The following is a 144179-nucleotide window of genomic DNA, read 5'->3' as shown; positions in this document are numbered from 1 at the left end:
CCGAAGCCTGCGAGAGGAGGCCCAGGCTGTGCAGGTGCTGGGGGTGAGGGGCAGAGGGGCTGGGCAGGAGGCAGGGGCTCTGAGGATCCCAACAGGGTGTTGCACACAGCAGGGGCTCCATAAATGCATGGTGAGTAAACAGCTAGATTTCAGGTCGACTTGAGGTTCCAATTTGAGCAGCTGAGTCTCAGGTCCAGCTCCAGCCGCCTCCCAGGCCAAAACCGGACATGACCCCACCCTGCAGGCCTCTGCTGTCCAAAGGCAGCAGGGCTGACCAACAGGCCTGGGTACAGGCTTTGACTTTCAGCTTTGCTGGGTTATCCGTTCCCTGGCAGTCTATTCACCTGGCTTCTAGGTGGCAGGGGTGGGGCGGGAGAGGCAGGAAAGGGCAAGAGAAGCAAAGGAGTTAGAGCCAGAAAGTATGGTCTGGGCTGAACTTTGCCCTTCCTTTTACTGTTATGAGAGCTCTAGGAAGTAGAGGGAGGAAGGAGGGAGGGTGCAGATGGGAATCCCTGAAGAGAAGACAGTTCCCCGACATAAGCCTCCCACTGGCTTGCTCCCACGAACCCTCAGCCCTCCCACAGCCCCTTCCAGGACCCCACCAGAGGGTGCCACCACTGCTGCTACCTGAATACAGTTTCTTCTGAGTGAGGAGCTCCCAGATGACAATCCCGAAGCTGCAGATGGGGGGAAGTGCTCCCTGAGTGACTTTCTCGGATACCCATGGTCACCCCAGCCAGGGGGGCCCACGGCCCACACAATCCCAGGCAAAGCCTCTCTAGTGGAAGTTCCCCTCCAACCTTCCCCCTCCCACGTGGGCAAGGAGGGGCCAGACCAACCTTCCCCCTCCCACGTGGGCAAGGAGGGGCCAGACCTCAGCCCTGTCCCGTCCTGCCCTTTGGGCTGTGGGGTCCAGGCAGGGCACTGACAACATGCTACCTCCTGGGTATGCAGCACGGAGCCCAGCCTCTTCTCACCTGTACACATCATACTTGGGGCCTGGCACCTTGTTACTCTCCAGGAACATCTCAGGGGGGATGTAGCTTAGGGTGCCCCGCAGAGCCGACCTCTCGATGTACTGCATCCGGGTCGACTGTTCCATCCACTTGGACAGGCCAAAGTCCGAAATCTGGGAGGAAGCCAGAGGCAGGGAGGGGGCAATAGAGTCTTGCCTCCAGAAAACTGCCTTGGTTTCTCACCCCTCTCGCTATCCACCTCTCCAGTCTAGTGAGGCAGTTAGGAGCATGGCTCTTTCCCAGCTCTACCACATAGTACCTGGATAACCCTGGACAAGTTACTTCTCAAAGCCTCAGTTTCCTCATCTGTAAAATGGAAATAATATGAGTACTTAACGCATAGTGCTAATAGGAGCATTAAATGAGGGAAGATGCAAAAAGCACTTAGTAAGTGCTGGCACACAGTAGGTCCTTGGTAGGTGTGGCCATTATCCAGAGGGACTGTGGATAAAGTTGCCATCTTTGGTGAGCTTCTGTTCATCCCACTTCCACGGGCCCTGAAGACCTTACACCAGGAATATTTATCCCCTCTTTGCTTCCATCCATTGCTGCATTCATGTGCTAATTGACCATTCACTGAGACCAAGTAGACTGGGTTCCGAGGACCAGGCAGCAGATAAGAAAGGTGAGACCCCCCACCACCACCCATTACTCTCATAAGCACTTATTCAAATAGGGAGTGTAGTCATTAATGAAATAGTTTCACAAAGGACTATAGACCTACCATTGCGGTTAGCAATATGAAGAGACACAGGTATAATAAGGACATACAACAGGGGCCTGTTGGGGTGGATCAGGGAAAACCTCCCCAAGGAGGTGATGTTTAAGCCAAGAGCTGAATGATGAGTAGGCTTTTGCTAGATGAAGAGGGGAGCAGGGGAACACTGTTCCAGGCAGAAGGAACAGAATGTGCAAAGGTCCTGGAGCAGAAAAACAGTGTGGTGTGTTTTAGGAACTGCAAAAATGGCCATCATGGCCTTTCTTAGGAATCCATTTGTTTACACACATCCGCACCCGAAGCAAAGAATGGAAAGGATAGGGATTATTCTACCCACATTAGAAATTGAAGACTGAGGCCCAAAGAGGGTTATCGTGGGTATCCTGATACCCAGTGTCAAACATCACTGCTCATACACGTCTGTTTCAGGTGTAATCCCTGCCTTTAGTATTTGTCCACGAAGGGAGCTGCTTAAAACTCCTGATGGGCCAGTCAGGCAGGTAGATAATCCTGCTCACCTGGAGGAGACTCCAGATTGAAAAGGAGACAGAGGGGTTGACCAGGGCCCTTACCTTGACATGCATGTTGCTGTCCAGGAGAATGTTACCTGGCTTGAGGTCCAGGTGGAGCAGAGGCGGCTTAATGCTGTGGAGGAAATTCATGGCCAGGCTGGTCTCGTGGATGATGCGGAACTTGAGCTGCCAGCTGAGGCTGTGTGTGGGCAGCATCTTCTCCAGGGAGCCACTGGCCATGAACTCCATCACGATGCCCAGGGGCTGCTTGCACACCCCATAGATGGACACGATGTGCTGAAACTTGATCTTTTCCATTTTGGCTGCTTCTTCAATGAGGCAATTCACATCGGAGCTATGGGGGGGAGGGCCAGAGGTGGAAGGAGGTGACTCATTAATTACAGAGGAACTAGCAGAACACACAGACTAGGCTTGATGCCAGGCTGTCGGGACCCAGAGAAGCCTCGGGAGCTTGCAAGATGGTGGAAGAGGGAAGAGAGACATGAAAGGATGCCCAGCAGGATGCACAGATTAAGATCCGGATGGCCAGAAACAACAAGACAGGAAGTAAAGTGGTCTGCAGATTTAGGAGCAAGTCCATTCCACAGAGGTGGCCACAAAAAACCTGCCACTTATTCTGGCCACTTGTTTATATGCTTATCTCCTCCAGCAGATTGCAAGCCCCTGGAGGAACAATATTACACCTCGTGCTTCTGTTTTAAAACATCATTTATTGCCATTTTGATTATGAAAGTAATACATATGCCTTGTAGAAAATCTAGGGAATGCAGCGAGCTATAAAGAGGAAAATTAAATCATCAGTAACCCAACCTTCCAGAGTTGGCCTCTGTTAATATTTTAGTATATTCTTCTACAATACATTTTCAAGGTACTTCTTTCCTTTTCTCCCTCCTTTCCACTCCTTTCTCCTCCTCTCTCTCCATCACGCAGTGTGGGCTGCTTTGTGATCTGCTTTTCCCCATTAGTGTAGCCTGAGCACTTCCCTACATGGTCATTCTTCTGGAGCAAGGTCTATCTGGCTGCATGGTATTCCACTTTATGGATGAACTGTAATTATTCATCTTTCTACTCCCCACAGCACATTGCCATGCACAGCGCAATACATCTTTGTTGAATGGAACAGAAGTCAAGACTTAAGGGAAAGTCTTACAGAACAAGCATTTGCAAACGCTCTTGCTCTTTTCCTTGTATGTGCCCACAGAACAGTAAATATGCAAATTGTCAGAGGTTGTTTGGGGAGGCGGGGATGAGGATTAAGGAGAAATGACATTTTTAAAAGCACAGTACTTGCAAAGCTGCACTGGCACTGCAGTCAGAGGCTGCTGGAAATGTGCTCACAGGGTCACTCTGGGAAGCCAGCCAGAGACCCCTGACTCCCAGGAAAAGCCACCTGCTCCCTTGCAGCTGGACGGGTGGGCTAGCCCAGCTTTTTTTTTTTTTTTATAATTCTTTCCTTGTTTATTGCAGTAACATTGGTTTATAACATTGCAAAAATTTCAGGTGTACATCATTGTACTTCTATTTCTGCATGGACTACATCATGTTCACCACCCAAATACTAATTACAACCCATCACCACACACATGTGCCGAATTATCCCTTTCACCCTCCTCCCTCTCCCCTTCCCCTCTGGTAACCACCACTCCAATCTCTGTCCCTATGTGTTTGTTTATTGTTGTTATTATCTACTACTTAATGAAGGAAATCATACGGTATTTGGCCTTCTCCCTCTGACTTATTTCACTTTGCATTATACCCTCAATGTCCATCCATGTTGTCACAAATGGCTGGATTTCGTCGTTTCTTATGGCTGAGTAGTATTCCGTGTATATAGCCCAGCTTTTTTCTCTTCTCACCTCTACTTCTCTGCTGTGCTAGAGCCCTCCCCCCACCTCTGTGATGCTTTTATCTGTCTCCTCTTGTCCTCTTGAGTTTGCAGGAACTGAGAAGACATCTGTCACGAGGTGGAAAAGCATGGGATCTGGGGTCACATCGCCCTGGATTCAAATCCCAGTTTCACCACTTACTCTCTGCACAACCTTGGGAATAAACTCTCTGGGCCTCAGTTTTTTAACCGTAAAATGAGGACAATAGTGACTTGCACAATTGCCCTTGACACCCTGACTGCTTGAAAGCGTTTGCTCTGCCTACAGCCTCTCTCTTTTCCTCGTCTCCCACCAGCCCCTTTCATCTAGTTTCTGGTCTCAATACTTCACTGAACAGCTGTTGCTGAGGTCACCAAGGACACGTTGCTATAGCCTATGCACAATTTTCAGTTCTCGCTTTACAGGTCAGATCTCTCACTCTTTTTTTCTCGAAATATTCACTTGCTCAGCCATGTGCCAACATGCTCCAGGATTTCTCCCCTTCTTTCTGGTCACTTCCTCTCTGTTCCCTTTGCAGGCTCCTATTCTGTCCCTTGACCACTGGGTTCTGTGCTAGGCCCTCTCCTTTCCTCCTCTCACTCTACGCTCTGTGTGTAGACAACTCAACGTCTCCAACTGGGTATTCGGTACTTACCACATCTAAAGCTGAACTCGTGATTCTCTCCTAAAACCCGCTCCTCCCTCAGGCTTCCCACCCCAGTGAATGGGGCCTCCATTCTTCTAGGCTCCAAAGATTTGATGTCATTCTCGACTCCTCTCTTCCTCTCCCTCAGCATGTCCTGTCAGCTCTACCTGCAAGAAGCTGACCACTTCTCATCGCCTCTCCCCATTGGCTTCTTGGCCCAGGCCTCCTCGCTGGCCTCTCTGCTTCTCTGTCTTCCCCTCCACCATCTATTCTCAACCTGGCAGCCAGAGTGATACTTCTAAAATGTAAGTTGGAGCATGTCACTGCTCTGCCCAGGACCCTCCAGTGGCTCTCTTCTCATTCACAGTAAGAGCCAGTTTTTACAATGGCTTACAAAGCCCCGCAGGATCTGCCTCTGGGCATAGCTTACTGATCTCATCTCCTACTAATCACTCCTTCCAGACTCGGTTCCTCCCCTACCAGCCTCTTGCTGTTCCTCCACCATGTCAAGCGTGTTCCTACCTCAGGACCTTTGCACTTGCTGTTCCCTCTGCCTAGAATACTCCTCCGTAAAATAGTCAAACGGCCTGCTCCTTCTTTGCTTCAAATCTCTACTCAAATGGTAAAGATCTCAGGTCTAAAATAGCAACATTTCTCCAACTCTGGCAATTCTTATCCCCCCATATACAGATGGCCCACAAATTAATATTTCTAGATCAAACATCGTTCTTGGAAAATCAGACTACTCAACTGTCCTTAGGTATTTTAATCAAGAAAATGTCAGGTGGTTGTAAGTGCTATAGATAAAAACATTTACCTATTTATTTATTTATTTTCTGTCTTCCTCCATTAGATCAGACGCTCCATGAGGGCGGGGACTTTGTTTTGTTCTCTTAGTGCTGAGAGTGAATGAATGTCATCCATGCCCTAGCTTCAATCACCACCTATTACAAGTGACTCACACATTTTAATCTGATTAGCTCACACCTTTATTCTGAAGGCAAATTTCTTGACAAAATTCTTCCTGGCTATTTAAACTCAACATGTACTGAACTCATGATCTTCCTCTCCAAACCTGGGCCTCTTTTCACGTTCCATTTATTAATGGTCAACAGCAGCATTCAACAAATATTTATGGAACACCCACTGTGTGCCAGCCACTGGGGACAGAGCAGTGGACAAAGTAGACACAGACTCTGCTCTCACGGAATAGATGTTCTAGTGGATCCTTTGTTCCTTTGGGCAAGCCAGACACTGAGTTAACCTTGATGCTCCTCTTCCTCATCATGCCCCCATAGACAACCCAGCACCAAGTTGAGTGGATTTTTACCTCCTAAATACTGAGTAATCCATTCCTTCCTCTCTATCACAAACACATCAGTCTAGACTCTGATCATCTCTTGCCCGAATGACGACAATAATCTCCTAACTGGACCAGCATCCACTCTACCTTTCCAACCCATTCTCCATACTGCAAATCTGCTCAATTCCTCCCCGTCACCACCACTCCCACCTGGTTGTAAACCCTTCAGTGGCTCTCCACTGCTCCCTCTTTCTCAACTCCAGCCACAACAGCCTTTTTTGCACCCCTTTACTTCCTATGCCCCTCCTGCCACAGGTCCTTTGCACATTCTATTGCCTCTTCCTGGAAAGCTTTCTCCTCTTCACCTACTTAACTCATACCCATCCTTCACATTTCGGCTAAAGTGTGACCTCCTCAGGGAAGCCTTTTCTGATCTCAGTCAAACTCTGTTAAGAAGCTCTCATAGAACCCTAAACCTCTCCTTTTCAGCACTTCTGACAGTGGCACACTTATACTTACATGTGGTTATCTGGTTAATGTCTTTCTCCTCCCAGGCTGTAAGCTCCAGGAGAACGGGGCCATATCTGTTGCACCCATTATTATATCTCAGGGTCTAGCTCAGTGCCTGACACACAGCAGGAGAGCAATAGGCATTCATCAAGTGGATGAATGAACAAGGAGATGGAAGGAGCATCCAGGGAAGTAATACATGTAAAAACCCTAGTACAGAACTCCATACAGCGCAGGCACTAATTACCATTAAATCCCTTAGCCCTTTCCACCAAGGGATTCCCAGGACTTGGGAAGGGAAAGTGGTGGGAGTCAATGTCTAACAGTGTAGTCTTGTCAATGCCACCTGTCTCCTTTTGTTCTTTGCTTCAAAGGCTGTAAACGGTTTGGACAAATCCTAGAATAACCTGACTCCACTCCAAAGCCAAAGGGAGGATGCTGAGGGAGGAAGGCGGGTGAGTCTGGGGATAGCTCACTTTGCCCCTATTCATTAAGCAAGTGGGGTTTGGGAATTAGGCAAGAGACTGTGAGACCTGAGGCTGTGTCTTAGGAGCTTGCGTCGGACCATAGAGAACACAACAAAGAACATCCAAATAAGATGCCACCCCAGGCCTTCCAGTTGATGTCCCAGGAGCCTCAGGAGAAGGACATTGTTATCATTCTGAGACTTCATATCCCAAGTGTCTCCTTCCTGGCTGCACAGGGGGCAAGTGCACAGCCAGTACCTGCAAATCCAATGAGAATGAGACTGGAGCCCATCTCAATGGGATGGCAGAAATGGGTAGAAACAGTGAAAGAGGTAGCAAGAGAGAAAAGGAGGCATACCAAGGAGTGGCCATAGTGTGTACGATGAGAGTTGGGGAGGAGCCAGAGACAAAACGAGGACAGAGACTGTAGTATTCCCGGCTTGACCTTCCCGCAGGACCTATGTGAGAGCTGGCAGGTGGCCTGGACAGGCTCTCAGGCCAGCAGGTTGGGCAGTCTCCATCCCCCAAGCCTCCTCCAGCCTGCACCAGCTGGGTATGAAAAGGGAGAACATGGTCCTCCACAGATCACTGAGCATCACTGAACCAAGTGTCACAGCCCCCCGGTGAGCCCCTTGCCTGCCCTAACAGTTTGGGGTGGGCAGGAGGGTGGCAGAGGGCCATCAAGAGCAATCATCACACCCTGACACCCAGAAGGAAGGAGGCAGGACTAGTGTGGGAGGTCAGATGGGACAAAGGCATCTTTGGAGGGTAGTTCCGCTGCCCTTTGACCTCTTTGATTCCACAAACAGGTATGGTGTGCCAACTGCATTTCAGGTATGGAAACAAACTGACATGGCTGTGCCTGGGGAGCTCAGGCCGCTGGGTAGAGTTTAGAAACGCTGAGGGGACAATCCTCACCCTCAATCCCCGCCTGCTCCTCCCTCCTCCCACTGGGAGCTCGTTGGGCCTCAGTTTCTCCTCTGTGAAAGGAGAGGGGCGGGGCGGGCGGTACCTGGTGGCATCTGGCAGGAGGCAGGGGGAGCACTTGATGGCATACTGGGTCCGCCAGCGCTTGTGCCGCACCTGGAACACCTGGCCGAAGCCGCCGCTGGCCACTTGGCGCCAGTCGCCATCAAAGTCGTCGCGGGTGAAGACGGTGAGGCTGCCCAGCCGCTGCTCCACGTCCGCGGCCATGGGGTCTGCGCGGCCGCCCGGCCCCTCCGGACCCCGCGCACTCCCGCGCCCGGGCTGCGGCCTGGGAGGCTCGGCAGCAGCCGCTTCCTGCTGCTCAGGTCCCGGGAGGGTGGAGATGGGAGGCGAGCTGGCTCTCTCTCCTTCCGCGTGAGGAGGAGCCGATCCTGTCCTGCAAGGGCGGGGAAAACCCAAACCTGAGCCCTGAGGCCCCAGGCAGCCATGGGGGACCTGGACCTGGGAAGAGGGTACGTTCCTCTGAATCAACCCCAAGAGACCCCTCCCCACCTTAGCATCCTTCCTCAGTCTCAGCCTTTGAGTGTAAGGTCCCAGAGGCCAAGAACTCCTAGATCCCTCATTAAAAGTGGAATGATGCTTAGGGACTGACTTAGGAAAGAGCAAGGTCAACCTAGAGGCTGCTAATTTCTTTCCAGTGGTCTGAGTCCAGAAGTTCCTAGATCCTGCCTGGCTAGGAAGTCTGCAGCCAGTGGGTAGAGAAGAAAGAGCTGGAAAGGAAAGCTCCACTTTCAACTGCCTGCTTCTACCTGTTACGGGGAATAGGTATGAATGAATGGGAATGAACGAGGTGGGTATAGTCCAATTAGGACTCCAAAACGCCAGAAGGTGCAAGAAATATGTTCTAGCCAAAGGAATTTTGCCCCAAAATGCTCTGAGTCCTTTCTATTGACCTTTATAAATGTATTTTATTTTGGCAGATTGGGGATGGAAATTTTCTGGACTTGGAATTATTATAAGAATGTTGTGTGTGCATGATTGTTTTGGGAGAGCCTAAAATTTTCTGCCTGCCACTCCCAGACCAGTGAGCTGGTAGAGCAGTTCTGCAATATTCTGGAAGATGCTGAAATCCAATGTGAGCCTTTCCCCAAACCAGAATGACAAGCTTTTGCATACAGGGAAGTTCCCCAACCTGTCCCTAGTCTCCACTCTGCAAACATGTCACAGAACGCCTGGACAAGTTCTGGCAGACTCCGACCTCTGGTAGCGTGTGTACTGAGAGGAGGGCAAGGTTGGTCAAGATGAAGCAATGTGTGCGGGAAACTGGAACATCTGCCCAGGAAGCAAGACTCTCCAGAGAGAAAGGGACGGAATGAACCGGTAGAGGCAGGGATTAAATGCAAGAGCGTGTGAGTCAGTTAGACCCGCATTCAAATCGTGGCTTTTTTCCCACCTCTTATCAGCCACTGGGCCTTGGTCACATTACCAAATCTCTCTGGGTTTCTCCATCTGTAAAACGGGATGGTAATATAATACCCATTTCAAAAGGTTGCTGTAAGGATTAAGCTTTAAAAATAAACCTAAATGAACACTCATAGGCAAAAAAATGAACCCACCTAAATCTCACACATTATCCAAAAATTAACTCAAAATGAATCATGGACTTAAATTGAAATGTAAAACTATAAAACTTTTAGAAAAAAAAAATAGAAGAAAATCTTCTGGACCTGGAGTTAGGCAAAAAGTTCTTAGGCTTAACACCAAAAGCACAATCCATTAAAGGAAAAATCAATAAATTGGACTTACTAAAAATTTAAAATCTTCACTCTGTGAAAGATCCTGTGAAGAGGATGAAAAGTCAAGCCACAGACAGAAAGAAAATATTTGCAAACCACATATTTGACAAAGGGCTAATTTTCTAGACTATATAAAGAACTCTCCAAACTAAATGGTAAAAAATAAACTAGCTGATTAGAATAGACATGTCACTGTAGAGGATATACAGCTGGCAAATAAGTGCATGAAAAGATGTTAAATAGCATTAGCCATCAAGGAAATACACATTGAAACCACAATGAGATATCACTACACACCTATCAGAATGGCTAAAAAAAAAAAAATAGTGACGACAACAAATGCAGGTGAGGTTGCAGACAAACTGCATCACTGATGTATTGCTGGTGGGAATGTAAAATGTTACTCTTGAAAAGTTTGGCAGTTTCTTATAAAACTAAACATACAATCATCATACAACCCAGCAATTGCACTCTTGGGCATCTATCCCAGAGAAATGAAAACTTATGTTCACACAAAAACCTTAACTTGAATGTTCATATCAACTTTACCTGTAATAGCTAAAATCTAGAAACAGCATAGATGTCTGTCAACAGGTGAACGTTAAGCAAACTGGGTATATTCACGTTATGGAACACTATTCACCAATAAAAAGGAATGAACTATTGATACACAAAACAATTCAGATGAATCTCCAGGAAATTCTATTGAGTGAAAGAAGCCAGTCTCAAAAGGTTACTTAGTATATGACTGCATTTATATTATATTCTTGAAATTACAATTTTATAGAGATGGAGAACAGATTGGTGATTGTCAGAGATGGGGCTGGGGCTGTGTGTGTGTGATATTGTGATTTATGAGTAAGAGCATTTCTGTTTCTGGCACAGAGCTCCAAAAACCCTTGGAATTTCCTAAGTGATGAGAATAATAAAGGTATCTTTTATTATGTTAACAAGGTGACTTTTGGAAAGCACCTAAAGATGGGTGCTTTCACCTAACAATGTCATTAGAGGGTTAGAACTTTCAGTCCTCACCCTGACCTCTGGGGAGGAGAGAGGGGCTGGAAGTTGAATCAATTGCCACAGGCCAACGATTTAATCATCATGCCTATGTAATAAAGCCTCCATAAAAACCCCAAAGCACAAGATTTGGAGAGCTTCTGGGTTCATGAACAATGGAGCCCTTGGAGAGGGCAAGGAAGCTCTGCTCCCCTTCCCCCATACATTGCCCTGTACATCTCTTCCATCTGGCTGTTCCTGAGTTGTATCCTTTTATAATAAACCTGTGGTCTAGCAAGTAAAATGTTTCTCTGAGTTCTGCGAGCCACTCTAGCAAATTAATTGAACCCAAGGAGGTATCAAAGTTGACTATAGTAGAGATATTTTTAAATGGAGTCAAAGCTGCCTTTCCAGAGAAACTACCTTGTCTTGAACATTGGACTGGACCAAATCTTTGGACTGGGCCAAATCTTTGGACTGGGCCAAAGTGGCAACTGTTTTACAAGCAGTTGTTGAGAAGTCAGCAGGAGAGCGGACATCCTGATCACAAAGACTGAGGATTATGGACTTTCTGAAGATAGAATCAATAATCAATCAATGTTTAGCCAAGACTAGCTCTTTTCCTCTAACTCCATTTAAAATTCTTTGTAATACAACCTCCCTCCTTTGCCTTTAAAAGCCCCTGACTTTTACTCCCTATTGGGACACTATTTGAGTTTGAATCTGTGCTCCCTGAATTGCAATTCTTTGATCCCAAATAAATGTTTTGCCTCTTACACTGATTTCTGTTTTTGCAGATTGACGTATGGTGTCAGAAGTGGGATCTGATGTGATCTCACCTTCGAGGACTGGTGTCCTCTGGAAATGGCTTTGGTGCCAAATGAGCCCCCTTGTGTGCTCAATTGCTTCCACAGACAACCAACTCTTCTGATTGTGGGACCTCTCAGGCTCAGACCTCCCTCCTTTTTCGTTGAGGTCTTTACCTTTCTTTGGGATACTAGGGGCAATAGCTCAGTCTGGGGTCAATCAACCAGGAGACAATTGTCTCCAAGATGGCTCATGGCTATTGTTGTCTGGAAGGGTTTCTCTGTTTTTGAGCTGGCTATGGCTGTTTCTGTCTGAGCGTTTAGTTCCCATCTGGTGAGTACTTGAATTCTCTCTTTTGTGTTATTTATTGAAACAGCTATAGCCAGTGGGTCAGAAGCACAGGTAACAAGCTGGTGCTTGCAACTGGTGTCTCTTTGTCTCTTTGTCTGGCTGTGCTTTAACATGGGAATTTCACCTTCTAAAATTTCCCCAGAAGTTCCTCCCTTGGGAACTCCAGCTGGGTTGATATTTAAGAACTACAGTCTTTCCTTTTATAAATTTTTGTCCCAGTGGACTGATAATACAAAAGATGATCTATAATTACAGTGGCCACTTTGGGGCTCTTTTGAGCTTCCCAAACTGATCTTTTTTGCACACTAGATTTAGAAACCACAGATTTAAGACCAGAAATAAGATCTTTATTTCTAAAGAATAAAGCATACCACCTTCCAGCACACCTGTTTAAAAACTATGGTCCCAGAAGCTGTAAATATTTACAAAGGATAGCAAAATCTTACTAAGCATGTTTCATGTCCTGAGAGCTTGGCTTGGTAACTGTCAAGCTCAGGGCCCCAAAAGGTAGTCAGACAGAAAGGTGGGTTGTACTCTATCTGTGGCCAGATATGAGTGGGCAGAAATGGGGGTTAAACTCTATTTGCAGCTAGGATCCTACCAAATTACTGCCAGCCCTCAGAGAAATAACAATGTTATTAGAAGGAATATTCCAATTAGATAAGATCATTTAGAAAGTGCACTTAAAAGCAAAGCCTTCAAAATTCCAAAATAGCCTTACTGAAAGTTTCATTGCAAAAACCTAATGAAAAATTAAGATAGAAGAGATGCCTAAAGGAAAAGACTATACAAAAGTCTGTTAAGTTAATGGCTTTACACCCCCATATCTACCTTCAAAGGAGGGCCCATAGGGGGTCCCCCCACACTTAATGAGATTCTGAGAGATTTTCTGGTAAACTGCTATGTTATTCCCTTAAACAGCCAAGGGGAAACTAAAATTAAAAATTAATGGAATTGGGCCAGCCCTGTGGCCTAATGCTTAAGTTTGGCACACTCCACTTTGGTGGCCTGGGTTTGGTTCCCGGGCACAGACCTACACCACTCATCTGGCAGTGGCCATGCTGTGGCAGCAGCTCACATACAAAATAGAGGAAGATTGGCAACAGATGTTAGCTCAGGGCTAATCATCCTCAGCAAAAAGAGGAAGATTAGCAACAGATGTTAGCTTGGGGCAAATCTTCCTCAGCAAAAAAAAAAAAAAAAAAAAATTAATGGAATTGTTTAATACTGCCATATACATTTACTGCTTGTCTCAGCTGAAACCTGATAAGACATTTGAAAGGATTTGATAACATGACCAGAAATTTAGCCAAATTGGAAGCTGATGTTCAGGTCCTGGGAGGAATTTATTTAGGCTTTCTCCCCTAAGCTAAAATAAAATTATGTACCCAGAGAGAAAGAAACAAATTAAGGATACAAATACAGTAATTGGATGGGGATGTTAGTCCTTTGATAAGCAACTAACATATCCTGTTCATCTCAAAAAGCCTGTAACCTCTCTGGGAACTGTTATCTCGATCATCCCCGATTCCTAGGACTGAAGGGAAAAAAAGGGGGGAAAGAAGCTTTTAGAGATGCAGGTTGCTGTGGAACACCCTTGCTAAAAAAATCTAAGGAAAATTTTTAAATGAAGGCTATAAGATCTCTGTCTGCAACTGTTTCTGTGTTTATGTGTGTGTCTATACAGGTATGTTATAAATGTGTGAAATATTTTTCTACGGATGGTATTGCCAAACTTAAGAGCTCTATTTAATTGGGTTAAAGGTCAAGCATTTGTAAGAATTGGGCATTTTAAAGTTCTCAAAAAAGATAAATAACATAAACTAACCCAAATGAATTTCAAAATCATGTGATCTAGGAAACTATTAAGTTTTAAAGCTATTTTAAGTTTGTTGGGTTAATTAAAATAGGCATGTCTTTAGAGTCATCAGCATTAAATATAAAACTTTTGTTCTGCCTAGGTTTACCAAAAGTTAAACAAATTTGGGCCGGCTCCATGGCTTAGTGGTTAAGTGCTCACGCTCCGCTACTGGCGGCCTGGGTTCAGATCCCAGGCGCGCACCGACGCACCACTTCTCTGGCCATGCTGAGGCTGAGTCCCACATACAGCAACTAGAAGGATGTGCAACTATGAGGTACAACTATCTACTGGGGCTTTGGCCAGGGGGTGAAAAAAAGGAGGAGGATCGGCAATAGATGTTAGCTCAGAGCTGGCCTCCCTCAGCAAAAAAAGAGGAGGATTAGCATGGATGTTAGCTCAGGGCTGATCTTCGTCACAAAAAAAATTAAAAAATAAAGAAGTTAAACAAATTTAGGCTATCTCTGTTACAAATGTTAGCAGCAAAAAAAATTGATGGCTGACTTTGTCTAATGTCTCAAAAAGTTTTTGTAGGAAATCTAAACATAATTATTGGGAACAAATAAACTAAATAGACGTAAGTAAGATAAAAAGTTTTTGGGTGAACTTTTTATGTGTTATGGTATATGTACTTAAAAAATATTTTCAAAATCTTTTTGGCAAGTTGAAACCTTAGAGTTTTGCTAAATTAAGTAAAATGATAAAAATTTATTGAATATCTAGGTCATTTCTGAATAAGATAAAATATTAGACATTAATTACCAAACATAGGGTTATCTACACTTGACTTCTTATTACAAAAAAACTAAAAGATGTCTGGGTCTATTAGTAAACATTTCTTGTGCCACATTAAAAAAATTTTTATGCTATGAGACAATGTATACTTTCAGTAAAGAAGGTGTAAGGAATGGAGATACATTCTTTGTGAAGAAGGAAAATAATTTTTGTCCTAAGGAGAGGCTGGGTAGGAGAGAAGGCATGGAACACAATCAGAATGTAAAAAGGAAATTATAGCAGATTGTGGAAGAGGAACCCTGAGAAAAGAGTTTTTTGCGTGGTCAAGTTGGCTAAGATTGAAATGAATTTAATTAAGTAAATGAGTTTTAATATCAAAAGTAAGCTGGTGCAAAATCAGAATTTGGTTTTCTCTCCCTTAAAAGGACAGTTTTGTTGGACTTTTAGTCTGTTCTTGATAAAGAGATTGTGAAATCTATTTCTTTGCCTTTGAGTAAGTCTCCCTCCAAGGCAGAAATTCTGTGTTTTGTCAAAATAATTTCCTATGTTCAAAAAGCTGAGGTCTCTTTCCTAAGAGAGCTAAGGTTTTTTTTAAGTGTTTAACTCTCTGTTTTTGCCTTTAACATCTTCTATTGTTACTTTGGTTAAATGGATAACTAAGTATTGTTTCACAGTGGCCTAAGATCCTATTCAACAAAGTGTTTTAAAACCTTTTGTTTTTGACAAACTTCCAAAAAATTCAAATCCTAAATAAAGTCTTTTGACCTGAAACTAACTTTAAGAATTTCCAGCTGACTCCTATGACTTTTCAAAGAATTTTTCTTTCTTCTTATAAAAAAGGAAATATTAAACTAACTTGGTTTATTTGGTATATTAAATTGCCTGGGAAGCATTGTCAAATAAGTGATGCTAAGCCTCCTTCATGGATATCCTTGTATGCATATATATTAATAATATTAATATATATTATATATAATTAATATATAATTAAATATATAATATATATTATACAAATTAGAAATTATATAAAATTTCTAAAATTCTGATATGTCCTGGTACAATGTTATCAGTCACAATTCTAGTTAGTATCCTAAAATGTTGTGTGTCACAGAAATAACCAAATTTCCTTGTCAATTGCGTTGTAATCAAATCTTTAACTCTGCCATTAAAAATCTTTTGTCATTTACCGACAGTTATTGTTTCACTCTATGTCTTTGCAAATATGTTTCATCTTCAGAGAGATTCATGCAAAGGACTCTGACACTCTAGCAGATAGGTTTCTGATAAACTTTCAGATCATAAAACTGAACTGGGTAAGAAATTACAGACCTCTATTGTAGCCCTCTCTTTCTTGGAAAGACAATACTCTTTTTTTTTTTTTCTTTTTTTTTTTTTTAATTTTTGTTTATTGCAGTAACATTGGTTTATAACATTGTAAAAGTTTCAGGTGTACATCATTGTACTTCTATTTCTGCATAGACAATACTCTTATCTGCATCTCCTAGTCTATTAAAAATAGGGGGAGATCTTTCTGACTGTTGGGTTTGTCATCAGAAGTCTCCTCCTGTTCATGAATCCAGAGAATCCTTTAGTGCACTTAACCACCAATCTCTCTGCTCTTCTTCCCTTAATTCCTTGTGTTAAATGTCTAGAAATTCTTGCTTAACCAACCGAACTTCCAGAGATTTGAGAGGTAACACTTGTAACTGTCATAAATACCTCTTGCTGAACTCGGGTAAACCCCTCTGGCAAGGTAGAGATGGATCTAGACAGAATTTGAGCGCAAGACGGATGGTTCAACGCTGTGGCCCCTGACACCCTATGGTCCTTTGATCTCTTTATCTGGCTGCCTTCAGGAATGGCCTCCTGGTTCAGGTCTATTCTCCAATTTGGATTTAGCATTTTGTTTATTATTGTAGGAATTCTTGCTGTTGTAAAAGTTTATCTCTTCTGTATAACCTGATGTTATAAAAACACCACTCAGATAATGGTTGCTCAGTGCTTTAAAATGATTGCTAAGGCTTTTGAGCCTTCACCTGAGAAACTTCGAGGAGCTACAGACAATCTTTGCCCTTAAAGGAACTTGACGGTTAGGCTTTTCTCTGCTCTGGCACTCTTGTTGCTCAAATGTGGCCTAAGGCTCCTAAGGAAACCACTTTCCCTCCTATGTGGGACATGACATACCGGGAATGAGCCTTCCTGGCAAGGAGAGACCAACAATGCTTTGATGGCTGATCAGCAATGCTTTCCAATAGTCAATCAACAATGTTTTCCAATATTTGATCAATAATGTTTTCAAAGGGTTGTTCAGCGATGCTGTCAAAGAAAGATCTCAATCAAAAGGGGGAAATGTCAAAATTGACTATAGTGGAGCCATTTTAAAATGGAGTCGAAGCTGCCTTTCTAGAGAAATTGCCTTGTTATCTTGAACCTTGAACTGGGCCAAACCTTTGGACTGGGCCAAAGTGGCAATTGTTTTACAAGCAATTGTTTGAGAAGTCAGCAGGAGAATGGACATCCTGATCGCAAAGACTGAGGATTGTGGACTTTCTGAAGATAGAATCAATAGTCAGTCAATGTTAAGCCAAGACTAGCTCTCTGCCTCCAACTCCGATTAAAATTCTTTGTAACACAATCTTCCTCCTTTGCCTTTAAAAGCCCCTGATTTTTACTCCCTATTGGGACACTATTTGGGTTTCTACCTTAATCTGTGCTCCCCGAATTGCAATTCTTTGATCCCAAATAAACGCTTTGCCTCTTAAACTGGTTTCTGTTTTTGCAGTGACAGAGGGGGTGGGGAACCTCCAATCTATAGCCAGTTGGTCAGAAGCACAGGTAGCCACAGGTGTCTGAAGTTGGGGGGGTGGGGCACAGTCTTGTGGGACTGAGCTCTTAACTTGTGGGATCTGATGCTCACCAGGTAGATGGTGTCAGAATTGAGTGGAATTATAGAACACTCCGCTAGTGTCTGAGAATTGCTTGGTGGTTGGGGAAACATCCCTCCCTGACACACATGTCAGAATTGGGTTCAGAACTGTTAGTGTGGTTATAAAGGGTAGCACAAGGGATCCTCATGATGAAACTATTCTTTATCTTGACAGTGGACCACTACTGAATTTACACGTGAATTTACACATGTGATAAAATTGCATAGAACTAAACACACACAACAAAAACATATACACCCTCCAACACACACGCATGAGTGCACATAAAACTGATGAAATCTGAATAAGGTCCATGACTTACATCACTGTCAATATCACTAGCACTGTTGTGATATTGTGCTGTTGCTACTATATAAGGTGTTACCCCCAGGGGAAACCAGGTGAAGAGTATAAGGGATCTCTGCATTATTTCTTACAATTGCGTGTTTACCTATAATTACCTCAAAACGAAGTTTTAACAAACGCACGTAAGGCCTTCTTTCTCCTCCTTCTCTAATTTCCTTCTCTCCTTCTCCTCCTCCCCCTCCCGCTTCCTCTCCTCCCTCTTCGCCTTGTTCTTGTTATTTCCAGGCAACATTACATTCTCAGAAGCAAAATCTTTCCATGACAGGAGAAAGAGAGTAATCTAACATTCAGCACAGAAAGCGTTGAGAAGAATGCCTGGCCCCCTGTGGACACGTAGAAACCCTAAGGAGTGAGAGAAAAGGCCACTGTGTTAAAGTGTCTGGGGCAAGAGAGGACGGTGGGAGGAAGCCTAGTTCCCTCTAAGACTCAATACTCCTACTCAGGTGATTTGGTCACATAAGCTGGTACTTGCAGATAAAACTAGAATTACATCTGACTAACCAAATTTGAAATACTCATTCAGAGAAAGCCAGAAAAACGACTAACTTGCCATTCTCAGAATCATTTCAGAGTTCTCTCTGTTCTGTGTACCTCACCGAGGCTCGTGGGATTGTGTCCTAGCAGTTGAGATGTGCAGGCATGCAGATGTGGGCTGGGCTGCAAAGCCAGGGGGCACCAGGCATGGCTCCACTGGGGCCACAGGACGTCCCCACGGGGCCTGCTGATAGTCTGCTGCACCCAGATGGTGAGAACCTGACATACAGGTCTGCTGGGCATGTTTCTACCCAGGCAGATGAACTTGCTCCTGAACACTCCAGAAAAATAGCCCCTCTCAGGGCCAAGGTGGAGTCTGGAAGCAGGAGTGAGATTGGAATAAACCAAGAATGGAGTAAGAACGTGTCTGGATTTGGCAGGCTATCGATTCTTTCCCCCTGAGAGTGAACACCGGTCTCCTCTTTGAAGGGCTTTTGATAAAAACTACCTCAAGTGTCAAGAAGCCAGAAATGGAAGCCCTGTGTTTCAGGAACCACAATTCTCGTTGTCAGAATTATGGCCAAGGTTTTTGTGGCCTTGGGTGCTTGTGATCCCGGGTTGTGTCCACATCAGAATAGAAAACAAATGTCCCAAGAATCCTGCTGCCTCAAGCAGCTTAGAAGAAATGCCTGGCCATGGCCAGGGCTTTGGGGAATCTTGGTCTCACACGGGCCTCATCAGGCTTAGAGCTCGTCTCTGTTCCAAGAGGTCGTGGTCAATACCCTCTCTAGGAGCCACGAAGGGACTGTGAATTTAAATGTAAGCTCTTTTAACTTAATAACAAATCAGGCAGGGAGACGTGAAGAAATAACCTGTGACTCCCTTCAGCGGGGACCCTGGAGGGAAAATACCCCCAGATGTCAACCTTGAGACTGGCCAGGGCTGTACTCTTTATCTGAGGGTAAGCCAGCCTCCTTCTCTCTCTCTGCCTTCCAGGATGGGCGTGAGCCAGGAAGAGCTGGGACTGGAAAGGAGCTAAGCACTGAAGGGCAGCTTTCTCAGGCTGTGCGGCAGGGAGCAAGGGAAGCTTGCCTGCTCTGTAGGAAAAGAAAGGGACTTCTAAAATGTGATAGATTCCATGATTCTTGTATTTTGTTTGTTTCTTCTATTTTCCTCATTGTGTGGTAAAGTTCTTCCTTCCTTCCTTCCCTTCTTTTTTTTAGGGGTGGGGAATTAGACTACTTTGGGCAAGCTAAACAAAACCATGAGAAGAGTTTATTTTTTTGCTTTCTCACCATCCGGTTTAGGTGGTCATGAAGAACACAAGTCTTAAAAGTCAGAAAACCTCAAATAGACTAGTGGAATGTGAGCTCCTGGACAGGAATCGTGGTCTGACTTGTCCACTGCTGTACCCCAGCACTTGGCATGTAGGAGGGAGCTCACGTCATAGCTGATGGATGGATGGATGGATGGATGAATGAAAGGGAAGGTGAACCTCAGGAAGTAGAGGCTGACTTTTGTCAGTCCCTCCCACCTTCCTTCAGGGTCCTCTCTAGTCCCAGTCAGTTTCTCCCTTCCCTTACAGTTTTCCACTTCTACCCACACCCCAAGGCGAGGCTGCTAAGACCTCTAGATAGTTAAGCTTCCTGGAAGTTATGCTTCGGTGGCTGCCCAAGCAGTCCTTTTCCCTGGGGGAGATCCCTCAGAGATTCCCATCACCTCTGCCTTCCTCTAGTCAGATTCTTTACAATCATTGACGATGCTTTGCGCTTGTTTTTGTAAATATAGTTTTCCAAGCAAAGGGCTTTTCTGATGATTAAGAAGGAATTGATGGTGAAGCTTTAGGGACCAAAGCAATAATAAGATGTCATTTACTGAGTCTTTGCTTTGTGCACTCCACCTGGAATGATCAACCTGCATCACCTCCTTTAATCCAATTCCCTGAGATAGGTACAATTATTTCCCATTTTAGGTTTAGGGGAGCTAAGTAACTTGCCTATGGTCACGCAGTTGGTAATTAGATGCCCCAGGACTTGAACCTGGCTTGCCTCTGGCCAAGGCACATGGTCTTAACACTGTAATACGGCCTAAGAACCTTGATAAAATCAAATACGGACTCTTGGACTGTGAGGCTCACCCAGGTGAGATGGTGGGGTCATGGCCAGGATTGAGTAAAGGGATCCCCTGGGGCATAAATCAGCTGTGGGTGTTCACTGATACTCCCCATCCTCCATCAATCCCTCAGTGAGTGCGAGGGTGGGTGGGCTGGTACTGAAAGCAGAGATTTGACTAATATTATACTCATCAGGACTTTGCCTGAGGCTAAAAGATATCTTTGGAAGCTGTGCCTGTAGAAAGGTCTGTATTCACTCAATCAAATTTGGCTTCTGGAGAAACTTCAGAATTACTTAGTCACAGAGGAAATGTCTCTTTGTCTCTCCTTTTTTGACTGAATAGAGAGCAATGTGTCCTTGGGACTGTGGAAAGCATTTTCCACCAGTAAGAGGGAAACTATATATGTGCTGGTAAATTTGCATCACTATGAAAACTTGGCACATAGAGTGTCAAGCAGTTGGAGTTTCAAGCTGGGAAAGGGAGCCCTTTGGATTTCATCCAGCTCTGAGCTATCCTGTCTCTCCTGGAGGAGTTACTCAGGGATGACCTAGAAGAGAAAGGAGCGATGGCTGGTCCTGGGAGCAATTTGGAGTGGAGGAGGTGAGTTATTGAGGACGAGAACTGAAGCATCATCCCTTTCCAGGTATACAGTGGTGGTGGGCATCTAGTGCTGGACAGAGTGCAAGTGTTGGCTTTTTATAGAAACCGAGACTGGTTAGGACAAGAGCCTATGGGTATTTCCAGATGTTGGCATTGAATGATGTGGGAACAGGTAACCAAAGGAGACTATGTGTCTTTTTTGCCTTGAAACTCAAAAGACTAACAGACCCCCCGTCTACTGGGCCTGGTGACAGAGACTCTGGTTTGGAAGCAGAGAACAGACAAGAGACCAATGGTGCTGTCCTCAGGTCAGCCCAGACAAGAAAAGTGAAGGAAGGAGTCGGAGCACATTTTCCTGCCCCAGTCTTTAGTGTGGTCTGAGTTTCATTCATTTCTCCCCATCTTCTCTCCCAACCCACAACCCATGCCCATCTCTGAGATGTATTCTTTCCAACACAGCTCATATATCACCAATTCCAGGGAGGCAGCTCTGACCCCTGTGTCCCTTGCTGGGCTAGAAGCCCTATCTCTGTGTCACAAGCATCGCATGAGGCCCAGTGGTACGTGATTCTCTGTGTCCACCCCTCTCTCTTAACCAGGCACCCCTGGAGAGAAAAGACTCTTCTGTGTGTGTCCCAGCACTTCTCCCAGTGCCTGGCATATAGTGGGCACTTAATAAAGGGAAGCTATTATTCATTGCAGTGTTTGAGCCCAAACCATTACCACCAGTGGGGGTGGTGGAGACGGCGTGGAGAGTTTAAAGTGGGTGAGAGTGACCAGACCTCACCCCCGGCTGGCCCTGGTCAGTGTCTTCTAATGCCTCCCCTGCTAAATTTCATCATTCAAGCCACAAATATTTATTGGGCACCTAATATGTGCTGGCACTTTTCTAAGTACTTGATCACATCAGTGATCAGAACTAACAAAAATCAAAGAGTTCACATCTTGGCAGGAAGAGAGGCGGAGTGCAAACAATAAACAATATATCCTGATAAGTAAATTATGTAATGTCTTAGAATGATATGTATCTGTTTTGGAAAGAAAAGAGCTATGAGAAATAAGGTGGGAGCACTTAACATTTAAACGGATACTTTCAGGGTAAGTAGAACATAGGCAGGATAAAAGGAGCAAGGGGAATCAAGTGGGGTATTGACAAGGGCTCTTTTGGTTACAATGACAACTCAAACTGGCTTAAGCAAAAGGGATTTATTATCTCACAAAAGTGGGAAGCCCAATGATAGCCTTAGGCATCGCTGGATCTGGGGGCTCAAAGAGTGATGTCAGGGCTCTCCTTAACTCTATCTCTTGGTTCTACTTTCCTCTACGTTGACTCTAGTGTCAGTGAAGCCCCCTCAAGGATGGTAGAGTCACTAACGCAGCTCCAAACTCATATCCTATCCTCTGAGCAACCACAGTGAAAAAGAGAGCTGCTCTCTTGCCTTTGCTCTTGCGCAAGTCTGGGCTGAGCTCTGATTGGCAGCCTTCAGGTCACATGACCATCTCTGAACCAATCACTATGATGGAAAGGATGTACAAAGCTCTGGCAGGTCCTGGATTCCATGCGCATCTCTGGAACCAGGGTTAGAATCAGCTCCACCTGAATCAAGTGGACTAAGCATGGGGGAAGAGTGGTTCCTCAAGAAAAATCGAGGTGTCATTACCAGAACAGGGAGAATGAATGAGTCCTGGGCAATCAAATACCAGGTATCCAGTCTACAAGGAAATAGCAAGTCAAAGGCTCACCTCTCTCCAGACCCAGAGAGGTGAGCTGATCCGTCCGAGGTCATAAGCCGGGCTAGGGCAGAGCTGGGACTCCCGGCTCTTGGTCCATGGGGTTCCTGAGAGCCTTCAGAAAGAACCCACAGGGGCTGCCTTTTCTAGCCTCCTGCTGCTGAACACCCCTGCAGAGAGTGGTTATCCTTTCTCAGTGACTCCAGTTATAGCAGCAAACAGCCCAGCTGTCTGGAAAGTCCTTATTTCAAAAACACCATTCCTGCTTCAATTCCTGACCTGAATTTCACGTGATTCCACTAGTTCTGAGAAGTGGAAAAAAAATGTGTTTCTTTATTGCTTTTTTAATGATTCAGAGACTCAGATGTGTGATCCAACCAGGACAAGGAATCCTAAACTGAGAGCCCTTTAAGGGAGGAGGGTGTCCAAGCAAACATCTACGGGAAGATGAGAACAGGTCTAGTCTAGTTGTCAGAGGTTACTCACTGGTGCTCAGAGAGGCCATCCATCTGCTGATTGGGTGAATGGGGCACACCACATTTCTCCCGATGGACTTCCAAACTGCCTGTGGGAGGAAAAGTCACAGCCGAGTTCAGTAGAAATAACGACCACATAGAACATGGTCTGTTTCATCAGACACCATCCCTCTGTTTATAAGCTGCTGTAATACAGACGCACACTGACAGAAGTCCGAAGAGTTCTAAATGCTTCCTTTTGCTTGAAGGACTCCAGGCACCCTGCCAGACCTGGACTTTGGGGTGATAACACCTGCAATCCAAGGCTGGGGTTTGGAGGACCCCTGCTCTCAGTGGATGTTTCTCTAATCCCCTATGTGGGGTGCATGGATCAGGGGCCAGGACCATGTTAGCTCCAAGGGGAGTTTTTGCTGGTCTGCTTTGTTTTCCTCCTGATCGTGCCCCGCTGGAATGATGACAGACGTGGATGAGGAAATATTGTCTGTGTCACCCAAAGTCTTCTTATATGATCTAGCACAGCACTTGGCACATAGTAGGTGCTTGATAAATATTTATCGAGTGAATGAGGAGCTTTTCAGGACCAAGCTGTCATTAAATAACCTTGGCTGAGGAGCCACTTGATACAAGGACATATCCTGGGCTCCCCATTACCGCAGTATCTGGAAATTCAAGCAACTCCATTTTCGCAAAGAAAGTGCCCCTCCCCTCCCCTAATGTGTCCTGCCAATCAGATTGTGGGGGAGGGGGGATAATCCTTTGCAGTGGGGAGATTTAAGCTGTTATCTCACAGACTGCTGATGGATTAGCAAGGCTTTCAGATAAAACCTTAAAGGGGTTAGAGTCTCAGTTTCCCTTTCATGCACAGGGAGCAAGCGAGAAGAACTGGCTACTTCCTGTGCTGCAGTTTGGGCCAGAAAATCAGTGAGAGGAGAGATAGGGCTGGGCAGTGGGCAGCGAGGTTCAAGGGAAAGACTGGATTCTGGTTCTGGCTCAGCCATGATTTCCCCAGGAGATTCTGGACGAGATATTGAATCTCTGAGCTTCTCTTTCCTCAGCCTCAAATGGGAAATAATAATGTCTACCTGACAGGGGCGTTGTGCACATGAAATGAGAGCAGTGACATGAAAGCCTTTTGAAGAAGTTAAAAGTACTTCCCTGTGTGAGGCTATTATCATCTTGTCACAGGAGACAGACGGCACGGCGGAGGGCTCTGCATAAAACACCAGGATTGTCTGGGTAGGACTTTGGATGAGGGCCTTTGCCCTACATTTGCCCAGAGAAAGCATAAAGGGGGACCATCCTGTTCCATGTGCTGTGGACATGATGAGGGAGAATCGTGGGAGCAGCTGCATGCTTCTCTGAGGAGCGGGGGACTCAGTAGCATGAGAGTCAAATGAGATAAAGCCACGACCTAGAGGGAAGCCACTGTCACTACTGGTGGCTCACCCACATGCTCTTGAGGACAGGGCCCAGCACAAACTCAAGGTCGTGCCCTCCAGAATGATGTGTCCTTAGAGTAAGGTTATTAAACACTTTCTGTGTACACCTAATTCTCTTTTTCTTGCCCACAAGACTTCTCACAGAAGAAATCTTCCAGGTCCTCCAACCAGAATTTAAATTCCACTTATAGAGAAAAAATAGATACAGAAAAGAATTTCACAACAATGAAGTATTTACAAGAGCAGCACACTGCAGTAGGAATTCAGAGAAAGGGCGAGTAGTGTGGGCTGCAGAGGGCTTCACACGGAGTGGAGTGGTTGCCTGTCTAGAGGGACTCAGTGAAGATCTTGGACCAGTCACTCAACCCCTCTGTGCCTGTTTCTTCATCTGTAAAGGGAGAAGAATAATAGTACCACCTCATTAGACAGAATCTGAAACCAGTATTTAATAGAAGGGACCTGCCATTTTTATTTTGAGCTTTGGGCTTTGGGCTTTGAGGATGTGTAGGATTTAAAGAAAGGGAAGGAGAAAGTCTTTTAAGTGCAAGACAGTAGGAGAAGTAAGAGGATGGCAATGAGCAGAATGTATGCAGACAAACGCAGGGGAGCTGGCCCAAGAGACAAAGAGGGCATGGTGGGAAGCCACCAGTCAACGAATATTCCTCAGGCTTCCATGAGGTGCTGGAGCACCATGGCAAACCACAAAGACATGAGACCGAGGGTCAGTACCACAAAGACATGGGTACCACAAAGACATGGGACCCGGGGTAAGTACCACAAAGATATGAGACCCAGGGTCAGTACCACAAAGACATGGGACTCAGGGTCAGTACTACAAAGACGTGGGACCCAGGGTCAGTACCACAAAGACATGAGACCCAGGGCCAGTACCACAAAGACATGGGCACCACAAAGACATGGGACCTGGGGTCAGTACCACAAAGACATGGGACCTGGGGTCAGTACTGAAGATTGGCTAGCTGAGGTAGAGACCAGAATATGACCCTAAAACCAAGCCAACTTCAAGGCTTAGGGAGACCACACTGGATGGGTAATGTGCAAAAGCCATGTGTAATTTTATCAATATTACTTATAGGGAAAAATAGCTTGAGGAGTAATAATAAATATGCTTATTTTAAGTTATAACTAAAATTTATGGATCATAGCTGTTACTCATATGCAGTGTAAGGAATGTGTATAAATCTTACAGTAGTTTAAGTAAAATAATGTGAGTGCTTTATCAGCAAAACTTTAGAAAATTAAACAATCGGGCTGGCCCGGTGGCGCAAGTGGTTAAGTGCGCACACTCCGCTGCGGGGGCCCAGGGTTCCCTGGTTCGGATCCTGGGCGCACACCAATGCACCGCTTGGTAAGCCATGCTGTGGTGGCGTCCCATATAAAGTAGAGGAAGATGGGCACGGATGTTAGCCCAGGGCTGGTCTTCCTCAGCAAAAAAAAAAGAGGAGGATTGGTATTGGATGTTAGCTCAGGGCTGGTCTTCCTCACACACACACACACAAAAATCTGAAAAAAAAAGAAAATTAAAGAATCGCTATGTTCTTACTACCCCCACCACACCCGTATGCATACACCCACACACATTCACACACACACGCACACACACCAGCAAAGGAGTTTGCCCTTTATCTTGTAGGCAGTTGTGAGAAGGTGCCTGAGAAGGGGTGTGACATAATGGAAGTGGTGTTTAAGAGGATTATTCTGGCTGCTGTGTGCAGGATGGCTTAGAAGATGGAATGAGACAGGGAGATCAGCAAGGAGGCTGTTACAGTAATTCAAGTTAACTAAATCTGGTGCCTTTCTTTTTCCTATTTCTCCCAATATTGATAATGCAGTGCAGCGTTCAGCAAAGTCTAATCCCACTGGATGCACTTCTCAATCCTTCGTGCTCTCCTGGGTGCCCCCCCACGACCTCATCTTGATTCCCACCATCCATCCTCACCAGACTAGTCCTCCACCTCTGCAGGCCAGTCTACATCCCAGATAACATTGAACTTGGAAGCCCACTTCTCTATCCCCCAGCTTCTGGCAGAGTTGGATCCTTCCAATCCTGATAAAAATCCTCATACTGTATTTAAGAACTCTGGAAAAGAACCCATATGGATGCCAGGCAGGGGGCATCTGTAGAAGCAACTGACTTTAGTATAATGACGACTACCCCACACAATGCTGAGAGCTTTACAGAAATCCTCTCATTTAATCCTTATGACAGCCCTTGAAGTAAGTGTCATACCTTCTCCACCCCCATCTTTTATAGTCAAGGCAATAGAGGGGCTCAGCGGTGCCCTGAGGTTATAAAATTACGAGTGGTGGACTGCGCTGTGAGCCCCGGCATCAGGACACCGTGCCTGCACTCCGGCCACTGCACTTACTGCTTCCCAGCATCTCCCTTGAGTCCCTGCCTTCTCTGCACCCTTGGTCCAGAGGGTTCTTGCATATCAAGGGCAGCTCACGGGGCTGGCTCCGTGGCTTGGTGGTTAAGTGCGTGCGCTCCGCTGCTGGCGGCCCGGGTTTGGATCCCGGGAGCACACCGACGCACCGCTTCTCCGGCCATGCTGAGGCCGCGTCCCACATACAGCAACTGGAAGGATGTGCAGCTATGACATACAACTATCTACTGGGGCTTTGGGGGGAAAATAAATAAATAAATAAAATCTTTAAAAAAAAAAAAAAAAAAAGGGCAGCTCACTTGTCCTTTCAGAGTCTTGCTTTCCTGACTACTTATTTGTAAAATGGGGGATGGGGGGCAAGAATACACATTTTTGAGCAGTTAATTATATTTCACAGTAAATGAATTCCAATAAAGCAGATGCTGGATTAGATGGTCCCTGAATTATTTTCAGCTTGGACATTCTAGGAGCCCTTGTCCTCATCTCCCGTTCCAATATTTCTCACTGTCTTGCTGTGCCTTTAATCTAATCTAAATCCCCATTGCACGTGGATTCATCCATTTTTACGTGGAAATTCATCTCGGCTGCAGAGAGATGAAGTCCACGTGTGCATGCGTGTGTATGGTGGACATGTGGCTCGAGGGGAAGTGAGGGATCTAAATGAGCAGATGGAGCTGCTGAAGATTAAAAGCGCAAATGTGAAGTTAGAGGCAGACATGTGACCAGAGGAGTGATGCTCAGGCTGAGCTGAATCGGCACATCTGGCAGACAGCCCCACTCACATGGAGCAGCTCCTTTCAACCTCCCAGTGACGGGAGCCCAGCTCCAGAACTGGGCAGACCTGAGGCTGTGGGGGTCGCGGGTGGGGCTGCTCCCACTGTTCTGCTGGCACCCAAGGGCCCCTCCCCACCCCCTGCCAGGGCTGAGACCCAGAGCAGCCAGAGAAATCCAATCCTGGCTCCAGGGCAAAATCAGGCTGAGGGGCAGAATGCCTCCAGGGAGAACCCATTCTTCATTTTGCTGTTTTGAAATTGAGGTCAAATTAGAGGTCTTGTTAAGAAAAAAAAAGTCATCTAGCAGACTTCAGATCACAGAAGCCCAGCGCTTCACGCAGCAGCAGGACTGGAGCTGTCGGAGGGGACAGTCAGCGGGAGGTCCTGCTGTTCCCCACGCCTCCTTTCCAGGGCACTCAGGGAGGGTGGGGCCTGCAGCCCTTGAGTCTTCAGGAGAAAAGAACTAATGACATCCTGACGAATGTGTACGTGGAGAGGGAGTCCTTGGAATCAACAGGTTTTTGTGATTCTAAACTGAGGACAAATAGCAAGTGACAGGGAGCATCTGTTGGGGAGGGCACTTCAGGCATTGATCTAATGGCCCTCCCTGTGTCAGCCCACTGCACACTGGGTCCTGCTGATGTAAACGCAGCCTGGCCCCAGGCCCTGGCAGGCCAAAGTCACACGGTTCTTGGCGAGAACCACTGTCACCCCGCTGGCGAGCCCTTGATGTGCTCAGAATCCCACCCTGCCCAGGCCTGGGGCCAGCAGCCCTTGCTGTCTAGGAGGTAGAATGAGAAGGCAGGCCAGCAGCTGGGTCTTGGGAGAGCCTCATGTCTGCCGCTGGGTGCAGGAGACAGGGAAAGGCAAACAACAGCCGAATAACTGCTGGCCTTTGCTAAGGTGGAGTGAGGACCTAGGAGGATGAGCAGATTGGCAAGGGTGGCAGCGAGCAGGTACCGAGCTCATGGTCATTTCTGGTCACCAGTAAGTAAACGCCTTCTATTTTCCAGTCCTCTATGCCAGGCACTTCACATGTTATATCCAAACCCCAGAACTCGGTAAGTAGGGGTTGTTGCTCCCATCTTACAGAGAGGAAACTGAGGCTCAGAGAAACTAGATGACTTTTCCCCAAGCTATGTTTGGTAAGTGGGGGAGGGTTTTACATGCAGGCTGGGGTCAAATGTTGACTCCTTGACTTACCAGCTGTGTGGTCCCGGGTAAGAAGTACTTATTGTCTTCAGATCTTAGTTTCTTTACCCATAAAGTGGAGACAATACCCACCTCTCATGGTCTCTGTGCAGCATATGGGGCAGGACCTTTAGGCATTTATCACGTTGCCTCGCGCAGAGCAAATGCTCAGTGTGTGGGCAGGATCTATTGTCTCTCTGAGGCCTGCAGGATGCCAGCCTATGAGGACCAAGAGCCTCTTGCACTGGGAAAGGGAGTGAATTGTAAATGTTTTCTTCATCTCCAATCACTCTCTCCTCTTACGGTCCTCTGAATCGCTCGTATTTTCAAGGCATTTAGAAAATGAGACCTTTTGCTGAAAGAAGTCACAGACGATTAAATGTCATCTGGCCTCAGGATATCCAGGTAGTACTCTCCTTGACTCAGTTCTCCAAGCCAAGAAGTTCTTGTTCTGACAAATGCTCAGGAAAGTGCTTACAGCAGCACGTCCTGACCTGTGGCGACATGTCCTGCCCCTTCCTGTCATTTCCTCCCAACATTTAACCTCAGTCTTGCCTTGCTCCCCTCTAGACCCGCCATCATCAGTCACACAGTCTATGAAGGCACACTGTCACATTGTCTATGGACAGCTGGTTACCATGTATCACCTAACACCTCTGCTGTGGCTTCAGAATGGGGATTAAGTTCCATCTTGGCCACATCCTCTTTAGGATGGACAATCTCAACTCCTTTGCCAGTGGAACCAGCAGACTGCTTTCTCAGAATAAGCCGTGACCCCAAGGACGGGAAGGGTAGTGCCAGTGGTTCCTGGCATGAGGACACGAGTCCCTTCTTAAACATATAATTGGTTTATTCCACATTGCCTGGGAGCCCTGTATGGTAGCGTGTGCCAGAGGTTCCGAGATTAAGGAGGGTTGGCTCCACACTGGATGGAGAACACCAGTATGTAAAAGATCTCTTTCTACCTGCGAGAGGAGGGAGTTCCTCGGGGGCAGCCAGACCCCCCTCCAAAGCAGAGAAGATGACTGCTCTCGGCAGGCACTCTGAAGCACAGGTAATAATGTAATTTGACATTCCCCACTCTTCGGGGAAGAGACTACACGTATAATTGCCATTTTCAAGAGGAAGAGTGCAGCCCAAGAGTAGAAGGAGGAGCCTGAACTTCAAATCAGAGGAGACAAGCCTGCTGGTTGTGTACACAGGCAGCGTTTTCCACTTGTAAAGCTCCACTGAATTCTCCCTGAAACCAGCAAATTCTGCAGCCTCTAATTTTCTTCTCTGTGCTGTTTAGTATCAAGCCACCTCCCTTTGTAGTTCAGTAGCCTCTTGATGTGTGTGTGTTTGCACGATGGGACTCAGTGGGCAGGTCCTGGCCTCTGTGCTGTGACCTGTCACTTGCCCGCCACCGAGGGACAGTGCTATGGCACCATCACACTTACTCCAGCCCCATGCAGTGCACTGATCCCAGGCTGAGGGTCCCGCTTGGGCTATTGATTTCCTTCCAGCCCCGCAAAGTGCCAATTACCTATCTTGGTTTCAGGTGCAAAGTTCTTAATTTAAGCCAAGGGCTACCTCACTTGAGAAGAACCATTTCTTCGAGTGTGATGAATAAAATCTCCTAGGGAGAGAAGGATTTCCTTTCCTACATGGTCCAGAAAATGTCCAGCTCTGATTCCTTAAAGGACATGTGCTTTACTCTTTCTCAGGCCCCTCAAATTTAACTCAGCTGATGTCATAGTCATCCCCCTCAACCTCAACATGGAACCTGGTAATCTCTTATATTTTTGTAGTACTTTATAATTCCCTAAGTGCCTTTACCTCCAAAACTTCATTTAATCTTCAGAGCAGTGTAGGAGCTAGGTTGGACAGTTATTATCTAGCTTTTCCAGAAGCAGCAACCAAAGCTCAGAGAGGTTAAGCGACTTGCCCAAAGTCACACAAATGCCAGGCAGCAGGGTAGGACCGTAAGTCTTTGGAACTTTGGTCTCAGATTCCTGGCATTCACTATACCATGCAGGTCCTGCCTCCTAACATGGTCAAGTGATTGTACTGAGAAGTAGAAGAGTAGTGTCACTTATTGGACTTTTCACTTAGGCACTTGGGGTCCAGAGGTGACCCTGTCAGTTTTAGAGTGGACCTGGGGCAGCTGCAAGGGAGAAGTGCCTTTTGGGGATGGGCTGAGAGTGCAAGGTGGGTTAGGCCAATAAATATGTCCGTATTTGAGAGTTCAGTGCAGAAATACATTCCCCTGCTTTGGCCTTTTAAGCAGAACACAATCTAACACATGGAATGGGGTGCTCACAACATCATTCCCTGGCCTGGAGGAGGGCACCAGACTGCACTTCCAGGAACAATTCCCCGGATTGTACAGAACTCCCTGCCAGGGGAGCCGCCCCCCACACTCAACCCACTGAAATCAAGAGCATGTGCCACAGGGGCAGGCCAGGCCTCAGGAAGCTGCCACTACCGGCGACGCCACTGCAGCTGTCTCCTGGCTCTCCAGAGCTGGAAAGCAGATGCCAAAATGGTGCTGTTGAAAAACCTGATGCTTCCAGCATGTTGCCAGCAGAAAACAGCAAAAGGGGCAGGAAGGGCATTAGGTTGGCAGACTCTAGTGCCCATCTAAAAACACTGCTTACAAGGGAGTCTGGGAAACTTGGCTTTTTGTTTGCTGGCGTCCAGCCTCTGCAGAGCGGGAAGGGACATTAGAAGGAGGGCATGACGGACACGGAGCAGGCCAGTGGAGGTCCCACCACAGTAGCCAGCCTGATGCCCATTCTCTTGTTACCAATGAAAACCAACAGGCCAGCACTCTGAAAATCAATATTCATTTCTGGAGCAGATATTTAAAAAGTCTTTATTGGCACAGGAACAACCCAGAACATACAGCTGTGTGCTTGCAAAAATGAGCAGAGACACCACGTCTCTTAAGAATCATTGATGTACTTCATCGTGGAGTTGAGAATTTCTATCCCATGAAGCTCTCTCAGTTGGGCAGCAAACCTGTCATAATCAGAACACAAACTCCAGGACATAAATGCCATGGGGCAGATTTCTGGTGCCCAGGGCCAGCCCCCCTCAGGGAGGAGCTGGCTGGGAAAGGGGCAGCAGCTGTGGCCCTGGGAGCCCTAAAAATCAAAGCAGGTAAAGCCCTCAGGGAGGCCCACAAAACACTGCAAACCCTCTCAATGTGAGTGACAGATGCGACAGGCTGATCCGGTGGGACCTGGCTCCCGGGAACTCCCCAGCAGGTTGCCACATTGAGCTCATCCTAGCTAATGTGCCTTGCTTTCTGTGGAAGAAAGATTTTGTCTATTCCTTCCATTTGAACAATCAGACAGAACTTGAAAGGACCTCTGGTGTCATCCAGGCCAACCCTCTCATTCTACAGAGGAGGAATCAGAGGCATGCGGCGGTAAGAGAAGGAACGAGGCAGGCCAGAGCCCCACCCCATCCACAGAAGGCACCCCTGTTCTATGCCAGGGCTCCATCACTCAGCCACGGGTGGGCACTTTCCAGGAGCATGAATGCCTAGGTGTTTAAGTACAGCAGAACAGGGCCAGAGCAGATCAGAAGTCTGAGCTAAAAGAGAAGCAACATACACAATTAAAGCAAAGCTCTCTCGCCCTGGCTTGTCAGGTGGTCTTAGACATGCTGTTCTGCATCTCGCTTGTTTTCTCCACGATGAGAATGTTACCCTCACTGGACATTCTCCCATATGCTTAAGCCTGGGTTAAAAAATGAAGTGGGAGATCTAACTGTTTCTGGAAAAGTAGAGGAGAGAGAAAGGAGGGAGACAGAAGGGGAGACGGTGTGAGGGAGAGGAAAGATGAGGAGAAAGAGGAGAGAAGGATGGAGAATGAGGGAGTGGAATGGAGAGAAGGCCATGGCAGCGAGTGCACGGGACAAACCCCTGTCAGATGACCATCTTCCCTCTCTCTGGTTCGAGCCGGAGAGCTGCCCGGTTTCCTCAGGGAAGGCTTCCTCCAGAGCAGCAGCCCCTGGGGCCCAACATCTGTCTGCACAGGAGGCACCGGGGCTCCAGGGGCATCCCAGGGAGTTCTGGGTGGCAGAGTCCCAGCCCCAGCCCAGTGCCCTGACTCGGCGTGTCCCCTTCCTCCCTGAATGTGGCGACAGGGGCCACTCCAGCATACCTTGGCTCAGCTGTGCACAGCTTCCCCAGGGCGATCCCTGCATTCAGCTGCACGGCCGTCTTCTGCGCATCCCCACCTGCATGCTTTAGCAAGACCTGCACGATGTCCGTCTTCAGCAGGGAGGATGCGACGCGCGGCACCTCCATGCAGTTCCCCAGGCAGAGGGCGGCGTTGCCCACCAGAATCTCATCCTCTGAGCTGAGCAGCTTCATCAGAACACTGAACTCTACAGGGAGGGAAGAGAACAAGCATCTTCCCTCTGGATCCCAAACAGGAGGCGGGCAAGGGGACATGAGGGGCACAGGAGGTGTCGGTGGACTCTGAGCTTCCCCAGAAGCTCCCCATGTCACTCACTCATTCAGCAAATCTTTACTTAGCACTATGAAGCTGCTCGGCTCCTTGCTACATCTCTGACGTATCTCAGGAGCCCAGAGCAGTGGCCGGCATGGCACAGTTGTTGTGTGAATGAAAGGTATGCATCACATAGCTCTGTCCTCTCTAGAGCCTGCATTCTTAACCTCCACACTCCACCTGACAGCCCCCGAGTGGGAGGCCATGGGCCTGCTCCCTGTGGCTGCAGGACAACGGACAGGGACCAGAAGAAAGGTTCCTGCTTCCATGGGGCCCCCCCTCAGTTCACTTCCTGTGCCTTCCAAGCAGGTGTTAAGGAGAACATTAGCAGGCTGCCTCAGGGAACCCGTGCTACAAATGACTGCAGCCAACTCAGTGACCAGACCAAAGCTGGGCTCAGACTCTGATATTTCCCTTGTTCACTAAAGGCTGAAGGCTCCCACACTGCCCCCTGAAGGAAGAGAACCTGTGTTAGGTCAGTCTGAGCAGGATGCTTTAAAAACCATTTCAGTGTACTTGGCGACAGGAGGTAGCTCTTGACTCGGCCCTGTTATCTGAGTCTCCAGTGTGAGCATGCTACCTGCATGCAACTGAAGGCCAATTAAATACTTTCAGAGCCGGAGAGGAAATGACCTCTTACTCCATAAACACTGCTGAAGTCCAGGGCGAGGTCAACAGCATTGTGCTAAATTCTTCCTCACTCCTCATCCACAGCTCCCTTTGCAGCTTCAAGGATGGATTAACCTCTGGGGGGTGGGCTCCGCGTCATGAAATGACCACTTACTTCTATCCAGCCTTATCACTTCTTCTCGTGCTTCGTGGTAACTATTAGTGCAGATAGCTAGTGTCTTTACCGCGTACCGTGATGCAGTCTGGCCTCCCGTCTAGATTTCAGAATGAAATTAGAAAATAAAATCAATCCTATGATTGTTCTTGGCCCGAAACCACAGTGAGCAGCTGTGATTGTGCAGTGGCTTCCTAAACTTCTAAAAGAGAGTTCCACTGAGAACGGCATGTGCTTCCTGGTGAGCAGGCCTGGTCCCTGCCAGGACGGAGTGTCATTCACCTCCTCTCTAACACAGCCTGCACCCCCGATGTGAATGTAGGCCTGTCACCTACACCTGAATAATTACCTGTGGAAGGCTTTATGAGCAAGTGGCTGAGAAGAGAATGATGCAGTCGACTGGCAGATCTACCAAAAAGGGAGGAAAGGGCTCCCATGTTATTTCACCATTTGAGAATGAGAGCTGACTTTCTAAGGCCGTCAGGGTGACAGGTCTGCACAGAGAACATCACGAACCTAGATCATTTTAAGAGGTGACAACTGTCAAATCATAATCCTTAAAATCACTCAGTGGGGGGCCTTTAAAATGCCCGTGTGCATGTATGCATGCATAATGCACATGTGTATGCATGCATAATGCACACGTGTGTGCATGCAATCAGCAGCCTCTGGCGGGTTTGCAAGAGTTGTACAGAGTGAATGACGGTTATCATCTAAGGGGCAGCCTAAACGCAGACCCACTGTCCCGCCCCCCTCAATATTGCCCCTGCCCCAGCAGCAGTCCTCCGACAGATCATGCTTCCTGGCCCCACTCAGCCTCGGGTTTTATGACTAAGTCTCCCATGGGGTCACCACACTAACACGGGTGAGTGAACCTCACTGGGCACATACATCATGGGCAGAATCCAGAGATGGCAGCCTAATAATTCACTTCCTTCTTTCAGGACAATCTAGTTAACTGTTGTACTGACTTGCTTAGATTCACTGCACTCGTATCATGGGGAAAATCTGAACATCATTTTGTCACATGGTAACTCTGCACCCTCCATACCTCATAAATGGCGTTACAGCCAACATTCTCCAGATGACTGGATAGAGTATTGTGAGCAGGAAATCATGAGCAAAATAAGGGGCCTGAGAACTCTTGATGAAAGCCACTCAGACCATCTTTTTCAGGGACAGAGGCCATGCATTTTTTTTTTTTTAACTTTTATTTATTTATTTTTTCCCCCAAAGCCCCAGTAGATAGTTATAGGTCATAGTTGCACATCCTTCTAGTTGCTGTATGTGGGACGCAGCCTCAGCATGGCCGGAGAAGTGGTGCGTCGGTGCGCGCCCGGGATCCGAACCCGGGCCACCAGCAGCGGAGCACACGCACTTAACCGCTAAGCCACGGGGCTGGCCCGAGGCCATACATTTTTAAGTTCAGCTTGAGTGGTAAGCAGTTTTTATGGATGTACCTAATGAACAATTTACTTATTCATTCAACAATCTTTTGTTGATATTCAAAGCACAGTCCGGGTGGACAGGCAGGAGAGAAGCCCCATTGAAGAAGTGTAAAACCTAGCAGCGAAGTACCAGCACCTTAACTGAACAAAACTCCTGAATTCTGTTCCCCCAATAAAATACGACACTCCTGGAAAGCCAAGAGGTTGTAACCAAGGAAGTTATTCTACCTTCAGGAATTTCATCATCTTCTTCACCACTCCTGCTCTTAGGGCCTCCTCAACGACTTCCAGAGAGGAAGAAAGGGTGCGGCTGAGAACACCAGCAGCTCTCTGAGGGAAGCAGATAGTAAAGGGTGATTAAACGTTCTTTTCAGAAATGCTGACGACCTTTAAAAGTAACATGTCATTAGGAGAGGCAAAAACAATCATCAGTATTGGAAGCAAAACAGACATCTTGATTTTAAAGATACGTAATGGCCGAGGAATAGAGCGCAAGCTGTTCTTTTTAATAAAGCTGCTGGGTAGGCAATTCAAAGGGCTGAAACCTTGCCCCTTGGCACACAGAGGCCCAGCTGGCTCAGCTTCACACAGGACTAACCAGTTCAACTCTGGGAAGAAAGTCCTGCCCAGGATACCCGGCAATGCCCCGACATCAGCAAGGCCCTCATTCAATGGTAGACCTGGACTGAGCCTCTGCATCTTTTAGCTTTTCCTTTGTCTTTTTGTTCTACTTTCTGGGAGACTTCATTTACTTTATTTTCCAGTTCTGATTTTTTTTTTTTTTTAAACAGTAAGTGTTACTGTTTTATGGCTATAACACTATCTTGAATCTTTCTGAGGATACAAATGATAGTTATTCCTGTTTTTCTTCTGTTTCCTAGATCATCTCTATTTCTTTCGGGTCAACTTTTCTCTTTTTCTTGGTTTTTAAAATTTATTTGTACTGCTTTCCTGAAATGTCTAGTGACTCAGCTGCCCAGTCACATTATGAAAAAAAGCAATAAAAATATATTTTGGTTGTGTTTATGGGCAGTTTGCTGACTGACAACTGGGCACTCCCAAATACTAGAAAGCAAAAACTTTTTCTCTGGTCTTTCAATTCCTTTAGAGAAAAAATGCTCAGATTTTATTCCTAAGGGACAGATGCCTGGCTGCCAGTGCAGTCCCCCGTCTCTCACTTCTGCCCTCTGTTGTACCTGGTGTTCTGAAGTCTCAGTCTTCCCCACACGACTGCAGGACGAATCAGCTACCTTGCCAGCTGTGTCCCTTCAGCTCTACTCTACACCGTTTCTTTAGCCCCGCCTCATTCATTATCACACCTGCAGCTGTTCTTCATCTTCCAGAAACTGCTTAAAATTACTTACTGTTGGTGACCTCTTGCCTGTTCACTTTGTCAATGTGAGTTTCTACTTCTTTTTTCTTTTTTGTTCCTAATGCCTTTAGTCTCATTTTAATGAGGCCTCCAGGGGGAGAAGGGATAAACGTGTGTATAATCATGTTATCAATCTTGTTTCCCTCATCTGCTTCCTACAGCTGACACTACAGATCTCTTTCCAGGCCCAAGTAGAGAGAGCACCCTACTGAAGGACTGGACTCCCCCGCTGAAGCTGCTGCCCTGCTCAACAGCAACTGTGGCACACGCGGAGTCCTGGGAAAATCTGGTCAAGAGAGTCCTTGAAGGGTTAGTGTAAAACTAATGTAGGCCTAGCCTTAGGTGTAGACCACCCAGAACAGCCCCAAGTATCCAAGAACAGTGGTGCTTACGACTTTTGGGGTCATGGATCTTTTTTGAGGATCGGATAAAGCTATGATGCCCCTCCCCCCACCACGAAAATGCACAAACACTCAGAATTTTCTACACAGCTGCAGGAGGTTCCAGGGAACTTGAAGATCGACCACACATTCCTGGAGCCCAGGGTAAAAGCCTTCGCCCCACAATATCTGAATTGACTTCAGGGAAGTTATGGGCATGCCAGCCCCAAACAGGGTACGTTGGATCTGCTCAGAGCCTTTATTACAATCCTGGAACTAGTCTCCAGTCTACGAGCCTAGACGGACTGGTTTCCCGACCTGCCCTGGATGTGACCCCAGTTGTTCCTCCAGGCTTTAGGGCCCTGACCTGATAGGTGGAAAAGCTGGGGCGATTCCTAATGTGAGAGAAAAACACATCCTAGGATGATGACAAATAGCCTCCTGAATCACATTAATATTCTCCTGATGCACTATGTTAACCATGGGCCTTTCTCAGTTTTCTTATCCAAATGTCAGAAACAGAAGTCAGAAAACCATTCCAGCATGCCTCTCCAAGGGGGCTAGAACCATGATGCGTAAACAACCTCCAGAATCGCTGGCTTCAAAATACGGGCCTGGCTTTGTTGATTATGGAAAAGGGATTCTAAATAAAACTACCCGGCTTGTCTGATTTGCACAAGGATATCCTGAAACAGGACAAAATCAGATAGATTACATTGTATAAGCTGTTAAGTTCCAGACTATACAGAAAAGTGGTTCTTAACTCGGGTTCCTGGACTCTAGGGGGTCTACAGACGGGCACTGGGTGGGGGTTATCAAATCCCTGAAACTGTAGGCATATTTGGTATTTATGTGCTTATGGGCATCGTTCTGAGAAGCATGTCTGCCCTGTACCTCAGAGAGCAGATTCTCAAAGGTGTGGTGACTTCGAAAGGGTAAGATGTATTAACAGCAAAACAAAACAAAAGGAGAACAACAAAGGAAGCTGTTTCTGGATTTCCCTGGGAGAAGCTTACTGTCAGGATTCCTCCATCCTGGCTGTTCAGTAGAGACATGCACCTCCTGCTCACCTCCGCGGCCCAAACCTACAGCAGTGGGGAGAGGGAGGAGGAGATTTTAATGTCCTGGTAACCTGAAGCACTCCCTTCTTTTCCCCACGGCCATACCCTGTCCATATGTTCCTCACAACAGCTTCTCCTGTTGCTCTCATTACCTCCCATGTCTGTCTGCCCTAACTACAGGACAACACCTTGAGAGCAGGGGCCACATTTTATTTGACTTTGTAAATGCAGAACCATGCTCTGCTCACCCTGGACACTCAGTCAGTTTTCTGAATGAATACCTGACTGAGTGACTCATCCATCCCTCGGCAGAGCAAAGGGACAGAGCATCCATCCAGCTCTCTCCATTCCCCCATCAGTGTTGGAGTCTGTGTGCTTCTACTGTCTTTGTGAAAATGAGAACAGTTCTCCACAACAGAATGTGTTTAGGTTGTCCCAGGGTTCCAGGTAGGGAGAAAAGAATGCCGTACCTCAGAGACAAAGGGGGACTGAAGACACAAGTTCATCATGAGTCCCAGGAGTGTATATATGACCTCTCTGAACAGGTCTACATCCTCCTCACACCTGGCCTTTGGAAACAAAACAAGGTAATCAATGACCTTTCTGCCTTGAAGCTTTTCATGGTCCTCTCTTGCCCTTGGCAGCATTACTCACATTCCCTAAATTGTCAATGTCATGAACCTAAGTGATGTTGGAAGATCAGAGACCAGTTCTATTTTTTTTTTAATTATTTATTTATTTATTTTCCCCAAAGCCCCAGTAGATAGTTGTATGTCATAGCTGCACATCCTTCTAGTTGCTGTATGTGGGACGCAGCCTCAGCATGGCCGGAGAAGCGGTGCGTCGGTGCGCGCCCGGGATTCGAACCTGGGCCGCCAGCAGTGGAGTGCGCGCACTTAACCGCTGAGCCACGGGGCCGGCCCATAGACCAGTTCTATTACTTAGCATTAGTATAGAAGACTTACAAGGAGTCTCCAGTGCCATGTGACTCTGGCTCAGCCTGGTCCTGTGTTTAAATTGAAGAGTGAGCTGCTAAAATGGGTGGTGAAGCCAACTCCACCGGAAAATCCTTAATCATTCCAGGGTGGATGAGACTTGATCTGGAGGGCTCTTTAAGGCCAGCAGCCCATAAAATCTGTGGTTACAGAAGGGGTGAGCCACTGGCTCCAGCATCCTCAAACAGAACTTTTGGAAAAGCGAGATAATTACGAAGAAGCCAATGCCCCCAAAGCAGATAAAAGACCGACTTTGAATAGAAAAGCTAAAATACCAAGAGGCCCAAGCAGGCATCCCCAAAGTCTTCAGAGGCAGACATCTGTCTTCGGATGGCAGCCTCAGCACTGAGGTTTCCCATGATGGCAATGCACTGGCAGAGAGCTGAGGTGTTGGTTACCTTGGGATCCCTCTTCTAGGAGTGAATCAAGAGAAAGCGAATCTGCAGAGAGCTGGCGAATGATGCTGGAGTAATCCTTAGGGGCGGCCCTCACCCACCAAAACGCTGGGAACCAGACAGCGTAACGTCACAAGGGGGCATCAATGGAGTCATGCTGGCAACAGACTGGAGGCACACAGAGGGGGAGACCCCAAAGCCCCTTGGCCTGGAATAGGGACGCCTACGGCTTAATCCCAGTGACTCCACCAACAGCTGGGAGAACTTGGGCAAATCCCGCCCCTTCTCAGAGCTTCCATTTCTCCCTCTGTGAAATGTTGGGGTGTGGATATGCTCTCTCAGGTGCCCTGAAACTTCTATGGCTCACTGGGGGCAGGGTCTAGTTACATCATGCTCTCTCAGGAGAGCTCCCTCCACCACCTTGCTATTTTCTGGCTCATCAGCTCAAATCACTTCACTTGCCCTCCTGAGGGGGATGCCTGCCATTCAGGGGACAGGGTTGTGCGTGGTACTTAGGATGGGCCATAGGGTCAGAAGGGGACTGATGGAGGCTGCCAAACTCTCTCTGCTTCCACCTAAGATGCAGTCCACATCCAGCTGTTTCTCCCCTGTAACAAGTCCCGTCCATATGCCATCTCCACCTGTATCCACTGTGGTTGCTTTAATAAGTAAGAATTGTGTAAATTCTAGCTGTGAATAAATGATTAATCAGGCTGAGAGACAATAGGAGTTCTGGAGTGTTAATCATGTTTAAACAACTCTGTCACGCTCCGGAGAGGGTCTGTCACAGATGATAAGAATGAGGGCTTGCTCACCAGAACACTCGTCAGTGCCAAGAGAACACCTGGAAGGTTGGCCTCGAACCAGACTTGGAATCTGTAAAGGAAGCATCAGCCATGACTTATTTCTACATGGCACAAACTATAACACAAACACAATGTCCTGGGCAATGGAGCTGACAGTCACAAACTCTGGGCCCATGGGGTTTGCAGGGTGCATGGATGATTCATTGCGAACTGAAAAAAAGTGTCACTGGGTATGTAGCGTGGCTTTAATTTTTCTAAGTCTGGAGAATTGCCTTTCATGTTAAATGAAAGATCTCAGATGGCAGCTTTCTTATGCAGAAATTGCTAGAATCCCTAGGCTTCTGCCAAACTGACTTACCCCACCCCTGCTGTGAGTCTGTATGCTGTGTGCTGTACGAACAGGAAATACAGTGCACATTTATTGTCATAGCCGTGACGAGGTCTCAGATGCATGCATATCTCCATATGCTAGAGCAGCTATTACACATTCCCAGTCCATGCTGATGGCCTGTCTATGAGCATAAGCAGCTCTCTCTCATTATCTGACCATTTCTAAGCAAGATGCCCTAGAGCTTGAGAAGAAATTAAAAAAAAAAAATGCACTTAAAAAAACCTTAAGAATTATGAAAATCTAAGGCCTTTACTGTCTTTCCCAGTAGCTAAGCAAAAAAAAGGGAGGGGGATGGCTACCCATAATGCCACTGGCAGCCCAAGAGGAGGCTATATTTTACTGTGCATTTTCTCTCAGTCACATTCATTCAACACACTTTTGCTAGGCAGTTCCCATTAGGTGCTGATTAAGGGGAGGAAGTTTCCCCAACACATAGTAGGATTGCTTACTGCAAGAGATACTGTTTTAAGAACGTTATGGCTTCCAAACCCAGTGAGGACTAGGTCCCCTGTACCCAGAGTGACTGGTACAGGAGTGGCCGATCACAGCCCCCTGGCAGGCAGCAGCCCTCCTATTCAGGGAATCTCGTGATGCTCAGTTGGCCTCCCATCTCCGTATACTGCACATTTTTAAAGATCAGACGGTTCAACAGAGGTTGAACTTCTGGAAATTACCTTTTTTCCAGAGCCAAGTCTGTAAGCAGTCTCATGGCTGAGTCGGCCTTCTTATCTGAGAAATCAAGAAATGACACCAGCGCTTCCAACAATCTGCAAAAATCCAATAACAACCTCAGAGTGGGCGGTCCTCCAACACACAGCAGCCCCAACAAGGAGATCTTGCAAGGACACCAGGAAGGAGTCAGCATCTGGGTGAAATAAGCTGAAAGAGTGGCCTTGCCATGCCCTCCCAGGAAGCCCAGCTCCTTGCCCACCCCAAAGAGACAGACACTCTCCTACGGGTTTCGCTCTACCACTTAATGTGAACTCCCAGAGGGATGAACAGTTTTAACCAAAGTTCATTGATTATCAGACACCAACTTGGAAGGAATCTCTGGTGCCTCTGCCATTTGACTCTGGCTCAGCCAAGTTCAGTCACATAAATGGCATCTAAATGACATGCTTACTAATCTGCTGATGACTAAAGTGAAGGGCCCCCTAATGAGGTGGAGGGTGGAGTAAAGATTTAACAAGATTTTGACAGGCTGCTGAATATATCAGATGAAACTTAATACAGCTAAACTCCAAAATCCTCCACTCAGAGCTGGAAATTCTGTATAAGTAACAAAACTGGGTGACCTGGTTTATAACCGATTGACATGAAAAAGATTTAAGGGTTATTAGTCAATTCCAAACCCAGTATGAGCAAACAGTGTAGTACAGCTGCCAAGAAAAGCAAATGCAGTCTCAGGCTGCCCTAACGACTGACGTACACAGAGCAGTGGAGGAGGAGGCACCTGTCTGTCCAGCAAACCCACACTCAGCAGCTACAGTGTGCTGAGGGCTGTGCTCAGTGCCAGGATGCAGTACTGAGCTCCGGGTCTCCCACAGTGACACATGTGTGGTAGGCGATACGTTAGAAACAGACACATGTAAAGTGGGCACAGAGTCTACCTCGTGGGAAGTGTGGGAAGTGAAAACATGGAGATGAAGAAGGCTTCAAAGAGTGGATGACATTTCAGCTATCACTTGAAAGTGTAGTCTATTGCATGTTTGCTCATTCAATCAACAATACTTACTGAGTCCTGTCTATGTACCAGGCATGGGGTAGGTTCTAGGGCAACAACAATGAAACAAGACAACATCCCAGCTCCAAGAAGCTTGCAGGCCAGTGTCAGGCACACGGGGACAGGAGCAGAGCATCTCAGGCAGAGCACACAGCGGTCACAAAGACGACGATGCATAAAATAGCAGGGACACGCTTGGGGCTGCTAGCATTGCTTACAGTTAGTGCCAAGGGCCTGAGGGGAGGACAGGGAGCACGGAGGCTAGGGAGCTGGACAGAGCCCAGGTCGTGGGCCTTCTAGGGCCTGCTGGAAAGTTTGTACTTTACCCTGTAGACCTATGTTTCCCCAGTGTGGTTGGCAGATGACTTGCTTGGTGGTGGTGTATGGGGGATGGGGGAGAAGGCAGATTCTTGAGCCCCTCTCAGTCTCTGAGTGGGAGGAGGCTCGAGGGGGCTGCATTTTAACAAAGTCCCCAGGTGATTCCTAGGCACTATATTTCTCAGTAGTTGGATAACTAGTCCTGTATGCAGTAGAGAGTCATTTCAGCATTTTAAGTAGAAAAATAACAGGACAAATGTACCTTTTAGACAAATCCCTTTGGTGGTATGGCAGAGGCTGGATTGGAGCAGGTAGTACAGGAGGCAGGGAACTTAACCAGGGAAGCACTGGGATTGTCCAGACAATAAAGGTTAAGGGACTGAATCAAGGCAGGGGCAGGGTAAGAGGTATAGCTGAGAAGCAAGAAGTGCTCACAATGACCTAGAAGGAATGCTTCGAGACATTGGAGGAGAGCCAGAAGGAAATGAATCCAGGAGATGCTGAGAAGGTAGAACTGACAATATACCATCTTCTTACAGATGTGGGGAGAGCCATCCAGGGGAGCTCTTAGGATTCTGGCTTAGGCTTAGGGTGGATGCAAATGCTATCTAGGAAGACAGGAAATTCAGGTAGAAGGTCTCATTTGAAGAATCACTTTTGATTTTTTAAGTTTATGATACTTGTGACATTGAGATGGAGATCTCCAAGGGCAGAAGGATAGTTTCTTCTAGCACTCAAGAGAGAGAGTTGTATGTGATAATTAGGGCCACGGATGAGAAGAGGGCAAGGGTAGGATCCTGGGGTCTCTGACTTGGAAGGGTGATAGCATAAGGAGGGCTTGCAAAGGAAACCAAGCAGGTGGGAGGGGGGCCTGGAAGGATGATGTCCTGACAGCCACAGTTGTGGAGTTTCACGAAGAGTAGAGTGATCAACAGGACCAAAGGCCACAGGACAGTAACAAATGAAGACAGAAAAGAGCCCATCAGATTGGGGACTTAGGAGTATGGGCTCCAGTCACCCACATCTCTGTTACTAGATTTATTTAGCCACTTGTCCTAGGAGGGGTCTGGAAGTCAAATCACCTGAGGAATGGTTGAAGAAATCAGGATGCTTACCCTGGAAAAGATGAGTCTTCAGATACCTCAAGAACTGGAAAGTGGGAGATTTGACGCATTCTGTAGGCTTTTAATAGACTGAAGCGAGGCCTCAATGTAGGGAGGCATGGAATGGGGTGGGCAGTCTGTGTTCAGTATAGGCAGATAGTGTTATATCCACCAGAACTGTCCCAGAAGGGGATGGGCTGCCTTTGGAGATGAGACCCTCGTCCTTTCATTAGCTGGGGAAAGACCCCCAGTGTATTAGCTGTTACAGTGCCCATCACAATCAAATGGAGAAAAATATAATGAAAACACTAGAATCTCCCTGGAGGGTATCATGCACAGGCGGTACTGGCATACTCCAAAGGGAACATCAATGCTGAGTGGGGTTGGACTGGCTTGTTTCTAAGGTCCCAGGTAACTCCAACCTTCCCCAGCTTCCTCACAAGTGTGTTCTAGTCTTCTTGCTGCCCAAAATCACTTATTTTACAGTTAGTTCAGATTCTTCCTTCACCAATTTAAATCTGTTTTCTTCAGTCTGGAAGATGAATGCTAATGAACCCGAAGAGCACAGAAGAGGAGCTGGCAGTCTAATTTCATCTTGGTTTATGTTCTGAGAGACATAAACAACTGGCTTCCTCTCCATGTGACAAAATGCACATCCTAACTGGACTAGAGAGGATAATACCTAAGAGGACAGGGTGTCCTTACTACTCCCTCTCATCTCCCTTTTTGGTGGCAGATTTTCTGCTCTGCTGACAAGCAGCTGTCCCCGTAGAGGGACCACAGGTCAGAAAATGGTCTAGTGCAACCAATAAATGCACTTTTCCCTGTTTAGGACCCTGAGCAACAGACTCTGAAGAGAGAAGATGATTATAAAAGTTATTATTGAGTCCACACCACGTGCCAGGAATGAAACCAGCTGCTTTCTTTACTGTGGCAGACGCTGTGTGCTGGCGAACCCCAGAGGCCCCTGGCTAGCCCCCTTCTATCCTGCCTGACTCCACTACAGAAGCTGGAACCATTTTCCCCACCAGGGGTGGCATGTGACACAATTCTGACCAAAGAGAAACAAAAGCAACAGCTTCTCTTGATAAAAGGGACAGACCTGGCTGGTGCTAACCTGTCTTAAAGAGGGATGTCATGCTCAGAGTTGCAGTAGCCTGGCGTGACCTGGAGGGAAAGGTCAAGAGAAGGAAAGAGACCTTGACCCTGACATCTTTAAGCCACTGAACCAGCTGTTGCCATCTTTAGTCTTTTTTGTTATGTGAGAACAAGACCAGTTTCTCTTGGTCAAGTATTCTGTAAAATGCAGCAGAAAAAAATTTTAACTGGTATTCATGTATCACCTCTCTTAAGCTTCATCCTAAGTCTGTGATACAGATGAGACACCAGGCTCATCAAGGCTAAGTAACGTTCCTGGGTCATATAAGCAGAAAGAGACAGGCAGAGGATTTGGGCTAATGACTGCTTGAATCTAAAAACCTGGCACTTTCCACAAAGCGATACTGGTCCTCACTTGGTTCCTGTCAATGTATATTAGTCCCTTTAACTTCTCATATGGGGAAGAGTATTTTGGGAGGAACGTGATGTGTGCCTCTCTGTGAGGGTCATGGGACCTGTGTGCAGCCCTGTTCTGCCTCAAACCATCTCATTTCATTTCAGAAAACACATTCCATCTCTTTCCGGTTTAATGAGACACTAACGAGAAGAGTGGGCATAAAGTTAGTAGCTGAGATTCCTTTGACTGTCTAAAGAGAGTGGGCAGGACCACACAAGATGATCATAAATGCCACTCTCCAAGGCACTGGAAAAAATTCAAATTGAAACCCAAGCAATTCAAAGATAGCTTGGGGGGAAAAGCTTATGATAATGATAGCTACATTTACTCAAAGAGACTAAAACTAAATGAAAAAACAGAATGATAAAGGTATTGAGGAAATGACTGAAGAGTCAGGTGAAATGTGAAATGGGCTTTTGAGAATTTCAGCCTGCCTACAATCCATCCACCTGTGTGGGCTGAGCTTCAGGGTTGCCAAGGCCTTTCCTGTGCGTCACAGGGGCTGTGACCAGGCTGAGAGTAGGGGGACAGCCACAGCCAAGGTTTAATAACTACCCTGTCCTTGGCACACGGCGCACTTCCTCCCCTCCATGGGACAGGTGCCAGAGCTCTCAGCTTGGCCAGGAAAGATCTGCCAGGGTTTCAGACTTGGCTGCTTTCCTGACTAGAAACAGAGAGTAGGAGCTGGGCTTCAGGGCCTAGGAGATGGCTGGCTGAGATTCCCTCAGTAACTTGCTGCAGTTTCTCCCGCCCATCTGTGAAATGGGGTAATAACACCTGTCCTGCCTACCTCCCCGGCTAAGAAGAGATAAAATGAGACAATAGTGCAAAGAGTTGGAAGCCAACTTCTGTTTTCAGATTATGTATGATGCATTTATAAGGCAAGTTATAATCATTGCTACTATTTCTATTAGATTGAACTACATGAAATCGCCAACATGCAACCTTTTTGATATAAAAAATGGTAATTTCGCATGTTCAAACCAATAATCTTTAGACTGAAAAGCACTGGGTGGAATTACTGTGGTTTGGTAACTTTTTAATAAAGTCTGCTTAGGAGAGAGGCGCATTCTATTCCCATTGCCTTAAGCCTTAGAAGATCTACCTGCAACAGTATTCAAGACATATTTTATTTATCTTGCTCCAGAAAGGGTTTAAGGATATGCAAAATCAGATAGTATGACCTCAAACAGGAATGAACAAAGACAAGCAAGAACAGGAAGAGGGGAGAGCCAGAACTGAGGCTAAAAGGGCAGAAGCAAATGACCTGTTTTAAGGCTGGGTTCCAAATCTCGTTTTGGAAGGGCTGCCATTTACACTACCTGCATATCTGTGTGGTGGAAACAAAGTCAGGAGAAGTGAAACTGTCCACGGCTCAAAGTTCAGCCAGGAGTTTGTCCTGGAGGTCCTCATGAGAGCAGGACCCTTTCAAAGGCTCTTTTTATTTTTGATCCTTAATAAAGTCTGATGGCACCTCTCACGTCAGAGATGTGAGAAGGGAGACAGGTAAGTCTGGACTCGGCAGGCGATAATCTGCGATGCCTCAGGGAAGACGCCGCCAGCAGAGCCTTACCGCGTCAGGTCGAGGTGGCTGAGGATCAGGCTCCGTCCGTTCTCCGTCTGGGCGAGCTGCAGCAGCAGGGCCAGGCTCTGCTGCCGGACGGTCAGGACCCTGGAGGCCAAGAGGGAGGGCAGCAGCCTGCCCATGTCGGGGTGCACCACGAGCAGGCGCTGGTTTTCCTCTGCAAAACACGGGGATTGTCTGCCTGGTGCACGACGCGACAGCAATTAAACCAGGTCTGTTTCCCACCATACCAACGGGAAACCCAACTCTCCAGTCGTTTGAGAGGCGGGATATTGAAACACAAGAGCAGGGGCTCTAGAAGCAGACTGCTGGGTCTGAGTGACCAGGTGGACAACCTAAGCCAAGTTATTAACCCCTGAGCTCCTCAGCTTCCTCGTCCGTGAAGCGAGGTAGGCGACCAACCTAACCGAGCTGTTATGAGGATTAAATGAGTTAACACACGATCGTGCTTAGAACAGGGCCTGGCACACACACTAGCTAGTATCACTATTCTTGTTAAAGGCTTACTGATGTGCAGTATCTGGAAATCTGAGGAAATGGAAAGAGATCAGCTTAATTGTGGAATATCTTTAGACCACCAATTTTCATATAATGGCCAGAGCAACCACTTGAGCTCTTTCTAGAAAACGAGAACATCACATGAGAACATTCAGTATTAAGCATGTCCCCTTCCTAGACCGTAAGCTATTTCCGTGGTGGTGGCACTGCATCCCCCCCTTCCTCCTGGTTCATTTTCTAACAAGGTATGCGAATTTGTTTGAGAGCATGCATAGACACAGGCCGGAGTGTGCAGCTAAGCCATGAAACAGAGCGGAGTTGGTTTAGTTTATATATTTTTTCTTATACTGGAAAAGTAGTTCATTGTAAACAATTCAAATAACACAGAAGGAATAAAAAGCTGAAAATGAAACTTCTCCTTCTCTCAGACCCCCTCCAGGTAAGCCGATTTCCTAAAGGAGCTATTATTCACCCCTTTATGAACAATTCATTGTTAAACATTTTTTATTAAAAATATGATACCTCCCATCTGTACCTGGCTTCTCTTGCCCACTCCACAATACATCACAGACATAGCTCCATGTCCTTACTTTTAAGCATTCCCTTGTCCATTTTAAAAACTGCTTCATATTTATTGAGTTGGATGTACCAAGATTTCATTGATCTGAGATAGAGCACTTACATCACAGGCTGTGTCTGACAATATTTTTTCAGATGTCAAAGAAAAATGTGACCCCAAGGTTCACAGAAACCAAAGCAGGATACAGGCTGGGAAAGTCGGCTGCAGAGGAAGGGCTATGTCCCATGCGCCAGGACCTGCTTCCCTTACCCTCCTGGAGTGGGATTTGCCAAAACACTGCCCTGAGCTGGTGTAGCATCCTACAGAGTAGCAGGGCACCTTGATAATATCAGTCTGAGCATAATTCTCCTCAGGAAAGAGGCCCCCTGATTCTCTAGTTTTCTAGAACTTAAGGTGATTCCTTCACTCTACTAAATCAAGAAAAAAATTATATTATCTCATAGTCAGCATTTTATAGTTTACAAACTGCATTCACAAGCTCTAACACTGGCTCCCCACAGGAGCCCTGCGGAAAGGAGACACAGCTATTATTATTCTCATTTTCATTATTTTGTGTCCAAGGTTGGACCTTTTCCTATCAAAACACAATTTTTTTAAATGAGGGGAATACTTAAAATTTTTATTTACACTGAGTAAATAAAAATTGAGTCACATTGAGTCACAAAAGTGATAAGAAAGATCAGATAAAAATTTAACGAACCCCAGAAGATGCTAATATGTGAAAAGGTAAGAGTTAATAAGGTAAATAAAGTCCTTACAGCATTTTACTGTCCCAGTGTTACACTAATCAGTGTCACAGGATGCCAGCAGGGATGGTCGTAAATCTCGTGATGCTGAAATGGGTACTGCGGTCAGCAGAAAGGAACAATACTTACAGGCAGACAGGAAAGGAAGACTCTGTCCACCCCACTGCCAACACACGAGCAGGGGTCGTGAGTCTGCACAGAGCAGGGCGAGTGCCCAGGTGACGAGACCACTCATTCTGCTGACCGTGACCCTGGCCACAGTGGAGGCGGCTGTGAGGGGCCGGAGACATGACTGCAGTGCAGGTCTTGCCTCTGATCCATATGCTTCTTCGAGGGAAAGGTCTAGACATTAACCCCCTGGGCCTGGCCTGAGTGGGCAACCACCCTGCCCGACTGGGTAGCTCCTGCATTGACAGCGCATTAGCGATGATTAACAGTGATGACTCAGGCTTACCGTTCCCACTGCACACTGCCTGCCAGAGCCTGAGAACAGACACACAGACTGTCTCTTCCACTGCATCTTTTCCTTCTGTGGAAAAGCACCTAGAACGGACAAGGGAGAGCAATGTTAAACCGGAAATCAGTCTTGATCCTCTTTTCAGTTGGTTTGTTTCACCGGCAGATTCCTCAAATGTGGGTTTAAGAAAGTAATTTAATAATCCAGAGCTGCAGGTCACCTGGACCAAGGGACTGCTAAGCCCTGAACGGAGAGCTCCAGGACAAGGATGCAGGCCGAGGAAGTCGGGGCTGCACAGAGGGAGGGCAGTGAGCCAGGGGCCATGGGCAATGGCTGCACCAGGACCAGTGAACTGTGGTGGGCCAGCAGACCGCTTAGAATTCATGGGCCTCCCCCCATATGCAAACATGAGCTGGTGACTCCTTCCCCACATCAGTGTCCTAAGCCTCAGGCACTGCACCAGAACAACTAAAATACAAAATAAAATAAAAATAAATTTAGCAAACCACCTTCCAACATATGGGTTTTTCTTCCAATGAAATTATAAATGGGATCAGCCAGGACGCAGCTGATCTCATTTCCTGATACGATCAGCATATTCCAAAAGAAGAAAAGAGCAAATAGCACTCCTGCAAAAACTGGTGGGAAACCGGCAAGAATGGTCATTTCTCTGACTTGGAAGTGCTTGGAGGAACGCTGGGAAGTTTTGCTGAGCTTTTCTCTCCCTGAAGCTGTTAACTGGGGCATAACTCAAACTACCCAAGGCTCAAGGCTCAAAGGGTGTTCATGTAGTGGCTCTACCACCAAGATTGACTGAAGGTGGTACCATCCAGTGAAGTCGCTGCCTGTGCGTCTGGTATCTGATTTCATGAGAAATGGTTCTTTCCTGGCTTTGACGCTGGGCTGTCTTTACAAACATTCCTACCTTCTTATGACCTCATTCTCACTGATGATACTGAATCCATTGTGCATTCTGAATAAAGTTCGTTCCGTGCCTGAAACAAATTCAGAGAAAACCACGTCAGACTCCTGAACTGTCCAGCTGATGTCCAGCTGTAACAGAGCAGCTGACAATGAGAAACCTAACGTGGAATGTCAAGGTCACCACATTAACAGGTTGGGCAGAAACAAATACCTTTACATTCTGAAACCTACAGCTGTCATCAGCCACCTGGTGCCACAGTGAGAGGGACATTCTGTTTGGAGGAGGAGAGCTGATCCCAGGTGGCCACATGGAGTCTTCTGACAACTCATCATTGTATAATCTTTAGAGAGTCTCCAGGAGCTACTTAACCTCCGGGAAGAACTAGCATATCCATCTGTTCTTAAACATTTATTTCAAAGCTGTTTCCAGGCTCTACAGAGGAACCTATAATCTCCAAGAAACATCCAAAGGGGATATTTGAGCATCCTCCATTGTACACTAAAGGGAAGTTAAGCACTCCATCTATTTGTACAAACAACGTTCTGTCACTGAGTAACAAAAACAGTGTAAGCCCTGGTGTCAATGTTTACAAGAACCGATAAAGGAGAACAGTATGGCTCTCATTAGCAGGAGGAGAGTTGATGTTTGCTCTGAAACTACTTACACGTCCTAAGCAGCCATTAAGTGTAACTGAGGTGAACCTTACAGTTTATCCCACAAAATTCTATCTTCCATTCCTCTATGGTTGGGGGGAGACCTGCGGGGGTGGGACAGGGTGTTTGGGGTGTTATGGGGTATGTGTGGAGCACAGGTGAGGGGTGAATGTGTGTGGTGTGTGTATATGTGATATAAGTAGATATGGTATGAGTATGTGCTATGTGTGCGTGGTGTGTGTGTGTGTGTGTGTGTGGTATATCTGATATAAGTAGATATGATGTGAGTGCATGCTGTGTGTGTGATGTAAGTATATATGGAATGAGTGCGTGCTACACGTGTTTTGTGTTGTATTGTATGTGTGGCATTTATTACATGTATGTTGAGCGTATGCATGCTCTGAAGAGAGGATGGAGCTGGGGTGGGGTATATTTCTTATGCATCCCCTTTAGCACCTACATTATAGTAGATCTTCCATCAATATTTGCGCAAGGAAGGGAGAAAGGGATTCTTTGCCTCACAGGGCAGACCTCTAAACTCTGTCTCTTTACACCGACAATATTCATGAGATCACACACATCTCTAGCTTACAATCCTTCATCATTTCCATCAGGATTTCAATCCCCCCTGCATAGAACAAGGGAATCTGATCAGGCTTGGAAAGAGTCTCCAGGAGATTCTTGGTCGTCACAGCTGTGTTCTTTCCTGAATCCAGCAACTCATGGGCTTCCTTCTCTTGAAGGTCTGCTTTCTCCCGAAGATCTACTTGATTCAGGTAATCTAGCAAAACAAGAAGGAAAACAAAACAAAATCCTAACAATCAACACTATCCACATGGAGCAACCTTTTTTGAGGATGGGACGTTGAGAGGTATAAAGCATTAAAATAATTCAAACTCGTCTTTGGCAAGGAAAATTTTAGCAACAGCGTACAGTCTATACCCAGAATCTTAAACCATCTTGGAGATTCGAGGACAACATTATTCACTGTCTACAAGGCTCTGAGGGAGGATGGTGTACAAAATGAGGAAGGCAAAGATTTGAGTGAGAGAACAGAGGGAAGAGGGGCAGGGCAGCCTGTTAACATGGAGGATTTGACTGTGTAGGAAAGCAAGGCTGTGCTTTGTGGCCAAGTGCAGAGAAGGTATGGAAGGCACTCTAAGGCCAGAGCACAAAGGGGAAGTGGAATTCAAAGGAAGGATACCAGCAGGAACATTCTTACCTTTCACCTGTGTCTGCAGCTGGGGGTTTATTTCTAAGATCTTCTGATAACACTCTCTAGACTGGAAAAAAGAAACAAGACCTTGAAGAATGGTTAGGGGGTAAAGGTGATTATAAGAAAGACACTGGGTATCATAGGGCTTGCCTTCCTCATTATTTCCTCCCCGTCTCCTCCTGCTCCCAGAGTAGGAGGTAGGCATGGGGAACACAGTGAGAATTTGACATTTTGTTTAAGCTTCTCTGGTTCTGTGATGTAACAGGTATTATTTCAAAATTCATTTTAAAAAATAGTGTTGTCAGATACAGCCTGTGATGGAAAATATTCAGTCCTAAATTCTTGTGGATCATGTCTGGCTAGGATAGGAATAATCATTAGGTAAATGCAAAATTTAGATATGATATTTGCACTGAGAAAGAACAGGAGGCTACCTGTCAGATATGCTGATGGGGAGTAAGGAAATAAATGAAGCTAGAGACGTTGTTGACAGAGCCTTGGGAACAGTAAAAGAGAACTTCCAATTTAAATGTACAGGGCTGCAAAGAGAGCCAGGAAGGGGCCTATTCACTGGCCATGTAAAAGTCAGCTAGAAAACCTGAGAGTGAGGGGTTCTCATTGAGCAAACTGTAGGATAGAAAGTTTCTGGAAAAAGAAAGATTCTAGTTCATGGGGCATGATGCTGGGTCAAGGGCAGTATTGTCCTTGGGGATATCAAGAGCTGCCCAGAGTGTAACCAGTCACCGAGAGAAAAAGCTCAGGAAAAAACACTTCTGAGATATCTTGGAGGCTCAAGGCTCTTCTAGAAGGATTAAGAAATGAACTGAAGAAAAAACATCACATTAAAACAGAGAATAGTGTCACAGGATAGAAGTATACACATGAAACATGGTGACCACTGTAGACTGAGTGTTTGTGTCCCCCCCCAAATTCATATGTTGAAACCTAACCCCCCATGTGATGGTATTTGGAGGTGGGGCCTTTGGGAAGCGATTAGGTCATGAGGGCGGGGACCTCATGAATGGGATTAGTGCCCTTATAAAAGAGACCCCAGAGAGCTCTCACACCTTCCAGCTGTCTATGAACTAGGAAGTGGGCCCTCACCAGACGCTGAATCTGCCGGTGCCTTGATCTTGGACTTTCTGGTCTCTAGAACGGTGAGAATAAATGTTTGTTGTCTAAGCCACCCAGTCTATGGTATTTTGTTATAGCAACCCAAAAGGACTAAGACAGTGACCCTGTATCCAACTTCTTTTTAACCCTAGATCCAATCTATCAGCAATTCTTGTGGGCTTCACTGTCAGTATATATCTAGAATCCCATCACTTCTTACCACCTCCATCATCTCCAACCTGGTCCAAGCCATCATTACCTCTCACTTGGATAATATGTTGCAATAGCCTTCTAATTGGTTCTCTGTTCTTCTCTTATCATACCAAAATATATTGTTGATACAGCAGGGTGATCCTTTAAAACATGAGTCAGATCATTTCACTCCTTTCCTCATAACCCTCCAGTGGCTCCCAGCTCACTCAAAGTAAAACCTAACGTCCTTCCAAAAGCTTATAAGGCCCTAGGGGATCAGCCCCCACACACCCCCATCACCTGCCTGACCTCATTTCCTATCACTCTCCTCCTTGCTTGCTACAGTCTAGCTATCCCTCTAACTGGACTACTCTTCCATTACATATCCACATGGCTTGCTCACTTACCTCCCTCCCTTCCTTCAGAGAAGCCTTCTCTGACCACTCTATATAAAACCAATCTCACCTCCATTGCTTCCTGATTTAGTTTTCTCAATAACACTATTACCACCCAACATACTATACATCTACTTTTTTGGTTTCTGTCTCGTAGACACTCCTAGCCCAAGAATGTGAGTTCCATTAAATCAAGGATTTTGTCTTGTTCATTGATGTATTCCTGTTGCCTAGGACAGTGCCTGGAACATAGAAAGCATGTAACAAATATTTGCTGAGTGAATTAATTAACTGAATGAATGAATGAGAGAATAGAATGTGGTGAAGAGGAGGAGACTAACATTTTCTTTTTCGCTTCTCTATTACTCGACCTTATTATAATAAGCTTGTATTACTTTTATAATTAAAATCCAAGAAAGAAAAGAATTTTCAAAAAATGTATAATAGGAGGAAATTTCTTTTAAATATATAATACCTTGTAAATGGAAAGGCATCCCATGTTCATGGATTAGAAGACTCAATATTGTTAAGATGATAATACTCCCCAAATTAATCTACAGATTCAATACAATCCCCATCAAAATTCCATCTGGCTTCTTTGCAGAAATTGACAAACTGATCCTAAAATTTGTGTGGTAATTCACGGGACCCAGATTAGCTAAAACAATCTTGAAAAGGCACAGCCAAGTTGGAAGACTCATGCTTCCCAATTTCAAAATTTACTACAAAGCTATAGGAATCAAGACAATGTGGTATATGCATAAGAATAGACATATAGATCAATGGAATAAAATTGAGAGTCCAGAAATAAACTCATGCATTAATGATCAACTGATTTTTGACAAGAATGCCAAAATCATTCAATGGGAGATAGAACAGTCTTTTCAATAAATGGTGCTGGGACAACTGGATACCATATGCAAAAGAATGAAGTTGGATCCCTTCCTCACACCATATACAAAAATTAACTCAAAGTGGATCAGAGATCTAAATGTAAGAGCTAAAGCCATAAAACTCTTAGAAGAAAAGGTCAATATTAGATTAGGCAATGGTTTCTTAGATATGACACTAAGAACATAAGCAACCAAAGAAAAAATACATAATTCAGACTTCATCAAAATTAAAACTTTTTGTGCTATACCACTCATCAAGCCATGCTATGGTGGAGTCCCATATAGAAGAGCTACAACTCTACAACTATGATACACAACTATGAACTGGGGCTCTGGGGAGAAAAAAAAAAAGAGGAAGATTGGCAACACATGTTAGCACAGGGCCAATCTCCCTCACAAAAAAACAAAAAAGAGTTTCTTGACTTAAAAAGAAATTTTTTTTGTGCTATAAAGAATATCATCAAGAAAGTGAAAAGACAACATGGAGAGTGGGAGAAAAATTTGCAAATCACTGATCTGATGAGGGACTTGTACCCAGAATATATAAAGTACTCTTACTCAATATAAAAAGACAACCTAATAAAAAAATGGGCAAAGAATCTAAAGAGACATTTCTCCAAAAAAGATATACAAATGGCCAATAAACACATAAAAAGATGCTCATCATTAGCCATCAGGGAAATCAAATCAAAACAACAATCATATACCACTTCCCACCTACTAGGATGGCTATAATCAAAAAGACAGACAATAGCAAGTATTTCCAGGATATGGAGAAATTGGATATATAGCTGGTGGGAATGTAAAGTGGTACAGCCACTTTGGAAAACAGTCTGGCAGTTCCTCCACAGGTTAAACATAGAGCTACCATTTGTCCCAGCAGTTCCACTCCTAGGTATATACTCAAGAGGACTGTAAACATAGGTCCATACAAAAACTTGTACATGAATGTTCAAAACAGCCAAAAGTGGAAACAGCCCAAATGTTCATCAACTTATTGCACTGGGATAAATAAAGCATGGTATATCCATACAATGGAATATTATTCAGCAATAAAAGGAATGAAGTACAATACATATTACAACATGGATGAATCTTGTAAACATTATGCTAAGTTAAAGAAGCCAGTCACAAAAGACTACATATTGTATAATTCTATTTATATGAAAAGTCTAGAATAGGCAAATGTATAGAGACAGAAGTAGATTAGTGTTTGCCTGGCATTGAGGAGGCAGTGGAGGGAAGGAGAGTGACTGCTAATGGGTATAGGGTTTTTTGGGGAGGTGACAAAAATCTTCTAAAATTGACTGTGATGATGGTTGTGCAACTCTGAATATACTAAAGACCACTGAACTGTATACTTTCCATAAGTGAACTGTTTAGTATGTGAATTATATCTCAATGAAATGGCTATTAACAATATATAATAACTTAGTATGTATATAGATCTACATGATTACTTTTGGGTGATAAAATTACAAGTGAATTTTGTTTTCATTTTTTTGCTTATCTCTTCTCTCCAGAGATGAACAAACACTGGTAGAAGATATCGCAGAAGGGATTCGTACAGCAGGTGGAGTTTGGCTCAATGACATTCAACATCCTTCCCAACTCCAAGAAATGAAGAATTTACATTGGAAAATGCTAAAGGGTTAATTAATATCTAATCAACATGGAGGAACATGGTTATCCTCTGAGACAGTCCGAAGCATCACTCTGTGATCAAACATGCCACTTACATTCCTCTAAGAACTTACCACACCGTAGTTCTTTAGGGCCAGGTGGGCTTTTCCCATGTGGAAATATGCTTTTGTGCATTTTTCATCACACTGCATAAAAGAGAATGACTGATCAGATATTTCATGAGATTTGAAGTCATTAGCCACTCCTCTAACTGCCTGGCTAACAGAGTTAAGGCAGAGCTTTGGTCCTCAGGACTGCTACCAGAGTTAACAATTAAAACTTTTCTGTGCATCTGTGACCAAACTAATTCATGCCTTCAAGGAGCGTGGATGCACAAGTAACTTTTCTATCAAATTAATTAATGATACTTGACAGTTTTCATTTCCATTTAATGAGACTCAATCAGGAAACAAACCAGAAACCCTTAGTTTAGAAGAGCTCCTGACCTTGGCGGAACTTTAAAATCACCCGGGCTGCTTGTACAATTCCTGATGGCCAGGCTGAACCTCACACCAATTACATTATACTCTGGGGTAGGGCTCAGGCATCAGGAACTTGTCAAGCTCTCCAGGTGATGTAAATGTGCAGCCCAGTTTGAGAACCAGTGGTTTATTAGAAGAGAGGAAAATTTACTCCGGGTAAACAGCTAAGGTTACTATTACATCTTAGTGGGCCCGAGAAGTTTCTCCCCTGAAATAAACCACAACATGTATGCTGGAAACTGATATTCTTATCACTTAAGATCAGGAGGGATGCTGCCTTCAAATGGCAGGATTGAAATTTATGACTGAGACTATACCATTTGCTCAGGGGTCCTGCCCCTAATTATTGTAACTCCAGAGGGAATGATTTGACACAGAGACAGACTAAAATTTAAAGCATCCAGTTAGTTAATGAACCCTTTTATGTGCCAGGCATCATGCTGGTCTTGATGCCCTTCAGGGGGTTAAGATTTAAAGAGGTTTAGTGGGCAAGCTCAGGAGTCTAAAGAGTCCTGGGTGAATCCTCGATCTGCCTCTCACCACAAGTGGGACACTGGCCAGGCCACTAGCTTTTCTGATGCTCATTTTCCTCACCCAGAAAGTGAAGATAATACCAGTGTCTCTCAGGTTGCTGTGAGGAGGAACTGCACGGAAGGCAGTGCAGCGCCAGGTAACACAGTACTAGCTGCTATTGCTGCAGCTACACAGCAGTGCATCTCAGGGCAAAAGAGAAAATGTAAAGAAAAGCTAAATAATAATAGAAGAGGTAACAATAATTGTCATCTTCAGAGAGGCCTTCATAGATGCATTTTCATGAAAGTCATTTCCTGATTTGCTGTTGAGTGAACAGCATAATAATAATAATAAGAGTGCATTGTTGTTCAGTCCTTACCATGTGCCAGGCACTGAGCTTGCTGGTTCATGTGAATTATCGCATGTAAGCCTGATAACAATTCTGTGAAGTAGATACAATTATTACCCCCTTTTGACAGATGAGAAGACGAGGGGTTGGAAATGTTCAAGGTCACACAGACACTACGTGGAAGAATGGGATTTAAAGCCTGGCCATTTGGCCAGTGCCCAAAGGCTTATATATTATACCAAATCTCCCTCAGAAAGTGCTATTGCAGTTCAGCAGAAGGAAATCCACTGTAAAGTGATGTCGTCTAAGAAAGGGCACTCAAAGGAGGAGGGATTTGAGCTGGATCTTGAATGACACGGACAGGTGAAGAGAGGAGGATGAAGGGAGAGTGGGCTGACCAGGCCCAGAGGTGGGAGCGCACAAGGTACTTCAGTGGACAGTCCAGTACAAGGGGCAGGTGCTGGGCAGAGGGAAGATCAGGCTGGAAGGGGTGAGCTGGACAGTGACTCCACATGGAGGCCTTGAATGCCAGGCTGGAAGAGGTGAGTGATCAATGGCAGTGTGTAGGAAAGTTGTCTGGAGGTGGCGCGCAGAACTGACTAGAGGAGAGAAAGGCAGGGTGAGAAGTGAGGAGACCAAACAATCACTTAGAATGAGGGGCTAACACCTGAGGTCCTGGTGACAGTGGGAGAGAGAGGACAGTGCAGATGCCAGAGCTACGTCAAAGAAAGAACGGACCAGCGTCAACTAACCATAAATGATAAGGCTGAAGGAGAAGGTCAAGTCGCAAGTTTGGGGTTTCCACGCCTGGAAGACATCGTGTGCCATTAACAGAAGGACGTAAAGCAGGGCAGGTCGTGGGGAAGGTTGAGTGTGAAGATGAAGAGTTTCTTTCCAGACATGCTGCGTTTCAGACGATGCCAAGACAATCAAATGGAAACCTGCAGGAGGGAGCTGAAACGCAGCCCTGGGGCCCGGGAGGTGGAGACTGGGGAAGCAGGTCTGAGAGCCATTTGCAGAGATGAGAGTCGAGCCCGTGAGAGGCGATGTGAGCTTTGAGGGGGAAACTGCAGACAGAAGAAAGGCAGGGAGTGGAGGAGTGACCCCGGGAGACTTCACGAACGATGAAACTAAGGAAGCATGAATGGAATGGTCAAAGGGAAAGGAAACTCCAGCACCGCAGCTCATGAAAGCCAAACATTCACAGAACCCGCGCCGGCAGGGCATCAGGGTTACAACAGGGGGACAGAATAAGCCCCAAGCCCTGAGCCTCGTCCATGCCTCCTGTGTGTCACTGTGAAGGGGCTGTATTGTGACTGTACCTCACTGAGACCCGGGTGCAAAGGGCTGTTAATGGATTTTCTCACTAACAGGCCCTTTCTCCTGTGATCATGTGTCAACCCTCACCAGGATTTTCTTGGGTGAACCCCAGATCCCCTTAAAAGGAACGCTGCCTTCAGAGGAAGATGTATTTTATTGTGCAGGAAGTGTTCTGCCAAGAAAGAAGTGATTCTGATCCTGATTAAACCAGCTTCGCTGCCTTATCTTCCCTGACAAGGAACATCAGTCTTGAAATGTCATCACATGGGCTTGTCTCTACCAATTCAAGAGTGTCAAAAAATATTAAATTGGCATGAAAGTACTAATACTATTAATAATGGAGTGCCACTGACATTCACTATGGAGATATTACTTTTAAAGAGAGGGAAACTTTTTCTTTTAATTCACGGCTTTGACATAGAGCCAATCATTGTTAGCTTTTAGAACTCCTTACACATTTTTTTCCCCATCCTTCCAAGTGTTTACCCAAACCTCTTCAACTGGGAGCCTTGCTGGGCATTTAACAAGAGTGGCTGCTGAGTGTCAGCGTTTTTTAATGTCAGCCCTGCTTTGCCTCGGTTTCACTGTTAATTACATTGTGCTTCAACTAACATTTGGGAACAGGCCAGTGTATAATCCTGAACCAGCATGATGGTGCGGTGACCTCATTGGCCCTTTTCAGACCAGAAAAGATACTCCTGGAAGCCCCTCAAGGAGATCTTGTTTCTTCCCCAGAAAGGAATGAGATCACACCCATGGATTATGGGGTTTAAGGTTTCAGTGAAGATGCCGTTTATAGCAGCTGGTTCAGAGCACTGGCTTATGGTTAGACCAACATTAGCTGTGTGATCCTGCACAGGTTACTTAATTAATCTCTGAGGCTCGGTTTCCCTGTTAGAAAAATAAGGATAAGAGTGGTATCAAACAGAACAGAATAAATGTTGTGAGGCGCAAATGAGACAGCTGGTGGCCAGTACGCAGCAAATGGGAGCTTTTGCTGTTATCGCTGAAACAACCGGGGAAAACACCCTTGCTCTCTCTTCTCTTACAGAATGATGGCAGAAAAAGAAATCATGATCAAATAAGGTGACAAAGCAGGGCAGCGGATCTGTGCTGGAGCTGTGAAGAACCTCATGTTGTCAGCTTTCGGCAGTTCTTATAACTTAAAGACTGTAACGATGCAATGGGACAAGGCTTGCTACACACGGTAACTTCCAAGCGATAAAGAAATCAAGCTCTCCAGATGTCAGTTTGGAGGATCCCTAGTGTTTCATAAACCATTATTAGTAAAGGTGAGTTTCTAATTCATCCGTTGCTTACCCTCTCAGTAAAAAAATAAGGAAATAGGTATGGCCCATATGTTGCTGTCAAATGTGCTCTTGTTTGGGGCCATGCTCATTCAGCTGGGGTAGGTGTGCTGTATTGGGGGATCTAAGCCATACGACAAACCTGGCACGTTCTCCTGGCATGTCAATTTTAGTTGATTATAAGTTATTTAAAATAATATAGTTATATTAAAACAAACAGATAAATTTTATGGAGTGCAATGCAAAATTCGCAAGAATTTTTAAGATAAAACACATGTCTACAAAGAAATTTCATGCTCTCTGCTTCTAGATCCTCCAGGGGCTCATGTGCGTTCCGTTAGCAGCACTTCAGCAAGGAAGTCTGGGAAGCACTGGTTTTGGTTATTTATTTAGTTAAAGCCCTCTGTGAAGAATAATTTAGGGGAATGTGGATTAAGGGTTATTGAAATATTTAGTCATCTGAAATAATGTGCCTAGGAAGTGATCATGACATTTCTCTTTTAAAAACTCTTCTGGGGGCCGGCCCTGTGGCTTAGCGGTTAAGTGCGCGCACTCCGCTACTGGCAGCAAGGGTTCGGATCCCGGGCGCGCACTGACACACCGTTTGTCAGGCCATGCTGAGGTGGCGTCCCAAATACAGCAACTAGAAGGATGTGCAACTATGATATACAACTATCTACCAGGGCTTTGGGGACAAAAAGGGAAAAAAAAGGAGGAGGACTGGCAATAGATGTTAGCTCAGGGCTGGTCTTCCTCAGTAAAAAAAAAAGAGGAGGATTGGCATGGATGTTAGCTCAGGGCTGATCTTCCTCACAAAAAACAAAACAAAACAAAACAAAATCTCTTCTAATATGTCCACCAACAGTGCTTACTTCTCACTACCTTTAATTATTTATTTTGGCAGGTTTCAGAGGAAATAGCATGCACAGTATTATGCTATCTGCCTGAGGCCTGACTAGTATCTAGGCTGAACAATAGAAATTCTTTCTTCTGATCATTCCACTACAAATAGGGGATGTTATAATACAATTCCAAATTATTACAGCTGGACGGAAAAAGCACAAATTGATGAGGAGGAATGGCAACATTGCAGAATCAAGTTCCCATGGTTGGCTCTAGAAAGAGAAGGAGGCATTACCAGGATCATGTGAAGCAAAGCCTCTGATAACACAACAGTAAAGGATAAGCCATTGCAATGTAAACCTTGAAAAACCACTGTTAACAGCACCTTCTTGGGAGTACTTACTGTGAGCTAGGCACTTTATGTGTATTATAACCCTCACAACAATTCTATTCTACCCCATTTTACAGATGAGGAAACTGAGGCTCTGCTTGCAGAGCCTATACCCTTTCCCACCGTGATACACTGGCAACTCCCTCTATTCACTTCAGGACTAAGTCATCATGTGGCGCAAGCAAGCCCAACTCCATCACATAGAAAAGGAAATATCTTCTCACCTTCAGAGCCCAGTCACAATCCACTAGTGCCTTCTGGTAGTCTCCAAGTTTTATATAAGCCTGTAATGACACAAATAGCTGATGTTCACACACAGCTCTGCAGCAAGCAGTCTTTAGTTAACACAGAAAGAGCAGTCGAACAGTAGAATGGTGATGAGAAGTAGCTAGTCCCTACCTGTATCAGTCAGGGTCCCAGCAGGAAACAGATGGCACACTCAGGCTCAGATGGTAACTGAGGAGAGTTTAATACAGGGACAATATACAAGGTGAGGGCAGGGCTTAGGGTAATCGGTGGGAATATTACGGAACCCCAGGGTGAGCAACAGTGGACAGCCATCACGATGCTAGAACTGAAGGTGCAGGGAAGGAGCAATGAACAGAACAGGAGAGGACAGCTTTGTTAAAAGCACTGCCTAACGGGAGCTGAGGCCTTTAGTAGAGATGCAGTTGGGAGAATAAATACCCAATCTCACCCTCCTCCTTCCTTCTGATCTCATTGGCTGAACCCAGATGGAAGCTAGAAAGCTAGGAAGTCCAGGGGCCAGTCCACAGAGGTCAGTCCCCCAGGGCACACAGCAGGGCAGAGAAGAATCTGGAGGGCCCAAGAAAATACTCTGTACACTAAACGAACCTACAAAGGAAGAGCTAGCTTCTAGAGTCTATCCTGCTGTGAATGTTCCAGAAGGAAACCAAATGATAAAGGGACTCGAAAAGAAAATTACAAGTGTTTCTATCAGAACGTAGAAAAATCGGAACCCTCGTACACAGCTAGTGGGAATATAAAATGATGCAGCCACTTTGGAAGACAGTCTGGCAGTTCTTCAAAAGGTTAAACATAGAGTTACCATATAATTCAGCAATGCCTCTCCTGGGTATACACTCAAGAGGATTGACTTATGTCCACACAAAAACTTGTACACAAATGTTCATAGCAGCATCATTCATGATACTCAGATGGAGAAACAACACAAATGTCTATCAACTGATGAATGTATAAGTAAAATGTGGTATATCCATACAATGTTATATTATTTGGCAATAAAAAGGAATGAAGTACTGATACACATTACAGCATGGATGAAACTTGAAAATGTTATGTTAAATGAAAGAAGCCAGACACAAAAGGAAAAATATTATATGATTTATAGGAAATGTCCAGAACAGGCAGATACATAGAGACAGAAAATAGATTAGTGGTTGCTTAGGGCTGGGGGTGGGGGAGGATGGGAGAATTGTGGGGGTGACTGCTTAAAAGGTATGGGGTTTCTTTTTGGGATAATGAACATATCCTAAAATTGATTGTGGTGATGGTTGCACAACTCTGTGAATATACTAAAAATCACTGAATTGTATACTTTAAATGGGTGAACTATATGTTATGTCAATTATATCTCAATAAAGCTATTACAAAAAAAAAGATAGAAAAAGCCTGCTTCTTTCCTCACGAGTGCAGCAAGAAGGAAGAGATATGGGAAATGGGCTGACATTTAAGAGTCAGATCATCACCAAGAGCCCTCGGTGCCAAACGCCTTGGGGCACTCTTTTGGGATCACCTAGAATTGGGGAAAATCTTGAAAATCAAGAATTGACTCAGAATTCTGTGATCCACTGAAACTAAACTGAATTTAGCTCATTTATACTTTCAAAGAACTAGTGGCATATAAACAAATGAAAGGCTGTTTAGCAGCAAGCACAATGGCTACTATACCCGCTGTATGAATTATTAGACACAGTGGGTGGTCAATAATTTCTTATCAAGTTGCAGTAAGTAGACTCTAAGCACTCTCCTTTTGGAAAGTTCCCTAAAAAGCAGCAATGAGCACCCCATTGTATGAAAGGAAAACCAGGCACCAGGAGGAGAAGTGGCTTGCCCAGGGTCCCATGACTCACCAATAATAGAGTCAATACTACATGTAGGTTTGCCCAGGATCAAAACTGTCCCAGGGCACTGTGACATTCTGAACAATAAATCTGATGAGATATTTACATGGTCAAGCCAATTATGGGGTCAGCATTATAGCTCACGGGGAATCTAAGCATTCAACCAAAGTGAGGAGGGCACAGGCAGTAGCCAGCTAATGAATTTCTGCCATGCAGCTCTTTGCATCGATAGAAAGGAAGCTGCTATGCAGTGCTTTCGTTAACTCGGGTTCTGTACTAATTGAAGATGACGACTCTTTGAGCTGTCTGTTCTATAAAGCACCATCCTTTCCTCCTGGGTTTGGTGTTTCATTTGAAAGTCAGAGGATGTAAGGAAGAAACTGGCATCCTTCTAGACAGCCATAATCACAATTCCATGACATTGTTATTCAGGATACACACAGACTCTGAAAAAGTCGATACGGGTTTAACAATTTCTCTATATAGCCTTTTACTTTTTCTTTTCTTTTGTATGTGTGTGTTTTTTTTAAGGCTTGGATTCAACACCCTATAACTTCCTCATTCCCTTTTGCTTTTCCACATTTTAAAAAGAACTACTTTCCCAAATGGCAATTAAACTCCTGATTTATCTAAATTATACCAGCAAGCTATTGATCATAACATTAGCTCCAGGAGAAAACAAAGCCATGAAAGGGTAGATTTTCTCTCTAGCAAGCAGCAACACTCAATTCACAGGGTCCTTATTAAGTGTTTTCTAACACTGCATGCAAACAGAGGAGGCATTTTAAAAATAGTCAATGGTTCAAATGATTCGTAACACCAGGCAGCACATTTTGCATTTATTTGTCTCTGAATAAGATTTCTCTTTGGGAAAGCTGGAAGGAATCGCTTCCCCAAAGCTTTTCATTGCATTTACTTATTTTTTACTCACATTCTTAATGTGATTCTCTAGAACTAATCCAAGTGCTGCTTAAACTTGAGCACAGTGAAAATGTAACTAATTTAGATGAATCAGATTATAGACTGTCTGAATTAGACATAAGTCTGAATTACATAACATTTTAAAAGCAATTCAATTTTATTGCTTTCAAATAACTTCAGAGCAACAAGACTGAAGAAGAATCAGTAGGTAAATGTTTTAGAGAACAAATCTGGTGATAAATAAAAAGAAACTCTAATTATTATATTAATTGTTTGCATTCAAATGTGTCTTTTGAAGTGTTAACAGAAACTTAATTCCCTTAACTGGACTTACTGTGCCTCCAGTGTTATGTAACTTAACAAGGATTTATTGAACATCTGTTATAAATAAAGCATTGGAGGGGAAAGTATATGGTGGGTTTTGCCCTCAAAAAGTTTATAATCTTGTTAGGGTGATAAAATGTACACTGTTAAATCAACCTCTCTCCATTTTATTTACCAATTCACACAATTGGAGCCAGGTAAATGACACCTCACCTCCAGTCTGACTGATGCAAACTGCTGAACTAATGAGGTTACACTGTGTTTGGATTTATCATTAAATCACTGTCACTTCCCAGGCTTTTTGACTTCCTAATGTCCCATTTCCTGCTTTCAACACTCTTCCTCCACATACCACAGAAGGATGTTCTTAATCCTGAGTTACAGAAATTGGAGCTGATGAGGGCTCCGCTGCATCCTGTCCCTCGTGTAAATGACATGCCGTCAAGTTCGTCTCACACAGGTCCTGCTGACATATCCTGACCATCGGATAATCATGTCCGCCAATCTGCCAATTTTTCAGGCCTGAGCAACAGAGAGCTCTACCACACACAAACCCAAGTACTTTTCAAAGAAAAGGTCAGAGGTGACATTTTTGTTTCAACTGAGAACTATCAACCTTGCCCCTTCATTAAATAGTAGATAGTAAACATCTGGGGGTTTTTACCTGGCATTCCAGGAAACTAAGCTCGTCTGTGATGTAAAATTGAGGTATTAGAGATTTCAGAAACTCAAAATTTCTGAGAAATTGGCTTTAGGCCCACCAGCTATCCAGTCTGCTCCAGTCACAGAATCTTGATACAATGAGTAAGAAATTAACAGGAGAATAATCCTTAGGAGTTTAGACTCCCATCAAAAAAGGAGGCTGAACAAAGCCAGGGGTGGCAGAATTTCAAGGTCTCATAGGTCACTTCATTCCACTAGTTTTCTCCCTTATACACATGGAAAAGTGCCTGGTTACCCTCAGTGATGTGCTGGAGCTGGCTTATACAATGGAGAGAACTGATTACGTGTAGCTCTTCCCACGACCTCTTTCAATGATTTCAAGTTGGTGGCTTCAAATTGGACCACGGTGGAATTGGCGAGTGCTCCACACGAATCAACTTCCCCCACACCCTAACCAGAGCCGGTTGTTAAACATTTACCAGCACACCTCTGGTACAGTCTAGTCTCATCTTTCTCTGATGTCACAAGTTTACTGGGTACTGTTCCCTGAGAAAACCCCATGGACACGTTCTTGGCTCACTGACCTGGGCTCGGTTGGTGTACAGCACCTTCATGTCCTTCAGCTTTTCCAAACCCTCACTGTAGCACAGAACGGCCATTTCATAGTCACCTCTGACAAATGCTTCATTCCCCTTTTCTTTTAGGGCTATGAAAATAAAAGTCATACAGGTGAGCTCTCCCCACACACTAGAAAATTCTTTCAGACTTTACTTTCTTGATTTTCCAACTCTACAGGTCACAGCTTCCATCGATCCAAAGGGGACCTGTCACTTGTTTCTCTGCAGATATTTCAGGATCGGCTTCTTTAAGTATTTTTTCTCCAAATTCCCTCCAAGTGTTCTAAGTAGCTTCTCAGAAAAAGTAAATGTTTCTACCTCAAGGCTCAGAACCACTCCAAGCTTGCCACAAAGACCAAGCCTCCACATTCAATGTCTCATAAAGAAGGTCAAATAACTAATTTTCCAGCAAATACGGAATCATTCAGATCTGCAGCGCACCACTGGGTAGAATAAACCAAGTGCTAAAAGCATTCTCTGTCACCTATGTCCCGTGCCACACACACAACTCCATCTCTTTCTTTTCCTTTATTTCTCCTGCCTTTTCTCAAATCTTTGCTTTCCTGTTGCACTTTTCTTTTCCACTTCTTTATCTACCCCTCAGGCTAGCCAGTGGTACCTCACTCCCATCCTTCTTACTTGTATTGTTTAGTACGGCTCAATCTGATATGCTAAATCCATCTACATGCTTTAGAAAGATGTTTGACTGTGGAGGCTGACTGAGGGGATGTCTTACTCCCCTGCTGTCTGTTGCAGCAGGAACAGAGAACAACCCACGAATGGCTTCTACCTGGCCGGGTCCCACTGCCTCAGGCCCATCATGAACCCACCGACTGGGAAGCTTGATCTCTTCAAACATCAGCATATAGACTCATGTGCTCTTTCTAGCAAATCATCCCAGCTATTGAAAAGTGAAGACTGACAATTACCATCTGCTAAGACTTTGTTTTCCCTTCTTCTCTTGGCACGTTCCTTTGCATCCTTCTCCATAGATGCCAAGAAGGCCCCTGACAGCAGAGTTATTTCAAATGTTAAAAAGAAAAATCCAAATACTATAATCAGTTCTTTAGTTCAAATTCAGAAGAAAGCTACTTTAGAGTTTTACAGCCACACTTCTCATGCATACACATGAAGTACACACGCACGCACACACACACACACACACAGATTCTGAGGCGACTAAAATGACATTTTCTTAATTTGACATTAAATGGTAATCTGTGTGATGTATTATTATACATGATGGCTATGTCTGTGCTTCAAATATGAATTATGTCTTTTAAAAGAGTTTTTCTTTGAAGACAGACTTTTTTGTTCCATTTAGCATAATGAGCTTCTGAGCTGAACAACAGAGAAACTATGTGGATCCCTTGAGCAGCTAAGAGTAAATTGGGTGATACAGAATAACTGAATTCAGTTTACAAAAGATTGGCCAGGAGAAAATAGAGAAAAACCTCCGAGCACTGTCCCTTCTGACCGCTTGTCACAGAATTGGGTGATCGGTAGGTTTTTGTTCATGGGTTGTAAGCCTACAGGCTATAATTTAAGGGTCTAGAAGCTACTATCAATAAATACTGATCCTAAATAAATAATACACCTTGGGAAGAGAGATGCTGTCCTTACCTGAGTTTATTTCATCTGCACTCTGCAGGGCACAGGTTATCATAAAAACAAAGAAACAATTTTCAAAAACCACTCTCTGATTTATACATATATAAGTAAGAAGGCAGATCAATTACAAGTGGGGAGTGGGGTCATTTCCTTTAACCACCAATACTGAAGGGCTCAAAATGCAGGGGGCTTTGCTTTAAATCAGGAGATCTGATTATGGGCACAGTTGTTTTGGGGCTAAGCCTACAGAAACAAAGGTGAGCAGGTCAAGAGACCCCAGCTGTGCTGTATGAGTTGAAAATATGATCTAGCAGAATATATTACCTTAACAGCTTAAATATGGTCACAAGCTCAGCGGGTGGAGAGGCCAAATTTTCATTAAAACAAACCCGAAGTGTTGTTTAAAGATGACCAGAGGACCAAGAGAAAAATCAGAGTTTATACTTTCTTGTGGAAACTAAATCTAGCGCATCTAAAATAAAAAAGATTATTTCTGCCTCACCAGACATTTGAGATTAAACTACTACTTCCTCTGCTTCAGTGCAGACCCCTCACTGTATCTGCTTATACAACTCCATAACAGAAAAGGGAAACCTTCGTAGGAGCTTGTGGAGGACTGATCATGGTCCTGTTCACGGTGGTCCTACATTCGTCCTCCTCTTGGACTTCCTCTGCAAACAGTAGTCTCTTTTCTGTCTCGAGGACAGCTTTCTCTCGTACAACCGGGTCATCAGAATTCATCTCCTGGATTAAACTGGCTAGAGGAAAAATCAGATGTGAATCACTCAAACAAGATCTTCAAAAGGAAAGACTCTGATCACTAGAAAGGATGGTGTAGAAAATTCACAGGGAAGAACCTTTATTTTTCCAGCTTTACTGTGACGTAATTGACATATAACATTGTGTAAGTTTAAGGTGTACAATGTGATGATTTGACACACGCATATAGCGTGAAATGATTCCCACAAGGTTAGTTAACACATCCATCTCCTCATATAATTACAATTTTTCTTGTGTGTGAGGACATTTAAGATTTACTCTTAGCAACTTGCAAGCATATAATACAGAGTTGCTAACTATAGTCACCATGCTGTATATCAGATCCCCAGAACTTATTCATCTTATAACTGGAAGTTTTTACCCTTTGACCAACATCTCCCCATTTCTTAAAGAAAGTTCTGAATTGAAAGCAAAAATTAGAACCAATGAGAAAAAATTAAGAACAAGATTTGCTTTGCCTGGAAAAAGCTGCAGGAGAATTTAACTATGGCCTTCAAGGAACAGAGTTTTAAGCCATTTATTTAATTCAGCAACAATTTATGGAGAGCTTATTATGAGTTAGATATTATGCTGAATGTTATAGATAACAATGATGAATAAAAAAGATTCTTATAGTTGAAGAGCTTAAATCCTGTGTGGGAGACAAACAAACCTTGCCCACATGCTGAATTCCCTTGTCCTTGCACCCCACCTGCCAGACAAAATTCTATCTCTAGATGAATCCAAATCTCCACTTCTCTAGGCCTTTGTTAGGGATGCTGAATACTGATAGAGAAAGGCAGATGGACACCAGGGGGAATCGGTCCTAACTCAACTGGACTGTCAATGATGCTCAGCAATCCTACTATGCTATCCTAGGCAAGTCATCCTATCGTTCTCCCAGAGACTTTTAAAAAATTGTCTCCAAACTAAACCTGACCATCTCAAACAGATCACCTGGCTTATTAATGGAGGGAGGAAAGAGATGCCATCAAAAAGGAACTCGACTTCAACAACCTGCCATCAAAACTACAAATCTACATCCATCTTTCCTTCCTACTACTACAAGAAAATGGTGTCCCTCTTTCCATTTGAAGTTAATCCATCATCCTATGCTCAGAATGCCATCATCCCATTTTGCATAACCATAACCTTGCATCACCAATTAATTACCCCATTTCCGCAATATTTTCAACCTCTCCCATTCTACCAGTTTCTTCCCACTGTTTTTACACACTTTAAATCTCTCCAATGCCCTATCTCCTCTTCTTCACAACTAAACTTTCTTTTTGTGTGTGTGTGAGGAAGATTAGCCCTGAGCTAACATCTGATGCCAATCCTCCTCTTTTTGCAGAGGAAGATTGGCCCTGGGCTAACATCCATGCCCATCTTCCTCTACTTTATATGGGACACTGCCACAGCATGGCTTGACAAGCAGTGTGTCGGTGCGCGCCCGGGATCCGAACCTGTGAACCCGGGCCGCCGAAGCGGAGCGTGCGCATTTAACCACTATGCCACGGGGCCAGCCCCACAACTAAACTTCTTAAAGGCATTTTCCTATTCCTATTTCTTCATTTCCCACTGAGTCTTCAAGGAAATTTGCTTTCATATTTTTTAGTTGACAAATATTTCAAACATACAGAAAATAATATAACAGATTTTTTTTGTTTCTACACCATCCGTAAGTTAATATGTATTCTTCTCCAGCATGTTTAATGCTTAGTACTTGTATCTATTAGCTTTTGCTGCATAACACACCACTCCAAAACTTAGTGGCTTAAAACAACTACCATTTATTTAGCTTTATTTAGTTCATAATTCTCTAGGTCAGTAAATTGGGCAAGGCTTAGCTGGCCAGTTCTTCTGGTTTCAGCTGGGCTCATACATACATCTACGGTCAGCTGTCAGTCAGCTAAGTGGCTCTGCTTCCGAAAGGTGGCTGGCTTTTGTCTGAGTAACAGGAGAACTAGGGAAAGTGTGTCTCATCTTCCAGCATGAGGGCAAGACCCAACGCACACACGCATTTCAGCCTCTGCTGGTGTGATCTTTGCAAACATCTCTTTCGCCAAAGCAAGTCACATGGCCAACCCAGATCCAAGGGATGGAGAAAGAGACTCCACTCTTGATGGGAAGAAAGGAATTTGTGACCATTTTTGCAATCTACTGGAGTATTTGTGTATGTATATATACTTAAACATCTTAAATAAATGGTTTTATAAAATGTACATTCTTCTGTAACCTACTTTTTCCTCTTAGTATGCTTTAGAGATTTGTCCTTAATAGGTATAGTTCCAGTTGATTCATTTTGGTCATTGTATATCCCATTGTTAATCCATTCTCTTATTGACAAACATCCAGGCATTTTTTAATTTTTTGTTAGAGCAAATAAATACTGAATTGAACACCTGTGTACGTATTTCCTTGTGCATATATGTGACATATTCTTCGAGATGTGGCTGTACTAATTTTTGCGTCTACAAGCAGTACTCACAAGTTCCCATTCCTCCACCTCTGTGTCAACACTTGCTATTATCAAACTTTTAAATTGTTGCCACTATAACGGATGGGAATGGTATCTCATTAATGTTTTAATCTGCATCTTCCCACATATGATTGGGATTGAGTATCTTTTTACTGGTTTGTAGGCCATTTGGATTTCCTCCTCTGCAAACTCCCTGATCCTATTCTTGGCCAATTTTCTATCGAGTTTTTGTGTTTTTCTTATTATGATTTCTCTATATATTCTGAAGTGTTATATGTATTTGCAAACATCCTCTCCCAGGGTATGGTTTGTTTTTTCATCTGCTTTTATGGAATGTTTTATTGAAGAGATTTTCTTTTTAATGTGTTAAATGTACCAATCATTTTCTTTACAGTTTATGCCTTTTGTGTATTTTAAGGTTACAAATATACTCTTGTGTTGTTTTCTAAAAGTTTTCAAGTTTTGTTTTTCTCATAAAGGTATTTAACACACATGGAGCTGACTTTTGTGTAGGGCATGAGCACCATTCGTTGAAGAGTCCCTGCCTTCCCCACTGAGGTGTCCTGTTGCCCCTGTTCCTTGTGCGAATCTGCTCCAGGCCCTGCATTCCATTCTGCTAGATTACTCGTCTTTTCCAGCACCAAAACTTCCATGTATGTCACTATAGCTGTATAACACATCTCAAACATCTGGTAGGGAGAGTTGTCCCATCTTCTTATTTTTCTTCAAAATTGTCTTGATTGAACAACAAAAAAACAAACAACCCAATCAAAAAATGGGCAGAGGAAATGAACAGACACTTCTCCAAAGAAGATATACAGATGGCCACTAGGCACATGAAAAGATGTTCAACATCACTAATCATCAGGGAAATGCAAATCAAAACAACACTAAGATACCACCTCATGCCCGTTACAATGGTTTATAATCACCAAGACAAAAAACAACAAATGTTGGAGAGGATGTGGAGAAACAGGAACCCTCATACACAGCTGGTGGGAATGCAAACTGGTGCAGCCTCTATGGAAAACGGTATGGAGATTCCTCAAAGACTTAAAAATAGAGATGCCCTATGACCTAGCCATCCCATTACTGGGAATCTATCCAACGAACCTGAAATCAACAATCCAAAGAGGCTTATGCACCCCTATGTTCATTGCAGCATTATTCACCATAGCCAAGAAGTGGAAGCAACGTAAGTGTCCCTCGACTGATGACTGGATTAAGAAAATGTGGTATATATATACAATGGACTACTACTCAGCCATAAAAAAAGACAAAATTGTCCCATTTGCAACAACATGGATGGGCCTGGAGCGTATTATGTTAAGTGAAATAAGCTAGAAAGAGAAAGACCAACACTGTATGATCTCACTCATATGTGGACTATAAACCAACACATGGACAGAGAAAACTGTACTGTGGTTACCAGGGGCAGTGGGGCTGGGGGGTGGGCACAAGGGGTGAAGGGAGTCATATATATGGTGATGGACAAACAAAAATGCATAACCCAAAATTTCACAATGTTAAAAACCATTAAAATATCAATAAAAAAAATAGAAAAAAAAATTGTCTTGATTATTCTTGGCCCTTTGCCTTTCTGTGTGAATTCTGGAATCAGCTTGTTGAATTCGAAGCACAACACTTTTGGAATTTTGATGTAAATTGTACCAAATGTATAGAATAATTTGAGAACTGATATCTTTGCCAAATGAGTCTTCTTATCCATGATAAAATGAGACTCCATTTATTTAGATCTTTTATGTTTTTTAATTAAATGTTTTTATTAACTGAACTCCATACTTTATTCTATTTCATTAATTTCTCCCTAATGTCCTTTTTTCTGTTCCAGAATCTCATCCAGGATATCACATTACGTTTAGTCTTGTCACATTGGGCTGTGACAATTTCTCAGTTTTTGATGACTTGGACAGTCTTAAGGACTACTGGTCAGGTATTTTTTGTAGAATTCCTTCAATTTGGGTTTATCTGATGTTTTTCTCATAGACTGGGGTTATGGGATTTTGGAAAGAAGACCACAGTACATTATATCAATGGTACATGCTGCCAACATGATTTATCATGATGTTAATCTTGATCACCTGTCTAAGGTAGAGTTTGTCAACATTTTTCACCTTAAAGGTACTTTCCCCCCTCCCTTTCTACACTGTATTCTTTGGAAGTAAGTCACTAAATGTATTTCACATTTAAGGGGTGGAGAGTTATGTTCTACCCCCTAGAGGGGGTAGTATCTACAGAAATTATTTGGAATTCTGTATGGGAGATTTGCCTTTTGTATATATGTATATATGTACATATGTATTTAGTCATCATTTATATCACTATGGACTCATGGATATTTATTTTATACTTTGGATTATGATCCAATGCTACGTGGTTTATTTTGTTGCTCAAGTTATTCCAGCATCGACCATTACAAGCTCTTTCAGTTAAATTTTTTTTTTTTTTTTTTTTTTGGTGAGGAAGATCAGCCCTGAGCTATCCTCCACGCCAATCCTCCTCTTTTTTGCTGAGGAAGACTAGCCCTGAGCTAACATCCGTGCCCATCTTCCTCCACGTTATGTGGGATGCCGCCACAGCATGGCCTGACAAGCGGTGCATCGGTGCGCACCCAGGATCCGAACCAGGGCCGCCAGCAGTGGAGCACGCACACTTAACCGCTACACCACGGGGCCCGCCCCCTCTTTCAATTAAATTTTATAATTTTCTTCATAAAGATCTTGTATATATTTTGATGGATTTATTTTGGCATGATAAATGAAGTCTATCTTGAAATTACCTCTTTTAATTGTTGCCAGTATATAGGAAGCATGTAAGAATGCAACTGAATTTTAAATATTAATCTTCTATCCAACAATATTTCTGAATTTCCTTTTTTACTTTAATAATTTATTTGTAAATTTTCTTGAATTTTTCTCTGTAGACTCTCACACTGTTCAGGGATAATGACAGTTTCATCCTCTCAAACTTTTCTAATTTTTATTCATTTTTCTTGTCTTATTTCCAGAACACCCAGTAAAACATTAAATAAAAGCAATGATAGTATTTTTCTCTTGTTCCCAACTTTTAAAAGAATCCTTTTGTTTTACCACAAGTATGATGTTTGCAAAGGGGTTTCAGTCAGTATTCTATAAGTTCCTTTCTATTCTCAGGTAGATATGGATTTTTACCATAAATGGGTTTTGAATTCTATCAAATGTTTTATTTTTAATTTTTGTATCTGTTAAGATGATCATATAGCTTTTCTCTTTTGAAATGTTAAAATAAAAAATTATATTAGTAAATATTCTAGTGCTAAACCATTCTTGCATTCTTCAGACAGACTAACTTGACTGTAATAAATTATGTTTTGGGATGGCCCCGTGGCTTAGCAGTTAAGTGCACGTGCTCTGCTACTGGTGGCCTGGGTTCAGATCCCGGGCGAGCACCGACACACCGCTTCTCCGGCCATGCTGAGGCTGTGTCCCACATACAGCAACTAGAAGGATGTGCAACTATGACATACAACTATCTACTGGGGCTTTGGGGAAAAAAAGGGAGGAAGATTGGCAACAGATGTTAGCTCAGAGCCGGTCTTCCTCAGCAACAGAAGAGGATTAGCATGGATGTTAGCTCAGGGCTGATCTTCCTCACAAAAAAATAAATAAATAAATAAATAATGTTTTATTTCATCACTGGATTTGGTTTTCTAACATTGTATTTGAGACTCTTTAACTATATTCATAAATAATATTGTCCCGTATTTTCTTCTAGTACTACACATTTTTGCTGTTGGTGTCCAAGGTGTCTAGCTTCACACAATGATTGGAGAGTGTTCTCTGTTTTCTATTCTTTGGAAAAATTTGTGTAAGATGGGAATTATCTGTTTTTTGACTATTTGGAGGGGCTGAGTGTAAAACTATGTGGGCCTAGTGTTTTTTTGTTTTTTCTAAAACAATTTCAAACTTACAGAAAAGTTGAAAGTATAGCGCAAAGGCCTTTTTTTTTTCTTCCTGAATCATTTGCGGGTAAGTTGCCCCATGTATTTTAGTAGGTATTTCCTACAAATAAGGACATTCTTGTTTTCCTCTATAACTACAATACTACCGTTTAAACCAGGAAGTTCATGCTGATACCTTACTCATCCTCAGGCCCCATTCAGATTTCATCTCTTGTCTTGAAAACTCCTTTATCACAAAAGGACCCATTTGGAATCATGAGCTGCTATCGGTCGCCCTGTCTCTTTAGTCTCCTGCACTCTGGAACAGTTCCTCCGTCTTTCCTTGATGTTCTTGGCCCTGACACTTTATTATGGGCCAGCTATTTTGTACAACGTCCCCAGTGTGGGGCTGTCAGATGTCTCCTCAAGATTAGATCGAGGATTTGCATCTTTGGCAAGAATATCACAGAAGCGATGCTGAGTCCTTTTCGTTGTTCTTCTCGTTCTATTGGTGGCTCACGATTCCTATTGTCTCATTACTGATAATGTTCACCTTGATCACTAAATTAAGGTGATATTTGCCAGGCTTCTCTATTGTAAACTTACATTTTTTTCCCTTTGTAACTAATATATATTTTGTGGGGAGATACTCTGACATTAGGTAAAAATTCCATTCCTCATCAAACTTTTATGCACATATTAATTTATATCAGTAATGGATTTATGGTTTTCCAGAGGTTTGTCTATTTAATTAGTAATTTCTTAGAACCACTTTTAACTTTATTCATATTTTCTTTTTTTTTTTTCTATTTCATTAATTGTTGCCATTATTATTTCCTTTCTTTAGGTTTATTCTCTTTGTTCTTTTTCAAACTTCCTGAGGTAGATAACTTACTCATTAATTATGTCTTTATTTCTACACAATCATTTATGACATAAATTTCAATTTAATTATTATTGCATCCCCTAAGTTCAGATATTTTTCAATTCTAGATATTTGATATTTTGCAGTATGTTTATGTTTTATCTTTGACCTATGTGTGATTTAGAGTTACTTAAATTTTATCTTCGACCTACATCTAATACAGAAATGAAGGATAGGAAGGTTGCTAATCTTTTTTTTGTGTGTATGTGAAGAAGATTAGCCCTGAGCTAACATCCGTTGCCAATCCTCCTCTTTTTGCTGAGGAAGATTGGCCCTGAGCTAACATCCGTGCCCACCTTCCTCCACTTTATATGGGAAACCACAACAGCATGGCTTGACAAGTGGTGCGTCGGTGGGTGCCCGGGATCCCAACCGGCGAACCCCGGGCTGCCAAAGTGGAGCGAGCGCACCCAACCACTACACCACCAGTCCGGACCCCCGGTTATCTTTTTCTTATTGATTGCTAACAATTGATTCATGGTCAGAGAATACGGTCTATATGATACAGGTTCTCTGGTATATGTTGTTTTGTGGCCAAGTTCATGCTTTTTATGAATGCTCCACGGTTCTTGAAAAGGGAAATTGTTGGATGGAGGGCTATATAGCCAATAAGACAGTATGTTATTTGTGTTGCTTAAATCTTCTAGAATTCTACTGTTCGTTGGTTGCTTGGTATTTTAATCTCCCACTATTATTGTGGATTTGTCCTTTCCTCCTTATAATTTTGTCAAGTTTTGCTCTTAGATTTTCTTTTTAATTTCTAATTTCTTTGTGCTGTATAGATTTTAAAGCTATTTATCAGAAGCTTGCAAATTTAGAATTTTTGTATCTTCCTGGTGAATTTTTCCTTATAAATTATAGCCTTTGCTTTAAAGTCTATTTTGTCTGAGGTTAATATTCAACATCTACTTTCTTTGGACAGTATTTGCCTGGTGAATACTTTTCGATTTGTAAAGTTTCGACTTTTCTGAGTCCTTAAGTTTAGGGGTGTCTGTTTTATATAGCACAATAACTGGATTTTTAAAAAGCTATCTGACAATCTGTTTTAACTGGAGAGTCTATTTTAGACTAACTAGAGTTAGTCTATTTTACTATAGTTACTGATACATATTTGGACTAATCTCTACTATGTTTTATGACTTCCATTCATGTTTTTCTCCCCTTCCTTTCCTGTCTTCATCAGATTCATGGAGTTTCTTTACTCCCTTTTTACCCCATACAAGCTTACATCTTAAGCTTTACTTTTCTATTCTTGTAACGGTAACTTTTACCATTTTAACAAACATACTTAACAAAATTGAGAGTTTGACATCTATGATGTTTTAGCCAGTCTTTCTAGACGTTTTGTAGGGGGAGGGTTTTTGGATTCTCTCATCAGTAATATCGCTGGAAATAGAAGGCCCCACTTACTCTTCAACTCACTAAAATTTGGTTTCTCTTGCTCCAAAATTGTTCCCACCAAAGTTACAAATGATCTCCATGTGGCTACACTTAGTGATCATTTTCCACTGCTTGTTTTGATGGAGCTCTCCGAAACAACTGACAACGCTAACCACTTCCTTCTCTATGAAACGATCTTTTCCTTCTGCTTCTTTAACACAAAATTCTCCCGATTTTCCTCTTACCTCTTTGGCCAATGCTTTTTGGTCTCCTTTGCTTGCTCCTGCTCTCCCTCTCCTACCCACCTCTTAAATTATGTGATCCTCAGGGCCCTGCCCAAGCCATCATCTCTTTTCTATACCCCTTTCCCAGATACTCTTGTTCTCTCTCATAGCTCCAAATACCATTTATATGCCAGTGCCTTCTAAATTGACATCCCCAGCTATATTCTCTCTCCTACGCTCAGACTCACAAAGCCAACAGCCCTCTGAACATCTTCACCAGGACGTGTTACTCACCAAACTCGACCTGCCCATCCTCTTTCCCCTAAAACTGTTCCTCCTTCAAATGCCCCCTCTCTCAGCAGATGGCCCATCCATCCACCTGTCATTAGACCCAAAACTTTCAGGACTCAATCCTGCATCTCTGTTCTCCCTCTGCCCTCACAGCCATCAAATGCTAAATCTTGTCAAGTAAAACTCCTAAGTATATCTCAGATTTGTCTACTTGTGTCCATTCCTACTGCTACAACTCTAAACCCAGCCACAGTCTCTTTCCCTGGAGCACCATAATGGCCCCCAAAGTGGTCTCGCAGCATCTGGTTTTCAGAAGAAAACCATCAGGGTATGTGTGGGGAACTGGAGGCAGTTGCTGCTGCTCAAGAGTGAGTTAGGGAGAGGCAAGAGGTAAAGACAAGGTCACCGGAGGACTTAAGTCCTGATGAGAGCTGGAAATTTATTGTGACTGCAGAGAGAATCCAAGCAGAGAAGCGTCTGGGTCAGATTTGCATTTTAGATACATTACTCTGTGGGAGGTGTAAGCCTGGAGGCAGGAAAAACAGTCAGGCGGGTTGTTGAGAAAGTCTGGGTAAGAGAAACAGAACAAAGGGAGGGTTGGAGAGGATGGAGCTGGAGAAATAAGCCAAACTTGATGGCTGATTGAATGTAGGGCTGAGAGATGGGAAGAGTCCAATGTGACCTGTAAATTTCTGGATGGTTGTGCCATCAACTGAGACTAGAATGAAGGCGAAGGTAGGAGAAGTGGGTTTTATTTGGGAGGAGGAGGACAGAGGGGAAAAGATGACCAATTCAATTTTGGACACATTAATTTTGTGGCATTTGTGGGATAGAGTGGACATGACATTGGCATAGAGGCTGAGGCTCAGAAAGGAAGGCTGGGTGGCAATTGAGATGTGGGGGTCATCAGCAAACAGGTAGTCATCAAAACCATGTGCTTGGTTGATCACCTGAAGAGAAAGGTGAGCAGAGGGCCAAGGCCAGAACTCCAGGGAACAGCATTTAGGGATGGGCAGAGGAGAGGCCCATGATGAGCACGAAGAACGCATTATGGATATATCATTTATGAAGTTACCCAAACGATTTTTTAAACCATTTTACTCACTAGACCCATCAGTCTGCTGGAAGCAGCAATTTCAACATACTTCTTTTTTCTTTTCTTTTTTTTTTTTTTGGTGAGGAAGATCAGCCCTGAGCTAACATCCATGCCAATCCTCCTCATTTTTGCTGAGGAGGACTGGCCCTGAGCTAACATCTATGCCCAGCTTCCTCCTCTTTATGTGGGATGCCACCACAGCATGGCCTGACAAGCGGTGCGTCGGTGCACGCCCGGGATCCGAACCCGGGCCGCCAGCAGCAGAGCACACGCACTTAACCACTACACCACGGGGCCAGCCCCTCAACATATTTCTAATTGACATGTAAGGTTCATTTGATTGTTGGTTTGCTTGTTTCTATCCTCAGACAAGTTCCCTGAAGTTTGATCAGGAACTGACTGCTTTGGAATCTCTTGAATGTGATCTGTAGGATCAGAGTAAGTCCTCTGAGATCCCACCTGTCTGAGCTGAGGAAGGGGTCTTCTTGCTCAGAGGAAGAGAGACAGGGGTATGACAACCATGAGCCATCCATATAATTTATGGATCCTGAGGGAAAGCCATTTGATTTCACCTCACCAGCTCAAAATCAGAAATGGCTCTACCCTAAAACAAGAGGGATCACAGACTGATCAACGAGCTCCTGAGTGATGGCCTCGAAGAGAACAGCTAGGCTTATTGGTGATGGGGAAATAGCAGCTCCTTTTGACCTGATTCGCCACAGAAGGGAACAAAATATGGAGGAGAGCTGTCAGCCTGAATTCCATTCAGATGTTAACAGTTCTCTAATACCGATTAACAGCCAGAAAATACCACCCCTGGCTCCCATATTACTTGCTTCTCAATACCCTTTCTGTTTAATTTCAATTACATTTTTTCTTAAGAGTCATAAACCTGTCAGGCAACCCAGGAGTTAACGTGGAATAATCATTTCTCTTTAGTCCCTCCACCTCTCTATAAATTTAATTTAAGAATTTAATTTGTTTATGATTTACTGGTACTTACTGATTTCATCCACATTTTTAAGAAATTTCTGCAAGTCTTTCTCTTGATCGTCAGCCATTGTGAAACAGAGTCCCTGAGGAAGGCAGCATAAATGATGAAAATTAATAATAATAAAACACTAAACAATTTGTCAGGCTGATTAGCCTTCTAAAACTAAGAGCCAAGTGATTATTTTTAAGACGGATTTGTGTCTACAAATGTCATGAAAACCAGCAGGGTGATCTATTTCACTCCAATTGCTGGTAAGGCCAAGGGACACTCATTATTTGTGGTGATACTTCTGGAAAACTGCCAGGCCTCCCTCCACTGGGAAACTGCTCTGCAAAATGTTCCTCCAAAGCCAGTATCAACCACTGTGATTCAGGGACCTGGCGTGAAGGAGCCCAGGAGAGCAGCTGACAGGCCAACAGGGATGGAATAGGATGCTAATGCTCGACTTTGATCATGACAGGCTGTCCCAGCCAGAAGCTTGGACCTGGCTGTGTGACAGGGAACCAGAGACGGGACAATTTGCATCTACATGTCCATACTTGTTTAAAATATAAGCTTCTGGCTTGTTTCTGAGTGGAGAGAAGCTACAAATTGGCTGAAGGGATTAGAAGTTGATGGCAGAGTACATCAGCATCTCTTCTCCTTTCTGGGTACTTTAGATTTATTACCTCTTAGTTGTTTTTTTGTGTGTGTGAGGAGATCAGCCCTGTGCTAACATCTGCCAATCCTTCTCTCTCTCTCTCTTTTTTTTTTTTTTGCTGAGGAAGACTGGCCCTGGGCTAACATCTGTGCCCATCTTCCTCCACTTTATATGGGATGCCGCCACAGTATGGCTTGCCAAGCAGTGCGACGGTGCGCGCCCGGATCCCAACAGAGGAACCCCGGGCCGCCACAGCGGAGCTCACGCACTTAACTGCTTGCGCCACTGGGCCAGCCCGCCTCTTAGTTGTTTTTGAGTGAAAAGGCCCCATGGTGTACCCGGTGGTTCCCAAAGGTTCATCCACAGACATAAAAATCATCCAAAAACTTGTTAAATATACAGATTCCTCAGCCTTAGCGCCAGAGCTTCTCAGCCAGTAAGCCTGAGACAGTACCCAGGAACGTATAGTTTTAAACACCCTCCTGTTGATTCTAATTTACAGCTAGGTTTAGTAGTAGTATAGTCGTGAAATGCACCTATCATTTGAAATCTGCCACGAACAAGCTGTGAGTAATTAGATCTCTCTGAGATGCCACCAATTACAAGCTGGGTGACTCTGGTTAAAGTCACAACCTCTCTGAGTCTCAGAGTCCTCCTCCACTCTATGGAAACGGTAGCAGAAACCGGGAGGGCTATTCTGGGGATTAAGTGCCAGGCACCACGCAATGAGTGGTAAACGCGAGGCATCCTTGTCTATAAAACGGGGGTGGGGCTATGTGGCTTAACTAAATGATCGCTAGGGTTCTTCCAGGTTTAACATTTTGGGCTCCCACAGAACGGAGGCCTCATGAAGTAAGTTAACTTGCCCAAGGTTACAGAGGCAGAGGGCAGGCTCAGAACTTCTAGGGCAGGGGTCTAAGGGCGCGCACTGCCTGGGCAGTGAACCCACGACAGGAAGGGAAGGCCAGCGCAGGGGGATGCCCAAGACCCCCGGCGCTCCGAGAGTCACTCGGTAGTACGCTGCCGCCCGCCGGGACCCCGGCGGGAGCCCGGCGACACGCCCTCCACGGACGCCCCGCCCGGCGCAGAGAGGCGGGGCCGACGGCACCGTTGCCCGGCAACCGCTCCACAGCGTCCAGCGGCCCCCGTGCCCGCCAGAGAGGCCCCAGCCCTCAGCCGATACCGTCCCCTCTGCTGGGGCCCAGATCAGCGTCCTCTGCTCGGCTCTGACGGCCAGATCAGGACCAGGTCCGAGGGCAGACCCCGGGCCACCCCGCTGCACTGACCTGACGCTCCCAGAGTTGGACAGGAAATGACGGCAGTGGGTGGGCGGTGACTGACCTGGGCTGGTGTGGGGCGTGTCCAGGGGCGGGGTCAGGGGCCAGGGGCGGGGCCAAGGGCCAGGGGCCGAAAGCGGGCTTGGCCGGGCGCTTAGACGCGCCACTCTGGAGCTCTGGTTCCGGAGCGTGTCGCCAAGTTCGTGGCCGCGGTGGGGTCTGGATACCCGATGGGGGCCCGGGAACAGGGAGGAAGCGTAAGAAGCTCCGAGTGGCCCTCCCTGGTGCCTAAATCAGAGCCAGGTTTTCGCCTCTTTTTCTTCTGAGGAGTGGCGACTCACTCACATTAGCTTCATATCCCTGGCCCAAAAGGATGAAAATCTCCAGTGTACTTGGGAGAGACAGGCTTGGGTGTGAAGCAGTTTTGCTTATTGGTAAATGTGAGACCTTCTGGGAGTTATGTGACCTCTCTGATCTTCAGTTTTCTCATCCATAACATGGAGAAATGGCACTTGCTCGTAAGGTTTATAGTTAAAGCGCCAGGCACCTAGTCAGTAGGAATAAGCGGTAGTTATTATCCAGGGAATCATAGATTTAGAGCAAAATGAGACAATGGTCACATTCACACTTTGAATACATGCACACACCCTTAAAGAGATTCCAGTCTATTTTTTTTTAACGAAAAGTTCAGTATTATGTGCTGGATTAAAAAGGGAGAAAAGCAGATTTGGGGGAAAGTCCCATCCTGAGTTTTGCTGATATTCAGAAAACACTTGGGATTTCTAGGCAAATTTGTGGATGTTTTACAGAAACCTGTTTGGTAGGGACTGAGGCCCCCCTGGGGACCGACCTCAGCAGGAGGGGAGTGGGGCCAGGCATGGCCAGCTAGATCCAACGTTGATTGTGAGCACAGTCTGTTGACTCTGTCCTGTGGCCTAGCCCCATCAGATGCATGTCTGAGCCCCGTGGAGAACAGGGAGCCGTTTGAAATCCCCACGGGCATTGGTACATGCAGGCCTGCGTGGGTCCTCCCCTAGTGGAGGACAGCACAAGGGGCCAGGGCATTCTCTTGGCAGCAGACCAGGTGCAGCTTTGGCAGAGTGAGTCCTTTAGCACACCAGCTGCAGCAGGAGGCCGTGGGACCTGGGGGACCCAGCGGTACAGTCACAGCAGCTGTCCTGAGGGCCTGAGATGTCTCATGAGAAGCAGCAGAGAGTGGAGGTGTGTCTAGCACAGCAGGGTGGTTAGTGGCAGCCACCCCCTGGGGATTCTCAGAAAGACGTGGGGTACTTGACTGTGACCTTAGAGTCTGCAGGAATTGATGGAGGCCTTGAGCACACACAGGCACAGTCTCTTTTTTGTCTCTTTGGAGATAACAGTCTTAAATCCAGATCACTTACTTTCTATTCCGCTGCTCTTTTCACCAAACTCCTGCACCTGGACTCCAGAGGGACCTGTCCACAACTGATTATACCACACAACCATTCATTGGTCAAATGTGGGTGGTCTACAGTGCACCAGGTGCTGTGGAAAGTCCCCAGAGTGTGGACTCATATTGATCATGCGCTGAGTGGTTAGGAGCCGGGGCTCCAAAACCAGTCCATCTGGGTTCACATCCCAGCCCTCTACTTATTAGCGGTCATTAAAATACTGCTGAGTGCCTCGCAAGCATCTGAGCTAGGTGCTGGAGATCTTTTTCTTCCTCGTTACTAGTTCTACTATCACTAGCTGTGTGACCTTGACAAATTACTTAATCTCTCTGTGCCTTAGTTTCCTCATCGGAAACTGACTTCCGCCATCTGAGGATGGCGTAGGGTCGATCTCAAAGGGTTGCTGTGAGAGGTACTTGCAAGGTCAAGTGCCCAGAAAATGCCTGGAGCATTATCAAGACTCAGTAAACATTACTATCACTCCTACTACCGTGATTGGTATGCATTGGATAGTGCTTCGGAGCCTGGATTGTGCATAAGAATTACCTGGGGAGCTTGTTAAATTGCAGATTCTGTTCAGCAGGACTGGGGAGAGAGATTCTGCGGTGATACCTCTTTGTGGACTGTCGCCACACGGAGTAGCAAAGTGCAGACACTTTATTAAATGCTGGGGATGTAACGGAGTACAAGTGGTACTGTATTAGCCTGGGATCTCCAGAGAAACAGAACCAAAAGGATAGATAGATCTATCTATCTAATATATATATATATATAAAGAGATTTACTGTAGGGAATTGGCTCACATGATTATGGAGGCTGAGAAGTCCACGATCTGCAGTTGGCAAGCTGGAGACCCAGGGAGCCAATGGTGTAAGTTCCAGTCTGAGTCCAAAGGCCTGAGAACCAGGAGAGCTGATGGTGTAAGTTGCAGTTCAAGTCTGAGTCCGAAAGCAGGAGAAGACGGATGTCCCAGCTGAATGTAGTCGGGCAGAGAGAGTGAATTCCTTCTTGTTCAGCTTTTTATTCAATTCAGACCTTCAGTGGATTGGATCAGGGCCACCCACATTGGGAAGGACAATCTGCTTTACTCAGTCTACTGATTCAAATGTTAATCTCACCCCAAAACACTCTCACAGACAACACCCAGAATAATGTTTAACCAAATATCTGAGCACCTCATGGCCCAGTCAAGTTGACACATAAAATTAACCATCACAAGTACCTAGTCACCAGACCCAAGGAGTTTATCACCTAAGGGGGTTAACGGTCAATAAACAAATAATAATTCAAATCTTCACTGTGATAAGTGCTATGAGAAGTAAAGGGTGAAAACAAAAGTAGCAACGGGTGCTATGAATGCCTAGTCTCCAACCTTGGAGATTCTCCCTGAGGACGTGACGCTTAAGCTGAGACTTAGGGGCCAGCAGGCATCGCCCAGTTGAAGAGGGAGGTAGAAGCAGAGGGGACAGTATGGCAGTCAGGAAGGAGCCTGGCATGGACAAGGAACCAACAGGAGGCCAAGCTTGGCTGCTGCTTAGAGAGCAAAAAGTAAGTAGTTCAAGAGGAAGCAAAGCCCAGGTCACACAGGGCCTTTGAAGGGTTCCGGATTTTTATCCTAAGTACCATGGGCAGCTTTCAGGGGGTTTTAGCAGAAGACTGACGTGCTCAGAATTTGTTTCTTCTTAGAAAATCATTCTGGTTGCAATGTGGAGAATGATCTGGAAGAAGGCAAGAGGGACACTGAGAGACAAGTTAGGAGGTTGTTGACAGTTGGTATTGGTAGACGGAATAGAGAGAATTAGATCAATTTGAGATGTATTTTGGAGGGAGAATTGACAGCAGAGAAATATCAACAATGACTTTAGGTTTCTGGCTTGAGCTGGAAGGGGGCTGTCCATTGGCTGAGGTAGAGAAGATTGGAGGAGAGCCAGGTTTGGAGAAAAGATAATGAGTTTAGATTTGGCATATTCGGTTCAAGATGCCTATGAGTTATTCAAGTGTAGATGATGAATAAATTTATAATTGTCCCATAATATTTACTCTCCTCTTGTTCAGATCCTCCAATTTTTAGCAAAGCACAAGGCAGCTAGAATAGACTGTATTTCCCAACATTCCTTACACATGATTAAGTTCTGATCAATTAGATACAAGCAGAAATGGTGGGTGCTACTTCTAGTAAGTGTCCTAAAAAAGGATTCCTTTCTCCTTATGTTTCCTTCTTTCATTGGTTAGAATGTGGACACAATGGCTAGAGCTGGATTGGCCATTTTGGACCATTGAGGTAGAAGCAGTATGTTGAGGATGGAAAGTCACAAGGTGGAAGGAGCCTGGGTTCTGACGGTCATGGAGTTATACTGGTTTTGGACTGCCTGACTCCGTATTTGTATATGTAAGAGCCATTTAACCCCAACAATATGTCAGCTTCTTGGAATATAAAGACTTCCATCTTGGTTAAGTCACTGTTTTTTGGGTTTTCTGTCACTCCCAGCCAAACCTAATGTTAACTGATAGGGAAGGCACTATTCATTCATTCAATTAACATTTTTTTTAAGTTGATATCTAATTTTTTTTATCACAAGTCCAAATCCAAATGATGTTATGCTAACATAATAGAAATATTGATATTTAATAATAAAACATGTCAATTTTTAAATAAATTTTGTCCAACGGACTCTAAACACCAGAGCAGTTTGACATTGAGATCATGTAATTAAGAAGCACATGAATGACGTTTTCTCATGTTAGAAGTTATTTTTTTAATTGAAAACCACTTTTATTTTTTTAATTTTTCCCTCCCCAAGCCCCATTACATAGCTGTATATTCTAGTTGTAAGTCCTTCTAGTTCTTCTTTGTGAGCTGCTGCCACAGCATGGCAACTGACAGACAGTGGTGTGGTTCCATGCCCAGGAACCAAATCCGGGCCACTGAAGCAGAGTGTGCCAAACTTTAACCGCTAGCCATCAGGGCTGGCTCTAGAAATTATTTTTATAGTTAGAAGTTATTTTTTTTTCTCCTTGAAGTCATATTTTCATTTATACCCCCCCCACACGCACACACTTAGAATGCTATCCTAATATAGAATATTTTTATGCTTGAATGTCTTTCACTGATCATCCCATCATAATTCTCTGCCACAGAAATATCGACAAGCATTGTTGGAGTGTTTGCTTTAACTGGATACCATACTATAAGTCAGGGCTGCAGCCCCTGTCCTCAGTGAACTCACAGTCCAGTGAGGAAGATAGATGCATAAACAAACTATTATTGAACAGTGTGATAAGGGCAGTGATGGTCTAGTGCTTAAGGAAGAAGGAAGGAGAGGGAAATGGTGTCAGGCAAGGCCTCACAGGAATAGGAATTTACACAGTAAATGTGTAAGCTGAGCATGCGTGGAGTGTTCCAGGCAGAGGGGACAGAATGAGTGCAAGTTTAGAGGCAGGAAACATCATGCTGTGTGTGAGAAAAAGGGAAAGTTTAAGGCAAGAGTGGTGAGAGATGAGCCGAGAAATATGGGTAGGGCACAGAGTATCAAGGAGGGAAGCTAGGAAGAGATGAGGTAAGAGCCCAGGCAAGAGATAGGAGAGATACCTGGGCGGGAGGGTTGCAAAGGAGGGAGCAGGTGTGCTTGCTCCTAGGTCAAGCTGGAATAACAATACTCAGCAGCCACATACACTTGTGGCTTCTTCAGAAGTCACTTCTGTCTTGATGACTCCTACATAGATCCCACCAAGCCCAGACCTTGCTCCAAGCCCCAGCTCTATAAATCCCACAGGATAACTAGACTATGAAGCTCTTGGGATAGGGATTTTGTTTTATTTTGTCTTAGTATTCCCAGCACCTGGTTCTTAGTGGGAACTAAATAAAGATTTGTTGAATAAGTGAGTTAATTTCTTGTTCTGCATGGAGAAAGGCTCAAATCTAAGTTATTCTAGATGGAAAAGGAATAAGGGTATTTATAGTTTCTTTACCTCAGGCTTCCCAGAGAGGTCCATGCCGGAGGACAAATATGGTTACAGTGACAAAATATGTTTCAGGGTAAATCTCACGCTTGACAGATTGGTCACTTTAAAATGTCAGAAGTCCTAGTAAGCCCTGGGTGGTCACCAGGTTATCTGCAAAGATTCCAATTTTCCTCCTTCCAGGCACACAGTAGGATCTCACTTCTTGGGGGCCAGGCGACTTGCTTTGTTCAATGCTGTGTGGGAGGAAGTGAAGTGGGCAGAAGCCTGTGAGAGCCAATGTGTGATTCACCATACACAGCCAGCCCTTCCCCCTGCCCCAGCAACCAGATGGTGGAGGCTGTGCCTGCCTGAGTCCCTGAGTCCTCATATGACCAGAGATGCCTGTCTACCTTTGATGTACTTGTAGCTTGAGTGAGCAATAGACCATTCTTGTTATAATCCACAAAAATTTTGGACCTATTTGTTATGCAGCATAACATACACTTTCATGTCTAATATGGCCACTCAAACCATTGCTCTTCACTTGCTAATGACAAAATCTAGGGACCTTGTGCATGAATGTACATAGATTATGATCATTGTGATTTACATTTTAAGTGTCAATGCCTGCATTTTCATACATATTCAAACACATAGAGGAAAACAGACTTTTAAAATGCCTGTGACTCACATTTCAAATATATTCCTCCTAGAGAACCTTTATGAATCATACTTTCACAACTGCTACTTCCCCTGACCTGCGTCCCTTGTGTGGTACTTACATTTTACTTTTTCTTTATGTCCTCAATAAAAATTGGAGAACATTTGGTCACCTTCCACTGAACAGTAAATCTGAGACTTCGAGATTATTAAAAGCCATCTCTCCTCTCTTTTACTCTGCTCTCCCTTTTGTGTAAACAATTCTAGCTCTTTGCCTTTTCTCATCAATAATGCTTGATAAGCTTAGGAGAGACAAACAAAGACAATTTTTTTTCCTGAGGACAACTGCATGAGGAATAAAGGGATCTTACCTTTGCCTGCTGGAAGTAAAGGGCGTAGACAAGGTCAGCCTGGAGCCAGGAGCCAGACTACCAGGCGTCCTGTTGGGCAAAACCCCTCATGGATGCTGAGACTGCAATTCATTTGATAACTTTGGCTTCAAGATTTGGAGGGAGAGGAAGCTGAAGGAATTTAGCACTGTCTCTTTTCACCCTACAGAGATTTCAAAATCACATTTGATTTTTTTCCCCCAAACATATGTCCTTTCATTAAAAAGAAAAAAGTAGCTAAAATTCTTGCCTCTTGAGACCCACACTTTGCTCTTTCGGTTCCCATCTTATTATAGATGAAGAAATAATTTCAAGACCTAGTCACAAATTTAGTCTGTGTGTTGTTAGGCGAAAAGGGAGAATTCCCTCCCACCCCTTCCCTTAAGGTCCTTATGGCTGGTCAAATAATTAAAAAGGCATGTTAATAGGAGAAAATAAAACAAAGTTTAATAACATGTATACATGGGAGAAACTCAGGAAAAACCGAGCAACTCGGCCATCTGGCTGAAGCTGCTAGCTTAAGTATCTTCAGCTAAAGACAAGGAGGATGTTGAGGGTAGTGGTTTGGGATTTCGGAGGGGAGGAAAACAATTTACATGGAGATAGAAATGCAAATGTTTGTTAAACAAGTTTTGCTGGGCCAAAAATGGGGTTTTGGTGTCTTTCTAGCACACCTATTTTACATTGTACTATAGCTATCATATGGTATTGGCTCCTTCCTGGAAGGCCTTCTATGTTAAATAATTTTAGGCAGTTTGGAGGAAGGTAAAATGTTCTTCCTGAGTCTTCTGAGCCTTTATTGTCTTCAGCTCGAAATAATCCGCATACCAGAGTGGTGCATCTTGGGGCGGCCTGCCCTGAACCCCATCAGTGTCCGGAGAGGGCAAGAGTCTTCCTTGGGATCTCTATGCATAATTAATGACACCACAGTTATTAACAACAGCAACAATCACAACAGGTAAGATAGTACTAACACTCGCTGAGCTGCTGTGTGCCAGGCATTGCGCTCCATCCTTTACATGCATTGTCTAACTTAAATCTCTCAAGGCCCTACACGGCCTTATTCCCGTTTCACAGATCAGAAAATACAGTCAGGGTGGTTACTTGCCGGAGGCTGAGCCAAGATGTGAACCCTGGTCTGAGTGTCCCCCCAGGTCCTACCCCATCTCACCACACTGCCTTCCCTGCCCCAGAGAGCTCTGTGTTAAACTCCTGAGGTCAGTGACCATCCTGGGAGCCTCTGGCCCAAGCTCAGCCTTGTGGGTGTATGAACCTCCGTACACGGTGCTCTGCCTGCTTCACAGGCTGGTCCAACCCTACAAAGGTGATGGACGCATCTTTCCTACAGCCAGAGGACGAGGTGACTCCAACAACGTCCTCCTTTGGAGCCTCTCTGTGCATCACGGGACTTCTCAGCCTGAGAAGGAAAGGGAAGTTGGGCATTTGGTGCCAGGTGGAAACTGGGCCCACCCAGCTCTACCTAGTGTGGAGCAGCACTGCCACCGTGTGGGCAGACGGGCTGCGCCTGGACAACCGTGGAGGTGGAGAGGCAGAGACCACGTAAGCTGTCAGCCAGTGATCGGGCATTTAATGTTTGTTGAGCACCTACTGTGTGTCACGTACTTGGCTAGGCTCCTTCTGTTGCTGCTGCTGCTGAGATTCCGTCTCTGGTTAGTGAATTAAGTGATGTCAACGATTTAGGATCGAGTGAATGTTTAACATTTATCATTGCTTATTTGGGGCCCTTTCATCTAGGGATGATTCACACCACTCAGAACTTATAAAGATGCATCAGCTTTGTGCAATGGGATTTTCTTTGCCTCAAAGTTTTGGGGACAAGAAGACACACAGAGAAATATAGGACTCCAGAATTACGTACTGTCCAGATATGGGCTCCATCTCAATTGTTATGAGAGTGGGGATATGTATTTCTAGCAAACACTTTTGCTTCTTTTTGTATTAACAGTTTAATAGTATATTAAAAGCATATTGTAGAAAATTAGGAAATAGAGAAAAACAGAAAATCATTCATAATCTCTTTACCCCAACACCATCACTGTTAGCATTTTGAAGTATTTCTTTTTTCTTTTTTCTGCATTTTTTTGCAATGATGTAACCTCGCTTATATATTTTATGTTTTACTTTATTGGTATAGCAGGATAGCATAATGATAATAGCTGATACATTCTCAGCACCCCTGATGTCCCAGGCCTATTATCAGGGGCTTTAAATGTCATCTCACGAAGCCATGTAACAATCTTAGGAGATGGTATTATTATCCTCCCTTTAATAGACAAGACAATTGAGGCTCAGAGGGGATCCTTACATCTCTTGCTCTCATAAGTCTGTGCCATGTTGTTGCCTTGTTCTAGTAACGATCATTTAGTATCTGCATTCATTTCATTTATCCATGGGTTGCACTTCACCTGACTACTTGCCATCATTTTAGATCTTTAGTTGCTGCTAATATTTTTTGCTGATGTAAATATTGCTATGACAAGAATCTCTAAGTATAACTTTTCATATATCTAGGATTAATTTCTTAGAGTACCTTCTCAGAAGTGGGTTTCTCAATCAAGATTTTGAATTTTTATGGTTGTTAATATTTCTGAATTGCTTCTCAATGGGGTTGCACAAATTTGCACACATTAGCCCTGCAACCAGTAATATGAGAGTGCCAGTTTCACAGCATCCTCACCAGCACTGAGTGTTAATTTTTTCTCATCTAAAAGATGATAATTGGTATGATAAATAAATCTGTGATATGGTGAATAAATTTGGATTGTTTTGCATGTCTTTCATTATTAGTGAGGGTGAAATCCCTTTTACTTCTCACCACCTGCTTTGGTATTATTCACCTCCTTTCGTGCAGTCCTAGAACACTTCTGCTCTCTTAGATCCTTCTAAATCAGGGTTTTGTGGGTTTTTTATTTATTTATTTATTTTGGTGAGGAAGATTAGCCCTGACCTAACATCTGTTGCCAATCTTCCCCTTTTTGCTTGAGGAAGAGTGTCCCTGAGCTAACATCTGGGCCAGTCTTCCTCTAGTTTGTATGTGGGACGACACCACAGCGCGGCTTGATGAGCAGTATGTAGGTCCGCGCCCGGGATCTGAACCCGTGAACCCCGGGCCACTGAAGCAGAGTGCATAAACTTAACCAGTAGCCACCAGGCCAGCCCCTAAATCAGGGGTTCTTAACCTAGGGTCCAGGGACCCTCCCAGGGGTCCATGGAGAGAATTCAGGGGGCTTGTGAACACGTTTGGGAAAAAAATTCTATCTTTATTTTTACAAACCTGTCACTGAAGCAGCACTCTTTTCATTGTAACGTGGGCAGCAAACCACGGTGGTATTGACAGTAGCTGTGATATCATTTATGCTCAGCAACACTTTGAAATTACAGTCGTTATTAGACATGCTGCTAGAACTTGTGTTTTGATGTGTTAACAAACACATTTATTACCATATCACAAATTTGTTTATAAAATATTTTGACAATTGTATTTCAATATAAATTGTTTTCCTTTGTAGTCCCATGTATTTTTTAAATACATTAAATTTTAAAATGCTATTTTTTTTTAAAGATTTTATTTGTTTATTGTTTGCCCCCAAAGCCCCAGTAGATAGTTGTATGTCATAGTTGCACATCCTTCTAGTTGCTGTATGTGGGATGCGGCCTCAGCATGGCCGGACAAGTGGTGCGTCGGTGCGCGCCCGGGGTCCCAACCCTGGCCGCCAGCAGCGGAGCGCGCGCGCTTAACCGCTAAGCCGTGGGGCCGGCCCAAAAAAATGCTATTTTGATAAAAGGTCCATAGGCTTCACCAGTGGGGTTATAGCAAAAATAAAGTTTAAAACTCCTGTCCTACAAATCTTCATTATAGAAGAATTTCAAATAATGAATGTAGAAACTACCACTGCAGGGGATAGAGGTCAATTGCTCTCCCTTTGAGTGTTCATTAGTGAGTCCCTTCTAAAGAACAGCATATGGAAAGGGAAAATAGTAACTCCACAGTGGAGAACCCTGCAGACACCACCTCAACCAAGTGACCAAGGTCAAAATGACCTTGAGAAGTCATGTTGCTGTCATGCATCTCTGTTATGATGAGATGAGAGGGTCACTTCATCTTTATGACATTCTTGTCCCAAAATCCATAACCCCAGTCTAATAAGAAGAAACATCAGGCAACCCAGATTCAGGGACACTCTCCAAAATACCTAACCTGTACTCTTCAAAAGTGTCAAGGTCATGAAAAACAAGGAAGACTGAGAAACCATACAGACTGGAGGAGACTAAGGAGAAATAATGGCCAAATGCAACATGGTACCCTAGATTAGATCCTACACAGAAAAAGGACATTAATAGAAAAACTGGTGAAATCTAAATAAGGTCTATAATTTAGTCAGTAGTATTGTACCAATGGTAATTCTCTAGTTTTAATAAACTTACTCTGGTTATGTAAGATGCTAACATTAGAGGAAGCCAGATGAAGGGTATACAGGAATTCTCTGTACTATCTTTACAATTGTTCTGTGAATGGATTAGAAAAACCCTCCTGTCCCAAACCAGTCTCTCCTCCCGATTTCTAGTTCATCCATCCATTCATTCATCCATTCAACAAACACATATTGAACAACTACTCTGTGGCATGGAGTTTGGGCAGAAGTGTGAAGATAATGATGAGATAACAGGAACTTACAGTCTTTCATGCAAACCTGCAAGACCTGCAGGCAGCTAGGATGCAATGGGATGAATGCTTCAGTGGAGATTTGTACAGTGTGCAACACAAGCTTAGGAGAGGAAAGAGCAGTAGGAATCTGCCAGGCGAACAAGGCACTGTAGGCGGAGTGGAGAGCAGGTATGAAGGACAGAGGTGTGAGGGCGTGCACTGGAAACCATGAGTAGTTCATTCTGGTAGGAGGATGTAGTGCAAGGGGAGGTTGTACTCAGTGAACCAGGGAGGGGGGCAGCTGCAAACATTCCAAGGATTTAGATTTTATCCTGTAGGTGAAGGGGAACAACCGGAGGGTCCTGAGCAAGTCAGTCACAGATTCTCACAACAGAAAGATAAGTTCCCACTGTGCACTAAGGAGTGGACCAAGGTGGGGGCTCTCTGGCTATGGGCTAAAGAATGACCCCAGGCTCTTCTGCTTTGAGTTCTTTCTCCTGTTATGCTCCTCTGGTCTGGGCCTTATTGCCTGCACACTCTCATTTTCCTTCTCGGTCTCTCTACCTCAGAGCATCTACACGGATCGAGCGCTTTCCTGTGGAGATGGCTCTGCAGACGTACACTCACGCCCTTTACTCAACTCTCGCCTCTTGACTTAGTCCTGTGGCCGGCGCTCAGCCCCCAGGCCTTTGCCTGTGGGTAAGGAGGTACATACAATTGTAAAACCACATTTGGGAAGTGATGAGGGCCTACGTAGGTCAGTGGTTGTGTAGATAGGAGGAAATGGATACAAGAGATGTTTAGTTGGGCAAATCAATAGAAAACATTGACTTACTGGAAGTGGGAAGGGAGAGAGGGGAAGGATTTGGGGATGATGCCAGCTATCTAGCTTAGGAAGGGAGTGGATGGCCAGGTGCTTCTCTGCAACTGGGAACAGAGGAAGAGGAGGAGGAGGAGAGATGAGGGAAGGGATGATGAGGAGCTTTGATGGGTTGAGTACGGGGTGCAGGGGAAACAGTTATCTATCCGCATGTGGGCTTTGGAAGAAAAGCTTGGGATGGAGATAAAGATGGGAGGTTGTCAGCGTATCTCTAGCGTCCTGTAGCAACAGGATACATGTAGGCATCCTGTACCTATATGCATGACTGTTTCTCTTAAGCCGGCTTTAATAGTGAGAAGTAAAGAGCACTGAACTTAGAGTCAGACGGATCAGGATTCAAGTTCCAGCCCTACCACTTACCATCTGTGTCAGGGCTCTCCAGAAAAACAGAACCAACAGGAGACACGTATAGATATAGATAGACATAATTATAGATAAAGAGATAAATGAGAGAGAGAGAGAGAGAGATTTGTTTTAAGGAACTGGCTTACACAATTGTGGGGGTTTGGCCACAAGGCAGGCCAGTAGGCTGGAAACTCAGAGGTTGATGCTGAAGTCTTGAGGCAAAATTTCTTTTCTTCAGGAAACCTCAGTTTTTGCTCTGAGGCCTTTCAACTGATTGGAGGAGGATGCTCTCCTTTACTTAAAGTCAACTGATTGTAGGTGTTAACCACATCCACAAAATACTTTCATAGCAACACCTACATTAGTGTTAGATTAAATACTGTATTATAGGGTACTACGGCCTAGCCAAGTTGACACATAAGACTAACCATCACACCATTTATGTGACCGTAGGCAAGTTACTCAAGTTCCCTGAGTCTCAGTTTTCCCATCTGTAAAATACGGTAAAAAAATTACTCCCCAAGGAATATGTGTTTGGGCTCTTTTAATGAAAGTATCAGAAATCCATTTTGAATTCACTTAGACTGAGAAAGAAATTTACTGGCTCATTAATGAACATTCTAGAGCTACAGCTGGCATTGGTCATGGTTGATTCTTGGTCTCATCGCCTAAGTGACATCATTAGGGCTCAGGTTATGTTCCCATTTTGGCCCAGCTTTTCTCTGCTGGCTTCCTTCTCAGTCATGTTCTTCCCACGTCCTACAAGTCCCAGATATCCAGCATCCTCTCAGCCTGGCAACCTCAATGGAAAAAGAGCCTTTCTTTCCTAAGAGTTCCAGAAAAAAAAAAAAAAACAGAATTGTCTTCCATTGGCTTAATTGGGTAATCTGTCCATATCTAAATAATCATAAGGCCAGGAATGGAATATGCTGACTGGCCAGGCCCGGGTTTCACGGCCACCCCCAGAGCCAGGGTCAGCCCTACCCAGCCCATAGGGACTGAAAGTGAGGAAGGGTGAATTCCCCCGAAGGAAAACCAGGGTGTTGTTACCATAAGAAAAGAAAACAGATGCCGAGCAGGAAGAAACAATTCCACTAGAGTTCATCGCTTGGCTGCCCAACCCTCTATATGCCTTTCTTCCCAAGTAATAATTTGAAAAATGCTCCCCCCTTATAGCACTGAAAACCCACTCACTGTCTGCCCAAAGGGAGACGGTCCAAAGCCACCTACTCTTGGATGTAAAAGCTCCAGGTCTGGGATCTCTGAGTGATGTGCGCTTCCCTGATCGGGTCCAGGTGTGGGTCCTCATGGTCCTGCAGCCTGTAGCCAAATGATACATGTAATCAGCCCCGGTTGCTCCGTGTGTAACAACGGTGGGAAGGTTGGACAACTGCAACAGAAAATTCTCATTGATAAAATGTGAACTCACTGTGATCACTGGTCCATGATATATCCCATCCCACAATTTGGGAATGTGAAGTCGTCCCTGCCTGGAGAACGGAGTGCGTCCCTCCACCAGCCAATCCAGCTGCCTGCAGTCACACTCTCTGTAAAGCTATCCCTCATCAAGTCAGCTCCTTGATCTCATCTGAGAAGGGCATCGGAGGGTGTTTCCTTCCCAGGGTCTGTGCACCACACTAACAGCTCATTTGCTATTGGTATGGTGGGGGTAGGGTGGGGATGGGATGGGGGGATCTAGAATTAGCCTAGGGTTTTAACAGTCACAAGCCTTTGTTTTTTCTACACTTGAAATTTCTCTAGCAAAACAACTCCCTTAAAACTTTAATAGGGCTTTACTCTTTCCTTTCCCTTCCTGAATAACTCAGGACAATCCTGAAGCCATTAGAGATAGGCTGCCTACCACGGCCCAAAGCAGGGTCTCTGAGCCCAAGAAGGGTGGGGAAGGCATTCTCGGGAAGAGATAGCCTGGAGTAGTGAATCAGCACCCTAGTGAGGAAGGTGTGGATGCAGGGGAGGGAGGGAGGAGGATAGCCTTTTTACCACACCAGGTCCGTTTTTGCCCGCCGCCCAGAAAGCCAATCACCAAGACGACGAGATTGCAGACAGAGAGGGTTTAATCACAAGGTAACCAAGTGAGGAAAACGGGAGAACAAGTCTCAAATCTGCCTCCCCGAAAATAGGGACTCAGGGGTATTTATGGGGAAGGGGGTAAGGTGGTCTGAAATGATTGGAGGTGAGGAGAGATGAGGTAATTGATGATCTGCGCAAGCGTAGTGAGCCTTCATGTCTCTTCGTAGGATGCCTGTTCACAGAATGGCGGCATTAGCATACCCTGAGGGTGGAGTTCCAACCTCTTGCCGTCAAAAGGGCCCAGTTGATGGGTTGCTGGTCTCAATCTGGCCTGAAGCGGACAAGGAAGGGGTTCACTTCCTGAATAAAATAGCTCAAACACCCATTCCCGTGGTAACCCAGGCTCCAGGGAGACGTCATCTATAGGCACCTAGTGGGAGTCAGATAGCATGTTGCCCAAACAGCACAGTTAACAATGAGTAAGTTTACCATGCAGATTTAAGTCCTGCCGTGCATTCTGATAAGTTTCTAGGTAAGGCCATTCCCCCTTTCTTCCTGGTACAGGGAAGAAGATACCTGTACAGATGGAGATTTTCTTTATAATTGTAAATGTCTCTCATAAAGGGTAACCAGAACTAAGAATGGGCTTAGCATGGACCCACCCAGACACCAGAGGTGTCTATGGTGATGGCCTATTCTGGGGGCAGGCCTCCCATCCCAAACTCCTTTGGTTAGTTAGTGGGGGTGGGGGCCAAAATGTCATTCAGGCGGAGACATATTCTGAGCTGGCAAATTCCAATCCCCCATAGTTACTAGCTGCTTAATCATCAATGGCTATTTGCCGGTTTCAGCCTGGCCTGGGGAATCACAGCATGTGTCATGCAAAGAGCATCCATCCAAGGTGGTGTGGCGGCCCGGCACAGAGTGTTAGAGCAGAAGTAGGATGCAGAAGTAGGGTCCATGTAGCATGGGGGAGGTGGCTTGGCGTGGGGTGTCAGAGCCTGGGTGAGGTAAAAGGGCATTCTGGCAGAGGGATGGGCCAGTTCAGGGTATCAGAGCTTGTGCAGAGTGAAGAGGGTGTGGTGGGGAGTGATCTGGCATGGGGAGGAGGGTGTCCCCACAGAGGAGTGGCCTGGCCTGGCGTGGGATGGTAAATTCCAAGCAGGATGAGGGTGTCCACATGGGGAGGTGGCCTGGAATGGGGAGTTAGCACTAGAGAAGGGAGAGGAAGGTACCCGTGTGTGTGTGTGTGTGTGCATGTGCATGCATGTGTCCACTGAGAAGGCCTGGGAGCAGCCGCATCTCCTGCCTGCAGATCTTAGAACCAGGGCTCCTTGGAGAAATGGCAGCTTACAATGCTGAGGTGAAGAAAGTACAAGATGATCCTGGAACAGCTTATTGAGCCAGAAAGCAATGAAGTACTCAAAAAATGATGGGCGGCTGGGGCCAGCCCCATGGCATAGCGGTTAAGTTCCCTCGCCCCACTTCGGCGGCCCAAGGTTTGCAGGTTCAGATCCTGGGCGCGGACCGACGCACCGCTTGTCAAGACATGCCGTGGCAGCATCTTATATAGAGGAAGATGGGCATGGATATTAGCTCAGGGCCAGTCTTCCTCAGCTAAAAGAGGAGGATTGGCAATGGATGTTAGCTTAGGACTAATCTTCCTCACAAAAAAAAAAAACAAAAACAAAAACAGAAATGATGGAGTCATGTAAAAACATAGAAGCCAGCTTGAATGGGCTTCCACTGAATGGGCAGACAAGGGACAATTTTAACATCAAAATAGAGTAACAATCCACTGAAAAAAATAGAAAACCATTAGTCCACACTGATACAAATAAAGAATAAACCAATGGAAATTTGGATGAGGCACGAGATATTTACAAATTTTTAAAGTACCTCCCCACATATCAAGCCCTCGATTAATTGTATTTACTACAGCGATGAACAATGCTTATTAACTACAAAGGGGGAAAAGAGGAATTTACAGTGGAGAAGCTTGGCAGACACCACCTTAATCAAACGATCAAAGTGCACATCATCAGATACAGAATGGAAATTCTGTGCACCTCGTAGGATGCAATGAGAAAACCCATTACCACCTCGTGATACCCCTATCAAAGAGGCAGTGCCTGAATTTAATTGTGAGAAAATTTCAGACAAACTCAAATCAAGAGACATTCTACAGGGGCCGGCCCGGTGGCGCAAGTGGTTAAGTGCGCGCGCTCCGATGCGGCGGCCCGGGGTTCGCTGGTTCGGATCCTGGGCGCGCACCGACGCACTGCTGGCAAGCCATGCTGTGGTGGCGTCCCATATAAAGTGGAGGAAGATGGGCACGGATGTTAGCCCAGGGCCGTCTTCCTCAGCAAAAAAAGAGGAGGATTGGCGGATGTTAGCACAGGGCTGATCTCCTCACAAAAAAAAAAAAAAAAGAGACATTCTACAAAATAAATGGCCTCTACTCTTCAAAAATGTCAAGATCATGATAAACAATAAAGAACTGATCTTCCAGAATGAAGGAGACTGGAGTCATGAAACTAAATGAGACGTGTGTTCCTGGAGTTCATAGCGGACGCACAAAGGTTATTTTTCTATCGCTTTAAAGATCATTAGTGAAGCAGCTGGAGAAATGTGAATAAGGACTGCAGATTAAATAATAGTATTGTATCATCAACTTCTTTTGTTTTTTTTTTTTTTTTTGTGAGTAAGATCAGCCCTGAGCTAACATCCATGCCAATCCTCCTCTTTTTGCTGAGGAAGACCGGCACTGAGCTAACATCTATTGCCAATCCTCCTCCTTTTTTTCCCCTTTTTCTCCCCAAAGCCCCAGTAGATAGTTGTATGTCATAGTTGCATATCCTTCTAGTTGCTGTATGTGGGATGCGGCCTCAGCATGGCCGGACAAGTGGTGCGTCGGTGCGCGCCCGGGATCCGAACCCGGGCAGCCAGTAGTGGAGCGCGCGCACTTAACCGCTAAACCACGGGGCCGGCCCAATCATCAACTTCTTGATTTTGATTTCGATTGTGGCTAGGTAGGGGAGGGAATGTCCTTGATTGTAGGAAATAGTAAAATATTGGGGCATCAGGTCAGAAACTGATCTTCAAATGCTTCACTAAAAAGAAAGTTCTCTGTACTTTACTTTCAACTTTTATGTAAGTTTATGCTTATGATTGGGAGGAGCTGTGGCCATTTTTTTCAATCTAATAAAATATTGTGGCTATTTTTTTTTTTCAGTCTACCACAATGTCCAAAATAGAACTCTTGTTTCCAACCCTAAACACATCCTTTCCTGTCTCAGAAAATGGCCCCAAACATCCACCCTCTTGCGTAGGGCAAAATCCTCGGAGTCATCCTGATTTCCCTCTTTCTTTCAAACACGTCATCCAACCCACCAGCAAGTTCTACCAAGTCCACTTCCAACAGATCTTGAACCTGTTCACTTTCCATTGCCACTATCACCTCTTTAATAAAAGCCAGCACCTCCATGGTGCTGTGAAGGAGATGTTCATAGAGAGGTCCACGGGAGGCTGTCCCCTCTGTGTATTCTACAGCCAGGCGGCAGTGGGCCTGAGGCTGTAGCTGATCGGAAGGACGCCGATGGTCAGCTGGAATTGAGTGAAGGAGAGCAAAGACATAATGAACTCACCTAGCCCCTCTGCATTTGCCCATCGCTGCATGTGACCGCAAAGAATCCTTAAGAAAGTAAGGACTATCTGCATCACTTCCGCCTTCAAATCTCACACAAGGTCTTTTGGCCAACTCTAATTGGAACCGTACAAGGAAGAGGGTTCTGGGAAATGTAGTTCCCAGTGTAACCAAGTTGACAGAGCACATTTCCATCACGCTAGTCCCTGACCACCCAATCTAAAGAAGCCCCTAGTCATACTCTAGCATGTTATGGAGATGTTTTCATGTTTTAATTCTCTGCATGGCACTTAACTGCCACTGCAATTGTCTAGTTTGTTTACTGTGGCATTCCCCACTAGAAAGTCAGCTCGGGAGAGCGTGGATCCTATCTGTCCTGGTTCCCACTTTATATCCAGCACCTAGAACAGGGAGCAGCACATGGTGTTGAATAAATATCCCCCACCACCTTGACTTTGATAATTCTCTATTTTTGGCTCTGTTACATACAACACCCTACTTCCACATGATGACTTCTTTTCTTAAATAAGAATTAATAGGACTCTTTTGGTTTGGAGTTAAAAAAAAAAATTCCCACCCAAGTAGACTTAAGTAAAGGAGAGTATATTGGTTCATGGAATGGAAAAGTCCAGGACTGTTTCAGGCATGGCTGAATCCAGGGGGCTCCAATGCCACTGAGGTTTGTTCAGCTGCTTGTGCCATGGTTTCAATCTCAGGCGGTCTTTCCCCTCAGGGTGGCACCTGGAAGCTCAAGATTTCTCTTCTCATGAGTTCAGTGAGAATAGAGCGTCCTTTTGCCAGTAGTTTCAATAAAAGTCCTGGGAGTAGAAGGGGACTCCCCCTCCAAAAAATTCAGGGCGGTCGAGAGAAGAAAGAAAAATGGAAGCTGACTGGGCAAATACATTTGTTCACTATGGGTTTGTTGTGAGGATTAAAGCTTCTGACACATAGTAAGCACTCCGTCAGTGATAGTCAACTACAATAATAATTAATGTTGTCGTGTAATTATTATTACTGCATGAAAGCATTCTGTACACTGCAGGGTACCAAACCAACGTTAGATATCGTCATCTCCTTTGTAGTTCAGCAGATTTGACAACCCAATTCAGGAGGAGAGAGGAGGAGAAGCGCGCATTTCCCAGGCCCTGTGAGGCCGTGGCTTTCTGCCTGGGCAGCCGGGTGGGAGGGAAATCCAGGTCCTCCTGTGGTTCTCAAGATGGCCACTTGGTGGCAGACTTAGCCTACTCTGCACCTTCCCGGCCAGGTCCCAGCCTGGCTGGGTGCTCACCTGTGCTTTCCCAGAGCCTCGGGGTCCACACTCCTCAAAACTCCTGCCTGAGACTCCCCCTTGTGCTGGAGATGGGGGGGTCACGTGCGCATGGATGCGTACAAAGGACTTCAGCGCTCTGTCAGGGTTCCGGGGCGGCGCGCGGGGCAGGGGGGGCGGGGGGAGGGCGCTGGGAGGCTTTGGCGAGTCTGGGGCATCTCCACTACGAGTCTGCAGGGCTGGCAAGAGGCTGGGTGTGTATTTGGTGAACAACCTGGGCGAGGGACTCCCGTGGACATTTGTCAAATTTTGGCTGCCCAGCATTTGTTGAACATTCTTGCCTTGTTGGAGCGAGTTCCACCCTTCTGAGTCCTACCTCCCCGTGCCTCAGGTTCTTTGCAGCTACCTACCAGGCACAGGTGAGAGCCGGGCCCCTCTGACCAGACTCACGGATGTGAGACCCCAATCTGGAGATGAGAGCAACTCGAGGAGAGAGGTTCTGTCCAGAACCCATTTTTCTGGCAAAGATAGTAGCAGAGACATTTGCTTTCTCTTGGAGGTGGGGGTGGGGCTGGGGGTGGGGGTGGGGGGTGGTAGCAGTGGGAAGGTCAAGTGTCTGACCCAGATGTGGCGTCGCTGGGGGAAAGTGGGCAGTGGCGGCTTTCTCATCAGGCCAGTTCTGCAGTATTATTAGGGGCAGTGCTTTTGGAAGCTTGGTCTAAAGCTTTCTTCTCTAGGCCTCCCACCATTGTGTGAACCACCCAATATCCTTTCAGTAAAATCCTGTTTTGCTTTAATCCACCAGAATCAGCGTCGGTTGCTTGCGGCTAAGAACCTGGACTAATATAAGTGCTAACCCTGATTTATCACATGCCAAGTACTAGGCCTCTTTTAAGTTTCAAACAATTCTATGAGGTAGGAATTCTCATTTTATAGATGAGGCAAGCCTACTCAGAGAGGTTAAGTACTTTGTCCATGGTCACACAGCTTGGAAGGACCAGAGCCTCAAATCCAGTGCAAGACATGTTGCTCTCTGGAGTCCATGATCTTTCCAGTGTGCTGGACTCTGTGCCATCAGGGCAGGGACGTTATCTGTACCTCCATTACCCAACTCAGTGCTTGACACATAGTAGGTGCTTGATAAATATTTGACCTTAATAAATACTGACAAGTGAGTAAATGAAAATACCACAGTCTTTCGTTCTTGGAGTGTGGGTGGGCTTGAAGCATCGCTGGGGAATGGGCAAGCCCTGGTAAAATGGCAGGTGAAACCCGTCTTTGGAAAGTCTCACCTCTCTTAGATCCCCTTCTCCTCCTCTGATCCCAGGTCGTGCTTGCCGCCCCGGCTCTAGCCCCCTGCTCCATCTGGACCTGAGTTAACTGCTGTCCCTGGAAGGTGAATTTGAATGATGGCTATGATCATGCTGACAGCTGGCTTCCTCCACAGTCAGGCTCCAGACCTCAGGGCGAGCTCAGCATCATTGCTATCAGAGGAATCTGGAATCTGAACGGAATCCTCTAGGCACCCATCTCCTCCCCCTGTGTCCAGGGAGTGGCTGCCCAGCCTCTACTTAAAGACTCGACTGTCCACCTTTAGGGCTGCACTACCTGAGACCAGTCTTCCTTTGGTGTGAAACGCCAGCTTCCCTATGATGTTGGTTCCACTTGGGCCCTCAGGACTGTTACATACTAAGCCCCCCTTTCGTAGCTGATAACACTTCAGTCTTGCGAGGGCAGCCATTTGAAGTCTCCTGTATTCTGTCCCAGGTTTTCTTCCCCAAGCAAAACCTACACACCTCTTCCCCATGCTCCTCCTGGCGTTGAGTTCCTTCCCCCTCCCGCGGTTCATGCTCTGCTGGCCAGTGCTGCTTCTTAAGTGTAGTCAGCCCAGGGCAGGGTGAGCGTTGGCTTACATTTTCCTTGCCGTGGATACCTTATAACTGGGTTGAAATTCTGGCTCTGCTTCTAACTGGCTGTGTGACTTCAGGCAAGTTATGAAACCTCTCTGTGCCTCAGTTTCTTCATCTGTAAAATGGGGTTAATAATAATATCTACCTCACAGAATTATTACAAGGGCTAACAGAGTAAATATTTGTTAAGTGCTTAGAACAGTGTCTGACGGTGTTATAGAAGTGTTACGTAAAAATAAATAAAATTATGAATGTCAATATCATGTGTTTTTGAATGTCTACATTGCATCACTTCTCATACTGAGTTCATAGCCAGTTTAAAACCCATAGTCTTTTTTCTTTTTCTTTCTTTCCTTTTAAATATGCTCTGCTGCTGAGCCCCGTCCCTGTGAGCACGCGTTTCAGGGGTTGGATTTTTAGAGAGCGTACAGGAGTTTACATCTGTCCCTCTGACGTGACATCATCTCCACTGCTGGTTGACTCCAAGGGCTGCGCTCATTTGGGATGCTAACTCTGCCGTCCAGTGTGTGTGGTGAAGTGTGCTGAGTCTTGGGAACTGTCTTGCTGACACCCAGACGCTCCACTGTGTCTACAGCACTTCCTGTCTGTCCGTGTGGTGCTGCAGAGCCTCCTGGAGGAGCGTCTCCCCAGCCTTTAGCTGGATGGGGCTGGGCCCTCAGGCCAGGTGCCCCACGGTGAAGATGTTGAAGCCAGATGCTCCCCAGCCACCTGCCAGCCTGTGTTTCTCCACGTGCGGTCTGAGGACCACCTACAATGGAATCCTACCGCCCTAGACCTGCAGCCTCAGAATCTGTGGGGCTGGGATCCAGAAATGCACTGTTTACATAAGTGTCTCAGGACACTCAGGAGGCTGGTGGAGGGGACGACGGAGGAGCTTGGCCAAGAGTGGCTGGGGACCAGAGCTGCTGCTGACTTCCCAGCCTGGGCCACGTGGTGCGGTGGTGGCTGCCCACGAGAGACCTTCTGCTTGTCTCCAAGGACTCACTTTCTTTCCTCCTTCAGCATCAGGACATGGAAATACGGAGTGTGGCAGGACTCGTGGGCTGGATCCCTGGTCTCTAAGTTGCTCCCTGGGAGAGTTTCATCCCATATCAGCCCAAGAGGTCTTCTCAGCTCTGTTCCTTGTGCTCACTGCCCTATTTCCAATAGGCTGTTGATGGCCATCATGGTGGGAAACACTAAATAGATAAACCCTGTGGGTTATCTTGTTCTGAGCTGGGGTTGACAGCCAAGTGCCTGGGCTCACCTGCTCAGGAAGAGGATACAGCACAGTGCTGTCCCCTGGAAGCCAAACCACTGACACCTAGACCTGGGGACCAGCAGACCCCTTCACAGGTCACACCACCTTGTTCTAATTCCTGTTTGCTCTTTCTCAGCCTTGCAACCCAGAGGTTTGTCCCTGTCTAGGAAACTCCAAGGAAGGAGGTTCCCTGGTTTTGCTTGGTCAGCCTTGTCCATCAGATAACCACTGAGTCACAGGTGTGGGGCAGTCCTGGTAGCAATGTTCCTGGCTTTCAGAGTCCCCTAACCTAAGTCCTCCCAGCCTGCCTCCACCATACAGGTGCTGCTCACTGGCTGGACATCGTCACCAGCCTGGAGGAAGGCGGGGGGCATGGTGACCCATGATCAGGGGCTGGGGCGGGCAGAGCAGACCCTCTCCAGCCACATGTGAGCCCTATGACTGGACCCCTTCCTGGTCCCCCATGTGGACTTGCTCCAGGAGACCAGGTAGTGGGCTCTGCTGGGTGGCTTAAGTTCAAAGGCATCTTCTCTGGCCAGGCATAGACCCTGTTTGCACTTACACACACACACACACACACACACACACACACACACGAACACAGGCAGGTAACCATGGCTGGTGTCCATATACATGATCACTTCATTCACACATTCATTCACTCAGTCATTCGTAGAGTCGGCAAATATCAAGTTCCTCCTTTGGGTAGTGGCTACAGCAGGTGCCGGGATAAAGTAGTGGATAGACAGACACAGAACCTGCCCTGGAGGAACTGAGAATCAGTGGGAAAGAGAAACACTAAATCAGAGATTAAACAGAGTGTGAGGTCTTAGCATATAACCAGAGGGTATGTTAAAATATTTTACTGGTTGTATTCATGGGCACCAGCTACGGTACCAGAGCAGAACCCCGGAGACCCTCTTCCGGGTCAGGCGCTACCATCTGAGTGGAGAGATCTTGGGGCCATCTGAAGGATCCTGTGAGGGGCTGAGGTGACAGCAGCTGCATACAGCAGTGAAGAAGCCTTTCAATATTTTAACAACCTGATAAGACTGTGCCTGCGAATGCCAGCTGTATACTGGCCCTGGATAGAACAGCGGAATGTGCAACCTGGATAGGGTGTCAGGAAGGGCTTATCTGATCAGGAGATGGTTGAGCTGAGACCTGAGGTGGAGTAAGACTTAAGGATTAGTGTGGGCATTAGGGGGTGCTGGAGAGTTTTCCAGAGAAAGCAGGAAGCACCAGGGCATGCAGGGACCCAGAGGGGGGGGAACAGCATGCCGTAATTAAGGAAATAACAATTTTTTCACTATTTCTGGTACATAGAGTGTGAGGGGAGGATAATGTGAGATGGGCTTGGAGAGGTAATTAGGAGTCTCATCAGCAACACTGAGAGGGTGAGAGGTGGGACCTTAGTTTGATGGAGATTAAATTTCTACCACCCCATGGAATGGCAGATTGAAGGAGAAATTAAGTTCAATATTAGAAAAAAAAATCTCATCTCATATTCGCCTGAGAGTCTTACCCACCACACAAGCTTGGCAGAGAAAGGCTCTAAGTACTTGCAACACACTCTCCCTCATGTTTTTAGGTCCCTGCTTAAATGCCACCTCCTCAGAGAAGTGTTCCCTGATTACCCTATGTGAAATAACAGTTACTCCTTCATGACTTGCTAGCCCGCTTACCTCACTGCCTGTTTCTTACAGCACTTATCATCATTGGCTTATTATATATATTTCTTTAGAGTGTAAGCTCTGTAAGAGTGTGGTCTTTGTTTCTTCAGCACCTAGAACATCCCTGGCCTTGGCAGGTGCTCAATGAATGTTTGTTGAATGGATATTAAATGGATGAAGAAAGACCCCATGAAAGTAGGAGAGAGAGGCCAGTGCCAGGGAAAGGGGTTGGCTTTAGAAAGGTGAGATGCTGCTTGTACAGGAGCGAAGGAGGGAGGGATGATATGGACAAAGGTGGGTTTGTAGATGGGGAGTTGAAAGTATTCCTTTCCACCAGCTTCTCTTCTCCTTTAGAAGAAGGAAGCAAGACTGCCAACTGAGATGGAAAGGGTGGCTGAGGGAGGGGTTGGTTTGGGGAAAGGGAAAATATTTTTACCGAGGAGAATATGAACAAGTTGTTGAGGACCATTAGGATTGTCAGGCAGTGCTAGTGTCAGAGCCTAGTTGAGATTGACTGTCATTATCTATTGGTACTAATGTGCTTGGTTATGTGTTTTTTTCTCAAACAGCATCCTGCTGTCCAGGAGTGAGCAAAGAGATGGCAGCCAGATGATTTTCTGGGGCTAGAGTTTTACAAGACAGATGCAAAGTGAGAGCATTGAGGCAAGGGAGCTTTTGATATTGGTGAATGAGTGGTTGACACGCTGGGCAGGGAATTGAAGCTGATACATAAGGGAATGAAGGGACAATGTGGCAAATTAGGGAAAATCTGGGAGTCACTAAGTAGAGGCCTCAGCAAGGACAAAGAACTGGTATATTGGGAGTAGCTGAGTGAGTGAGCTGGAGGGGTCACAGTGAGTGTGAGAGCAGGAATCTGGATTTCTGATTCAGGCTGGGTGGCCTGGGCAATCATCAGGTCTGGGGTTTGGTCAAGGGATCAGGTGGCTTAAATGATATGAAGGAGAAGGTCCTGGAGAGGAGCTGGTCAAGTTGAGAGGCCTGTGTGCCGTCCACAGAAAGCACTGGAGTCCCCCAGCATGTTGGCGGAACTTCAGGAGAGAGGAGGACCATGAACCAAAAGCCAAGGTCTTCTCAAACGAGGGGCACAGTCAGGAATCTGCGTATGGCAGTGACAACCTGGAGGACCCACTGGCGTGAGCCTCTGAGGAACACCAACCTTGCCAGGTGCTAAGGGAATGGTCATCCTGAGGTGGCAAACAGGAGCGAGACAGACACCTGTGTCCCCAGATCCTAAGTCACAGGCTCCAGGAATCAGTCTCTAGGGGAGAGCCAGGTATCGATGGGTGACATAAACACTCATTGATGGAGAAGGTGAAAGTGTAGGGAAGTTTGCTAATCATCTTACGGGAATTCCAGAGCCTAGGAGAATTTGGGAGGAAGGAGAGAAGTATAATCTGAATGTTTTCTCTGCCCAGATATATCTCTACCAGTCTTCCATCCTTTAAATTATTCTCAATTATTACTTTACCACATCTAATAGGGAAGGCAGTCATGTTCTCACCCTTCTTTCTTTCCTTAGTTTTATTGGAGAACAAGCCAGACTTGTAGGGAGACAGCAAAGAGAAATAAACCCTAATGCATAGTTCTGCATACAACTTACCCCATGATGATTGCCCAGCACGTGGGTGCATGCCATCATACCGAAGAGCATCTGCAAGTAAGCTTTCTGGAACATTCATTGAATCAAGAACTTAGCACAAGGTACCAGAGCATGTGCTGCCCTGCCTTGGAGAGAAAGTCTTTTTCTGAATAGCGTGCAAAATATTAGTCTGGTGTCCCTAATAACCTCTACTGTCACCACTGGTGGGCCCACCACCCACCATCATCAAGACCATGAGACCCCTTTCTCAAGAGCCCAGTGCTCAGCTGGCCACCCCTGACTCACCCCCTGAGCTGACAGCAGACGTGGGCTCCCATGAAAACGTGCAGGGAACATGAGAGGCCCCATGACCTCCTGCGTCTCTGTGGTCAGACAGAATGCCTGTGCTTCCTTTATCCCAACCAAGCCTGGACCCAGGCAACTGAGCTATACTTTAATAGGAAACCCTGTTAAACCCGCCACAAGCTGTGTGTTCACTTTCTAAATATAGGTAAAAAGTGTTTAACAATTCCAGGCATTGCAGGGAAATGAAATACAATTTGTGTAGGTTCTTGGAAGTGGAGAGAAGATGGATCATTTTAGGACCCACAAGTAGTGCAGCAGGGCTGGAGCACAGAATGCAATTTGGAGGAGTACTAAGAATGGGCTGGAACAGTAAGCAAGGAGTGAAGCAGTGAACAAGATGGGTTTGTTAGCCTTGTTAAGGAGTCTGCATTTTCTTCTGAGGGTGGTTGGGAGCTACTGAAGATCTTGCTGGGTGGAGGGGGAAGTGGCATGATGAAATCTGCATTCTTCACAAGTCATTCTGTCCAGAGCGAGGCCAATGGATTGGAGGCCACCAGATAAAATCCAATGAGACCTCCTTCATTATCCAGCTTCTGCCATCCAAGCTCAGAGTTCCTGGGGTGGAGATTTATGTGGGAGCCTTGCTTTCACTGGCTATGTTGAAAGTGACTCTCATCCCTCAGAGGCACCCTACTCTGCTTGCCCCAAACACCAGGAATGAGGCTGGGGCTCCCCCTCACACAAGGCACTCCTCGTGGGCGACCTTATTGGCGTGTTTCTGAATATGCGTGGGAGGCAGCAGGGGTGGACAGCAATGGAGGGAACCCACTAGAGTAGAGGCGGACATACAAGTACCCAAGGTGACAAGGATCCTAGAACATTTTTTTCTAGCTACAAGTCAAAATCTATTCTCTAGACTCTAGAGCAGTGACCATATGTGCCAGCCAGCAGGACAGATGGATGCAAATCCTATTAGGAGAATAAGAAGAGGAGGCCACTGTGGAAAGAGGACACTGAGTCGCTGCCTCTCCCACCCTTGTCCCCCGGGCTGAGGCTGCAAATGGTATAGCAGGATTGTCTGATGGTTCTCCTTGACAGAGAGCGGCCTGTGAATTTTCTTTTCTGGGTTCCTTGCTTAGTTCTTTCCTCTTTTTAATCCATATTCATTTCCTTGGGGATCTCAAGTGCCAGGGTTTCAAATACAAGCTCTATGCTGACAGCTCCTACGTGTGTCTCCAGACTGGACCTCTCGAGCTTCAGCCTATTCAAAATGTCCACTAGAGTGTTCACAGGTATCTGGACTGTAAGTGTCCAGAACCAAACTCTACGTCCCCCAAATCTGCTTCTCTTTTACTCCTTTTAGAAAGTAAATCGCGAATCCATCCTTTCAATTGTTTAGGCCCCAAATCTGGAAGTCATTCTTGCTGCCTCTCTCAAACCCCACATCTGGTCCATTATCCAATCTTGCTGGCTTTACCTTCAGTAGATAGCCAGAACCTGGCCATTGCCTACCCTCCACTGGAACCAGCTTGCTCCAAGCACACCATCTTGCTCCGGCTAGACTGTTGCCTCCTAATTGGTATTCTTACTTCCTCTCTTGATCTGTTCTCCTCCAAGCAGCCACAGTGATCATTTCAAAAATAGTTAAGTCACATCAGGCTTCTGCTCAAAATTTGCCCTTGGCTTTCCATCTCGACTCGAAGGAAAAGCCAAAATTCTAACAATAGTCTAAAGACCCCATGAGATCTAACTCAGGGTCACTCTGACTCATCTTCCGCCTCTGCCCCTGCTCTCTGCTCCAGGCACACTGGCCTCCTTGCTCTTCCTCAGACGCATCAAGCAAGTTCCCACCTCAGGACCTTTGCACTTGCTGTTCTCTCTGCCTGAGATATCTTCTTTCAGATATTTGCGTGGTTCAGTCCCTCACTTTCAAGTCACTGCTCAAATGTCACCTTTTCAGAGAGGACTACTCTGACCTTCCCCCGCACCTGAAATTATTGTTATCTGTAGCACTTAACACTCCCTGATTTAGCCATGATAGGCTAAATAATGCTATTGTAACAGATCCTAAGGTCAAATGGCCTATAACATGAAGGGTTATCCAGTGGTATGCTGGAGCCAGCTTATACTGGCTCAAGAGAGCCAATTGTTCAATTTTGAGGAAATCTGTGAGCCAGTTGTTAAGCACAGCCATTAAAAGTTAAATTACACAAACTTACAATTAACAAAATTGTATTAAAAAGAAAGGACCTAAATACTCAAAATATATCACTTCTCAATTATTGTACTACATTTTACTATTAATGTATATTAATAGTTTGTTATTACTTCATAACTATTGTCTCTGTGCTTGAGGTTATTTGCGTCTCTTCTATCTGTATGGTGGAAATGCTATATAATGATGTGCTACTGTGCGCCTCTGCCTAAGTCCTCGTCCAATGACGACATGCTCAAATTGGCCATACCGGGAATACTGACATACCACCGAAACCAGTAAATGCTACACACCAGGGTTTGATTGTTTTGTATGTGTGTGCTTGTCTAGACTTAAGAAAATTATAGGGAAATATTTATGATACAGATTAAACTTAAAAATGTGTCATGCCTACACCCATTACACTGTGAATAGCACAAAAAAAATCGAGGCAATATTCTAGTATTCAACAACTTATACCCGATTCAGCAAAGAGGCCCCTCACCCCATTGATGAATGAGTGAAGTTCCCACATATACATCTTCATTGTTTCACTTTCATCTTACTTGTTAACATAAATGCAAATATCAAGCAACATTCTTGGAACTAAGCTCATGCATCAATTGTAACCATACGTTGATTATGGGTGCAAGACTTCAGCAAAAATGAACCAGAGCATTCTGTGAGTATCAATTGGATATATGGAATTTCAATATAGAGTACTGTATATTTTATTATTTGTAAATTTCATTCTTTATACCAGTAAAGTTTATAGTAAACATACACACACACCATACATATATTTATCCCTTCCCCTCTCACCTTGGAGAGCCTGTCGTTAAACATTTATCAGACCACCGCTGGGTTTTTCCCTCATACAAGATCTGTGTCCATTGTGGGTCATCTGTTCATATCCCTCACTCTGGGCCCAGGTGATAGACTTCCACCACTTGCCGCATTGCTGATTGCTGTGGCAGGGGAAGAGGGCCATAGTAAGACACACACTGGCTCTCAAAGGCTCTGCCTAGAAGTGACATGCACTACCCTACTCATATTCCATTGACAGAAGCAAGTCACATGGCCATGCCTACTTTAAGTGATCAGAGAAATGAAATCCTATTATGTGCCTGGAAGGAGGAGAAAAGCTGGAATATTGCGGCACAGTCCCAATGACCACCACAACATAGTAGGCATTTCCGTGCTTATTGTCTGCCCCACCCCCACACCTGAACTGACATTCCATGAGAGACTTTTGTTCACTGCTGTATCCCGAGCACCTTGGAGAGGTTCAATAAATACATACTGAGCGAATTGGAGAGGAGACTAGCCTAAGGAGAAAGGCTCTGGAAGCAAGCCCTCCTGGGTCAATGGATCAATCATTTCATGATTTATCCAAATCTTCATAAGCAATGTGTTTTTGTTTATCATCTTCCACCCCGCCATATGCAACTGGAAATTTGTGGCACAGGAAATCACATAGATGCATGTGGCTCTGTGTCATTGGAACAGACCCTAAGGCCAAGGAAGGGACAACTCCTGGGAATGGGTACAGACACCTCCCCAGGGGAAGGCTCCACTGACCCTGCAAGGGACTAGGGAGAGGCACATAGGACACAAGAGAAGGAGGTACCTCAGACTAGCACAGGTTAGGGTCGGTCCTGAGAGGGCCTCTTTATGTTCTGCTCCGTAGGCGCCACACTTGCCTCACCCAAGTCGTGGCCCAGTGGCCAGGTCTTCTCCAGGAACTCCCAATTCCATAGTTTAATGGATAATTTCAACTCTATTGGCTACTTCTTCCCAACACAGCCGGATAGAGCATGTGCAAGAGAATTCTGAGCTGAGGCAAAGTTTTCCTCACTCCTTTTCTAGCTCGGAGACTTTAATAAACTCCAAGGGCTGAATTAAGGTTCTGAGTGCTGAGAGGTATGGCCAAGTCATGAGGAGAGGCATCATGCATTCTAGAAGAAGCCTTGGGTGCCTACGTCAGTGCTGGACTCTTGGAGCTCAGGTGTAGATTGTTATTCCAATTGGGTTCAATGCTATCACACACCTGGGATGCCAAGAGCACTAACTCCCACTTGTTGAGTACCTACTATGTGCCAAGACAGTACTATACTAGGCTTTCATATACAGTCACGCGTCGCTTAACAATGGGAACATGTTCTGAGAAATTTGTCGTTAGGCAATTTCGTCATTGTGCGAACATCATAGAATGTGCTTACACAAACCTAGATGGTACAGCTTACTGTACACCTAGGCTACATGGTACTAATCTTATGGGACCACTGTTTTATGTGTGGTCCGTTGTTGACAGAAACGTCGTTACATGGCGAACGACTGTACATTGCCTCATTCATTAACCAGTACACTGTTCACAAGGTCAAAAACAATACCACTAGCATTTCTACATTTGATTCATATGACAGACTCTCACTGAATTGAAATAAATCCCAGTTTGACCATAACAGTTTTTTTTCTTTCAATTTTTATTGAACACAAGTATTCTGACAGAATGCAAAGTCAAAATTCTCAGTTAGTACTCAGTATTTACACCAGTGAGAATGGAAACAAAGGTGGTATCGATGTTTCACTTGGTAAAAAGTTTATAACAAGAGAGAAGGCCCCCGAAGTAGGGAAGGCTGGGTAGGGATGTTAATGGAGGTCTGAAAACCACCATCCAGACAGACAGCCTAGGGTGAAAACCTGGGACTTGGAAGGCTCCATAGAAAAGTGTGAAAAGAGAGTTCCACTTCAAAAGCTGCACTAGATACACTACGGCCCTTCAGGATTCGGAGACCCCGCGCGTGGCACTTGAGAGCCCCTCCAGCAGAACTTGGCCATGCCAGTATTTATGTGAATACATATGTATGGCACATACACATATAGACACATAGACATGGGAAACTGCTAGAGTTGCTCGTGCCTTCAAAAAATTAAAAAAGGAAAACTATAAGCTTTTATCTCTTAACATAAAAGATAGAACATCTTGAAAATAAAGTGACTCTCTCTTTGATTTTAGAGAAAGCATTGCTCTGCTGTTTTTTTTTTTTTTTTTTCTTTTTTGAAGAAAGGGAAGCTCATGCATGTGGTGACAAATCTATGCATAATGGGACAGGGGCAGACCAAAAGGTGGGCAGAGTCTTGAGTTCCAGCTAATGGCGGAGCCAGGGTTCTGGGTGGGTGGGTGGGGGGTCAGCTGCCCTGGGCCAGGTTATCTGAGGGTTGACTGTACCTCTTTTTCTTCCTAACCGTCAGAACCAAAATCAGTTTGCCTAACCACAACCACTCGGAGTGAAATGCACAGTCTCGATGAGGTATAGTGTGGGTCAGGCCTAGGCAGTCAAAGCCATTAATATCACAAGATGCATAATTGATTCCACTGACAACCTGGAGACAGGAAGAGCCCACCACTCCCCACTGGGTCCTCTCCGTCTCAGACCCCAGGAGCTCCTGTTCCGCCGTATGCTCGAGGAGCCGTCTTCACGTTACTCGTTCCTGAGGGCCTGTGCATTTGAACCATAGATTTGTACCAGCCCTAGAATTGAAGGGGCCAGAGCTGGGTACACTGGGATCCTCCATTTCCATCCCTGGGAGCTGAGAAAATGCAAAATAACCCCACATTTAGCAAATGACAAGACCATTATTTTTTCACAGTTTGAAATTAAAATCTAGCATATTGCCACTGATCAGACTGCAGAAGTGTCAGAACATTGGGGAGTGTGGCCCACAGTATGGGCTCAGGGACAGTCCTTCACCCTCGCCTCTTGCTGTTTTGAACCTTAGGAAAGGAACGCGCGCTGGAGGACTGATTTCTGTTAACCTAGTGTCATCTTCATCACCATCATCTCTTTTATTCCATTTTCTTTGTTTAAAGGCTTCAATTCCTTTGAAGAGTTATTTTTGTTTCCTGCATATTTTTTTCTGAACTATCTGCTATACCTTCCACAACCAAACTATGTTGAAGTTTTATTTCAATACTATGACAAAAACACGTTTCACACTAAAATAGTCACGCATCCACAGTGCACAAGCTTGCAGTTCTAAAGTAGAATGAGAAAAGAAAGCAAAATTTCTATACAAAGGGCTGGCTTTTCCCTTCTCCCCCCTCCCATCCCCCTTAAAGTTTCTGTATTTTTTCCCCCACTTGGTTTCCAATCCAGGAAAGTTGTGTATGACTCCAGACAGCAGGGTTGTTTGTTTTTTTTTTTTTTTGTTTCCACAAATGCTGCCTAAGGGAACAGAAGGCCGATGTTACTTTACTTCAACAGATTTCCAAAAAAAGACACTAATTCCCTGAAGCACACATGCTCTTCCGCTCAAATCTAGATTCCGGGCTCAAAAGGAAATTGTATGTATATATTTTATTTGGCTTTCTGCAAAAAAGGGGATGTTGGGGGTAAAAATGTGTGTTCACCAAGACCAGCCCCAACTATACAATCTTCTCTGCTTCATTCAACAAAGCCTAAAGAGTCCTTCAAAAGGAAGGACGTGGATGCCTGGGGAGCAGATCCTTTTCACAGAGACAGGCCAGGTGGTGGCTAATCAGAAAGTGGTCTAACCCCCAAGGAAACACACAAAGAACCGAGAACCAAAAAGCAAAACCATTCCAGAATGAGATGGATTTTCACCTGAGTCGCACACAGGCAAAAATTTCAAATCAGACTGGGGGCTGGGGGAGGGGGAGAAGAGCCACTGTAAACAATCATATTTTGTAAAGTTGTCCGGTGCTAAAGCAAGCCTGTGAGGATCCTGCCCACCTCTAGGCAGTATTTGTAACAACAACAAAAAAAGGCCGCTATTTTACATGGACATTTAAACACAACCAAAGTCAAACATTGTCAATTTGTAAACACTGGGAAACAAAGTTGGCAGAAAGGAAAAAAAAAAAAGGAATGAAAAAGAAAAGGAAAGAAAAAGAAATCCAAATACTGCAAATTGAGATCTACCCCCAGAAGCTGCAATTTGGCATTCTTCCTACAAAACAAGAGTCTACGTGGGAATTGAATTCAGCTAGAAAGGGTGACACACTTTGCATACTGAACAAATCACAAAGTGAACAGAAATTATAACTTATTTATGAGGTTTTACAGAGTTCAAACTCGACTGAAAGTATAAAAATAAACTTGGACTTTGTTCATTCGGTTAGTCTTAGTGCCTGGAAGTATTTCTCTGAAACTGGTCTGTGCCAATGGGGCAACACCACGTGTGGTCTTCCTGAACCTAGATTTTTTTTCTGAGCTTCCTAGATTCTTAATTTGGGGTCCTTTTGTTTGATTTTTAAATGGTTTCAGGGAACGGAGTGTCCTAGTTTGGCTGTGGGTTTAACCTTTTTGTCTCATTTTCTTACAAGTGAGTGGGCAACAAAGGAACCCTTTCTATAAACCTACAAAAAGGATATTCCATGTTTATCTGCTTAGTTTTTTTTTAAAGGCAAAAGACACTAGAGGAATGAGATGTGTGTGTTTGTGTGTGTGCGTGTGTGTGTTTGTGTAATATTGGAAATGCTCTGGTGAAGCTGTTGTGTCACTTTTTATTTTGATCTTTGCTCGTTTCTTGTCACCCATCATGCTTTGCTCTCGTTCTCCTTTGTTTGTGTGGCGTCGTTGGGGACCGTCTTGACTTCGGCTGGCGCTGGCTTCGTTTCTGTCTCCTGGGACTCCGACTTTGCTTCTACGGGGCCCTTCCTGCAGAGAATCGGGAAAACAGCACTGAGACCAGGGTCCGCAGTAACTCACCCTTCAGCCAGTCCCTCGGGAGGGGCTCCAGGTAGAGCGCTGGTCTCCAGCCTCGGCTGCACGTCGGAATCACTTGGGACCTCTAAAAATCACTGAGGCCTGGGCCGCACCCCCAGAAATCCTGATTTAATTGGTCTGGACATGGTGACTTTTAAAAGCACCCAAGTGATTCTAATGTGCAGACAAAGTTGAGAGCCACTGAATCAGAGGAATGAGACTTTTCTTGTTCCAGCCCCAACGCAAAGCCAGGCGCTTGGTCTTTACCTGGGGTGGTGGAAGGCGGGGCAGACGAAGCCTTTTCCTCACCCTGATTGGCTGCAGTAGCAGCAGCCCAGCGGGGTATAAATGATGCGTGCTGGGCTGGGCTCCCCAGGACTGACTCCAGGGGGCCTCACTGCAAACCACCTGCTCTTGCCTGTCCCCACCCTCACCTCAACCTGTGTGTTTCATGGTGACGCCTCAATGGTTTGCCTGAGCAGGGTGAGAAAATGCTTTGTCTGCAGAGAGGCTAGTGGGCTGCCATGCTACAGGGGAGGATGAGTGGGGTGAGGGGACAGGGCTATCAGAGTCCTTTTACTTCCTGACTGAGATTCAGGGCTCCTGGGGGGTCCCCTTGCAGCTCTTGGTGGCAGCACTGCACCTTATCTAGGGGCAGACACAGGAGCCTCTATAAAAACCTAGGTCTGACTCCGTCTCCATCAGTCCCAGGAGCAAGAGTCTGGTCTAAGGATGCATTGGGGCAGGCTCAGACCCCAGCCCCAGCTGGAGCTGCTGCTTTTTGGCATCACACTGAAGAAACCTGTGAGCTTAAGGACCTTCCCTTGAACTTGGAGCCCCAACAGTCATTTGGTGTTCGGGAGCTCTGAGTCTTCCCGGCCACTCAAGAGCAGGAGAAGCAAGAGTAGGTGGTGTGTGTGGGGGTGTCTGCTGGGAGAGTGACAGGGCCTTCTCACAGATCCTCTCCCCATGGGCCTTGAGGTCTGCTTCTCTTCTTCCTGCATAATGGTGCTGTTCTGGTGAGGACTCAGCCTGGCACTGGATAACACACTGACTGTCTGTGGCCCCGGGGTGGCTGATAAGGACACCTTGGCCTCCTTAGCTCGCTTCCCAAGCTATGCTCATCAGTGGCCCGACTGCAAGGGCTCCTCCAGGGAAAAGAGAAGCCACTGCTAGGACGATAAGGATGAGACATAATTAACATGGCCTAATTAGTGAGCAGGCAGCTGCTGGCTGGGCCTTGCTGCTGTCCCTGCTCTCTCTGCCTTATCCCAGCCCCTTGGTTGACAGTCGCCTCAGAGAAGCCCTGGATTAGGCTGAAGACACATCTAACAAGGAAGACACAGCACAGCACAAACGCACACCACCACGGGACACAACCCGACGACAGCAGACAAAGAGAGGCCGTACTCGGTCTTTGCTGGTGCAGGCGAAACAGAGCTGTCTGCAGTGGAAGGAGCAAGCTCAGGGGCTTGTCCACTGGCCCCAGCGGCGGGAGCAGGAGAGCCCAGGGCTGCAAAAACATCCTTTGCAAGGTCAATATCTGGGGTCTTGAAGTTCCCTTCGTCCATTTTAAAGTCCTCGCCCTGGGCAGGGTTTGTGGCGCTGACAGAGGCAGCCTCGCTCTTCGGGCTAGCGAGGGCTGTGGCTGCCTCGGTCGGGCTCTTCACTGCGCCGGGCTGGGTGGGCTCAGGGTCCGGGCCTTTGGTGCTGGGAACCTCCTGCTTGGCCTGGGGGGCTTCTGTGGCAGGAGGAGCTGCTACTGCTAGGGGACTGGCTGTCCCAGCGGAGGCAGGGCCTGGTGCAGGGGCTGGCTTGCTCGCCGCAGGGGCCTTGGAGGCCTCCCCAACGCTGGCCGGGGTGCTTGGGCTGAGCACAGCCCCCTGGTTAGCCAGGACACTAGAAGACAAATTGCTGGCAGCAGGGGCTGAGGTGGGGGTGTCGCTCAGGTCAACAAGGGGGGCGACCTTGGGGGCTGAAGCTGGGGGTGGGGAGGAGGTGGTGACGCCAGGTCCCTTGGAAGGGGTGGCCTGGCCAGCGGGCACAGAGTTTGAGTCAGGTGTGGCCGTGGCCGGGGGGGCAATACTGGAGGTCAGAGTGGTGGTCTCACTGGTGGGGCTGTTCTGAGCAGTGGCAAAGGTTTCGGTGATAGTGTCAGAGTTAGCGGTGACGGTGGTGACAGAAGGCAGCATGTCCTCGACAGTGGCTGTGGTGTCAGCAGGCAGCCTGTGGGGAGGACAGGAAGTAGAAGAGAATAGACAATGAAGCTGAGACGAGACAGAGAAGCAGGGGGCCGGGCTGAAGCCAAGGAGGGGGCCATGGGCGGGGCATGCAGTTACGCACAGGCACAGACACAGGCCCACAGAGAAATGCGGATGTTGAGAGGAAGTACATGCCCAGGCGGGCAGAAGAGGAGACAGGAGACGACAGAGAACGTGGCAGTCTAAAAGGGACCTGCTAGCCCTTCCTCCCTGCTGACTGCCCTCCAGCTCTCTGCACAAGGCTCCCTTTCCCTACAGCCCTGCCGGGCTCTTTCTGATCCCTGCCTGCAACTCAACTCAAGGAGAGGCAGCCTTCAGTTCAGCATCCATCACTGCAGGCATCCTAGGCCCCCCGAGCAATTGGGCCCAGCTGCTCTGCAGCCTCCTGGGCAGTGATGGGGGAAGTCAGGAATAAGGCAGCTGATGAGTGCTCCAAATGGCCCCTAGAAGCCGTGACTTCTCCAGCCAGAGATCTTGTGCTTCCATTAAACTCCATTCCTTCAAACAAATAGCACCCGTGATAGCCAGGCGGTCATTACAACCACAGCTGGACATCTTTTCTGACTGAGGGTCCCCGAGATTTCCCAGAACAGGAGGGCCAGGGAGCTTGACCAGGTCCCCAACTTCCCTCACCCTTTTAGAAGGAATGTGGAAACCTAGAATTCTTGGAAATCTTAAATAGAATCTGCTAAGCCTCTCAAAGCTCAGCCTCTCTCATTGAAGTTTTGCCCCATAAGCCATTTTCAGGATGTGTGTGTAACTTGGGAACAGGATTTAGGGACCCCACTTATGCAAGGAGCCCTTTAAGGGCACCCACAGCCACCCAGATAGAACCAAGAATGCCTTCTCTCTAGGGAGAGAGTGGGGTCAGGCATTTCTTAGCCAAGGCATTTCTGGCCAAGGGCTCCAGAATTCTGGCCTGCACAGTTTGGCCGGGAGCTGCGGGTGGAAAGTGCGAGAGGTGTGGGCAGGATGGTGAGGTGGGTGTGGGGCTCTGCTGAGAAGGTGCCAGCCCCTCCCGCCCACGTACTCGGGCTCCGTCAGCGGTGTGGTCTCGTTGGGCTCTGTGTGTTTCCCTCCATCGTGGTTAGGGGTCCGCTCCTCCTCAGTTCGCACCTCCACGATGGGCTCCTTGGACTCATCTTTCCTGTGGAGAAAGTTCCATTGGTTTGATCCCAGGGAGCTGGGGGAGGGAGGGGGCTCCCAGGGAAGCCAGCTACAGCTCAGGAACCGAGGCCTGACCCAAGCCTGGCAGGGTGGGCATCTGGGGCCAGACCCAAGGGCTTGAGCCTCAGCCCCAACTCTTGCGAGCTGTGTGACCTTCAGCATTTGATCTGTTCACCTCTGCCCCCATTTCCTCATCTGTGAAATGGGGCAAAGAACAGCCTCCATCTCACCTGGCTGTTATGAACATTAACCGAGATAATGAATGTACAGTGCTTAGCACAGTGCCTGGCACAGATAAGTGCTCATGTAATCTGTATTTATATACATGTAAGCATGTACACGTATATGTACATGTATGTATACGTATACATATATACAATGCTTGGCACGTGGTGCTAACAACTTATTTCCTCACTCTATCCTTTCTTGCCTTGCTCTAGCTCTGCCCCGCCCAGTGACAGTCTGCAAAGGCTCCTGCTAATTGGATCAGGATCTGTTCTCCAGAGATGCTGGAGGGGAGGGCATCTGGATTGTCAGCTCCAGAAGGACAGGAATTTCATCCATTTCATTCACTGCTGTACCCTGTGCCTGGGAAGACTGCCTTGCCCACAGTAGCTGTGTGGATAAATAGCTGTAGAGCAATGTATGAATGAACAAGTGAATACATGAATGAATGACAGCAAGGCAGGTGTGTCTCTCAAATGCTGGCCCCTCCATGGCAGATCCCCTCCAGGCTTAGCTCTGACAATTCCCCTCATTTGTACCTAGGCAGGGATTTTCAAACTTCTGTGAGATTCTAATACACTAGATGTGGGGTTGGGCCTGAGAGTCTGCTTTTCAAACAGGCACCCCCAAAGACCATGCTGTGAGAAACATTTCTCGAATGCTTTTTCCCCCTTGGGGCTTCCAAATGGGGAAACTGAAGGGGCTCAGTTGCTGGGCCCCTGGGCTGGGACAGAGCCCAGACCTCAGCAGGGCGGGCAGGTCTGCACTCACGAGAAGGCGGCTTTGCCCTCCTCCATGTCCTTGCCCTTGGCTCCAGGCCCGGCTTTTCCGCACAGGTTGACGGCGATGCACATGAGCAGGCCACACTTGTTCAGGAAGTAGCAGGTAATGTCCACAACCACCAGGAGCAGGACAAAGATGACGATGAGGATGCCCACGATGGCCCCGGTGCTCAGGCCTGATGTGGGGCTGCCATTGGCTTGAGTGGGAGAGAGAGAGAGAGATGGCTGGTGGTTAACACACTGAGAGGCAGACCGCTGGACTCTGCAGAGCTACAGCCCCTGGGGGTGGGGTGGGGCCCACAGGACAAAGTCATGGCATTTGTGTCCAGAGTGGCACCTTCCCTGGGGCCTTTCTATGCCCAGGTGTTGAGACAACAGGGTATCTTTATATCTTCAAGAGGAAGGGAAGGCAGCCTCATCTCATAGACCAGGGGACACGGGCACGAGGCCCCCACAAGTCAGGATGAGAGCAGTGACTGGGAGCCATGTCTCCATCGCTGCCCTCCCTCCCCCAGACCCACGCTCAGCTGATCTCCCGTGAGCCCTGGGAGCAGGTGGGCAGGCAGTGGTCACTGGTTTCAGGCTGGGCTTTGGCTCCTGGGAGTAGTCAGGGACAGGGTCCCAAAAGGTGTGGCAGAGGATTCCCAGGGCTTCCGTTGGGCTTGCGGTGATGTCAGGGACAAGAGGATACTCAATACACTATCCTGCTCCCTCTCCCCCTCTTTAGGAACAGCTCCAGAGGGTCACGACATTGGACCACACTGGCTGCATGGTTTACCCTTCTTCACTGCACCCAGGAAGACAAATGAAGCCCACTTACTTTGGAGACATGGAGGCCTCCCAGGCTTGGTGGGCAAGGTGAAAGTTCTGGGAATACTCACCTTCTGGGAGTCAGGCACACTTGGATCAGACTTCAGGAAAATCAGCAGACTCACCCAGAGACACACACTCGCATGGACAGGCACACTCACACTCAGGACAAAGGTCCACCACTGATGGACACACATCCTCACATTCAAGCAGTACCCAGCACCCCCGTTCTGGTTGGGCTTACTTTGAATGACTCAACCCCTGTGTCTTACCCTCTGGTGTCCACCTGCAATCCCCCCAGGGCCCTGGGCTATTGATGGTATCACAGAAGGACCTCAGCTCGGCTCCCTGGGCCCCCTCATGATTGATGTTAGTTGCCTGAGGTGGACCCACTGACCGCTTGGTGTTTCCCACCAGTGTCTGGGAGACAAGTGGTCATGCTGCAGGAAGCAAGAACCCATGTGGAGCCCTGCCTATAAGCCAATGTGGAAACAATGACCCCAGACTGAAATACAGGCACTTCACTCATTTTTCTTCTTCTGGAAGGATAGAGTTTCAGAACTGGCAGCCCCACCCCACCACCAGACCTTGTCTGAAGCTTCCTGTGCCTACAGGACCCACTGGGATCACCCAGGTCTGTTGAGTGGAGGCAGGAACTGTGGCCAACACTATCTGGGTCTCACTATGCCTTTGCTGAGCGCCAGGCAAGCCCAGTGGGCTGCCAGCCACGTATCATGCCAGATAATGCAAGGACCATGTGACCCGAGGTAGCGGGTGCCATGCATGGGCCACATGTTCTTCTTTGTTCCTGCAGTCTGTTCCTGGGCGCACTCCTCTGTCTGGCCCAGGGGTCCGTGCTCAGGCGCTGCAGAGCTTCCTTAGCGGCAGTCCCACTCTGCTGGTCCATATTTCAAACTTCAATTTCGGGTACGGGCCACCAGCCCTGCTCGCCAGAGATGACCACTCACAACCTAATTCCCAGCACCCAGGGCGCAGCTGGACCTGAGCTGGAGGAGACTCCCATGCTCTCGGATGTTTTTGGCCCCTTTGGGACCTGGGTCTTGCTTCCCAGCCTTTGCTCCTCAGGCTGTCTGGCTGGTCCCTTCTAACCTTGCACTAAAGATCCCAGCCCCTTCCCCAGGAAGACCCAGAGACTGGCAAAGGGCTCTGTGCTCGGAGGACCCAGCTCTGGCCAGCATGTCTGTGGGCTTTGGCAGCAGGAAACTGGTCCCTCGCCTCCGCGGTCAGCTAGAGAGGGTCTTTTCCTAGCAGCTCGCTGAAGCAGAACAAAGCCATCCACTCTACTTCCCCGTGGTCCTCACGCATTCCACCCACATAAGCAAAGAGAGCAGTGCAAGCCTTCCTGATCTTCAGAGTTCCAAAGCTGTTTCCCTGAATGAGAAGAAATATCAGCCTTGGGCTTTCTCTTCATCCTATGACACTGGTCTGGAAGCCACTGCAGTTTCCTGACAACAGTACCTGACAGGGGTTAAGTGCCTACTTCCTGAAGAAGGCGACTAAAATATTTTTGTTGGGGAGAATGTCTGTATTTTTGGACTCAATGGTACTAACTCTACTTTCAGAGATTTATACATAAATATGGTTTCGGGGACTAATCACATCTCTAAAGGGGAAAAATAAACCACTGCAAAGCTGCTCTGTGCGTGTGCGAGGCAGCAGCAGGTGCCCAACTGGTCCTCTGGGCTCACCAGACCCAGCTGGAAGGCTGTGCTGGTTCTTTTTTTTTTATTTCTTTCTTCCTTTTTTCCCAAAGCCCCAGCAGATAGCCGTATGTCACAGCTGCACATCCTTCCAGTTGCACATCCTTCCAGTGGCTGCACTTGGGACGCGGCCTCAGCATGGCCGGAGAAGCGGCGCGTCGGTGCGCGCCCGGGATCCGAACCCGGGCCGCCAGCAGCGGAGCGCGCGCACTTAACCGCCAAGCTACGGCGCCGGCCCAACTGTGCTGGTTCTGAAGGCTAACACCATGAGCATGTTCTGGGAATGGGCAGGAGGGCAAACACTGACTGTGACATAAAACAGAAAGTAGGGCAGTGGGCTTCCCTTTCATTGGATATAAAATTCCAATTCTTTCTCCTGGCCTAAAAGGCCCTCCATGTACTGCGGATCTCCCACTCTGACTGTCACCACTCCTGGCACTGACCCCCCACCCCCCATCCCTGTGCTCCATCCAGGTGGGCCTTCGTTCCACCTGCTGAACACACCCAGCCCGATCCTGCCTCAGGGCCTTGCTGATCCCTTGCCTGGAACACTCCAGCCCCATCACCGCATGCGTAGCTCTTTGTTGTCCTGCAGGCCTCAGCTCAAATGTCACCTTCTTGGAGAGGCCCCCAGCCCCTGATTTTTTATCTAGTGAGGCGCCTCTACCCCAAATCCACCACATTACCTGTTTTACTCTCTTCTTACCACTATCTGCCATTTTCTGTTCATTTACATGCTTTTTATCTGGCTGCCCCCTCTAGAATGTCCTAGCAGGTACCCTGTCTATCTTACGTCTCCCCACCATCTAGACAACCTGACTCAGATGAAATGTTCAAAGAATGTTTGTTGAACAAATGAACAGGTGTTCAGTCTGGAGATGAGAGCGCTGTCTCCAGATATTTAAAGAGGTGTCGTGAGGAGGAAGAAGTAGTCTTATTCGGTATCGCCAATGGATGGCAACTATGGGGGTGGGAAGCAGATTTCAGCTCTATATGAGAAAGAACTAACAGAGCTACTCAAATGTAGTGTGAGCTGCCTTGGCAGGTGAGCTCCCTTTGGCTGCAGGCATTCAAGCAGAGGCTGGACAACCCCTTGGCAGGGATGCTGTAATGCCCTGGACGAGGTTCCTGCACCGGGCAGGGCCTGGGATGGAGGATGTCTTCTTCAGCCATAAAAGCCTGTCATCCTACAGTACCCAGCATGTGGTACCAATTCCCTAATGTCAAGCTCCTCCAGAGTATGTAGTGGGAAGGGCTTTTTCCCAGAAGACTAGAGCGCTCAGCAGGTCCCATATTTATTCACTGATTCTTGTGATTTTATTTTTACATCAAAAATAAATACATTTTAGTGTAATGTTTTTCTACTTGCAGCAGAATTCATGGGGTGCTTTGTTAAAAATTCAGATTCTAGGGCTCCCCATTTCTACTGAATCAGAATCTCTGGAGGTGAGGCTTAGGAGTCAGGATTTGATCGGGCACCCAGGAGATCCTTATGCATACTAAAGTCTGAGGACCACTGTTTCCAGGTCTTCTGGTCCCTGCATTATAACGGATAACAGCTGTTCCTATGACTCACCACCCAAGGAGGAGCTGTGGAGCCTCACCTGGTGGCCTGGACCTAACTGATGTACTGGATGGATGAAGAGAAAGCAAAGACTATCCCCAAAGGAAAAGAGACCACCCAGTTCACTACTAAGAGTCTAGACTGCAGAGGAAGTGAAGTGCTCCTCAAGCTGGAGAAAGAGTGTGTGCAGCGTTCACAAAAAGAAGCTGTAAACAAGGGAAACACCAGGATATAGAGGAAAGGATATTCAAGTCAAGCCAACACTCATTATCTCTCAGTGGATGCTACCGAATTGTTTAGTCTAGGAAGGTGAGAAGGACAAAGGTTATCTCCTGCATCTCATGCAACATTTTACAAAAGGAAGAAGGAAAAACCTTCCGGGGTCTATCTTTGCATGATCTTCCCCCTGACCTCCTTGTCTAACTGGCCTGCACACCTGCATGCAAAGAATGCTTCTTGGGAGCAGTTCCTCCATAACCTCCAGGGTCAGAGCTGCCCTAAACAGTGAGGCTGCGAAGCTGCGGATGTCCCTCTTCTGTGGTTCCTGGCGTGGGAGAGGTTGGCACTGAACAGGAAGCTGGCTTGCCCAAAGACTGAGACCTACATATGCCTACTGTCTTAACTGCCTCAAAATGGGAATATGGGTCCCACATTTTACAGATGCCCAGGTAGGCCTGAGTTATTGTGCCACGGATCTTGGTGCAGCAGAAGTGCCCCCTCCCTCCTATGACTCAGAACCGCTGAGCTGGGGTTCTGGTTCACTCAGAAAGTCCTTACACTGCTGCTTGCTCCTTCTTGGAATCTGCTCAACAGATGGTGGGTGTCCAACTAAGTGTGATTACCAACAGAATAGGACTTGCCAACGAGAATCTTCTCTCAGGTTCTCTCTATCACAAGGTCACTCTGTGCAGCCTCTGTTATGAGTTTTAAAGGGAGCTGCGAGACCAGAGACCTTGCTAGAGTTGTGTATCTGGTGGCCCAGAGTGTGCCCCTGACCCCAAAGTGATCACCTCCCAGTTCTGCAAAGGCACTTTGCCCTCTTCCTGCCTGCTGGGAACTAGGAAAGTCCAAGGAGGCAATGACCCACAACAGCTCTTAGGATCCTGAGAAAAACAGATAGCTCTTCATTAGGGAAGTATTTCTTTTGCTAGAACTCCACTCAGCAGGCTACAAGTTTGGGGTACAATTTAAACGGCTCCGTGGGGTAATCAAAGCCAGCCCTGGTGGTCTGGTAGTTAAGATTTGGGGCTGTCATCACTGCAGCCCGGGTTCGTTTCTCAGTCAGGGAACCGCACCACCCATCTGTCGGTTGTCATACTGCGGTGGCTGCATGTTGCTGTTTTGCTGAAAGCTATGCCACCGGTATTTTAAATACCAGCAGGGTCACTCGTAGTGGACAGGTTTCAAAGGAGCTTCCAGACTCAGACAGACTAGGAAGAATGACCTGCCTACCCACTTCTGAAAAAATTGTCCATGAAAACCCTGTGAATAGCAGTGGAGCACTGTCTGATATAGCGCCGGAAGGTGAGAGGATGGTGCAAAAAGACCGGGCAGGGTTCTGCTCTGCCGTCCACAGGATCGCTAGGAGTTAGAATCCACTCGAGGGCACTAACAACAACTGGGGTAACCAAAGTCATCCAGGTACACGTGAGGCGGAGTGAGAGGACTTTTGACAGTTTGTAGGACACACTATCAAAGAAAATCAAAACACGCCAGTGAGTTCACATGAACTGTTATTTCCTTTAATAATGCACAGGTGTAAACTTCATAAAGGCCTCGCTGATTATCTACACAACAATGTTAGCATTCTTATTAGTAGAAAAACATGATCCAAACCTGCCATATAAATATTCCAAAAATGAGCAGAGAAACCCCGTAGCATGTGGAGCGTGGGCAGCACAGATACAGAGCACGGGGGCGGCTGAGCTGGGTGGTGAGTGCTCACTCTTGCAGGGGTCTCTAAGGGCCACTATCTCAGGGATTCCTGTAGGGTAGGGGGCTGCAGCTATCACTGAGAACTCTGTCCAGTGGGAGTGGTTGTGCCCTAATCCTGTCTCCTGAAGGGCATCCCATTACAAACCATGGGTCCACTCTCTGAATGGGCCCACTGCAATGATCCCAAAGTTGCTTCAGCTGAGGCCTGCCTGGCCCTGGGGACAGGGCCATGTCAAACTTCCCCATACTTTGGGTCAGATCTCCAAAGAGTTCCTTCAGAAACACTGACACTGTCCCAAACCTATGGGTGGGCCTGGGACCAGGGTAGGGCAGACCCCTTTGATGGGCCCTCCTGGGCGAACATACGACTTCTGCCCAAGATGACATAAAGAGCATGCTGGGAGCCAGGAGGACAGTGATGGGTCACCTGCATGAGGACCAATCTCTAACTCCCTTAGCCTCCCTACAGCTCTCGCTAATTGACCTGGGATTCTCATGCCAGGCCCAGAGGCACCATGTGCCTGTCCTCATCACTCTCGTGCCTGAGAACCATGTCTTCTTCTGCTGCCCTGGCATGAAGGGAGGTCAGGGACCCGGGGGAGAGGTCTGCCGTGGGGCTGGAGGCAGATGGGGCTGGGGCGAGAGGCACTACCTAACCTGAGCTGTTGGGGAGTGTGTGGCCTTCTAGTGTCTGCACGGGAGCCTCTAACTGTGAGTGCTGGGGACAGGGGCCTGTGCCAACCCAGCTCTGCCCCGCAGACCACGGGATCATTTGGATTCCAAAGGGAAAGGCTAGCTTTTGAACATTAAACAATAACAACAGAATTAAAAAATGAAGAAACCAAAAAGAACAAAAATCAAACTTCTGTGGAGATGCTTACAGATGAGATATGTAGAATGATATGCGACCACAATGGAGGGAGGGAGTTTTTATTCAGTAGAAGGTCCATCCCCAAGCACACACACTGATGTTACTGAGCAGGACTCCCCTGAGTCTCCATGTAGGACTTTAGCAAACACACTTCCACTCCTGGGCAGGTGGGGAGGTGTACTCCCCAAGAGCAGAGAGGAGTAGCTGGCTTTCACCAGAGTTTTAAAAATGTCACTAAAGCCACTGATCAATAGGGGGGTGGGGCCATTGGGAAGAATGATAGGCTGATTGAGTCTCAATTTACAGACATTCCAGGATGGGCAGTCTGGGAGTGGCCTGTCCCCCCAGTTCCACTCTGAGCGTGTATGGGGATGGTCTGGGACGCACAGCTGGCTCACAGTGGATGCTCCCAACCTGAAGGAGGGGCGCTTATGTGATAACGTGGGTCCCTGTTGGACCACAACCCCCGAGACATGAGGCTCTGTGCTGATCTGCAGCCACGCAGCAGGTGTCACTCTGTTTGGGAGATGCGCCTCATAAAGCTGCCAGGTGTTGGGCACATCACAGGTGGGCCTTGTTGACAGAGCCAGCATCAGGTGTCAGTTATAACACCAGGACCAAAGCACCTCCCAGAACGTTTGATCAGCCCCAGAAAATACCCAACAAATCCAATGTCTTTCACTGTAGGGGCAACATGTTGACTTAATTTGCCCATCATGTCAGCAAAATGCTCAGGTGAATCACAGTGGTCTGGCTCCCTTCCCACGGGCACTTAAATGTAAGCAATGCCAACTACTTATTGTGGTGCAGAGGAGGAGCACGGGGTTAGAATGGGGGCACGTGGTGATTTTAACAATCTGATGCAAGCTTTAGAAGGTACTCAGAAATCCTCTCCTGCTACATCATTTTCAGATAAGAACAAAAAAATGCCACAAGTAGCAGATACGTGGAAACTTCTCTGTAAACCTAGCATAATGCTTTTTTTTTAAATAGTGTTTAAAGAAAAGAGCTCTCAGTTATTTTTGCACTGCCATGAAAAAGGGGGCAAACTCCTTACGGAGTGGCACGAAGGTATCTGTGAATGGGAATATGTCTGGAGGTCCAGCTTTTTCCAATGGCCAAGCCTTCCTCTTTCACATACAGTGCTCGGTGGCACGGCTGTGGCAGTCCTGACAGCTTCTTCCAAAGGGGGCACTGATCATTCTCATAGGAGCTGGGCTTTTAAGCAAATTTAATATTTTTGTGTTCAGGTTCCTAACAGAGCAAGAGAAGAGTCACTGCAGAGAAAAGCAATGAGACAAAGGTGTAGGACGCGGAGGAGCCTCCCAAGGTCGCTGCAGGTGCCAAGCAATGGGTCCCAAGAGAGAATGTGGTTGTTTAAAAACAAATGTGGCAGTGGGGATGTCCCAGTGACGTCCAAGGTGATATGTGTGACGACAGACACAGGAAGGGGAGCGGGGAGAAGGAAAGAGAAGGTAGAGACAGAGACAGAGAAAAAAATAGATAAAAAGAAAAAAAAATTAGGTCAAATATAGAAAACACAAGAATCAAAGGTTAATTCAACTTAGTAAATCAAACTGACAAAGGTTAGAGAAGAGTTCATTGCGGTATTATCACCATCAGGCCAGTTCCGAAGCTCAGCAAGGCCAGAAGCAGCACAGCAGGGTGAATTGAGGGGTTAGGGATCAGCGAGCAAATGAAATTAAAGTGAGAGAACAGAAGCCTCCACAGTGGGATACAAGACTTCGATTAGGAGAGTGTTACTTTTGACTAAGGTGAGGCCTCGTAGACACAGTCAACGAGGCTACTCGTAGCCTTCTAGCCTCGAGAGTTGTCTACACGTAGTGGTAGAGATGCATTTGATCCCCGCACTACGTGTAGCAAACTGTGCACAGGGATGGGGACTTCCCTTTTAGCGATAAATCAGACTCTTCTCCTGACTGCACAATCCCCCATCTGCAGTGCTGTTATGGAGAATCTAGTTCTGTGCCCCTCACCTTCTACCACCCCACTGACCACAGAATTCCAGCACAAACATACATCCTGTAATTCAGAGGTTTTATTCTCTGGTCCCAGCACAACGGCCAGGAAATCCCACCAAGCACAGAGTGACCTTCTTCTAAGACCTGTACAATGGAGCCCCAGAGCCCTCGTGGGCGAGGTGACCCCCCAACCTTCTCCCGGCTAACAGGGCACCTGGGAGATTAACAAGAAGGACTCTGACATCTCCAGTGGGCATGACTCTGGAGGATAAGGTCTTCCCAGAATTTCTGTATTTGACACACAGTGCCCCCAACTTCTCCCACCTCAGAAGCTGATGCTGCTGGCAGCACCCAGCATGTGAACACAGCACATCCAAGCAACCTGCCTATGGAGTCTTATCCCAGGAAACACATGCCATCAGGAATCTGTCTCACTGCAAAGGGATTACTCAAGCTTCTCACTCTCCCAGCTCCCAAGAGTCCCATAAAGGCCGGCAGATCTGGACACTCACACCAGACTGTCGATTTCAAGGAAAAACTGGCCAAAGAATGCAGAGAAAGAAGGGGCAGAGAACAGACAGGGCCACCACTTTTTGGAGGTTCTATTAAGCAGTAATGAGAACATTTCTTGCAGCCAAACCCGGGCGCCTTGCCTTCATCGCTGACCATTAAAGCAGTGTCTGCAGAGACATGCCCATCCCAGCATGCGCTAAGAGGCTCCCTGATGATGCAGAGGGGAGGACCAATCGACGCTTCTGATCTATAGCTTAAAACCCATCTGCGAACACTCCCTGGAGGCCCCCACACGTCTCTCAGACACACATTCACACACAGCCAACCGTCGGGAACCACACACTGGTCTCATTTTTTTGCTTGACTAACCCACTTTCACACTGACCCACTTTCAGAGCCCTGTGTCGTAGGCAGCCTTGGTCCTTTCTGGCCTCTCTCCCGCTGGCAGGAGCAATCATGACAACTGAGCTGAGAGCCAGGGCAAGGACTACAGACAGGACAGGCATGACGGGGGCCAGACCAAGGCCACCAGAGACTGGATATCTTCCTTCCATATTTGAACACAGCAGAGAGTTTAGGGGACCCCCTCAAACAGGCTGCTGCTATATGTTCTATGCCCACCTCTCCTGCCTCTGGTTGGCATTTGGCTGGTCTGGAAAAGCAGAGAGTGATGTTGAAGATCTCTTTCTGCTCTGAGGGATTTGGTCAATGAGGAGACTGGCCGTGAGCAGCAAGGTGGCTGGGCCAGAAAGCAGAACTCTCACTTTATTCCCACACTTGAGTTGGTTCTGGATCCCAAGAGATGGATCTACATCTCCGAGGAGAACTGCTCCCATCATGGTCTCTAGCAGACTGGAGTGCCTTTCATGGATGGGGTTTTCAAGCATCCACTTTCTCCACTTGTTCTGTTTCAAGTGGTTCAATTTAATCTTTGTTTCAATTGAGAGGCTCTTGGCAGATAGGATTTTTAACTAAGTGGGCACCATCTCTTCCTTCACTTGGGGGTCCCCACAGAGAAGAGATTTGGACCATGGTTGTGCAGGTAAGCAAGCATCAGATAGAAAGCGCTTAAAAACAGTTATGTGGTCCTTGTATGAAATGGTAGATGGCAGATAAGGTCTCAAAAAGGATCCTTACTCAACCAGCTTCCAAAGCTTGGCTGGAGCTGGGGCTTTTCCCATCTGAGGGGTCCCATGGACTGGCTTAGCATCAGTCCTTCAAGGCCGAATGACACAGGACCTTCTCCCCAGGATGCTTGGCCAAGCCTTCCTGGGGGTCCAGTACATCTCAACCCACTGCACAAATAGGTACAAAGCAAAACTAAGCTTTGCATGGGCAACCAATCATGAGGATGGCTGTAAGCAAGCAAGTTGTCAGGGGTTGTTCAGGCACATTAGGAGGTGCAGCACTTGTGCATTAATTCAAAGCGGGTAACTCACAGAAAGCAGAGGCGCACTCATACCTGGGATGGCTGTGGGCTGGGCCGAGGTCCTGAACACAAAATGAGCCGCCTTGGACTTTCCCTGCTGGTTCTCAGCCACCACGTAGACCTCATACTCAGCGTTCCACTCCAGGGACTTGAGCATGACGTGGTCACTGCCAGATGGAAGCCTGATCTCTGGTTTCCACTCGGAGGACAGCTTCTAGGAGAAACCGGTAAGAAAGACACAAGACACCAGGAAGCTTTAGATGAAAATGCTGGTAAGACCAACTAGCAGTAAGAACTTAAGGGAGTCAATAACTAAGGCACCAGTAACTATTGTTATTTGCACCAATAACTATTGGTGCAAAATAACAAAAAATAAAAACCAGTGATAGGACATGGTCTTTATTCCTTACCAGCCTGAAAAATCCTAGGGATTATGCAGGTCAGGAGGTCAACCTTGCATGTTTGCAAATACAAACAGTGGCAGATGCCAGGGTGGCATGGGGCCAGCCCTTCAATGACCTGTCCCATCACCTTGAGGGCACACAGGGGCTCAAGCACCACCTCTGTCCCCCAAGCTACACTCTGGAATGTGGGGCATATAACAACATAAGGACGTCCTAGAAGAGTACTAAACAGCAATGTTTCCTGTCCTGTTTCAGATTGTTGCTCATACTCAGGTGTGTGTCTCACCTCCCCGACACAGGAACACTGCATGGATTCCACTTTTATTAAAAATAAAAACTATCATTTATTGAGCAGCTACCATTCATCGGGCACTGCACCAGGCACTGCACACACATTTTCTCCTTGTACCCTGCAATAAGCCTGTGAGTGGTTTTGTCAGGCCCTTACTAAACCTGATGACGGGGAAGTGAGAGAGAGGTTAGATGACTTCCCAAAGCCACACAGGTAGTCAAGGTTGGGGCCAAGTGCATCTGGGCCCAAAGCTCTGACTTTCCTTCTCACAGTAGGGAGCTCAGCAAACATCTGTTGAACTGAACTGGATTTTCTATTCCATGCAGTGAAACCTGGTCTCTACAACTGGAGCTGAAGGCATCTCGGGTGTGAATTGTGCTGTCAGGTGCAACGTTGGATGCTCAGAGTACCCACAGGGAGTGGTACACTCGCCTTAGCAGAGCTCTGCCCAGTGCCTAATTCAGGCATGAAGCTGGACTTACAGGTGCCCCTTTTTTCTCATCAAATGTTCTTTCCAGTTACATTCTACACATTCGCCAATGTGTCTGTTCTGGGTGGGAGTTTACAAAGCCATCATTAGGTGACCACTTCCCTAACACAACAGTAGTGGAAGGAGGTTTGAAGGCTTCCTGAGAAATCTTCAGATGGTTTCACAATGGTACAGCCCACCTCTCTTTTCCACAAGCCATATGAGAGGTGTATGCTGGGCACCCAAGAGGCTTGACCAATCTTAACTGAATGATGGGCTGCTCCTCAGAAGAGCACAACATGCTGACAGTGTCACCTGGATGGTGGTCTAGCCCATGGCTGAGGCTGGAGGAAGAGTTCTGTCACAGTAAAGCCGGCCATTTTGCCTGGAAGATCCCAGGCAAAATGATTTGTACCAGCCCAAAGACATGCCTTTAGGAATGTGACAGGGCTCAAGTCATGGCCATGACTATTTTGGGGAAGTGCTAGAGGGGAACGTTAGTTTCCTTAGAGTCTAACCAGGAAACTGGGCCATGTTATGAGTTAGCCTGTGCGTATGTCACCACATGGCCCCATTTTAATTTAAAACAAAGAAATTCAGCTATCTTTTCCCTTCTTTGTCTGAAAGCTTCTTTCCTTGACATATATCATTACAAAAGAGACAACCAGAATACAAAGCAAATATTTAATAAAGCCAATATTATGTTATGTAATATATATTAATAACAATATCTAGCAAACATTCAGTTTTTGAAGTGGAAGAGACAGGACGGTTAAGGTTGTTGAAATCTAACATATCTCAGAGTCTTTCCCCAGCTGCCTTTTTAACGCAGACTTGCCTGGCACAGCCACAAAGGCTCTTCTGGAAAACTGAGCTCTGAGGTGGCCTTGTACGGGAGGTATTTCCAGCCCTAGCTGGCATCTTAGCAGTAACCATTATAGTTACCATGTATAGAGGTTTCCAAGGGTCAGGCACATTTCAGGTTCTTTGCATATATTACAACTAATCTTTACAACAACTCGATAAACTATTTCATTTCTATTTTATAGATGGAGAAATGGAGGTTTTAGAAGACTGGGTGACCTATTCAGGTCCCATGCTGGTAAGTGGTAAAGCTGGAATTGGACCCCATGTCTGTCTGGGCCACATCAGCATAACAACGGCCAGAGGCATCCACCCTATACATCGACTGCTTCCCGTGGGCTGTGCAGGGCCACCTGCCCAGTCCTTGCATCCTACTCCACAGCAAGGAAGCTGTCACAGTGATGCCTCAGGGCTGGGCCTGAGGGAAGTCAACTGAGGTTCTTCCTCCCATGTCAGGCTCATGCCTGGCTTTACATTTAAGTGGGAAAGGCCTGAGTGGAAGGACAGGTCTGCCCACCAGCTGAGAATTGTGCCTGGGAGGACCCTGCTGTACTGACTTTCCATAAGCCTAACCAGGTAAGGGCTCATCTAGCACTTCACTGGGGCTGAACAAAAGGCAGAGAGGGAGTAAGTCAACTTCCTGGAAAAAGCCTTTCTTGGGGGCTATTTGAAGGAAGAGAAGTGCTCTCCAGTTCACTATTTTCTACTGATAAGAAACCCTAGCAAGTGGCTGTTCCCAGCGCTCAGACACTGCCTCTAAATCTCTCAGCAGTTGGTTGTGTTTGGCAATGGCCAAGTGTCATTCTAAAACCAAAAAAAGAGAGAGTGATTCTCAATTTGGGGGTTGAGGATGAAAGGTGCAATGACAGAAATCTTAGATGAGCAAACCAGGAAGAAAAGGCTTAGGGCCAAGTTCATCGCTATAGGATTAGAACAGCTCAGGTGGGGGTGAGGAGCAGCTGAGGGAACCAGCATGGTTTAGGATCTTAGAGCAGCTTAGGGCAGGGGCTAAGAGCCCAGTGTCTTCAGTCAGACAGACCTGGATTCAAACTCTGCTCCCCAGCTATGGGAGATCAGGCCTTTGTCAACTGCATAAGCCCCAGTGACTTCCTCTGTAAAGTGGGGGATAATCATAAGACCAACTTCATAGGGTTCTTGTGGGGAGAAAATGCATGTGATCACAGCGCCTGCTCGTAATACACACTGTATCAAAGGTAGTCATTACTAGATATCAGTAGATTATTTGCAAAAAGTACTGGGTAATGGCAAAATAACTCTGTAGAAAAGTTCAAGAAGCAGAACAATCCATGATGGTATGAGTCTGTCACCACCATGATCATTTTAGAGGTTTTAAAATGGTCCTGGGAGGGCCGGCCCTGTGGCTTGGTGGTTAAGTGCGCGCGCTGCGATGCTGGCGGCCCGGGTTCGGATCCCGGGTGCGCATCGAGGCACCACTTCTCCGTTCATCCTGAGGCCGAGTCCCACATACAGCAACTAGAAGGATGTGCAGCTACGACACACAACTATCCACTGGGGCTTTGGGGGGAAAAAATAAAATAAATAAAAATCTTTAAAAAAAAAAAAAATAAATAAAATAAAATAAAATGGTCCTGGGGGTGGACATGGCCTGGCAGCTGTGGGTCAGTTTTGGGATTTAAAACCCTGACCAGGGCCCATGAGCCACCTGCAAGGCACAGGGCGACTTTGTCCTGCCCCCGCCCCGCCTGGGCTTGCCTGGTGTTGCCCCAACAAGGTGGATGTCGGGGCTGCTGGGCCAGGGGCGAGGACCGGGGAAGGAGGCCACTCACCGCTCGGTACTTGACCAGGTAGTGTCTGATGGGGGAGCCACCGTCGTCCTGCTTGATCAGGTTCACTTTAATGGAGTTGCCATCCTCTCCCATCTGCCCTTCGAGCTTGGGTGCACTGGGTTCCCCTGAAACAGTCAGTTAATTAACATGACCTTTTCACCCACAAAAGGAAAATCCAATCCATCAGAATGGGATGTGGTGACGGGATGGGGCTGGACCCTTTTCTTGCTTTCTCAGCAATTCAACAGTTAAAAAGCAATAAACATACAACTTAAAATTCCAGTTAGATGCCTCAGACTTAGCCCAAACTAAGAGAGCCTTTTGGGAATGTTCCGGGGAACACCCTCCCTACAAGCACGGTCCTTTTACTATTTTAGAAATAAGCTTTTTTCTGTCTCTCACGAGTGCTTGCATTTCCTTTTAGCTGTTCTTACAACTGCAGATTTAACTTTTATGAACCTGATACATTTTGAGGAACAGCTTGGAAATACGGGAAAATGTAAGCATTTAAGGAGAAAACTTACACCCATAAAACAATTTTTCAAAGCGGCTCAGTTTCTTCCCTGGATATATGATTTACCCTGGGGGTCTGATCCCTAGTGGGGGTGGGATGCTGCTGCATTCTTGTGACCAGCTTTTTCATGAATTAAATTTTATTACTAGGTTCATTAAAAAGAAAAACAAACAAGTTTCCAGTAGTGATTAAATAAAGCAGTTTGCCATAGGCAAGTTTCCCCTAAGTATCCTGCATTTATGGCTCAGCTGCCTGAGTGATAACCCTTGGCACCTTGTATTACAGTAGCAATCGTGAATGTCTCTTTCTTTGTGAGAAAAGAAAGGAAAAAGATGTCTTTAGCATTTCTCAACAGAAAAACCGTTTAAGTTTCTCTTTATTTGCTGTAAGTGCTCAGCTTGCAATACCGTGAACCCAAGGTTGGGAAGGAAGGCGAGCTTGTGTGTGACCAACTGCTAGGGCTGGCAGGGTTCTTCAGTGAGTAAGGAGCTGATTTACTTTAGGAGAAACTATTTCATGAGTACACGCCGAAAAGCTGTGAGGTGAGAGAACATCTGATATAAAAAGTTAAAATGAAGACTTAACACACTTGGGAATCCTGCACATCCTTTGAGGAACCATCTCTGGGTCTATTTCATGACCTCAGACAGAAAATTTGGAGAGCCTATAAAAGAGTTACCGTCTGGGTGGGCCGTCCCGGCTTGTTCTCTAAAAGATAGGATCACAGACAGAAGAGCCAGGAAAGGCTGGTCACCAGGTTTTGGATCTCATCACCCAAAAGTGTACCTCTGGCCATTTATGAGAAGGCTGCTGGGAAAGCCAGCCCAGCCCACCCTCCTCATTCAGCTACTTTGGGAACCTCACAATGGCCTGAGGGTCTTGCTTCTCCCTCCGAGACAAGGAGGGACCAGAGAAAGAAAGCTAACAGAGGGCTCTGACTCTCAGTCTGGGCCGGCAGCAGCACATCACCTGGGAGCTTGCTGGAAATGCAGACTCTGCTGTAATAAGATCCCAAGGTGATCTGTGCGCACATTTAGGTTTGAGAAGTAGCAGTAATGGGGACACATAAAAGCTGCAACACAGAGGATGCATAATCTTGGTTTTTTGTGTGTGTGTGTGTGAGGAAGATTAGCCCTGAGCTAACATCCGATGCCAATCTTCTTTTTGCTGAGGAAGATTGGCCCTGGGCTAACATCCATGCCCATCTTCCTCTACTTTATACAGGACATAGCCACAGCATGGCTTGACAAGCGGTGCGTTGGTGCGTGCCCGGGATCCGAACCTGCAAACCCTCGGGCCACCGAAGTAGAGTGCGCACACTTAACCGCTAAGCCACCGGGCTGGCCGGGAGGATGCATAATCTTAATGTCTGAGGGATAAAGTATTTAGGACAAGTTGTGCTTGTGATTTGTTTTCTTCAATCAGTAATTAAGGAAAAAGAAAAACAAGAATAAAAAGATATAACGGACTTCAATGTTGCTGCAATAAACAAACAAACAAAAAAGATATAACAGACTTCAGGCAAAGAATTGTCCTGTTTTTATGCCACTATCTAGCCATTGGCCCCAACTATTCGGTGGAAAATATTTAGAAATTTGGTTTAGATAATGTCAAGGCATGTACGCTTTTCAAATTCTTTTGGACTGTTCTAAGTCTTAAACAATAATTTAGTTATGTGTTATATCATTATAAATATCCAGTGCTAAAAAGGAAGTCCACATGGAGTGTATTTTAGAGGAGGGTGGGTGTGTGGAGATTCACCAGTGCTGAACAGATGGAAGAACTTTACAAACGCTAGTCCCTGACTGAATTGCAGTGACCTACTCATCCTGGTTAGCCTGGGACTTTCCAGGTGTTAGCACTGCACAAGTCCTACACCCCGGACTGACCCTTCGTCTCAGGCAAAATGAGATGGGTGGTGACTCCAGGCTGAATGGAGGTGGATATTAATCATCATAACTTTCTGTATTCAGAATTGCAACACTGACTCTGTGATGAATGGTCTACTTGCCTTAAGAAGGAAGGAAGGAGGTGGCATCAGTGGCCCTCCCAACAAGGACCCAGTCCTTCCCCCGAGGCCTCCTTGGAAGGGACATAGATATTAATCCACTGGGGCTGCTCTGGCTGCACCTTCCTTATTATTTCCTCTCAGATTTGAGCAGTGTGGGTTTCCAAGGCTTAATCAATACTGCAAAACACTGAACTCTGCTTTGGGGGGAGTATCTACTTAGAAGAGGTGCTCTCTCTGATGGTTGTGAAATCCTTTAAAACCGAATGCTAAGGATGCCACAGTAGAGGCCGGGGGTCTGTTGCCTTGGACAGGTCACTGCCTCAGTCTAGACATTTGCAAAATATGGGCACTGGGCCAGATGCTCTCTAGGGCTCCTTCTCCCTCTGACATCACTGTGACACCATGACAGGCACTGAGCTAGGATGGACTATCAAGATCACCTATTTTCATGACACTGTAAAAGACAGAACACAAAATATAGGATGTCCAGCCAATTTTAGGGAGATGCACCCCAACATCAACAATTCCATATCTCTAAGGCACAGAGTTGTCAATTTTTTTTACAAATTTTAAAAAGTTCTCTCAAAAACATCCTATCTTTGAAAAGAGACTCCAAGTCTCTTCAAAGACATATGAACAAAATCTCTCCAAGTAAACCCTGCAGAAACCAACAGCCTTAATGCAGGTACTCTCCTATCTTTGGATATGTTTCAGAAAAAATATAATTGGAATCACAGAGAAACCACTAAAAACTGTCCTATAGTTAGAACACAGTTCTAACATTTACCAAAGTTAGAACACTATAGTTGCTATCATTTTATCTACGTGATGACCATGTTACTCTGATATGCGTGTATTATTTTCTCATAGAATTCAGAGCATTTTATATCATAATATTTAGGTGTACTTTTTAGAGTGCTTTAAATATGATTTATTCAACACATGTATATTGTACCTGCTAGATACCAAGTTGTCTATTAGGCACTGGAGTTTCAAAGGTGAATAAGACATGGTTTTGTCTGCCAAAGGAAAACACTTAGTTATGATCAATTCTTTCAAAAAATGGTGGGGGCCCTTGTAAAGAAACATAACCCTTCCTACGACAGTATATCTTACGACAGTATTTGTAAAGAAAGCTCGTATTCAACTAACATCATAAAGATTCTGATCAACTTGGTGGTTATGTAACTTGCTATAAGCACACAAAGATGTGGAAAGAGTAATATTTGTTCAATCGATTGTCTTATTCATCTTCAAATGTTTACTGTTGGCCAATTTTTTTAAAGATTAGAAATGGAGTTAAAGAAACTATTTCCTAAGCTCTCTGCAAAAAGAAGGCTCCAGCCACGCCTGACGAGGGAGGGGCTGATGCAAAAGAGATGAGGCCTTGGCATTCAGGAGGCTCACTGCTTTACTGAGCACATTAGGAGAGGAAATTATTCAGAGGGTCCCAATGTGCACTCTGTTCTGAGATGGCTGCTCTGATTGAAATCATTGCGGGTAATTTTCACAAGACCAATATTGTAATTATTTGTAAATGTTGGTTTGCAATTCAGCAGCAATCGGCAGGTTGCTCCAGGAAAACCCCTGGGGTTAATTACACCCTCTGAGTTCAGCTTCAGCTAAGAAGTCAAATTTTTCCCCCAAAATATTTTATGTAAAGACTAAAACAGCAGTACTCTTAAAAATAAAGCTTGCCAATAACAAATATGAAATATTAGGCAGTTCTGGTATTTTCTAGAAGAATGTAAATCATGTATGCGAGAAAAAAAGAATGTAGCATAGAGACCACATATAGCCAGAAATATTATAGACAAGTCCTATAAATTCCCCTTAGAAACCATAATTGAAATGTATATTTCTGGCCATGCAGATTGTAGGTTCTTCTTTGTAATTATTGTGCTACTGTGCCCTAAAATCGGAGTCAGCTTCATATCCTTCCCCTCATCAGCAGAAGCCCTGGGACCAGAAAACTACTGCTGGACATCTGAATTCCACAACAAAAATTATAGCAAACCCAGGGTGTTTGGACAGCAAATGTGAATTTTAGAAGGAAAACAACATTCTACTTCTCACACAAAAAAGCCCAAGTACCCAGAGTTGTGTGTTCTGAGTGACTTGCTGAGGGGCCAACAGGCATCCTGAGAAAGGCTTGACCTGGGTCCATCTTTGTCTACTTTTTTTCTCTCTCTTAGGGATCCACACAGAGTTTGGGGCATCTGAGTATAAATCGATGACTGATGTAAGGCCTGCATTAGAATCTTTTACGTTTACTATCAAATAAGATTGTCTGGCATAAAAATACTGTTCATTTTGTTGATCCTAACTCCTGTTCCCTTTCACTGATTATTTCTTATAAGCAATTTGGAACTGGTGTATGACTTTTTATTATTTATTTGAAAAAGCCTAAAATGTATTATTTAGCTGTTCAAATAGCCTATTTCGTTTTTCCAACTCAGGAACATTCAAAATTACATCAAGAGGTTTGAAATTTGACTGGTCTTTTGGAGATCAGCAATTTACCTAAGGGAATCAGGATTGAGAGTTATGAGACCACAAACTCTCCTTCCTGAGACCAAGCTCTTAGCCCCGCCGTCAAACAAACTGATGTGATCTATGCTGCATCCATTCTTGGACCCTCAAAATCTCCCTGATGCCCCCTTTGGCAACCTACCTGGCTATTCTGTTCTGAGATGGTTTTTGGCTAGTCCCAAGAGCAGCCGACAGTGCATGGATGACAATCCGTCTTAAGCATCGCTCCCCCAAATCAGGCCTCGGGAGTCAAATGTTCTTTTTCTCCTGAGCACTTTTCTCTTAATTGTTAAGGATCTGCTTGTGCCAGCGTGACCTGACTCTTTGCCATCCTAGTCCCCAGCTCCAGGGAATGTTGGGGTACAGAACGAGCAGATGTGGAGCATGGCCAGTTCCCCAGCTTTTACAGAGAAAGGATGCTTAGCTCTCTGTGGCCAAGCTCACAGAGGCTTCTAGTCCACAAATCCTCTCCACCATCGGTTTTCTCAGGAATTATGAATGTGAGTGTGTGCTGGGGGTGGGGTGGGGAGGCAAATGGCAGCATGGTATACAAATTAAACATCAACAAATGAACTCTGACAGACTGAACCACAAAAATACCAATTCCCTTCTCGTGGGTGTCATGAAAACACCAACAGATTAATTGATCAATTATCTTTGTTTCATCATCCTAAAAAGAAAATATGACCACGAAGGTATGGCTTGTGGTTATGGGGCTGATCCAGGCCGAGGAAGTTATGACAGAAATAACTGCTATCACCAACAATTAACTCAGCTCCTGCCTCCGAGGCCACAAGGGGAGTTTACGCACATCTTCAACACTATCTCATGGATGTGAGGTTACTTATTAAGTATGATGCTCCTGAAGGTTTCAGCCCTCATCCTGGTAAACTCCAGGGAAATGGGCACTTTCCAAAGCCCCTGATCCCTGCCCACAGGATTCGGGCTGATACACAGCACTGCCTCGCTCTTCAATCTTTTCAAGCTACCTCTCTACCCTGGGGACCACCAGTGCAGGGAATCCTTAGGTATAAAGGCAATTAGAGCGGAGCCCCTGGTGCAAGTCGATGTCGACCTGCCAGAGACCGTGGCAATCCAGACACACAGCTGTAAAAAATAAAGGAGGGAGTGGAAGGGGTGGTTAGTGATGTTTTCAATCTAAGGAGGAAGAGTGGGTGTTAAAGAGTTTAGTTCATCAGAATCAGCATGTCCTAGCACGAGGCAGTGTCAGTAGCTAAAGAAAAAAAGATCATTATGAATGGGTGGGGAGGGAGTCATGCTGGAACATGCAGCACGCTGACAGAGCACAGGGGGCTTCTCGTCACACACATGCTGGTGGTGGGGAGTCCCATTTACACAGAGTCCTCAATAGCGGGCAGAGCCATTGGAGGAAGCAGGCCCTGCACCTACGCAACGCCATGATGTCAGAAATAACTTCTGCATTGGGAGCATTTCAGCTCGCCACAGCAAACCCACTCCTGAGTTCCTGGGACAGGCGCCTGAGCTTCCCTCCCATGGACCTCTACAGGCAAAGCTCTATAGGCTCAGGGGCCAAGTGACCCTGGGGCACGGCGCTCAATGTCTGTTTTCACCTCCCTTCTCCTGATTCAGTACTGCCGGACTCAGTAAACACTGTGGATGGGAACCCAAGCTGCATGGAACATCAGCAGATGTTAAGTGCATTCCAGGTAATTTTGGGGGGGGACGTGGTGGTGGACAGGGAGCACTGGATTTCATTAATTGTGGGTGCACAACCCATTGCCAGGAGAAAGACTCCTTGCTCACTTAAACCTTCCTCATTTAGGCCTAACTCACCTTAAATCTTTACTAATGCCCAGAGAAAGGAGGCGATAACCAACGGTCCTTAACTAAGCTTTTATTTCTCTCCCTTGTAAACATTATTTGCTCTGATCTCTCCACTCCCTTAAATTTTATTATGAAAGGCCATTTCCTGACATTGCCACTCATCCGAATAACAAGTTCTCTGCCTGTCCCTTTGCAAATGGCAGGAGAGAGTCTGTCACAGACAGGACCATGGTTTGATGAGGAGGTAATCATATTTAGGAATTCCATAGGCTCTCAGTGATTTTTTAGTACTGGTCACATTTTTTACTGACAGCCAAGACCACTGCTAAGGTGTGCTTCTAGGGCAACTGAAGTAAATATCTTCAAACACTTCTTGCTTTGCTTGAAATGTCTGGAAGAGATCTCTCCTCCGAGGTGTGAATTAGTTTCTATCTTAACCCTGTGCTTTGCTTCATTCTGAATCATAGCGTTGCACAGAAATGAACAAACTTGTTTTTAAAAAAGAAACTAATGGGTTTCAACCTAACATCTGCTCACACTTAAGATTTCCAGGGCACCGTCCAGGCCTTTCCCCAGAACATCAGCCTCTGAGTGGTCACCACAAGCCTGAAAGAGCCTGGTCTCTCTCAGGGAAATAACAAAACCACAATATTTTGGGTGGGACTTGGAGTTTAGAACATTTCAGCTCCCAATTTTTCTGCCCTAAGACTCACAGATTAAGATAGTTTTTTAAGGCAGGTCAGAGCTACCAGCACATCAGATGTTCCCCTGCTTTGGTGACACTTCTACTTTATTTCATATGACGTAAATAGCAAACATCTCCTTTTCGGAAGCGAGTTCGGCTCTGATCTATGCCTCTGTCCAGGAGTCTGCTTGTAAATGGGACTAAATTGGGGCACAGTGGCCATACCTAGAAGTTCTAAGAGGTGACCAATGGGGAGGGTGAGCGAGAGGGAACATTCACGAAGCTCACACACATGGGGAGCACGAAACAAAAGGACAAACCAGAAACAAAGAACATGCGAGACGAGCTGTGGATGGTTTTGTTCGCGTGGATGTCGCCCAATCAGTTCTCAGAGAAGTGAGGTCACCCGGGGGACCCCTTGCATGCACGGGCACACTGGGCGGTTACTGGTGTTAGTTTTGCTTTCGTGATCAATGCAGCCTCTACGTGTCTCAGGTTGTGACTTGAAGGAAACATTTTCAGTTGGAAGAGAACGGGATGCATATGACTCCCAGGGCAGGTTGTGAATAGGTGTTTGAGTTTACCGGGGAAGCTGTGAGCAGAGGCTTCCTTTTCTCTTTATGGGAAGCGAGAAATGTTTTCACAAGGTTGTGACAGTTGCAATATTAACTAATTATTTTGTCACCGCTATGCTCTTAATTAGGCTATAATTTTATTTCCTTTGCTGCAAGGGTCAGTCATGTGCTTCTTGATTCCACGGAGATCTCCAGTCATGGTAATTGCCAAGTGACTTTTGCTTTGATTTTTTTTTCCCCCTGCCTGGGGGAGGGTCACTCTTGAAAAGTGACACCTCAGCAATTGCAGCCAAACTCTTCTAATTCCAAAGTCTTACATCTTTCATTTCAGAAAGTCCTCGACTGGCATGAATTTTATGAAGCACTCTCATTGGTTTTGGGCAAATACAACCTTTGCAATTGATACATTTCTTTTTATAGCATTTCAACGTTGTAAACAGATACATTTTCACATTTTCACCGACATGCGACTCATTTTAGAGCAACTGTGGTTTTTAGAACTACTGGATAAAGGTAAACAACAATGCTATAAAGCTAATTTACAAAACTGCTTTCTGGGAAATAATTTTTATGAATTATCTGGTAAAAATTCAAGTTTGCAAACTGTGCTGTGGCGAAAGTGGTTTTACTGTTGATAGCAGTTTGTGTGGCCAAATTTCTTGAAGCAAAATATTAAAGGCTGTCATGGTATCAAATTGTCATGTCAAGGCTGCAAAGAATGATGAATTCTGGTTGTGAATTGAGAACAAGAGGAAAGCTCTCAAATGGCTTCC

General features: G+C 45.8%; 3 protein-coding genes across 10 annotated transcripts in view; all 3 read right to left on the bottom strand.

Moving 5' to 3' along the window:
- ANKK1 (ankyrin repeat and kinase domain containing 1) overlaps positions 1-8252 on the bottom strand; it is a 12091-nt gene extending 3839 nt beyond the window's left edge. The window contains exons 1-5 of one of the 2 annotated variants that reach the window (XM_087434041.1): positions 8071-8252; positions 2253-2601; positions 978-1129; positions 628-677; positions 1-7 (exon numbers count right to left, since the gene is read on the bottom strand). The exon at positions 1-7 is cut by the window's left edge and continues 149 nt beyond it. In XM_087434041.1, coding sequence (XP_087290167.1) covers positions 1-7; positions 628-677; positions 978-1129; positions 2253-2601; positions 8071-8252 — 740 coding nt within the window. The remainder of the gene's footprint in view (positions 8-627; positions 678-977; positions 1130-2252; positions 2602-8070) is intronic. The other variant, XM_087434042.1, reaches the window with a different exon arrangement.
- Positions 8253-31866: 23614 nt separating this feature from the next.
- Positions 31867-100306, bottom strand: TTC12 (tetratricopeptide repeat domain 12). Of its 4 annotated transcripts, none has more exons than XM_087433703.1 (23): positions 100245-100306; positions 95797-95956; positions 80347-80419; positions 68841-69004; positions 68259-68280; positions 67565-67642; positions 66603-66724; positions 62230-62289; positions 56875-56946; positions 52531-52591; positions 51901-52089; positions 50656-50725; positions 49728-49816; positions 47438-47606; positions 41840-41932; positions 40784-40844; positions 39849-39986; positions 39049-39147; positions 38534-38602; positions 35994-36095; positions 34318-34417; positions 33183-33408; positions 31867-32031 (listed from the first exon to the last, which is right to left on the bottom strand). In XM_087433703.1, the coding sequence occupies exons 3-23, from the start codon at positions 80402-80404 to the stop codon at positions 31956-31958; spliced, it is 2118 nt and encodes a 705-aa protein (XP_087289829.1). In that variant the 5' UTR covers positions 80405-80419; positions 95797-95956; positions 100245-100306; the 3' UTR covers positions 31867-31955. The 4 variants fall into 4 exon arrangements, with proteins under 4 accessions (XP_087289829.1, XP_087289830.1, XP_087289828.1 ...); XM_087433704.1 differs by lacking the exon at positions 100245-100306 and adding an exon at positions 95996-96139 and having other exon boundaries at positions 95797-95886; XM_087433702.1 differs by lacking the exon at positions 100245-100306 and adding an exon at positions 95996-96139 and having other exon boundaries at positions 95797-95879.
- Positions 100307-115507: 15201 nt separating this feature from the next.
- The window catches only part of NCAM1 (neural cell adhesion molecule 1), a 310722-nt gene continuing 282050 nt past the window's right edge, over positions 115508-144179 (bottom strand). Inside the window, exons 14-19 of one of the 4 annotated variants that reach the window (XM_014785159.2) lie at positions 135284-135408; positions 131480-131660; positions 120611-120818; positions 119478-119594; positions 117597-118412; positions 115508-116138 (exon numbers count right to left, since the gene is read on the bottom strand). In XM_014785159.2, coding sequence (XP_014640645.1) covers positions 116018-116138; positions 117597-118412; positions 119478-119594; positions 120611-120818; positions 131480-131660; positions 135284-135408 — 1568 coding nt within the window. In that variant the 3' untranslated portion in view covers positions 115508-116017. The remainder of the gene's footprint in view (positions 116139-117596; positions 118413-119477; positions 119595-120610; positions 120819-131479; positions 131661-135283; positions 135409-144179) is intronic. The other 3 variants (XM_087433699.1, XM_014785163.2, XM_087433701.1) reach the window with 3 other exon arrangements.

This window comes from Ceratotherium simum, chromosome 7 (genome assembly GCF_057802395.1).
Source record: "Ceratotherium simum simum isolate JZ-2026a chromosome 7, ASM5780239v1, whole genome shotgun sequence".
Classification (NCBI taxonomy): Eukaryota; Metazoa; Chordata; class Mammalia; order Perissodactyla; family Rhinocerotidae; genus Ceratotherium; species Ceratotherium simum.
Note: the sequence above shows the minus strand (reverse complement) of the source record. Positions and strands in the feature narration are given on the sequence as shown.

Coding starts and splice junctions, on each gene's coding strand:
- TTC12 (XM_087433703.1), bottom strand. CDS start 80,404: ATGGCTGACGATCAAGAGAAAGACTTGCAGAAATTTCTTAAAAATGTG. Junction 52,090..52,530: donor GCTGCAGACACAGGTGAAAG/GTAAGAATGTTC, acceptor TTGTTTTGCTAG/ATTACCTGAATCAAGTAGAT. Junction 39,148..39,848: donor ATGCCTGCTTGGGCCTCTTG/GTATTTTAGCTT, acceptor TTGTTTCCAAAG/GCCAGGTGTGAGGAGGATGT.